At 46.0% G+C, this 144,179-nt stretch overlaps 1 protein-coding gene and 1 long non-coding RNA gene across 2 annotated transcripts; both read left to right on the top strand.

Moving 5' to 3' along the window:
- Positions 1-10,362: 10,362 nt before the first annotated feature.
- On the top strand, positions 10,363-35,367 carry LOC144774721 (uncharacterized). Its single transcript, XR_013600483.1, has 4 exons — positions 10,363-10,510; positions 25,745-25,762; positions 33,922-33,954; positions 35,328-35,367. It is a non-coding gene; the product is annotated as an uncharacterized LOC144774721 (long non-coding RNA).
- Positions 35,368-35,412: 45 nt separating this feature from the next.
- LOC144765484 (uncharacterized) lies at positions 35,413-104,262 on the top strand. Its single transcript, XM_078650327.1, has 5 exons — positions 35,413-35,416; positions 35,489-35,774; positions 84,653-84,813; positions 89,663-89,704; positions 103,361-104,262. The coding sequence occupies exons 1-5, from the start codon at positions 35,413-35,415 to the stop codon at positions 104,068-104,070; spliced, it is 1,203 nt and encodes a 400-aa protein (XP_078506453.1). The 3' UTR covers positions 104,071-104,262.
- Positions 104,263-144,179: the final 39,917 nt, after the last annotated feature.

A 144,179-nucleotide genomic window follows, 5' to 3' on the forward strand; every position in this document is an offset into this window, starting at 1 on the left:
GGTTCGGCTGGCGTTGATGAGGAGCAGGTACTATTTCTGCTCACCGTGGTTTTGTGTACCCCCTAAGTCAAAAGGGAGCTTATACAGGCCTGTTCTAGGTTTTTAGTGTGCGTGGACTAGGGTTTGGAGGTTTTGTGTCCCCCCTAAGTCAAAAGGGAGCTTATATAGGCCTGTTGTAGGTCTTAAGTGTGTGTTGACTAGTGTTTGGCTGGCGTTGATGGGGAGCAGGTAGCGTTGATGGGGAGCAGGTAGTATTTCTGCTTCCCTTTGTTTTGTGTCCCCCCTAAGTCAAAAGGGAGCTTATACAGGCCTGTTCTAGGTTTTTAGTGTGTGTGGACTAGGGTTTTGCTGGCGTTGATGGGGCGCAGGTACTATTTCTGCTTCCCTTTGTTTTGTGTCCCCCCTAAGTCAAAAGGGAGCTTATATAGGCCTGTTGTAGGGTTTAAGTGTGTGTTGACTAGTGTTTGGCTGGCGTTGATGGGGAGCAGGTAGCGTTGATGGGGAGCTGGTAGTATTTCTGCTCACCGTGGTTTCGTGTACCCCCTAAGTCAAAAGGGAGCTTATACAGGCCTGTTGTAGGTTTTAAGTGTGTGTTGACTAGTGTTTGGCTGGCGTTGCAATTTTTTAAGTTTCATGTTGCGCACACATATGCCCTTAGGGCATGTGTGTGTGCAACATATGTGCAGAAATCAATTTATGGGGTGCAACAGGGTGCCATTTTGACACCCTTGCACCCTTGAAATTGCATGAGCAATTTGCGGGTACCTACTGATACTCACAAATTGCTCATGCAATCTCCAATTCATTCCTATGGGCCTGTAGACCCATTGGAATGAATGGGACAGCATTCACTAATTGCGACTAGCAATTTGCGAGTAGCAATTAAGGAATGTTTAGGAATCGCTATTTTAATAGCGATTCCTACATGCATAGGCTTTTGCTATTCCTAAATAGCGATTCCTTAAAAATCGCTATTTAGGAATAGCAAAAGGTTACGTTGATGCATCTGCCAGAATGTATGGTATAATACGCTCACAGACCTTATTCACACCTCCTGGTCACATAAGCGTGTGGATAGGACTTTCTACCGGCACCACGATGACAATAATTAGCTGGGTTATATGAAGGATTACAGTGACTTGGGGGGGAGGCGGTCCGCCCCAGGTGGCACACGGTTTGGGGCGGCGGTCGGCACCCCCCCCACTGCTCTTACCTGAGGCTATTATGAGGTGGCAGCTGCAGGAATTGCCTGCAACCCCCCTTAGATTTGGCAGCCACGGGTGGCAAACGCAGGGGCCGCCATGGGCGGCCTAAAGTCTAGCTACGCCACTGCAGGATTACCAATCCACATAAATCCTATCAATTTCCCGCTGACCCTGACCGTCATAGGATTGACTTGGCTCTACTCCAAAAGACACACACATCACCATCAATACAACCTACATTTGCTTCCACTTGGGGCCGCCCCGATAATTTTCTTGGTACTTGACAAATTCCAGGCACGTGGGGACTCTCATATGAAAAACAATAAACTTTACCTTATAGGAATGGATAGGGGCAGGGCACAAGTCCTAAAAAAAAAGTGGGGGGGACTGACCATGTTAGGCAGTATGCAAGTGACATCATGGCAAGTGCCATCAAAGCACATGATGTCATGACCGTGACATTCCATCCGGCATTACTTGAAGTGACATCACAAGAAGTGACACCAGATACTAAGATCTCACACATATGTTTATCAGTTGCATCATGAGTACATTTAAGTGCATTATGATATTTAACAAATGAGATTTGGAGACGGGGTTGTGCCAAAAATGTGGTGCAATCCTGACGCAAAATCTGGGCCTCAATGAATACATTTTTTTAAAACCCTGCCACAAAGAAATTGGCAACTAGTAAAAGCATGGTAGTAGATCTGTCCTGCTTAATTGGATGCAAAGTTAACATGGATCTAGGCACACTATCAGCATGTTTTCCCTCCTCTGATCCCTTAACAATCTTGGGGTACTACGGTAAGTCTGCGAAAGTGAATCTCCATCAGTGATTCAATTATGGTCAGTTTTTCTCAGAACAATTTATTGATGCATTGAGAGTGACAATTGCTCCTAAGGGAGACACCTAAATTGCCAGTATGACTGATAGCAAATTGTCGGCTCTCACTCCAGACTGTAGCAGAGGTAAACATGGTTATTAATGAGCAATCAAAAGGTAATTTTATTTCCTCTGGATGCAGCGGTTGTATAGTTATATTTTCTGCCCAAAAGAGGGTTCTCTTAATGTGCCTTCATCAGTGTGCTGGATCACCTAGTCCTTGTTCGATAATGTAGGACCAAGTGGTGGGCTCTCTGAATATTGGGAATGACTTGTAAAAGTAGCAATTAAGGGAGATTACACGGTATCCGACAAACTGACAGTGCAGTTGTCCCCAAGTTTAATTAATCTAATTGGCTTGCTGGTTTTTATTGCTGATCATCTGGATTTAGATGTTACAGTTAGCAGTATGATCAGTCAAACTTTCATTTTCAATATTAGAAGCAGTTGATATTGCTATAAAATATGGAGGCTCTTACAAATCATGAAAAGTATTGTTGTTGATTGCTGTTCCAATCTTGTTGTGTGCTGCGGTTGTCTTTATGCTTCAGTAGCATTAGCCTGAGTTGGAATTTCTTTAGAGACCCTCTCAGCTCTGAGTTCCTGTACAGAAGCAATCGCAAAGCTTACAGGCTTCTATTTTGGATGCAATCAAAAGTAGGGGGGGGGACAAAGAGGAATAACTTGATTCACCCTCCACAAATGTACAACTTCAGCAAAACAAGGAACCCAGTAAATTTGGACAAATAGAGATGGACATACCCTCCACAATGAGAGAAAAACTCTGTTTTCTTAGAGATCCCTCACCCACCAGGGCTTCCCCTTGGTGGCATGCTTCATCATTGAGGTCCCTTCCCGATCCGCTGCGGATCAAGGCGTGCTGCGACCAGACGAGATACGCAGGAGCACTTTTTGGTATTGTCTATGATGAAGATGACGTTTTGGGAGAGGAGTGGTGTCATGATAACGCCGGGGAAGAGGGGGCCTGTAGTCGCATCTTCACATCCAGGATGCAGTCACCGGGTGAGCTGATTCAGGTGCGCTGGGTGAGGGCAGCCTTGACAAAGATGTGACCACAGGCCCCCTCTTCCCCGGCGTGATCATGACACACAAGTACAGCGTCTAGAATAAATGCAGTGACGTTATCCTGAGATTAAAACAGTATGCAGGTTGTGTGATTTTGCATGGCTTGCAACACAATAAATTCCTAACAGGAACTTTTGAGGAGTGGTACCGACAGGAACTAGGGGCCAGATGTAGGTAAATGGCATTTACCGATTCGTAAATACCGAATTTTACCGATTCGGTATGTACAAATCGGTAAATGCTATGTAGGTATTTTTACCGATTAATTTACCAAATCTGTAGAATTCGGTAATTACCAAATCGGTATTTACCGATTCAGTAATTGCCATTGATTTCTTGAGGCCCATAGGAACCAATGGCAATTACCGAATCGGTAAATACCGATTCTGTAAAATTACCGAATTGACAAGGGGGACAGAGTGTCACTTTGACACCCTGTTGCACCCCTGATTCAGGCTTGTGTGCCATGTGACACACATACATGCCCTTAGGGCATGTCTGTGTGCCACATGGCACAGGTGTACATGCACAGATGTGCATGAACACAGGAGTTCGTTATTTACCATGCAATAGTATTACATGGTAAATAACGAATGCTTAGGGGCCTGTGGCACTGTTTGCAGTGCCACCTACATATAGATTTACAGATTCGGTAAATTTACCAAATCGGTATTTTACAGATTCGGTAAATTTACCGAATCGGTAAATTTACTGATTCTGTAAAATTTCGTCCCCCTACATCTCAATCACCAAATACCGGTCGGTAACGGCTGAAATTGGCCTTTACCGACCGGTATTTGGTGACCTACATCTGGCACTATTTGTTCCTTAGATCCCGATGAAGAGCCAATAGGGGCATAAATTGAAACATGTTGACCAGTAAAGAATAGATTCATTGAAAATCTTTTCCTTTTTTCTTACCCTAAGTTTTAATCTTACAGACTAGAGGCCGGAATAAAATATGGCAACCTAGTAGATAACTATTTTAAACTTGTATAGCACCTTCACTCCACTCCCCTCCCATAACGTCGTCTTCATCACAGACAATACCAAAAAGTGCTCCCACGTATCTCGTCTGGTCGTAGCATGCCTCGATCCGCAGCGGATCGGAAAGGCCCCAATGATGAAGCATCCCACCAAGGGGCAACCATGGTGGGTGAGGGATCTCTAAGAAAAACTGAGTTTTTCTCTCATTGTGGAGGGTATGTCCATTGCTATTTTTCCAAATTTTCTAGGTTCCTAGTTTTGCTAAAGTTCTATTTTGGATCCACAGGTCCTCTCATAGCCTTGGTTGGCACCTGCGCAACAAGTAGGCCTGACTGACGTAAGCACTGCGCTCAAGGACGTGTCCACCAATTAGCACAAATGCAGAAAGAACAATTGATGGACAGAATGCTGCACAATGTCATACATTCAACCCAGTACAGAGATCTGGGCCTAAATCCATAGTATTTTTTGCTCCCCATGCCACTTCAGTACAGACCCAGCCATATGCAAGTCAGTCTTGACCCTGCTCCCCTTTGGAACAGTCCAGCCTGAACTGCCAGGCCAGGTCCTCCCTGAACTAGAACCAAGCAACCCAGACCTGCGACTGGGGGTGTGTTTCTGAAAAGTTTCAGCGCTCCATCCATCATCTCCTTGTCTTTGCTTTGTTTGCCCTAAGTTGGCAGAGTATACCCAGACGTGGGTTCCTCTGCTCACTTTGCCACTGGATTCAAGCTAACCTGGCTGATGAGGGGTGTTACCTCAAAACCGGTCCCAGGATGCTTGTTTCCGGTCCAGGGCAGTTCGGGCTGGGCTGTTCCCATGAGAACAGGGTCAAGACTGATTTGCATATGGCTGGGTCCGACTGGGGTGGTGAAGGGAGACTGTACCACTTTTGGCTTGTACGTTCTCTGTCTGCTCTAGCACATTACTTGCCTACAGGGAATCTCTCATTTTTAGACTGTGGGAAATCAGGGTTGAGCTCTGATGTTGAGATGATCAAAGTATGCTAGTGAAAGAAAGGGTGGCAACCAGCCTTCCACCCAGTTATATTTGGATTAATAATGGTAACAGCTTGTTCCTAGAAGTGGCTTGTGACCTGCCCTCTTGTGTAAAGGGATTGCTTACTGAGGTAGTCCAACAAGTAAAGTCTGTACAGTCCAATGTAACTCCGAGGAGCAGGCTTTCGTGAAACCTGGGACACGAATGATAGAGCATGTATCTTTATGCTGGTTCACAAGTGTGAGGACAAGCCAATGATGTGATGAGACAACTGCAAGTGTGAGCGGAGCATAAGATGATGGCCGCCTCTCTGCTGGGCAAGGTGGACATTGAGGCCTACAATTGCACCTCTCCTTCCGTCCTCACCGAAACCAGTTATCCCTGTGGGTTGAGGGAGGGAGATTACCAATTCCTATGATGTAACTACAATTCCTCCCTAGAGCAAAAGCAAACCTCCCCACTCCTGCTTGGGATTAGTATTGCTGTGTAAGAAGGCTTCCTCTCTGGAGCCATTCCACAGTTGACATGAGGATTTCTGAGTCAGTCTTAGAAGGGGGAAGCAGGGCTGCACGACCTGTACATGAGGTGAACATGACGGATTCAAGCCCAGCTCTAGAAGGGCCCCTAGAAATATGTTATGTTATGTTATGTTATGTTAGTAACTTTTATTCAGCGCACAGCTGCCCCAGCGAAGGGGCGTCCTGGCGCCTGATCCAGTACCACAACACAACAAATCACCTCTGAAAAGAAACACGATCAATCAACAGAGGTGAACAAATAGGTTTTAATCGCGCGTCTGAAAAGAGTCAGGCTATTAAGGGCACGGATGTGGACAGGAAGGGAGTTCCATAATCCAGCCGCCATAACTCGAAATGAACGGCCGCCCATCCTACTCAGTCTGAATCTAGGCGCACTCACTAGATGAAGAGATTCCGACCTGAGAGACCGCCTGGGAACATACGGGGAGACAAGACCCACCAAGGCAGGAGGTGATGAAAATTTCAAGATCTTGAATGTCAGACAGAGTGCCTTGAATTTAATTCTCTGTCTGACCGGCAGCCAATGAAGGGAGGTTAAAACTGCAGATACAGAGCACCGTCTCGGGAGGCCCACAATGGCCCGCGCAGCGGCATTCTGCACCCTCTGCAGTCTGGTGGCCTCGGCCTGGTTGACACCAAGCAACAGAGCACTCCCATAGTCCAGCCGAGAGAGAATCGCGGCTTGGACCACCAGTTGCCGAGTTGGGGGGTTGAAGAATTTGAGGACTGGTCTCAGTCCTCGCAGAATACCATAGCAGGTAGCTGCAATCTTCTTAGTATGGCTGGTAAAAGAGAGATTGGAATCCAGCCAGACCCCCAAGTTCTTTACTTCGGCCGCTGGGATGGGAGTCACCCCCAATTCAATAGGCCACCATTGATCACCCCACAGTTCCGCTTGCTTTCCTAAGATCAGGACTTCGGTTTTCTTAGCGTTTAACTGCAAGCAGTTAGTACGCATCCAATTCGCCACGGCTAAAAGCCCTGCGCGAAACCTGGGGGCAGTCACCTCAGGGTCCCCACTGAGTGTCACCGCCAGCTGCGTGTCGTCGGCATACGATGTCATAGTTAAGCCAGTTTGTCTGACGACAGCAGCCAGCGGTTTCACATACAGGTTAAACAAAGTGGGGCTAAGCGCAGAGCCCTGAGGTACTCCTAGTCCCAAAGAGTGGAAAGAGGACTGACCAGGTGGAATGGCCACTTTAAAAAACCGGTCCGAAAGGAAGGAGCGGAACCATTGAAGAGCTTTCCCCTCAAGACCCACTTCCTCCAGCCTCCGCAGCAGAATGTCATGAGACACCGTGTCGAATGCGGCGCTCAGGTCTAACAAAAGGAGCGCCGCTGTCTGCCCCGCATCCAGCACCGAACGCAGATGTTCGCTCATAAAGAGCAGCGCAGTTTCGGTGCTGTGTTGTGCGCGAAAACCATTCTGACTCTCGTCAAGAATATTATTGCGAGAGAGATGTGCAGACAAGATGGAATTTACGTGTGCCTCAGTGACCTTGGCGGTCCAGGGCAGGAGGGAGATGGGGCGGTAGTTCTCAGGTAACAGAGGGTCAAGACTAGGCTTCTTCAAAATGGGGCTGACCACTGCTTGCTTCCAGGAGGCAGGAACCACGCCCTCAACTAGTGAGAGGTTGATCAACTCCAAAATCGGCTCACGGCATAGAGGCGGGAGAAGGGTAATAAACTCTGGCTTCAAAGGGTCTAGAGGAGAGCCAGATTTGATTTTGAGGCTCAGAGTATCAAACGCCTCAACCGATAAAGCAGGTAAGGAGGACAGAGGTTCGCAATCCGAAACTCTTACAGCCCTGGGCTCGTCATCTTGCACAGATGGCAAAAACCCTCGGTAGATTACCCGCACCTTCTCCACGAAAAAGGATGCCAAGCTTTCACAGTGGGAGTCCGTGCAGATTGCTAGCGAGGTGGCCCGTTTACCCATCAGATCTTTAAGCACCTTGAATATTAATTTAGATGGGTTGGGGCTGTTTGAAAACTCAGAGGCATAATATGCCGCCCGGGCGTGACAGATAGCTCTGTGATAGATCTTAAGCTGGGTAAAATACAGTGATTTTAATGTGGGCTCGAAGGATTTCCTCCACGCCCTCTCAGCTTGCCGGCAAGTTCTCTTGAGCTCGGCAAGGGTCTCATTATACCATGGGCTGCGAGTTTTAGCATGACATTTCGACCAGCGCATTGGTATAAGAGAATCAAGAGCAGTATGGACCCAGTTACAGAACTGTTCGTATCCCTGTTCCACATTCGACAGGATGCCCAAGGGCTGAGCCTCCAAGATTTTAACGAATTCCTCCATTTTAAGCTTACGCCAGTTTCTTTTCAGGGTCAGCCTGTCTACAGGTTTAAATTGTTGGTCATCCAGGGGACATGACACTTTAACCAACAGATGATCAGTCCAGCCCACCACCATCGGGTCAGATACCCTAGCCCGAACCAAGGTGGTAAAGAACGGGTCAAGGATATGACCTCCTATATGCGTGGGGGCGGTGACTAGTTGGTTCAGTTGCATGGCTTCAAGGTCCGCTATCAAGGAGCTAATAGGTAAAGAAGACGTCTGATCAAGATGTATATTCATATCGCCAACGATGTTAAAGTTAGCATATTTAAAAGCTGACGAGTTGACCAAGTCAACGAGAGCGGCCTTGAAGACCGTGTCATTCCCTGGCGGGCGATAAATAAGCAGGCCACTAAAAGTGAACTGATGACTGACAGTGACCTTAAAAGAGGCGCTCTCGCACATCGGCAGATCAAGAGCTTTCCAATCCGCCGGGAAGCAAGATTTTATCGCCATGGCTATACCTCCTCCTCTAGAAGTACGGTTCAAAGTAAACACCGTATAGGTGGAAGGAAAAGCCAGATTTATTATGGCAGAGTCGGTGTCCTGTAACCAGGTCTCAGTGAGAAAAATGAGGTCAGGTGAGTCCTTATCAATCATATCACGAAGGGACTGATGGTGCTTGACCAATGATCTCACATTAAGGCTCCATATACTAATTGCTCGCTCAGAGTAGTCAATACGAGTGTGTGGAGTAGATCTTACAGTGGAGCACACCCCGATGGGGGAATCCAAAGAGAAACTGCCACAGGGACAGACATGAGGGCCCGAAAGAGGGAGCACCCGATCATGTGTACAAGCCAATAAACCGTCCCTAATGAAGAGGAGATCGGCGCGATTGTACCTGAACGGCGCGATGGAATCCATGATGAGATGAGAGCAGAGAGCCAGAGTCCTGCGCCCGCACCCGCTAACTCGACGCGGACGAGCGCAGACGGGCAGGACTCTGGCACGACTCCGGCACAGCGCAGGCGTCACCACTGCGCGGGAGAGGACGACTTTAAATAGGCGTGTCAAAAGTCAGCTCGAGCGTGGGGACGCTCCAAGATGGCGCCCGCAGGAAGTAGTACTCACCCAACCTAAAATGGCGCCCACTGAAATCCACCCCGGGACCCGGACCTGCCAAATAGCGGTGAACGTTCCACAAAATGATGTTGCAAGTGAGAGGACTTGAGCCCAGACAAAAGCGGTGAGTTAAAAGCAGGGGATACTACAAATTAAAAGTAAAAACGAAATACAATAAAGGTACAGTTTTAAAAGTGCAGCGCACTGGCAGCGCGACCTGCGCAAATGCAGCAAAGGTCCAGATCAATGTAACATAAATACTGTACCTTTTTACATGCACATCATTTGACATGTGAACTCAGCAACTGACGAGGCATTATGCACCAGCCCAGGCGGATAATATTATGAAAGCCACTGTCCCTCAGTCAGGAAAGCCCTTTGGTGCCCCCTTGCTGGAAGCAGTGCAGAAAAGGAAGAACTTGCCAGCCTTCAGGAAAAGCTGCAGCACCCTTGGCAGGAGAATGTGCCCTGCTTCACCGAACACTGTAGTCCAGATGCTAGAAGCATCTGCATCTGACATGCAGGAGGGACTGAGCCTGCTCCTTAGATGAGAGATCACCCCAGCCATCTGCCCAAGAACCAACGGTGGCAACATATGTGTGCAAGAGAGACACCTCTACCTTTGGCCGAAAGGAAGGATGAGCCTGTTCTATGCCCCTTGGTGCATGTACCTACCTCTCCAGTTGACCTTTTGGAGTCCTTGAGTAATCCTGACCTGGCCCCTTGGACCCAATGGCACCAGCCGGAGAAGATCTCTCTCCCTGGGACAGCAGAAAATTGAACAAAGAAACATAGCAAAGAAGACTACAAATAGGAGACTCACTCACGCAGGGAAGAAATGAATGAAGCCAGTGGAAGTAGATGAGGATGTTGGGAAAAACAAAGAGCACTGGGCACTGAAGAACACCTGGAAAGGGGGCTTAAAGGAGTCCTGCTTTGGTTAGAAATCTTCACTTCGATTAATTTGGTTTAAATTTCTAGTTTGTGATGGGAGTAGGGCGATGGGACTTGTCTTCAAAGAGTAACAGTCCATCTCCCCATAAAGCCTTGCTTAATGTAACCTTTGATGTGCAAACGGACACCTCCACCGATTTCGACAGATTTCCAGTGCACACAAGCCCCCTGCTCCTGAGAGGTCAATATTTAGATTGGCTCTGGCCGTTGGCCATTAATAATTACTCTACTCTTGTCTGCAACACATAAGAGGAAGCAATGTCGTTTTTTTCTCGTTTTGTTGCCTGGAAAAATTACGGAGCTCTGTCCAAGGGGTGCAGCGGGAAAGCTGCCTCCCCCTTCTCACCTTGGTGCAGTACCCCATTGTCAGCCATGCTGGCTTCAGTGCTGCTCCTCCTATGCGTCGCTCAACAGGCTGTGTCTGACTCGGACTACGACAGTAAGTGGGGTCATCAATGCATTGTGCCTTATTTTATGAAGAAACCTTTGTGGGTTTGGATTTGAGACACAGGGGCATATTACCAAGCTATAGCGATAATTATCGCTAAGCTTGGTTAGCGGCCAAAATAATAACGACGAGCTTGCACTATTTTTATCGCTTAGGAGCCTTGATATTATCAAGGTTTATCTCCTAAGCGATAAAAATCGGCCAAAATGCATGAATATCGCTGGAAAGTCAGCGATATTCATGCATTACCGAGCAAATGCTCTTAGCCATGTTATCCACCTACCATTGGATAACATGGCTAAGAACTACTCTGGGCAGGCGGAAGATTTTGGAGAATATTGCGCTTAGCGCGATTATTTCCAAAAGTTGGTAATAGGGGATAGTGATGTTAGCGACTGTTTCCAGTCGCTAACATCTTGGCACACCCACTTTGCATGTCATTAGCGATAATTATCGCTGACATGCAAAGTGGGACCCTAAATGCCCGCTATCGCCTATTAGCTGTCGCTAAATGGTGTTAGCGACAGCTAGGTAATAGGGCGATAAAATTAACGCCGCTTTAGCGGGAACAATTCCCGCTAAAGCGGCGATAAGGCCCTTGGTAATATGCCCCACAGTTCTCTCAATATAGTTCCCTGACTTCGATAATCAAACCGTTCCCTCCAAACCCTGTCTCTGATGATCAGCTTTCTCCTTGCAATTTACGCCCTCCAGAGGTTCCGTTCTCTCGACAACTCTCTGACTTCAATGATGAATTCTGATGCCTGTCTCAGGGATCACATCTGCCTGCACATCCATACTTCCTGATGAGCGAGTTCCCCTTTCTCCACTGCTCTCTAATGCTTCATTTATTCCCCCATAAAGCTCCAGTTTCTCAATAATCCATCCTCTCCTCTCGAAAGAAATTCCTTTCTCGGTTATCAATTGTCGTCCCAACTGATCTATTATATTTTCATCCCCAGGGTCAGACTGGCCTATCAGGCAGTGTGCGGTGGGCTTGTCTGACAATTCAGTTTGTGGGCCAGATCCCCGGCTGTGTGGGCATGCTTTAAGGCCCAGTGGGCCAATTTGTCCTGTTGATTTCCGTGATATTAAAACAAACATTGCAGAAAGCAAGCTCAAGCCCATGTACACTTCCATATGCAAAATACTTATGCGTCTTTACAAGTTCAAAACTGGTCTGATTTACAAATGTGGGCCACATTTTTAGTAGTGTGGTCCGCTAATGTTTGTTCGTACAGCTCCCTATACACCTGTTGACCTCGTTGTCCCCACAGCTACAAAGCATCCACTTGATTACTTTGTCTTCTTGTACAACAACCTGCCCTCCAGATGCCCATTAATGTCCCACCTACATCCCCAACCATGATGATGATGATTCAATCTGTGCCATGAAGCAGCCACCCCCTTCCTCTTTTGTGAAGGAAGTTTTCCCTTCTACCTTAAGGTCTCTGTGTTACCGATTATGAGTTCTTCTGCTTTCCTGATGGTCACGTGTCTTCAATCGGCGGCTTCGATCCTTCTTAACAAGTTCTCCCTTCTTCAGGCCTAATTCTCTACCCTCACAACACTGCTGCTTCCCCGTGATGCATCCTCATACATACATTACAGGGTTGTAGAATTTCTATCGCCCAACACCCAAGACATACTTATTGGGTTTAAGGGAAACAGATTTAGAAGTTTACTTTGCCCGATGGTCAAGCAGGCCCAATGTCCTGGAGCACAAACCCTTTGGTGCCAGTTTACAGTACAGACCTGTGAAACGATTGTCTGCCACTAAAGCAAGATTTGTATTTATCTGCGGAAATGGATATGTTTCATATTTGATATTAGGGCTTGCACTGGAAAGAAATGAAATGAGTTCAGCCTGCTTTACATGTGTGGTTACAATAAAAAAAAAGCACATGTACACATTTTTGCAAACTTGAACAATTGTAGGTTATGTATTTAATCCCAGAATGATAATTGATTAAATACATAAGCCTGAAAACTATATTGGTGATTTGGTCCTCAAAATAAAATGCACACATACAAAAATTGCAATCTGGAAAAAAACATTTTGGTGAACTGTTGCACAACTTTAGGAACCATTTCTCTGAGACATCTTTTAGTAAAACAAGTTAGATCTATGACAATATATATTTTTTAAACCTCATCATGGGCAACATGGAAATAGGTTAGGTGCCCTATTCTTAAAGAAGGAGTAAAAAATACACCTGCAGATATAAGTCCTTGCACTGGTGCAAATTTACAACTTTCAGGAATTCCCAATAGTATACACAATATACTCCTTGCAGACTTTTGTGAATTTAATTTTCTTGTTTGCTAATATACATGGAAACAGGTTCCAATACAGATCAGTCAACCCAGTCTCTCATTCTTCCAAGGTCAACAAAAGGTGTACCTTATAGTAATTATTTCAGACCCAAGAGTGAATATGCAAATGCTAAGTTTAATAATGCAAAGATATGCTTATCAATTGCAAATTCACTAATTCTACCCCGAACCCCCTTTGTTCACACCCCGGGAAAAGTTCTAATACTGCCATTGTAAGGACTCAAACTGCTCCCAATACTGGTTGTGCACATATTCATGTGGCATTAAAACACTTGGAACTACCACTTCCAACCTAACTCCAGCTCTATATGTATATTTGTGGAAATGTGGCACAATTGGAGCCTTGCGAAAAATTCAGACCCTGATATAACATGAGCATAATCAGAGAGGCTGTTTGAGAGCTCTGCTATATTAGAACATAGCTATTAGTTGTCTCTTCACTGTATGGCACCAAAAGAACAAGTGCATTTTTAAAAAGGACGAGTAGATATTTGAAGCATTGCTTCCTTCTGGCATGTAGATATATTAAAAAACTTCACACCTCTATTTTACCACATTTTCATGATGGTAGTCTTATCTCCCTCTTTCAAGGACCAACCACTGCCTCCTTGTTGTCCCCTATATAAAAGAGAATCAATTTCCTTTACATGACCAGTGGCCATCTTACGTACCAATACACTGATCCTACAGCTCATTGTCAACTTAAGGACCATTATTTATTATTCTAGATTCAAAGCTTGGGGTGCACAGGAGGGGGGTCATGGGATACAGCAGAGTACTCAGGGTTTCAAGAAGGAACAAGCATTAGCAAAGGAAATAGGTCTATGCGAGAACTATTGGCAACGTGTTTTAACCAATATGTACACCAAAGTGGTTGCTGTTCAACAAGGCTAAAAGTTAGCAGTGCGGAGTGGGGTGGCGTGGATTTCAGTGGGGTAGATTGAGGGAGAGGGGAATGGGGTAAAGTGGTGTAGGGGAGACTGACAGACTGGGGTTGGATAGAGTGGTATAGAATAGAATGGGGTCGACTGGGTAGCATGGAGTGGGGTGGATTGGGGTGGAGTGAGGTAGATTGGAGTGGAGTAGATTAGTGTGGTAGATCAGATTGGGGTGGATTAAATTGGGGTAGATTGGGGTGGAGTGGGGTAGATTGGGAGGTGGATAAGAATGGAATAGACAGATGTAATGTAGATTGGGGTAGATGGAGTGGAATATTTTGGGGTAGATTGGAGTGGGGAAGAGTGGTTGGATTGGGGTAGAATGGAGTGTTGTGGGTTAGATTGGGGTAATTTGGATTGGGGTATATTGGGTGGAGTGGCATAGATTGGAGTGGTGTGGGGTAGATTGGAGTGGTGTGGGTAGATTGGACTAGTGTGGGGTAGACTGGAGTGGTGTTTGGTATATTGGAGTGGAGTATGTGGGGTAGATTAGGTGGATTATAGTAGGGTAGCATGGAACAGAGTAGATTGGGGTAGTTTGGAGTGGGTTAGATTGGGGGAAGTGGGGTAGATTGGGGAAGTGGGGTAGATTGGAGTGGTGTGGGGTAGGTTGGAGTGGTGTGTGGTAAACTGGAGGGGTGTGTGTTAGGTTGGGGTAGATTGTGGTAGAGGAGGGTAGACTGGAGTTGAGTGGATTGGGGACACTGTAGTCTGTGGAAAAGTGGAGTAGAAGAGTGGGGTAGATTGAATTAAGGTACATTGGGGTGAAGTTGAGTAGATTTGGGTTGAGTGGGCAGTTTGGTGCAGACTGGGGTGGAGCAGAGTGTGGTAGATTGGAGTGTGATAAACTGGGGTAGGTTGGAGTGGAGTAGGGTAGATTGTGGAAGAGTGGAGTGCAGTGAATTGGGGTAGAGTGGAGTAGGGTATATTGGTGCAGAGTGGGGTAGATTGGAGCACAGTGGGGTAGATTAGGGTGGAGTGGTGTAGAGTGCAGTGGGGTAGATTGGAGTGGGATACATTGGGTGGATTATGGTAGAGTAGATTGGAGTGGAGTGGGGTACATTGAAATGAAATAGATTGGAGTTCGGCAGAATGGTGCAGGATAGATTAGAGTGGAGTAGATTGGACTGGAGTGGGGTACATTGAACTGGAGTGGGTTAGATTTGGAAGGCATGTGGTAGATCGGAGTTTAGTGGAGTGGGGTAGATTGGGTAGAATGGAATGGAGGTTGGTGGATTGGGGTAGAGAGGGGTAAGTATTGTGAAGTGGAGTGGGGTATATTGGAGTGGAGAGGGTTGGATTGAAGTGGGGTAGATTGAGTGGGGTAGGGTAGAATGTAGTGGGGTGGAGTTTGGTAGTTTGGGGTAGAGTAGATTGTAGTGGAGTTGGGTAGATTAGGATGGGGTGGATTGGGATGGGCTAGATTGGATGAGGGAACCATACAGTCCTGGAAGCCTTACTTTGTTGCATCAATGTCCCTTATTTTATTATTACTAGTGGTGATTCCTCATGTGCAACTTAAATGACTGACTGTCGTAGCATTAAATGCCTTAGTATTAAAGGACTGACTGCCGTAGTATTTCAGGAATGACAGTTCTCGGACCTCACAAGATAACCCCTTCTTGTGTAACTGACAGTTCATCATGCACGTTCTTGAATTTCTGATATATACTGTCGTTATCAAGAGGTGGAGCATGTGTTCTCCAGGATTGATGCATAATAATGTCTTTGAGGATCAGCATATTCCTATCTGCATTGGTAGCAGCACTTATTTGTGCCATGGACACAGCTGCAAAAGTGCTGGATCTCCCAATTAAGTTAACATAGGCCCCAGCCAATTTAGAAGAGGTATTCTGACACTGTATGGGTATGCGAGAAAAGTAGTCGACAGGGTTTTGCTCTTTACCCAGATGGTGCACAATGGCGTGGTCATACTCTTGCAGTCGTAGACCCCACCTCTCAATGCAAGGGGGCATCTTGACCTTTGCAGGCTTGATGATCAGGAACAAGTGTAAAATGTGTCCCATACAGAAACACATGAAAGTGTACGCAAGCTCACACAACAGCTAGGCTTTCTTTCTTAGGTTGCGAGTAAACTTGTTCAGTCACTGACAAACTTTGGCTAGCATAAGCTAGAAAATGTCTTAGTGCATTTGCTTCTCCACCATATTGGGCAAAAATTGCACCCAAACCCACTGGGCTGGCATCCAAAACAACCTATGGATGCAATTTCGAGTCGAAGTAAGCCATTTCAGTAGAATTACAATTGCATGTTTAATCGTCTTGAAACTTTGATCACGCTCCTGTGACCACTGAAATGAAACATTCAGTTTTGTCAACTTCCTCAATGGAGCGCTCGCAGCTGCAAAGTTACGGTTGTTCCTGGAAGAGTAGCTAACCATACCAAGAAAAAAACGCATCATATTTACATCTTGTGGAGGGGAGGTAGATGATCAAGACTGAATCTTGGCTGGATCTCAATTTATTCTCCTTTCCAAGAAAATGTGCCCCAAGAATTTTAGATTTGTTTTGTGAAATTCTCATTTTTCAGCATTCAACATGAGACCTGCATCAGCAAATATATGGCACACTTGTGTAAAGGCTCTATATTGTTCCTTTCGGGTGGCCCCAAATACTAGTATAGCATCACTGTAATTGAAAGCGTGCGTGACAGGCTCTATAATGTGATGAATTACATCTCGAAAAAGTTTGGTAGCTGAAGACTCTCCGAAACTCAATCTTTTGTATCTGAACAGACCGATATGAGTTGAAAAGGTAGTAATGTACTTGCAATTTTCTTCCTATTCGAGTGGATGATATCCTTTTCTAGGATCAAGGCGAGAAGAGACTTCAGCACCATTCAACTGAACAATCATATCAGCAATGTGCAGACCGGGATATTGTTCTCTTTCGTTTGCTTGACGCATGTCAACAGAATTTCCCACAGACCCTCCACTGTCCATTTTTAGGTACCACAACTATCGGCGACACCCATGGAGTTGGAAGAAACAGTAGACCAATCAAAGATATGTTTTAGCAAAGTTTCAGTTTCTTTTTCAACAGCCTCTTGTAGATGAAAGGCAAGTCTACGATGTCATTGAGCAATATGACGGATGTCCTCATTCTTGATGAGCTGCACTTTCATTGCCTTAAGTTTTCCTAATCCATGAAACAAGAACGGAAACTGATTCACTATGTTGTGATGAGAATTGATATTGAAATTCACAGAAATGAGTCCCATGTCAGACGCAGTGCTGTAACTGAGTAGACAGGCACTTGATGAAGTGCCCTGAAGGACATGATTTGGAGCTTGTACCTTTAGTTTCATAGTCGCCAAAAATTTATCTTATCTTTGTAATGGTGTCGAGGTTGCCCAAGTGTATACTTTGGTTTTTGATGGAATGAGCCGGGCCACCGGAGATAGTTCATGGTACTTTTTTCGGCTAGCATAATGGTTATTAACACACTACTGTCTATCATGAAAGGTATATAGCAATCATGGACCTTCAGTTTGATTTTGGGACAGTGTCCATAGGAATTTCAAGATTTCACTTGTCAATCCTTTTCCGAATTGTATTCTTCCTTGCAGGAAGCCAAACCTACATGCACACTTTTCAGTAGTCAGCATTGACATCGCACACCCATCTTCACTGTTGCTCGTCAGTGACATCGAAAAACCTCTTGATGAAGAATTAGATGTCAATCAGCATTTTTCAGTTTTCAGTGTCTACTTCCCTCAAATGATGTTGCTCTTTACTTCTATAGGTGGCACTGGAATGGTTCTAGAACTTTCTGGCAGCCATTTTGTCTTTGCAACATGACACACTGACAGTCATTTTGTCTTCCAGATGTGACACACTCACGTTGTAAATGGTATGAAATGGTTCTCTTTCCTGCAGCCTTTACATATCTGTCAAATAGCGGGACATTTACCTTCATGTGAAAAGGAAAATCCACATGAAAAACACAGCTTAATTTTCTTCCGAGGCATCATTTGCTGCCTTCTACTTTGTGTTTTTTCTCGCTTTTCATACTCAACACCGATTCATTCTGGGCTCCTCCAGCCTCCATGTCAGCTGCTTGTTTGTCAGCATGTTCTTTAGCTTTGGTAGCCATGAGCGCACACTCCAGGCTGCCCATCTCTCTCAGCATTCAGCATCTGAAGGAATCGGACAGGCACAAATGACTTCATCATTAAATTTGTTGAACTTATAGTGTTTGATGAGCACTTTAAGTCTTTCAACAAATTCATCAATGTTTTTACCATCTCTGTCCCTCCTGATTGAAGATGTACCTTTCATAGTCAACATTCTGCATCGGATTGAATTTGGTGTTCAGCACTTCTTTAATTTGACGATATGAGGTTTCTTGACCTCTTGGTATTTTCTTTATCAGTTCCTTCACTCTGTCACCTGCGAAGTTTTTTAATATTTGATGATCTTTTTGTCACCTGCTTCTTCCAGTGCATCAATGAATTCACAGAAAGCATTGATCTAGGCAGTCCATCTAGCGCCAATATTCTACTTCTTGGCAACATCGACAACGGACAGTGGTTTTAGGAAGGCGAGAGTGCCATATCGGGCTTTCTCCTTCAGTGGCGGCTGGTGACATTTGAAAGTGGTGGGCGTAAATACTGCACTGTGGGGAACGAGCGTCTGTTTTATTTTTTCATGACAGATAATAGCATATCTGACTTATTAAAAGTCTCTACATTCAATAAGCTCAATATGCATTAATTATGTTGCGCGATAGGAAGAGGAATGTCATCAGACAAGAACTACTAGAGCAAAGCCTGGTAAGTAGTGTTGTGGGAATAACCAGAAGCTCCTGAACGATGGAAAACTTCTAAAACTAAAGCCTTTCATTGAAAACCCACATAAGAACAAGTGACAACTGCATTAAAGATGCCGCTAGGTAAATGCCCAACAGACTTCTGCCTGCTCTCTTGCTTTACACATGCCACAACCACAGCTAATACCGCTCAACATAAAAGGGAATGGAAATGAAAGCGATGCTGATTTCATCGTTAATGACTTTGGTTTTGCATTCACCTGCCCTGAGGCCCTGCCACAAAGACGCTTTAACACGTTTTGTGTTTTTAGGTCGAAGGCCTAAAGGCTGCGCTTGCGCAGTCTTAGGCCGGAGATTTAATGGTTCTTAGTAGCGCTGTAGGTCCCGCCTTCCTGCCCCGTCTCTCCTCCATTGGCTGGCTTCCTAAACGGAGGCCAGCCATTGGAGGAGAGATGCGTCACTCCAAACAAGCCCCGTCTTTTCGGATTCGGGGGCGTAATTTTTGCTGTTCTTTAGACAGTGACGTCATGCGTCACTCAAAACAGCAAAACCACGCCCCCGATTCCGAAAAATTCGGAACCCTGTGGCAGCCATTTTCCTTTCCCCGCAGTGAGGGTGAGACTCGAGCCTCTGCCTCTGCCCCCGTTTGTGCCGTGCATTTGCCCCGCTCCTTGGCAATTTTCGGGTCCCCTGGCAGGTGCCCACCCTGCCAGAGACATCGCCGTTTAATTTAAGGCCGGTGCCCACCCGGCATTGCCAAAGACTTCACCGCCGGGCCCGGGATTCCCACACGCTGCACCCGCCTTCCTGCCCGCCTTCCTGCTCGGGGCCGCGCTGCTATTGGCGGACCCCTGAGGCAGGAAGACAGGCAAACGGAGAGAGGACGGAGGCCGGCCTACAAGCAAGCCGGAAGTCCCGCCGCGGAGGAGAAGGAGCCAGCTGCCGTCCCATCTGTGAGCAAAGGGCTGGTCTGTGAAGAAAAGCTGCACTTCACTCAGAGGCGGCTGTGTGCGCAGCACTGTCTCTGTGGGAGAGCTGTGTTGTGTCCCAAGCTGAGGCGTGCACCGGACCTCTCCTTCTCCAGGCGGGTACAGCAGATACTGTGCACGGGACCTGTCCCCCCCGGCCGGCCGGAGAGCTGTGCAGCAGAGTGCACGGAAGCAGTCCCGGCGCAGACCTGTGCAGCAGAGAGCAGAGTGCACGGAAGCAGTCCCGGTGGAGAGCTGTGCAGCAAAGCAGCGGCATGCCCCTCTCAGCCTCCTGCTGACCGTGGACAGGGCTGCGCCGCCGAGGTTCGACTGACGGTAAGGGTAACGCTCTGAAAGTTGTCTCCGTCCTGGCCATCCAACTCTCACGGCTCCCTCTCCCACTACCCTGACCTGCTTGACACTCTCTGATTTTGTTTTTTTATTTTTTCCCCCCATCACTGAAACCCCCATTTTGATCTCGGTGCAGCTCTATTCCTGCCCTTCGGCATCTCCTGTTGCAGTTCTGGGAGATGTACACTGCTCTGCCTGTGCATTCGTCCCTGCCCTTGTGCTCCTCACCCTTGCCCTTCAGCTTCTCAAGCTGTTTGTGGTGGGAGCCATGCCCTGCTGTGCCAGTGTACCTCATTCCTCGCCTGCCCTCTCACCTTTGGCCTTCCGCACCTCTGTAAGCGCGCTGCAGCCTTGGAGCGCTGCTTTTTAGTTTTCGCCTGCAGAGCGCTTGCAAAATCTCTTGTAATTAAAAAGAAAAATATTGAAACAGGTTTACAGCCCACCCATTAGTTACAATTGGTTATCTGTGCGGTCACTCCCATACAGTTTGCGGTTGGTGGCAAGTGTCCTCCCACTAGCCACATGATTCTTGAGGTACATTGATTTAGTTAGGTTCTAACACTCCATAAGAGTACATGTGTTTCCCGACTGTCTTCCCTCTACCAGCTCACCCTTTCCATGACACTTCCTGCACCAAGAGCATCTTTCCCCCGCGTCGTTGCTTACACCAGCCTCCATGCACACTCTTAAACACCAAGTAAACCTTGGTAAACCCGTAGACCACGTGGCACCCACAAGTAAGTAGCAGGCAGGAAAGGGATCGCCTTGGTAAGTCCTAAATTTTTAATCTGCAGCCCGCCCCGGTTTGTAAGAAAGCATGATCCCTTTCCTTGCATACTCTATGCTAGCGATAAATGTGCCATCTGTTGCACTGCACAGGTATGCGCTAGATCCATGCTGTGAGGAGAACCGCACACAATGCGGTATTAATTCTAGTTATGGTATTTCGTGGAATTTAAAAATGAAACATTCTCTTATTTGAGTATCAGAATGTTGGCAAGCATGAGGTGGAACACTCTTGATGTCATTGGACACTGAACAAATTATTCTTTGGCTTTTTTTTAGGACTTTTGCCTCATTTTGCTTACTCCGTCCTCCGAAGTTTCCCAACGCCCCCATTGAGAGTAACGCCAGACACCATGAAGTATCTTGACAGTTTATATGCAATTTAGACACCCCCACAACTAGGAGTGTCAGGCAGTTGTGTTGAAGATGCCGAACATTGTTGTGAACCACGCAGGCACCAATCCACTACCGAACATGGGACTATCATTACACAACACAGCATCGGTGTGCTTTAGAGTCACATGAGGATGCTCAATACTCCCAACATTTCCTTCTTTTTTTTTTTTCCTTCAAACTATTTTGCAGTAACAAAGGCACCTGTTATTGTCTTAATTTTTTACAAGTACATGAATAGGCAGTACATTTCACCCCCTTACCCCACTCTTCTGTCTATTCACACTCACGCCGTGTGCCCAGTGGGTCCAGAGAACCGCACGTTTCTGGGGCTCGCTCCACAGCAGACCCGCAAAGTAATCTGTTTTTTTTAAGCAGGTCCGTCATATGGCACGTTACTTGGCATATCCTCTTAGGTGTTGAGAGGGAGTGACTTTGCTAAGATGGGGAGCTAGTGGTGTTTTCCAACGTAAGGAGTTCTTCTCGCAATGGCTGCCATGTGTCACAAGGTCTACATGCTATTGGTTGCCAGTTAGCGTATAGCTCACAGTTAGTGTTACAGTGGATTAAGCTGTTAAGCCTTGCTTTTTGTGTAGGAGAGTGCTTGCTGCCTCAAAGCGGCGTGAGGTTTTAGGGATGTCATGTACATAACCTAAGAGCGCTCGTTTTGGTGAGGGTGTGATTATGATGTGAGTCATGTGTGACAGCTCTGCAAATATGACCATCCAATATTGTTCATCCTATCTCGGCTCCACGTCATACGTGCAAAGCCCACAAGCGGTGTGTAGCATTTGGTGCATGTGTCTCTCACTACCTCACTCTCTAGCTCACAACCTCACAACTTCAATCTCTCTCTCTCTAACTCACTACCTCAATCACTCTCTATCTCACTACCTCACTCTTTCTATCTCACTAACTCACTCTCTCTTTCACTACCTCTCTCTCTATCTCACTACATCACAACATCACTCTCCCTCACTACCTCACTCTTTCACTACCTCACTCTCTCTTATCTCACTACCTCACTCTCTATCTACCTCACTCTCTCTCTCACTACCTCACTCTCCCTCTATTTCAATACCTCACTCTCTCTCTGCTAATGCAATAGGTATCACATATGCAAAAAAAAGCTAATGCCAATAGAAATGACAATGCCATTTATTTAGGGATACATAAAAGATTAAAAAAATAATGAGCAATACCAATAGCTCTACCTATAATATTGCCGAGACCATTGCATTGTAAATGCTTGTTATGATAGCAACCCAGGGCTTGCAAGTCAGAGCCATTGTTTCAAATTAAAGCAGTATATAATATGCATGCTGTAATGGTGGCTGCACAGCAAAATGTGTCACTCATGTTTACAAGGCCGTTTAGTGCAACAGCTGCAAAGCCCCAAATATAGCGCCTCTGATTGAATGTGAAATAGGGGGAGGCACATGGGTTGCAACATTATGGGAAATACAGATACGCATACAGGAAATTAGAATATTATATAGTGTCTGTAGAACGATGTGGGTTTTGTATTTCAATTGTTTTCTACATATACAGACATATTAAAACACACATACTTCCCCCTTTCAAGCTTAGTATATTTATAGAATGTGGAAAGGCCGCTTTTCTAAATGAATAGGACACATGAAAAGATTCCATATCATTGTCCTGTGCCTAAGATATTTCTTTATCCATTATCTTCCTTTTCACCTTGACTAAAACCTGTCCTCAGCCAAACTGCAGCCAAGAACCAGTAAGGGTTAGTTGAGAAAGCTAGGCATGTCATCAGGAGTAATCGGCAAGAAATCTGTCTCTAGTAAGCAGGTTAACTTACAGCCCGGAAAGGCACAGAGAGCCAGTTGAACAATTACTGCACCAAATCAGGTCACACAGGAAAACATCCCGGACCCGACGTACTATAACAACACCAAGACGTACATAACAGACCCCGCCTAAATACACCGCAAGCACGAACATCGCACACCAACACTTGACTATGGCAAACACATAATGAAAAGACTGCACAACACAACCAGAAGCAAACATGCACAGGGTACTTTCAAGCAGCAAAATACAGATTATCTATAAAACTAATGGTGAAGCAGGTGCCATTACGGGTGGGTGGGGGATTGGAAATGGGGTCGTCGCGCCGCTGAGGGGATGGGGGGGAGGCGGGATAAATAAAATAAAAGTAAAACTTACCTTAAGTCCCGAGACTCCCGACTCCCGCCATCCTGTTTTTTAATTCCTGCAGTGCACATCATCAGACAGGAAGAGGGCTGCAGGCAGCCTCCCTCCCCTCCACCGCAGCCTGTGATTGGTGAGGCAGCTGCCCCACCCAGGTCATTTTCTCTCTGTTTGCTGCAGCATACAGAGAGAACAGGGAGAGTGGGCGGTGTTGCTCGAGGGCAGGGGGGAGTGGCTTGTCCACTGTTGTTCATACTGACTGTTTGGGCGGCCTCAAGCTGCCCAAACAGTCAGTATGAAGAGCATTGGGCAAGCCACTCCCCCCTGCCCTTGAGCAGGACCGCCCACCCCCAACCAGGAACTTCTGCTTTCTCGCCGTGCGAGTAGGCAGAAACAAATGGTAGTTATTTCGGTAATAACTACCATTTGTTTATGCCTTCTCGCACGGCGAGAAAGCAGGGGGGTGGTGCCCAAAAGCCCCTATAGAGGAGCCGCCACTGCTCTCTTTGGCAGCCATAGAAGAGCTGAAAAATTGTACTATTCCAACCATCGCACACACCCTCCTTTAAAGGCAGGATTTGACAGCTTTGTAAGCACGGCCCCCATGCTTACGCTTGGGTTGCTGTGCCTTGGCGCTGAGATTGGATGACTGTCTTTACTCTAGATGTTGAGTAAGTAGATGCTTGTTCTTGCATCTGAGGTGTGCCGCCCTTGCCGTTTCTTCATGCTATCTTACATCTGGTTGATCTCTGCCTTTTAGTGCTTCTTTGTGCTTATCTACTACTGCTCACAGCGTTCTCCTTCACCTGGCTGTCGCCGCTTGTTGCGATTTCCGTACTAGGTTGATACTGCCTTTGGCGATTCCACATTGTATGACTGTTAAGTTGTGGCATCACATGTCTTATCTCAGTTATAGTAGCAATTTTCTGATGATGGTAAATTAAACTTTCCATGGGCCCTTCACTTTCTTTGAAGGTCTCGTACTGGCTGAAGTTGCGACTCCACATACGCCAACCGTTGAGTCTTCACTTCGACTGAGTAACGAATGAGTAGTTTGCTTGGCCTTGCAAATTCTCTGGGAAAGCACCCTTGTCTCTCCGGGTTGCTGGGCTTACGTATCCTCTATCTTGTCACCAGTTGTAGTATCCTCCCCAGCCCAAAAGCATGTAAATTAGTTATGCCACACACGGAGCTTAATATTACAGGTTTATTTCTCTGAGTGTAACCGGTTACTGACACATACTGCATCATGAATTTTATTAACCACACCTAATCACTTATGTTACTAAACTACGGAGTCTTTTAGGGACCATGGAGGTCCCGCGCTTTATAATACACAAGACACTACACTGCACACAAACGACAATGTTTTCAAATGTCATCACATAGTGTATTGATGAGTTTTGATTATATTGAAATATTTGTTTCCACTACATTTCAGAATTACAAAGTTAATACTGATTCTGGTATATTCTGAAACATCAGGGCAGTTAATTTTCTTCTAAATGTGCTAGAAATAAACATTCTAAACAATCTCCTCTTACCTAGATACTCAGCAGAATTGCACATAAATTCTCTCACTTTGAAGTCAGAGAAAGAAAAATAAACACCAATCTCCCTCGAAAGAGGAAGCTTGACATTTGACCTGGTTTTGAATGCCCAGCAAATGTGACAAGATAAGACCAAGATTTAAAGGCCGGTTTACAAAAAGCAAGTTTATGTAAGAATATAGTAAACAAGGTTTGGGCAAGCTGGACAGCCTATAGCAAGCACAGCCAGCAAATAGAAAGCCAGAAAGTGTGAGTTACAAACCACAAAGAAAATGGTAAGAAATGGGCGAAATGCATTCCTAGGTCAGCTTTTTGAATGTTCACAAGATAACTTTAGCAAATCAAACAGCCTTTGGCCTAATAAGGGGAGCAGGAAGGGTCAGGGAGAGCAGGAGAGTAGTCAAGGCACATAAGAGACTGGATCACTTTGGACATGAAAGGGTTTATTGAGTTCTCTGATTCAGTGCCTTCAATAAAAAAAGTCTGACAATGCAAGTGAAAAACATAACAATGTTTCTGTTGCACTTATAGGACAATGTTATTGAGTAAGCCATATTAGGAATATTCTACTCCGTTCTCAAGTCTAGGTTGTTGTGCTCTGTTCTAGAGTGCATGTCTGTGGTATTGTGCTCAGTTCTTGAGGCATATACTGGAACATTTCATCCTGCCCTGTAGGATACATCTGTTGCCTCCAGACTAGGAGGCCAAATCTGCAGCAAACAAAAGGTCAAGTAGAGTGCAGAGAAGTGTGGCCTACAGGTCAGCATGCCTGCTTCAGAAAGTTTATGCTAAGAGATAGAAATTTCTGAATCCACATAATCTGAAAGAGCTATGGTGACATCGGAATGTAATTTTGGGACCGTTCTCAAGTGTAAGGAGTCACAGGCAGTGCCCAGTTCCTGACCCTCTGTCATGTTCTCTTTTTTGCAGGACCTGCGGACTATTACGGTGAGTATGTGACACAGTGCCACCACATACGATTGTTCTAGCACTTTCATATATAACAGTACCACATATGGGGCCTGATTCACAGAAGGCCTCCACACTCGCGGTGGAGGACCCACAGTCACGGGGGAGTCTCTGCACTCGAGGTGGAATCTCTGTAATGAAAACTCTCATAGAGGAGATTCGGCCCCGAGTGCAGAGACTCCCCCACGACTGCGGGACCTTGGCCATGAATACGGAGGTCCTTTGTGAATCAGGCCTATAGATCTCATCATTGCACCTTTGCCTCCATGGTATATAGCTGTGTTACTGAAGTGCTAGACCCACACGTAACATGAGGCATCAAATCAGCACTGCAGACAGTCATGGAGTGGCTGGGATAATTCCTTTTTTGCCAACTGCTACTGTCTGTCACAGTTTCCCACAGCCGAGTACTGGGGTAGAGGACATTGAACAAACACTTACACATGTTATAAATAGGTGAGATTTCAGGGAAACATACCAATTGCAAATAAAGGGATGATCTCAGGAAGAGATACCCATATACAAACACAAATTAACAAATTACCTGAGGGAGACCAAATGACTGCGAGTCTAGCAAAAAAAGGAATGCCTGCAAGCTGGGACAAAATGGCCACCAGTTGAGGCAAAATGGCCAACTACTGAGATAAAATGGCTCCCAGCAGTCACAGCACACCTAGGAGAACAAAGAGAGAAACTTCTGCTTATGAAACCTGAATTTCAAAAGTCTGCAACAAGTGCCCGACACCGCATACCCCATCATAAACATAGTAGAAACATCCCACTCACTACAAAACAAGAGAACTGAAGGAACAGAAAGGCAGGTCTGTGGGTGTAAAACATTTATGGAAGGTCAATAAGCCAGCCAGCTTTTCACTCATGCCCACGGAGCCAGAACACCTTGCACTGGAAAAATTTATATGTTCGTGCCCAAGACCCACATCCATATGCTTCATAGGCTACTGGCCTTTGTCCACCAGGATTCTTCAAGTAATGGCTGAATAGGGTGACGACTGTACCTTTTTCATAGGACAAGTACAGAGAAGATCCCCAGGAGCTGACATCCACTGGGCACAGCGACTGTTTACTTAATCTTAAGGAGATGCCAGCAAAGAGACTGAAAATGTGAATGTTCTCGATATAAAACAGAAAATGACATACTCAACTGTTATACTCATTTCCCATCTCTCTGTCTTTATCTTTCATTCTCTTCCACCATCTTACCCATCCTCCATTTGCTCGTATCTTTTATTCTCTTCCACTGTCCTATACTTCCTCCATTTGCACTTTTCTTTTATTCTCTTTCACTCTCCTATCCTTCCTTCATTTGCACTTTTCTTTCTTTCTCTTCCACTGTTTTACCCTTCCTTCATCTGCACTTAAAAACGAATTACTTACCTGTACACTATGGTTCTCCAGTATTGATATCTTTCATAGATTCACATGCTTGTATCTTCCGCGTCGTCATGGTGGGAGTCTCACAGTAAATGAATAACAATAGAAGTAAAAGAACAAACTGCATAGAAAACCATAGGGAAGTATATACTTTGGTAACCTATCATCATTATTATGTGGTCCAAATGCCAGCCAATCGGCTGCCAGCCCTGAGATCACACTCCCCAGCCGAGCCACCATACCTCAGATTTCCAGCCCCAAGTGTGAGCCAAGGATGTATCTAGAGATAAAAGTGATCTACCTGAGAAAACGGGGAGGTGGGCGGGCCGCATATGAACCTATGAAAGATATCAATACTGGAGAACCATAGTGTACAGTTGAGTAACTAGTTTTTTCTCCAGTATTGAATCTTTCATAGATTCACATGTTTGTATCAGAATAGAGAGCAGTACTTATATTATGTGGTGTTTCCAGGATAGAATCTTTTTTTCTTAGGGCTCTGCTTCGTATTACCAGAAAACCATAATGACTTATAATAAGAAACGTTTGCATATCTCAGTGCATATCACATTGGGAACATGATACTTGAAAATACCCACAATGCATAGTAAGACCATCCGATGAAACACATAAGAGGACAAATGTTACAAGAAATAACATAGCATGTTAGATATGGTCTGAGAAATACCTTAGTGAAACAGGTGCCGTAGAACTGCTTGTCCCACTGCTGAATCCGCTTTCCACGCTGTGTCCAGACAGTAATGCCTGGTAAATGTGTGTGCATTTGTCCATGTTGCCGCTCTGCAGATGTCCGGGAGTGACACTCCCGCAAACAATGCTGCTGAAGTTGCCAACTTCCTCCTCGAATGAGTGCATACTCTGGATCGCAGAGGCTTTCCGGCTTTCTCATGGCATAAAGAAATGGCAGAGGCTATCCATCTAGAAATACTAGATCTTGACAGAGCCAAGCCTTTTCTGGGCCCAGCAAAGGCCACGAACAATGGGGTTGTCTTTTGAAAATATTTTGTTTTGTCGATATGGAACTTTGATGTCCAGTGAATGCAGAGGTTTTTTCTGCTGCAAAAGATGTGTTCTTAAAATATGTAGGCAACACAACGGGTTCATTGAGGTGAAAAGCCGAGGGGACATTGGGAATTAACTTGGGATTTGTCCTGAGTATGACCTTATCTTGTTTGAATTGAAGAAACGATTCTGTGATCAAGAAAGCCTGGATCTCACTGACCCTCCTGGATGAAGTGAGGGCGAGCAGCAAAGACCCCTTCCAAGAAACAAACTGTAATTCAGCTTTGTGAACTGGTTCAAACGGGGTCTTCATGAGTTGCGTCAGAACTGTGTTGCGCTGCCGTGGAATTGATGGATGCTTAAATGGAGGGAACACTCTGAAGAGCCCTTTCAGAAATTTTTTCATCACCCTCTGATACCAAAGAAATGGACGATTTGGTGTTCTGCGATGTCTTGAAATAGCCGCAAGATGTACTTTGACTGATGCATGGGAGAGTCCTGTCTTGGCTAAGTGTAATAGGTAAGGAAGAATTTGCTCTGGAGAAGAGTGAAAAGGGTGCAGAGCTTGAGTGGAACACCACTGGCAAAATCTCTTCCACTTGCTGTGTAAGTTCTATTTGTTGAAACTGCTCGAAATTGAGAGAGGATATCTCAGCATTCCTGAGGGATATTGAAGGAATGAAATTCGTGCTCATGAGGTTCCAGGCTGACAAGTTCAGTGATGTCAACTGTGGATGAAGAACTTGTCCTTTGTTCATTGAGATTAGATCTTGAATCAAATGAAACTGCATCCTGGGAGCAACTGACAGCTGGAGGAGCTCAGAAAACCAGAATGGGCTCCGCCATGCCGGGGCTATCAGAATCAAGTGGCATGGTTCCGACCTCATTTTCCGTAATACCCTCGGGATCAGAGGGAATGAGGGAAATGCATACGCAAACATTCCTGACCAGCGGAGGAGTAGATCATTACCCCAAGATCCCGCTTGAGGGAATCTGGTTGCAAAATGTTTGCATTACTTGTTGTGGTGATTTGCAAACAGATCCAGAGATGGAGTGCCCCATAAGCAAAATATTTGCAAGAGTTGATCCTGAGCTAACTCCCATACATGGGAAACACTGGCAGATCTGCTCAGGATGTCTGCCCTTATGTTGTGAACTCCTGGAACGTGCTGAACCTGCAGAGAGATGTTGTGCAGCAGAAGCCAGTTCCAAATCTCTTGAGCTTGTGCCAATAGGGGCTTTGATTTTGTACCCCCTTGCTTTAGCAGATAAAACATCGACGTCGAACTGTCTGTCCTGACCAGTACAGGCGAATTGTGGATTTTGGGGAGGAAAGCCTGGAGGCCCAAGAACACCACCTTTAGCTCTAACAAGTTGATGTGTAGCTGAGCTTCCTGAATGTCCAATGGCCTTCTGTTTCGAGGTCTTGGAGGTGTGCTCCCCATCCGTGCAGTGAGGCGTCTGTCGTAATGACATAAGTGAGACATTGAGGTTCAAAGAGCAGACCTTTTGATAAGTTCTCCCTGATCTCCCACCATCACCGTGCTGCCTGTATTTGAGGAGTGATGGTGATTCGATCCTCGAAGCACCCTTGGGATTGCACCCATTGCATGTCGAGTAGTTCTTGAAGGGGCCGTATGTGTAGCCGGCAATTTGGAACTAAGGGGATGCAGGAAGACATCATTTCCAACAATGATTTGAAGATTCTCACTGAAGTGGACCTTTTTGTTTGTAATTGTGACGCCAGACTTAAGATTTTTTGGGTGCGTTTTTCTGAAGGAAACGCTTATGCTTCCTTCTTCTGGAGCCTGGCCCCTAGGAATTGAAGAGACTGCGATGGAATGAGAGAAGATTTTTCTATATTGATCCGTAGGCCTAGGAATTGGAAGAGATCCAAGCAGCATTGTAGGCATTGCAGGGTGTCTTGGTATGATGCGCCCTTTATTAGCCAATCGTCCAGATACGGATATATCTGGTGGCCTTGTTGTCTCAAGTGCACTGCGACCGGTGCCATGCATTTCATGAAAACCCTTGGCGCGGATCTGAGGCCGAAGGGTAACACTTTGAATTGGTAGTGGCGCCCTGTCACCGCAAATCATAGATACTGTCTGTGTTTGATATGAATCGGTATATGAAAATGGGCATCTAAGAATTCTAGTGATACCATGCAATCTCTCCTGCGCAGCATCAGGAGGATTTCCGGAAGAGACAGCATACAAAACAACATTTTTCTGATGCATTTGTTCAAGCCTCTCAGATCTATTACCTGCCTCCATTTGGAAGACTGCTTTTTTCGTATCAAGAAAAATTAGAGTAAAATACTTCCCCTTTCTGTTGAGGCGGAACCTCCTCTATTGCCCCTTTCACAATGATGGACAGAATTTCTGCCTTGAAGGCGGAAAGATGTTGTTGCTTTCTGTGAACAGGCAGTTGATCCAGAGGTTTTTGTATGAAATCTAGGGTATGGCCTTGATGGATAACGTCCAGTACCCACCTATCCGTTGTTATGGACAACCATTGATGATAAAAACGAGAGAGGTATGTTCTGCTTGAGGTATGACGAGGTGGTCGGCGCCTTGGCATTGTCACTGTATCCGATTGGAGTCCTGTGATTTTCCCCTCGTAGCAGATGTCCTTCTGGGCTGTTAGGTAGAAAGTGTTCGAGGAACGAAACTGCTGGTTGCTGGAAATTGATGGTACCCCTGTAGGTGCTAAGGTTGTTACCTGTTGGATTGGAAAGAGGATCTCTGATTATACTGGCCTCTTGATCCTCTTCTACGAAAGAACTGGAACCCGATTTGCTGTAGGGAACCTAACACTCTCGCTGTGTCTGTGTCTGAATTTATTCCTTGAAGTGCATCATCGACGTGTTTGCCGAAGAGATTCTCCCCATCAAAAGGCATATCGACAATTTTTGCCTGAACTTCAGGCCTGAATGATGTAGCCTTTAGCCAACCTTGTCTACGGAGCGCCACTGCTCCGGCCATCTGGCTGAACACCACCAATGATATGTCCAAGGCTATGTCTATGGATTCAGAGGCTGCCCTAGCCCAGTCGTGTAAGATGATGGTAGCCTCTTCTTTTCTGTCTTCTGGCAGATGAGCTAAAAGTGGTGCAAAGTCCAAGCACATCTGCCTTTTGTAGCGGCTGATAAGAGCCAGCGCATCTGAAGCTTTAATCGAAGCTGCTGCCATAACTGTGCCATCCATCTTTCTTCCTTCCTTGTCGGGAGGAGTTGAATAGGCAGAGGCCGGGTTCTAGGAACCCCTCTGCGCCACCTGCATTTCCACCGATTCAGGCTTTGGATGCCCAATCAGGCACGCTGGGAAGGACTCGGGAAGCCCGATACTTTTTTCTCGATTCTGGGTACCGAGGCTGCAACCGAGGCTGGATTCCTCATGATCTTTAAACCCTCATCCCATATATGATCGATCATTGGGATCATTCTGATAGACTTCCTGGATGATTCCTTGAAGTCATAGCGGAAAAAAGATCAAACCTCGTGGAGGCTCTTTCCATGAGGTCATGGAATCCTCTGATGTCTTCCGGTGGGGAGCTTGCCGGTGATGGCGATGGAGATGGAGAAGTTGGTATGACATATTGATCCCATTTGTTGCCTACTGGATCATCTTGAAGAAGTTCTCCTTCCTCTGGCTGTTCTTCCACTTCGCTCACTGCGAAGTCATCCCGAATCGTAATTATTGTAGGGGTGTGCATTTTCTGCACCGGAGGTAGAGGTTGAACCACCAGAGCCTGTGCCGCAGGTTATGATCTACCTGAGATGTCTGAGGCAGGGGTGTTAGCATCCGGGAAGAGGCGATAATAGTCATTATTCATGTGTCGTAAATCAGACACTAGCGAGAGAGGCATAAACATCAACTCTTCCCTCACATTAAGATTTATGTCTTCTTCCTCCTCATAATCGTACGATTGTTGGAAAGACTCATATCTTGGAGCCGCATACCGAGCGGTCTTTAAAAGAGCGATCTTCCTGCACTTCCTGGTCGTCTGTATCCTGGCTTTTAATTTGCAACTGTGAGGGGCTGTAGGCCACTCCATATGGTCCATCATCTTCTAACTCTTGCATATCCAGAAGATTTGAGAGAGGAAGCAGAAAGATTGTAGTCCATGAGGTAAATTCTGTGTTCTTCTTGTCTGTCGACGAGTCTGTCGATGGCAGAAACCTCTTTATCGAGATCATCATCCGCGATCTTGTCATCAGAGATTTGAAAGTCATCGTGGACGGAACTCCCGTTGACGAGATTGACAACGGAGAAACCAGTATGGCCTTCGACGAGGTCGTCTGCTCACTCGTCGTCGACGGTGGCGTTCAAGATCTCCCCGTTGACGGGGTCGCCGACGATCTTGTCTTCGACGGTGTCGTCTTCGTAGATGCCGTTGACGACGCGGTCGTCTTTGTGATGATCTTCCTCGAGGATGCAGTCGTCATCGACGTTTTCGTAGCCGTAAGCACCGGGGACACTCTGGTCTTCGTTGATGGGGCCGTCGACACAGCTCTAGTCTCGGAGGGCTTCTTTAGAGGTGTATGAGACAATGAAGAGGAAGATGACCCCTTGTCCTTAGTCTTCTGCTTTTTTAAATCTCCCTTCTCCTCAGAAGGTTCTATCTTCCGTGTTTTTAGAGGAGTGTGCATTAGAGTCATCCTCTGAATCAGTCTCTGAGGTGGGCTTCTTTTTCTGAAGCCACAACAGTAAACAAGCCTCTCTGTCCTTAAGAGTTTTAGCAGATAAGGTTCGACAATATTTGCACTCCTTAGGAACGTGCTTGGGATGAAGGTAATATAAACAATCTTTGTGGGGTTCTTCAGAATATAATCTGGCTTTCCCACAAGATCTGCAAGGTCTGAAAAGCCTATTTTTAGAGCCTTCAGACATTTTGAGACAAGAGAGGAAAAGGAATACCTCAAATCCAGTAGAAAAGACTGTAGTAAGACAGGTCAAAAGTTCGCCAGGGAACAGACTGAGCAAGGCCCAAGGAGACTCCTTCTCACACGACAGCGGTTGGAAATTTGAGGTATGGTGGCTCTGCTGGGGAATGTGATCTCAAGGCTGGTAGCTGATTGGCAAGCATTTGGACCACATAGTATTGTTGATAGGCTACCAAACTCTATACTTCCCTAAAGTTTTCTATGCAGTTTTTTCTTTTACTGCTATTGTTATTCATTTACCGTGAGACTCCCACCTTGACGACGGGGAAGATACAAGCATGTGAATCTATGAAAGATTCAATACTGGAGAATCTTGTATTCTCTTTCACTGTCTTACCCTTCCTCCATCTGCACTTACCTTTCATTCTCTTCCACTGTGTTACACCTTCTCCATTTGCACCTGTCTTTTATTCTCGTCCACTGTCCTATAATTCCTCCATATGCACATATCTTGCATTCTCTTTCACTCTCTTACCCTTACTCCATATGTACTTATCTTTTATTCTCTTCCAGTCTTACCCCTTCTCCATTTGAACCTGTCTTTTATTCTCTTCCACTGTCCTATGCTTCCTCCATCTGCACCTATCTTTTATTCTCCTTCACTGTCTTACCCTTCCTCCATCTGCACTTATCTTTCATTTTGTTCCATTGTCTTACCCTTCCTCCATCTACTGTTCTTATTTGCTCTCTTTATTTAGACTTCAGTGATGAATATTGGGGGGCTGGTTCTCTGGGATCCCAGTCCATAACTCTCTCTCCTTTACATTTTTCACAGGGCCTGTAAGCGACTGGATTTATATTGATGATAGTGAGTATGGATAATGAGGTCATTAATGCATTCATCCGCACCGTGGGATCGTACTAAGTTGCACCAGCAGAAAAAATCACATAACACCCTAAAGACACACATCACAAAAACAAGTTACACTTCAGCACGCAGAAGATTACAGCCTTTTTTAAAGACATAAATGTTAATGCTTTTCTCTCTTCAAATATCATACTTCCTTGAGTGTGAAGCAGCGGATAGACACAATTCTCCCACTGTTCATCTCAAAACAAGCCGCTTCAGTGTCCCACGAATGTGGCAGGTACCCATGAAACTGCACCCAGACGCAAAAAACACCCCTTGATCAAGCCCTAATCACCGTATGCTCACACATAATTCACTACCTTTAACATACAACGTGTCAAATATGTTCACACATCATACCTTAAACACACACATACACACACTCATACACTAGAGACACACAATACTTCTACATGCATGCGATGAGTTGAACACCATGTGCACTACAGACTGCACAACCTACACACATACAGAGCACACCATATGCACACACATTACACCACACAATAAAGACACCTATGTCTATAGAGGTACTGGTCAGAGAGAGAGGGAAAAAACACACAAACTGCTTGCTCACACACACCTCAAGCAAGCAAGCTGATATAAGTGTGAGATGAGCAGGGCATAATTTGAGCAAGTGGTTTCCGTGGTCGGCACCGGCACATAATTATCAACACCGGCGCTTGTGACAGTCTGCCACAAGGTGGTGCTGTCTGGCTAATTTAAAGATAACAACAACAATAGTCAATTATTAAGTCAATATACATTAAAATTGACTATTACCGGCCACCCTAGCATATAGTATAGCGTGTGGGGCCTGGAATTTCACACCTGTAGGAGTGTAATGGTTACAAGTTATGTTGTTATTATAATTGGCAGAGCTGGCAGGGCAATGTGTGGTGCAAGCTGCAGTAGCCTCCTGACAAGAGCCCTGGCACTTATTAATTTACAAATTAAGAACCGGAGATGGGGTTCTTGCCTTAAGGGCTGTGGTGAGGGGGTGTGGGGTGATTGTGGTGGCGTGCTGGCTTGAACAAGTGTGTGGGAGGCTGTGGCCTTGACAGTTGATTGAAGAGACATGTGAGAGCAAGTGGAGAATGGGGGTTCACCGGATGGGCAGCATGTGCCACATGATCCATGTGACTTTTGGTGGAGAGGGGGTGTAAGCCCTATTTCTCCAACACCCAGTAGTTTAGCTGAACATGAAGGACTGTGGTGAAACACATGTTTTTCAATTTGTGGCAGCCAGGAGTGGAGGGAGTGCCAGGAGCTGGGAGTGGAAGATTTAGCACAGCACCACAAGCTGAAACAATTTTTTTTTTTTTTTGCAGGGGTGGCCGACCCTCCAAAGCTTTTCACCACAGGTAACAAAAAAGGCATAAATGCTGCATGCAGTCAACAGAACGAGGAACAGTCATGAGTTTGTGACCTTTCTCTTCATTTTCTAACTACGATTCCAGTTTGTGACCTTTCTGTCCCATTTTTATCTTAGATCCCAATGTGGCCCTGAAAGGCATCACCAGCCAGTCTAGCACCTATGACGAGTTTGGTGCCTCAGCCAATGCCATTGATGGCTCCTTGATCACCAACTACCGAAAACAGACCTGCACTCACACCGACCTGGAGTTCGAGCCATGGTGGATGGTTGACCTTGGCCGTGTCTACCAGATATCTTTTGTGGTGATACTCAACCGGGGAGATTGCTGTAGTGATCGCCTCAATGGAGCGGAGGTGCGGATCGGGAACTCGGACAAAGATGGCGGCACGAGGAACCTCAGGTAAAGCGGGTAAGGTGTTGAGGGAGGACCTTTGTACTAGAGAAGACATCTGAGACAAGTGTGCACATGAGGGACTATAGGGCAATGGAATTATGAGATCTAACCAAGCAAGAAATGGATTACGCATGTCCCAATTTGGGTAGTTAATAGAGCCTTAATTGAGCTAAAATGGTTCTGCATACCCCTTAAGCACTGCACCACCTGAGCTACACCATTGACCGGGGATGGGGGGTGAATCCGCCCATTGGCATAGCACAGTGAGAGGCTTCTGACAAAGATCTGCACACCAGGCACCTGTGGGTGGTAATCGAAACCCTGACTTGATTTATGGCAGATAATGAAACTGGGTATCCAGGGGAAGAATCCACCTCCTACTGTTATAACCTAGGGCAGGAAATCACCATATGGTAGTGCAACAAGACTTTCCTTTCCAAGACAGAAATCAATAATCAGGATCCTAGGAGAGGGATCCAGCCTCTGGCATGACATGAGACTACTGGCACAGATGTGCACAGCCAGGATCGTTTTGCGGGAAACAATCCTTTGAGTAGGGTGACCAGAGCACCCAGTTTTCACCCGGACATCCCCGGTTTTCGGTGGACTGTCCAGACACATTTCTTTATTTTGAATAAATGTCCCACATTTTGGTACAAAGTTCAGGTAAATGTAAGGCGAATCGGAAGGTATGCTCTACTTGTAAGGGCGCTTCAGAAGAATGAAAAAAATAAGCAATTTATTCTGTTTCCATCAGGCAGTACAAGAGCAGTTCAGAAGCATGTTCCCTGCTGAGGGGGGGCAGGGTGGGGAGAAGGGCAGAGGACATAGGGTGGAGGTCCTGCCATCAATAATGTTAAGTAAATGTAGCCTTGTATTTGTGTGTGTGCGCGCACATATGTTTAAAAGCCTACTGTATACATGTGTATGTATATATATATGTGTGTGTGTATACATATATATACACACACACACCATATATATATATATATATATATATATATATATATTACCTACTGGCGATAGCCAGTAGGTATATATAGTTAGGATTTTTTTCCTATGGGATTTTTGAAAATTCTATGTCGAATAACTTTAGCGTTTGAGGACAGAATTGGCTGAAATTTTCAGTAAAATAGAACATTTTGTTTCTGAGCAGCCCCTGAAAATTTGGGGGGGTTTCGTCAAGGGGGGGCCGAGAAAAAAGGGGGGTCCCAAAACTTGTTTTTCCCATGCAATTTTCCATAGGGCGGTTGGCCTCACTTTTAGCCTGAACGGCTGAATGGATTTACACCAAACTTGGCAAAATTGTAGGGACTGGTAGCCCGATGTGCCTTTGCTATGTCTCAAGATATAGGCTCCAGTGGTTTTTACGAAAATTAACTTTGAAAAATATATATTAGGCTACATTGGGCTATATATATGTTGGAGCCCAAATGTAGCCCAATGTAGCCCAATGTAGCCCAATGTAGCCCAAAGATGGCCACCAGAGACAAAAAAAACAAATGTAGCCCAAATATCAGCCAGATGTAGCCCAACTATAGCCCAATGACAGAATGTCCCAGAGTGTTCTAAATAACAACTAGAGTGCTAACAGTCCTACTTATTACAAAGGTATGGCACACCTGAAGCCATCTTGATTGGAATAAAGTGGTAACTCTTAAAACATTTAATTTAAAAAGGAACAAAATGAGGGGGTTCATTTTGCCATAGAAAGTATGATTAGCGAATATATGACGAAATCCCGCATACCATCAGTCCGCAAAAAAAATCCCGCATGTACTATTAGGCCGCAAATTAAAATAACGAAAACTTTTAGAACGAATATGCCTTTAGCATACACTAAACAACTAAACTACCCTAAACCCTAAAACACTACCCCCAGCATGACCCTACACTACACAAACAGTACAACACTACCCTAAACCCTAAAACACTACCCCCAGCATGACCCTACACTACGCAAACACTACAACACTACCCAAAACCCTAAAACACTACACCCCAGCATGACCCTACACTACGCAAACACTACAACACTACCCTAAACCCTAAAACACTAACCCTAGCATGACCCTACACTACACAAACACTACAACACAACCCTAAACCCTAAAACACTACCCCCAGCATGACCCTACACTACGCAAACACTACAACACAACCCTAAACCCTAAAACACTACCCCCAGCATGACCCTACACTACGCAAACACTACAACACTACCCTAAACCCTAAAACACTACCCCCAGCATGACCCTACACTACGCAAACACTACAACACTACCCAAAACCCTAAAACACTACACCCCAGCATGACCCTACACTACGCAAACACTACAACACTACCCTAAACCCTAAAACACTACCCCCAGCATGACCCTACACTACGCAAACACTACAACACTACCCAAAACCCTAAAACACTACACCCTAGCATGACCCTACACTACGCAAACACTACAACACTACCCTAAACCCTAAAACACTACCCCCAGCATGACCCTACACTACGCAAACACTACAACACTACCCTAAACCCTAAAACACTACCCCCAGCATGACCCTACACTACGCAAACACTACAACACTACCCTAAACCCTAAAACACTACCCCCAGCATGACCCTACACTACGCAAACACTACAACACTACCCTAAACCCTAAAACACTACCCCCAGCATGACCCTACACTACGCAAACACTACAACACTACCCAAAACCCTAAAACACTACCCCCAGCATGACCCTACACTACGCAAACACTACAACACTACCCAAAACCCTAAAACACTACCCCCCAGCATGACCCTACACTACGCAAACACTACAACACTACCCAAAACCCTAAAACACTACCCCCAGCATGACCCTACACTACGCAAACACTACAACACTACCCAAAACCCTAAAACACTACCCCCAGCATGACCCTACACTACGCAAACACTACAACACTACCCAAAACCCTAAAACACTACACCCCAGCATGACCCTACACTACGCAAACACTACAACACTACCCAAAACCCTAAAACACTACACCCCAGCATGACCCTACACTACGCAAACACTACAACACTACCCTAAACCCTAAAACACTACACCCCAGCATGACCCTACACTACGCAAACACTACAACACTACCCAAAACCCTAAAACACTACCCCCAGCATGACCCTACACTACGCAAACACTACAACACTATCCTAAACCCTAAAACACTACGCCCAGCATGACCCTACACTACGCAAACACTACAACACTACCCTAAACCCTAAAACACTAGCCCCAGCATGACCCTACACTACGCAAACACTACAACACAACCCTAAACCCTAAAACACTACCCCCAGCATGACCCTACACTACGCAAACACTACAACACTACCCTAAACCCTAAAACACTACCCCCAGCATGACCCTACACTACGCAAACACTACAACACAACCCTAAACCCTAAAACACTACCCCCAGCATGACCCTACACTAAACAACCACCACAACTCTACACTACACTAACACAACACTACACTACACAACACTACACAATCACTAACCCACGAAAAAATTAACACAAACCCACTTACCTCTCTCGTCATTGTGGTTTTCACAACGCAAATGCATTTACCATACATGCCTTTAAAACGTAATTCTTTGTAAAGGCATGCGCGATAAATGCACATGCATTTTGAAAAAATGCGGGATAATGGTATGCGAGGTCAATGACCTTGCGGGATAATGGTATGCGGACTGAAAGTCTGCGGGATAAAAAATGCTGGAAAATGGCTGCAAACCATGATTAGCAGCAGACTTCCCTGGTGAGCACTAGCTTTACTACAGTGATCTAATGAGCAACTAGAGTGCTAACATTCAGAATTTATGGCAAATGTGTGACACATCTGAATGCCTTCTTGATAGAACCAAAGTAAACAAGCATTGAAAATGCAATAGATCTCGCCCTCGTTTAAGTTAAAGCCATTCTGTTTGTAATGAGGTGGCTTTTTAGCTTTGCTTTTATTAGTGTTTTTAAAACTTTCATGTAAATAACATGCATATGTATGCATATATGTATATGTATGCATGCATTTATATTTATATAGATATGCAGATTATATATGTTTATATATGTATATTACCTACTGGCGATAGCCAGTGGGTATATATAGTTAGGATTTTTTCTCTATGGGATTTCTGAAAATTTTATGTCTAATAACTTTGGCGTTTGTGGACGGAATTGGCTGAAATGTTCAGGAAAATGGCACATTTTGTTTCTGAGCAGCCCCTGAAAATTTGGGGGGGTTTCGTCAAGGGGGGGCCGAGAAAAAAGGGGGGTCCCAAAACACGTTTTTCCCATTCATTTTTCCATAGGGCGGTTGGACTCACTTTTAGCTCGAACGGCTGAATAGATTTACATGAAACTTGGCAAAATTGTAGATATGGTTTGCCCGGCGTGCCTTTGCTATGTCTCAATATATGTGCTCCAGTGGATTTTGAGAAATTAACGTTTAAAAAAATATATATATCTGTGACAGCGCTCCGGTTAGCGCCCCGGTTCGCGTACCTGACGCGTAACGGAACTTCGCGAAGCGAAGCTGATTGGCTCTCCGGTGTCTGTCAACATTCTAAACAGTCCGGAGCGGCCGCCATCTTGTCTCTCGGTACGATCGAGAGACAAGATGTGGTGAAAAACGAAGGGGGAAATGAAGGAAAGGGGGCAAGGTAGACCACTCCTGACCCCCTAGGATTGATGAGGGGGATATTAAAGTGTCCCGCGGGGCAAAAATTAAAATTTTTTTTTTTTTTTGCGATTTTACGCCGTAGAGGCGCGTCCCGGTACGCTCACCGGGCAGCTCACCGGGCAGCTCACCGGGCAGCTAACCGGGCAGCTAACCGGCAGCGTAGCTGTCAACATTGTAAACAGTCCGGAGCGGCCGCCATCTTGTCTCTCGGTAAGTTCGAGAGACAAGATGTGGTGAAAAAAGAAGGGGGAAATGAAGGAAAGGGGGCAAGGTAAACCCCTCCTGACCCCCTAGGATTGATGAGGGGGATATTAAAGTCCCCCGCGATTTTTCGCGGTAGAGGCGCTTCCCGGTACGCGAACCGGGCAGCTAACCGGCAGCGTAACGGGAGTCCGCCATCTTGTGTTTTTGGAGCGTCCGGTTCGCGTACCGGGTAGCGTCCCGGTAAGCGTAACAAGGGGAAAACCAAGAGAAACAGTAAAAAAAAAATTAAGGGAATAGATTTCCAGCAAACTTGGCAAAATTGTAGGGACTGTTTGTTTGATGTGCCTTTGCAAGGCCTCAAGATATGTGCACGTGTGGATTTTGTCTAATTAAGGTTAAAAAAAATATATATATCTGTAAGCGTGCTCCGGCACGCTTACGTTACGGGTTTTGTTTGCGCTGCAGAGCCGATACGTCACGGTTATGCGACGCGTCATGAGGCGTCTCACGTGGCTACGTGATACGTCACGTAATAAAGAATATATTTTACAGCTATAGATATTAGCTTTTAAAAAACCAATGAAATTCACTGAAAAAACCATAGGTTATAGACCATATATAGTTAGGAATTTGCATTTACAAAACCTTGAAAATTCACTGAAAAAACCATAGGTTAGAGACCATATATAGTTAGCTGGACATTTTATTGACATAAAGCCAATGAAATTCCATATATAGTTAGTTGCACTAACTATATATCGCGCACCCGCAATCCACTGCTGATGATGTCACATATTACATCATTCATGACATGGTCAGTGACATCACTGATGACATCACTGATGACATCTCAAATGACATCACTGATGACATCACTGATGACATCTCAAATGACATCACTGATGACATCATGACACACCAATACCAGTTACTACATACGCACTCACTGATTCCTACGTCTACACACACATTCACTCATTCACCCATACAATCACTCATACATACAGTCACTCATTATTACAACACTATCATATGCACTCATACACCTATGCAGACACTCACACACTGCCACTCATCCATGGAGTTACTCACACACCTAGTCAGTCCTGTAAAGAATCAATCACACTTCCATTTCCTCATCTATACAGTTAAACACAGAACACCATACTTCAGTGACATCACTGATGACATCACTGATGACATCTCAAATGACATCACTGATGACATCTCAAATGACATCACTGATGACATCATGACACACCAATACCAGTTACTACATACGCACTCACTGATTCCTACGTCTACACACACATTCACTCATTCACCCATACAATCACTCATACATACAGTCACTCATTATTACAACACTATCATATGCACTCATACACCTAGTCAGTCCTGTGAAGAATCAATCACACTTCGATTTCCTCATCTATACAGTTAAACACAGAACACCATACTTTTCACACATATACTAACACATACTTACTCTCTTATACAATCACTGATACAAGTACACATTGATATGCACAGAGTCACACACCTCCCAGCCAGCCACACACACACTCAGTCTTCCATACATCCACTCATTCTTCAATATGTAAAACATATTTAAACTTTACAAAAACACACAGACACTAGATGATGTCATCAGTGATGTCATTTGAGATGTCATCAGTGATGTCATCAGTGATGTCATTTGAGATGTCATCAGTGATGTCATCAGTGATGTCACTGACCATGTCATGAATGATGTAATATGTGACATCATCAGCAGTGGATTGCGGGTGCGCGATATATAGTTAGTGCAACTAACTATATATGGAATTTCATTGGTTTTATGTCAATAAAATGTCCAGCTAACTATATATGGTCTCTAACCTATGGTTTTTTCAGTGAATTTTCAAGGTTTTGTAAATGCAAATTCCTAACTATATATGGTCTATAACCTATGGTTTTTTCAGTGATATATATATATATATATATATTTTACCTACTGGCGATAGCCAGTAGGTATATATAGTTAGGATTGTTTTCCATAGGGAAATCGCAACATTCTATTGGGAATAACTTTGGCGCCGGTTGAGGAATCTTCCTGAAATTTTCCTTAACTTTGCCTCGCGGCGCTCCGCTCCTTCCCTGAAAGTTTGGGGGGGATTCGTCAAGCAGGGGCCGAGATAAAAGGGGGGTCCCAAAACATGTTTTCCCCATGTTAATTTCCATAGGGCGGTTGGACTCACTTTTAGCCCGAACGGCTGAATGGTTTTCCACCAAACTTGGCAAAATTGTAGGGACTGGTAGCCCGATGTGCCTTTGCTATGTCTCAAGATATGTGCTCCAGTGGTTTTTACGAAAATTAACTTTGAAAAAATATATATTGGGCTACATTGGGCTATATATATGTTAGAGCCCAAATGTAGCCCAATGTAGCCCAATGTAGCCCAATGTAGCCCAAAGATGGCCACCAGAGACAAAAAAAAACAAATGTAGCCCAAATATCAGCCAGATGTAGCCCAACTATAGCCCAATGACAGAATGTCCCAGAGTGTTCTAAAGAACAACTAGAGCGCTAACAGTCTTACTTATGACAAAAGTATGGCACACCTGAAGTCATCTTGATTGGAATAAAGTGTTAACACTTAAAACATTTAATTTGCAAAGGAACAAAATGAGGGGTTCATTTTGCCATAGAAATTATGATTAGTGCTGAAGAAAGAAAAATTAGGGCACATTTTGAGTGACTTCTCAAATCCTCTTATATTTCATTAAAAAAAATTCTGATATGCAGTCTCCCAAGATGGCCACCAGAGACAAAAGAGCCCAAATGTAGCCCAAATATCAGCCAGATGTAGCCCAACTATAGCCCAATGACAGAATGTCCCAGAGTGTTCTAAAGAACAACTAGAACGCTAACAGTCTTACTTATGACAAAAGTATGGCACACCTAAAGTCATCTTGATTGGAATAAAGTGGTAACACTTAATACATTTAATTTGAAAAGGAACAAAATGAGGGGTTTCATTTTGCCATAGAAATTTTATATATATATATATTCACTGAAAAAAACATAGGTTACACACCAGTTATACTTAGCTGGAAATTTTACTCGCATAAAACCATTGAAATTCCCACGTTATAGTTAGTTGGACTCACTATAACTTGCACGTCTGCAATGCACTGCTGATGACGTCACATATTACATCACTCATGCATATATTTAAATATTTAAACATTACTCGCTAATATATGTATTCACTAAGATACACTTAATAAGCCAGTTAACCAATCAATTTTTTTTTTTTAAACACTGAAAAAACCATAGGTTTCAGGTCTTATATAGTTAGTAATTAGCATTTAAAAAACCTTTGAAATTCACTGAAAAAACCATAGGTTTCAGGCCTTATATAGTTAGGAATTAGCATTTAAAAAACCTTTGAAATTCACTGAAAAAAACATAGGTTTCAGGAGTTATACAGTTAGGAATTAGTTTTTCACTCAAAAAACTATAAGTTTTAGTGGTGTTATAGTTAGCTGGACATTTTACTCATACAAAACCAATGAAATTGCTCCTATATAGTTAGTTGTACTAACTATATTTCGCGCACCCGCAATCCACTGCTGATGATGTCACATATTAGATCATTCATGACATGGTCAGTGACATCACTGATGACATCTCAAATGACATCACTGATGACATCATCCACGTGACAATCACATACACCTTTTCATACACTACTACAATTTTTCATCACTGTTTGTAAAATACAGAGTATCATATTTAAATCCATTGTCACAGCAATACAAGTATCTAAAAATCCACTGAGTGATTCATAGATGTATACACACATCTAATCACTTACCTATGGATTCACTCATACATGCTGTCAATGAACAATAGAACACTATCAAAGACAAACCAGAGACAAACCATAACGAAAAGAACCGTCACTGGATCGAGGCAGAGTGGGCAGCCTGAAGATTTCATAGCGCCAGCACCAGCACCGGGTCTCACCGCCACCAACCGCGCCGCCGCTCCGGGACTACACATCCCGGCAGCCTCTGCGGCGGCGCGTTGCCCTGACGCGTTACACGCGCCAGGAGGGGCCGCTTAAGACCAGAGCCCTCGGTGGAGCGGGGGGGAACAAACCATAACGAAAAGAAGCGTCACTGGATCGAGGCAGAGTGGGCAGCCTGAAGATCTCATAGCGGCAGCACCAGCACCGGGTCTCACCGGCACCAACCGCGCCGCCACTCCGGGACTACACATCCCGGCAGCCTCTGCGGCGGCACGTTGCCCTGACGCGTTACACGCGCCAGGAGGGGCCGCTTAAGACCAGAGCCCTCCGCGTCGCGGGACGCCCGGGGCGAAGCCCGGGCAAAGGGCGGGCCCTCTACGGCCCTCCAAGGCCAAACAAGGCGTGGCTTGGCATATTCCCTAATGTGTACTACTTCGTACCTGCTCATTTATATCTAATACGTTTACCATTAAACATCCCCAGAAATGTCGACACCTGCTCCGGACGACCTGCAACCCAGGGTAGGTGTTTCTATCTTGGGTCCTTTGGATAAATATTTTCCAAGAGCTATTGCAGAGGTCGATAGAGACATGGCACTTGCGGAGCGGCGGGCTGCTCGTCGTCTTTCTATCGAGCTGTTAAAAAACACGGCAACTGTCTCTTCTTCCAAGGTTACCAATCGTTCACATCTGGATAACGCCTCCATGGAAAATACAGACGCTGATCTGTTTAATACCGAGAGTATTCCCCTAATATTTCAAATCAGCTCGTCCCCAAAAAATGCCACACTCGCTGCCACTCAATTAGACCTAGCCCCCCCCAGTAGTAATCTAATTATCGATCTTATTGATCTTGACACGCCCAAACCTCCGCAGGCTTTTGAACATTCTATTCTAAGCCCCACTGGGGCACAAACATGCATGGGGGCTGAACAGCAAATGCAATCAGGTACTCTTCCTCCTGTGGTTTCAAAAACAAAAGCACCGTCTGTAACAAACCCTATAAAAAAGAAACAGCAAATTATTCGCTCACCCCCAAAAAAATGTAGAAAAAGAGGCTTGGGAAATATAAACACTCCAGCCCGTAAACTATTGCCTTCTAAAGACTTACTTAGAAAAGAACTACTTGGAATTGTAGAAGGGGTAGCTAATACATCCGAAAAAATAAACCCCTCTCATGTTCCACCTTCTATAAAAGACTTTGTTGATGCAATGGAACACCTATTGAAAGCTCTACTACTCCCAATAGTAGAGAGAGTTAAGAAAATAGGTGTGCAATTGGATACCCTCATGGAACGTCCTACCCTAAAAACCTCAATCAGTAAGGATATAGTTAAACCACCTATCACAAAGGAGTCAGCAAAAATAATAAGTAAGGTTAAGAGTATACCTGCAGTTAGCACTCTTACTGCTCAATCTTCTTCTGATAAATTAAAACCAGTCAATAACAATGTTTCTACTGTTCCATCGAAGACGCCTTTAAACCCACAGTCTTCCCAAATAAATTCTCTCATGGAATCAGCCAGAATGGGTAACAAAAAGTCCATTCCGAGCACGAATAAGGATGGTTTAAAATCCACAAGATTTCCACGTGAAAGAAACGTGGATTTACCTCCAGCTGCTTCACATAACGTTATTGTATTAACGGAGGTTTTGCCTTTACCTTCAGGATCCTATGAAAACCACACCAGCCTGAAGAATAAAGTCATCTATTGGTTAAAAACTAACAGGCCATTGCCACCCCACATAGACGGTGATATCATCACTGTGAGACGGACTAATTGGGTTGGAGTGCGCCCTAAAGACATAGAGGGTGATGTAGTAATTATTACCTTCAAAGATCCTAGAGTTATTTTGCACATTAGGGACTGGTTTACAGATTATGACAGGGGTTCGATTACACCCAAAGTCTTATCTTACTTTTATCCGGAATCCCTAATACCCCGCGAAAGGCCCCGTCCTAGACAGCATTATGATAACTACTCTTTCCCTCGTCATCAAAGATTACCATATAACCCCTACCCCCCTAGGCATAGAGTCATGGAAAACATATTTCCTTCTCCTTTTTCACATGACTTTGCCGGATATGGCCAATATCTGCCATCTACAACTCCTCTTTGGAATATTCCTTGCTACAACCACTATGCACCTCTTTCTGGTTTGGACGACATCGAATGACTTTCCTCTCTTGGTATAGATAAATATGAGATGGAGAATGAGCCTGGTAAAACCTCTAATGTATCACTGTCTAGCAGTGCCATCTTGTCCATAAAACTAGGTGACAAAGAGCTAGTAAGTGGTGAAACCTCCCTGGATTCCATAACTACTTTGTCTTGTGTACATCAGACAAACAATATAGAAACATCTTAAACCCACTCTGAAAGTCGAGCCACATTCTCTGAACTACAGATTCTTAGTTGGAATGTGGCTGGTATTTCTACCAAAATAGCTATACCATCATGGCTGGATGTGGTCAATTCTTTCTCAATCTTATGTTTTCAGGAGACTTGGGTGCAAACCCCGATACATCTTTTGGGTTTCCAGACTTTCCTTTCTCCAGCAATAGAGAGCAAGCAAGGTAGAAATAGGGGGGGGTTGTGTATATATGTTAATGTTGCTGTAGGTTTGAGGGTTCGGAAACATCTTTGCAGCGATTCGTATCAAATAATTGTCATCCAAATAGGCATATCACTGAGTTTATTAATAATTAATTTTTATAATAATATGCCGGTACAGGGTTTGGAGAAAACGTTATATGAATTGTCCCATGCAGTTGCTTCTATTAAAGAGCAGTGTGGGGGGGAGTGGGTGCTTGCCTTTATGGGCGATTTTAATTGTCATACCTGTCAATATGCTTTAAGGGGAATATGTGAGTTTTATTCCACCCCAGAAAATGAATCTGATGACATTTTAAATCATTTTTTGCACTCAAAAACAGGGGAGGTATTAAATAATTTTTTAGTTTCTTTTAACTTAGCATTTGCTAATGACCTATGCTTTCCACCGAGACCATTCAAACCTTCCTTTCATGGAAGAGGTTCAAATTCGACTATCGATTTTGTACTCTTCTCTAAGACACATGCATCCCTGATATCCTCTTGGGATACCCTTGATCATATATATGGCGACCATTATCCCCTGGCCCTTTCTATTTTGTTACCACCTTCTAGCAGCCGTCATAATATTCCCTCCATAAGATATGAGCAACCAATTAAAATAGGGGCGACAAATGTTTATACCCTAAAATGGGAAAAAATGGATCCTGCTAGCCTCCTTAAAAACCTGTTACAACAGAGGTGGGATGAGGTACATATTTGTCTGACCCCGACTGAACATCCACAATCAATTCTTACTGCTTTTTTAAAAATACAGGAAAGTTTAAAAAAGCTACTTACCCGCCAGTTTAAGACAGGCCCTATTACACTTAAAGGGTGGTTTGACAAAGATTGCACCAGAGCCCTAAAATCTTTGAAGAAAGCTCTACATTCTATTCCAAAGTTACCTCTGGAGATACGCCAGGCTTGAGCTCGATACCGCCTTGCCATAAAAAATAGGAAAAAATCTCTGAAGGTGGAAGCTTGGCGGACTATGTTATTAGCTTGTGAAAGCCGCGATTCCTCAGCATTCTGGAAATTTGTGAATGCCCCACTTCCGTGGGTCACATTGCCTGAGAGGAGGTTGGACTTGGCAATTGATGGAGACACATGGGCCGCTTACTTTCAACAGCTATATAGCAAACCAAGTCCCTCTAATACTTCTCCAGTGGTCCCAACTCCTTCTACCAACAGCACCACATTGGGCTTGAGTAGGGGTCCTTCTAGCATTGTTTTTTCATGTGAGGAAGTTATGCTCGCTATAAGAGAGAGCCCTTCTGGGAAGGCCCCCGGCCCAGATGCCATCCCAGTGGACGTTTTTAAGGCCGAAATAGACTTCTGGGCCCCATTATTAACCTCTGCCTTGAACTCTGCAAATGCTTATGGCCAAATTCCAACTTGGGCTGAGGCGATTGTGGTACCCATATACAAGAAGGGAGATAGGCATGTACCCTCCTGTTACCGGCCTATCTCCCTTCTTGACTCGTTAATGAAGGTTGCGGGACGCATCATCTCAAAACGCATTCACAAATGGACAGAGGAGGCGGACGTACTTTCCAGACTTCAATATGGCTTCCGATCTGGTAGGGGTACAGTTGAACAGAGCTTGAACTTATACTTTTTAATGTCAAAATATGTGGAGGCAAAAAAGGGTAATCTTTTTGTAACATTCATATACTTGAGCTCAGCGTTCGACTGCGTGGACCATGAACAGCTATGGAGTATTCTTGAGCATCAGGGGATGAATTTATCTATTCTCAATTTTATTATTAACTTGTATAGGGATGCGGGGGCTAGGGTGCGGTATGGACAGAGGGGGGAGTGTTCCCCAAGATTCACTATTATGAGAGGGGTGAGGCAGGGGTGCATATTGGCCCCCCTACTTTTCTCTCTCTACATAAATGCTGTTGGTGATCATCTGCAGAGCATGGAATGTGACTATCCGAAGGTGGGGGGTCATGTCGTTCCAATCCTGCTGTATGCCGATGACGCGACTATACTGTCTCAAACAAGATTGGGGCTGCAAAGGGCAGTCACCAAATTTACACTCTTTATGCATGAAAGGGGCCTGAAAGTAAACATTGGTAAGACGTTCTCCTTGGCTTGTAGTAAGGGAACAAAGAAAACCCCATGTCCAATATTTATTGAAGGCCAAAAAATAGATACAGTTGAACATTTTCCATATTTGGGCATTCACTTTCATAGAAAGGTGACCTGGCAGTCTGCTGTTAAAGCAAGGAAACTTGCTTTCACTAGAGCTATTGGGGCGCTCCGAGACTTTGCTAGTAAATTGGGGGGGAGACCAGTCAAGCAGCTTATTACCATCTATAAAGCAAAATGTGTCTCAACCCCTATTTACGGGGCTGGCCTCTGGGGGATTGATATCATATCATCCATTCAGATAGTGGAAAATCAGTTCCTTAGGTACCTATTAGGGATGCCGAAGTCAACATCAACCTATATGATCCACATTGAGTTGGGGCTAGCCTTCATTGCAGACGTAATTAAAACTGAGCCCCTTCTTTTGTGGCATAAGATTTGGACCACCACTGAGACTGCACTGAATCGAGAAATAATTTTGGACAACCAAAAATTGGAGGGGGCAAAACATACAAAATGGATGTCATATGTTAAAAATGTTTGCTGTGAAATTGGACGCCCAGAGTTTTTTAACGACCCTTTGACCTTGGAGCACATTACAAGGAAAGCCCTGAGAAAGCTTCTAATGGACCATCTAGAAGCAAAGAGGTGGACTACTCAAAAACTTAAGAAATCAATTCTGGACTTCCAAAGGATTACTTTGACCCAGGGGCTACAACTATATCTTTTAACTGACATTCCTTGTTTTTCAAGAATGCTCCTCTCCAGACTTAGACTGGACTCCTTCTTTCGGCTAGTAACCTTTCCTTCCTGCAATGACTGGTCCCAAAATGTGCCCCCCTGTCCATGTGATGACACCTCGCCCCAATCCAACATTCATTCTATACTATTTTGTAAATACTATGTAGCCCCTAGAAAATCTTTATTGAGACCATTACTGAAGATTTGGGGACTGAGGTCTTGTAAAGATGCTTTTGACCGATTACAACAGTTGGAGGATAGGAATGTGATATCCACCATGGAAAAGTTCTTAAAATTGCTGCTAAAATTTAGGAACTCGATAGCATAGGTTATACATATCTGCGATTTTATCCATGTTACTTATAAACCCTTTTAAACATTGTTTTTATGATACATGTTTTATCTCCTGTTTCTTGTGCCTATGTTTTTTTTCATTTGGCTTATATTTGCCTTTTTACAATTTAATTAATGTAATGTATGCTTTCATGATATCCTTGTGATAACGAATAAAGCTTATTTTGATTTGATTTGATTTGAACACTATCAAAAATACTTATACATATATATCGACATTAAACAACAGCACGCATCCTATTCACATATGAAGTCATCCTACTCACTTATGAAAACAATGGATCATACTTACATATTTACTTAGCAAAACACTTATACAAACACCACTTCTTCTATTCATTTAGATAGTAAGTCATACTTAGTGAATTATAAAATCATTATTACAAGTATACAGTTATCCATACAGTCACTCACACAATCATTGTGTCTTATGTATACTTATTTATATACAACAACTGACACATACACTGCCTTTTATTTTTCTAGTTTGTTGGACCTGTCCCTTTGAGAAATATATTTGCTCATCACCACACACATAAAGAGATTCCCTCACCCAAACTGTTAGAACATGTAGTTTTAACTTCATATATCTACTGAATCAACTATTCACACATCTTTGGACAGTCACACACACCCCACCGAACCACACACACTTTCACACTCCCATACAAATACTCAGTTAACTAATCAATAACTAATATAGACTTTCACATAGCTAGTAACCAACTGTAGAATCAGTTTACACAACAACTGACAAAGTGATACAGATATTCACACAGTTTAGTCACTATCCACTATATTTAGTGAAACATTATAAATTGGTCAAGTAAACAGTCAATTACACTGCTACTAAATCCTCCATCCAAATATTTATTTATATATATCCACTCATTCTTCAATGTAAATTGCTATATATATAATGCATATTTAAATAATGAAGCAAACCACATTCACTGGATGATGTAATCAGTGATGTCATCAGTGATGTCATTTGAGATGTCATCAGTGATGTCACTGACCATGTCATGAATGATCTAATATGTGACATCATCAGCAGTGGATTGCGGGTGCGCGAAATATAGTTAGTACAACTAACTATATAGGAGCAATTTCATTGGTTTTGTATGAGTAAAATGTCCAGCTAACTATAACACCACTAAAACTTATAGTTTTTTGAGTGAAAAACGAATTCCTAACTATATAACTCCTGAAACCTATGGTTTTTTCAGTGAATTTCAAAGGTTTTTTTAAATGCTAATTCCTAACTATATAAGGCCTGAAACCTATGGTTTTTTCAGTGAATTTCAAAGGTTTTTTAAATGCTGATTCCTAACTATATAAGGCCTGAAACCTATGGTTTTTCAGTGAATATATATATATATATATCTATATATATATATATATATATATATATATATATATATATATATAGATATATATATATATATATTCACTGAAAAAACCTTAGGTTTCAGCCACGTTATAGTTAGGAAATAGCATTTAAAAAACGTAGAAATTCAACTATAGGTTTCACACATGTTATAGTTAGCTGGACATTTCACTCATACAAAACCATTGAAATTCCCCCGTTATAGTTAGTTCAGCTACCCTACCATAGCACACAGCAGTGTCCTGGGGGTAGCCACCCCGGGACACTGCAGCAGCCGGCCCTGGGGGGTGGCGGTCCCCAGGGCCATCAAGGGCTCCAGTAGGGGGGCCGCGAGGCCCCCCTCCCAACAGTTAACAGCCCCGGGGGTGGTGGTCCCCAGGGCTGGGGGGTCCGTCACGGACCCCCCTATTTTGAATATTAGTGCCCCGGAGAGGTGGCGGTTCCTGGGGCGTGGGGGGGGGGCTTGAGCCCCCCACACAAGTTTTTTTTAGTTTTTTTTAAAAAAGAAGCCCCGGGGTGGTGGTCCCCGGGGCTGGGGGGTCCATCACGGACCCCCCTATTTTGAATATTAGTGTCCCGGAGAGGTGTCGGTCCCCGGGGGCTGTGGGGGGAGGCGTGAACCCCCCCTGCATACATTTCATGGAAGCCCTTATTCAAATAAGCCCCGGGGGTGGCGGTCCCGGGGGCTGGTGGGTCCCTCTGGGCCCCCCTTTACAAAGAGTCAATTTCCCCCAGGATTTGGCCCCCCGGGGCTAAAAAAAATAAATAAATATATGCACTTTTATCTGCAGAGTACGCATCCCCTACGCGTATCCCGCGATTTAAAAACATTTTTGGGGGGGGCCCTGGGGGTCCTTGTGGGACCCCGTAGGCAGACCTAGGGGGTCAGGGTGTTCCTACTCTGCCCCCTTTTCGCGTTTTTCGCGTTTCTTTTTCTGTTTTCTTGTGCAAGGCACAAGATGGCTGCCAACACTTACTAGTTTCGAGTGTTGACAGCCAATTAGCATAAAGCTCATGCTCGGGAAGGTAGGCCTACTGTCATGTGGTTTGGTTTTGCCTTTGCACTGTGTTATGTTAGCATGAGCTTATTAGAAGTTTAAACGCCAGTTTCCTTTTCTGCTGCCACTGCACACGGCACATTTTGTTATTAAAGCTTTTCGCCTAGTAGAATATTTTGCTTCACACAAGAATAATATGTTTGCTTATAATATCAGCCTTGCTTGGTAAGCTATGTCTGTACAGTGAGTGCCGAAGCCTTCAAGGTTATTTCGTTATTATATCGGTCCTTAACACCCTTCACTATTGTTTCCGGAAGACAGTGGTGTCGGACAAACCTACCTATACTTACATAGATCTTTTCAAGCTTGTTTCTTTCAAAATGGTTTCCTTGAATTACTACCCAGTTGTGCTATAAAGTTTTAATTTTCTCTTTTTCTTTCTGTGTCACTATGGCCGCGGTTGACATTCCGCAACATAGTCGCATTGCGGTGCGCAATCACTTGCAGAATTATAATGTCCCTGTGGATGACATGGCTGTGATCATGGTAGTGAGTGCGGAAGTAGCTTACCCATACAAATTTTTTTATTCGTTGGTGACCTTCCCGGCTGTGAACGCAAATACTACTGTGTTCGACACATACACTCCCAAGGCTGTGCCACAGGAATATGCTCCGTATAGGACACAGGAGGTTCCGATTAACGCTTGGCAGCACCAAGTTTGGTTTAATGGCACCCTAACCCACTCCTTGACAGCACCGAGGTTAGGTCATTTGTCCATTCCAGGCGCTACATGGCCTGTTTTGGCTGGATTTACACCGCATCCTCGATATGGCGCGGTTGTCGTTGCTGATTTGCGGCTTTTAAATACAGTCGCAATTAATGTAATTAGGTCGTTAGTGCAATACATTACGCGCAATCTCCTGGGCGGGACCCCAGGTGGTGCGGCGCTTCCTGCCGGACAGGGCAGAATGAAACTTAGTCCTGTGATGGTCAACGCTGTGATGGGCAAGCGCCCCCAGAATAAGGATGACTTTCCTTTCTGGCTTGCCAAGACGAGAAGTTTGACCAGCTGGAAGCAGTATTTCCTAACACGACTGCTGGTGAGAAACGCAGTATTCTGACAATTAGCATGCCTAAAGGCTTGATCCCAGAAGCTGGTGACTGTGAGTCATGGGGTAAGATCTTTGTGGCAGTGTATACAAGGTGCTTCGGCACACCGTCAATGACTGTCCTTCCGACGGTAGTTAAGCGTGTTCCAGATGAGCACGGACCTGAGGCAGCGGTAGAATTGGGTATGCGCCTCTGCAGCAGTTTTCACGTAGTTTCCGATCTCGTTCTTGCAAATGTCAAGGGAGATGCTGTGAGCTTTCAGGTGTCTAATGCTTTGCAGGTTGTACCCGATGCCGATAAACCCCGTCAGTTACCGAGAATTATTGTGGCGGTTTATATGACCGTGGGACGCAATAGTTTGGGAGTCAAGCCATTTTCCACTAAAGAGAAAAAGCAACCCCAAGGGCCGAAGTCAGAGACCTACGAACAGCCCAAGGCTAAAAAGCAAAATTGGCCCAAAAATCAAAAACAGGGTAAACAACAACAGCAGAAACAGGAGTCTCGTCCTGCATCAGCAGTGCTTGCGTCTACAGAACGTTTTTATGACTTGCGTGATCGCGCGGTGATAAAATCGCCTGATCGTTTTCAGGTTTCTGAACAATGCTCTCCTCGTTCTTTTCAGGACTCATCGGCCTCATCGACCGGTGGTGAAGGAGGCGGCAGAGGTCGGGGTGGCCAGCAGGGACGCGACCAGCCCCACCCGAAAGACAGTAAAGGCAAGCAGGACGATTCAACACCGAAAAGACCCCAGTTTCAGAAACAGAAAGTTGCTGCTTTAACAGCGAGATATGCCACAGATAGTGAGAACGCAGCTTCGGAATCAGACATGGGCTCTGACCTTGCTGGACAGCGCAGCGGAGATTACCATAGTGCGAGAGGCCCTGCGTCCGCTACTGAAGGTGAGAGCGACTGACCAATATGTTGTTGTGGAGACAGCTGATCCTAGAGTAGCTCCCCCTGATAGACTTTATAACATAGTCCTTTTAATTGAAGGTGACATACAGCGTAACATCAAAGGGGTATTTTGGGAGAATCTTACGACTGCCTATGACATTTTGTTAGCGAAGGCTGACTGGCTCCCACCTTTTGTGCTCGCAGCTCTGAGAGGAGAGGAGGTAATCCTCCCTAGTTTCACACAGTCTCGAAAGAGCATGCGCTGAATTTTGCAGAAGAGTGGGCTAAGGCTCTTGCGCCGGCTCTGTACCGTACACAGTGTGGTTGGGATACATTTTCCCCACACCACGAGATTCCTTCGCGGTCTATGCCACAGCCTCAACCTCAATATCCCATCCGACGTGAAGCTAAGGCTTCTGTCGCGGAAATCCTTGAACAATTGGAATATCAAGGTGTGATTGAAACTTGTGTGTCACCGAGGAATAACCCTCTTTTTACTGTGACCAAGCCTGATGGCTTGTACCGTTTGGTATTGGATTACCGGCATTTAAACTCGCATTGCCGTACCTGTGCAGTACCGAATACTCACGGCTCTGCTCTTGTGGAAGGTCTTGTGCGTAAACGGTTTAAAACCACGCTTGACATATCCAACGTTTTTTTTGCCCACAATTTGGACGGACTGAGTTCCCAGTGGACCAGTTTTACCTGTGGCGGCAAACAGCGCCAATTTAAACGCTTAGCGATGGGCTATAAGAATAGTCCAGGCGTGTTTGCTGCCCGTATTTTCTCTCTCTTAGAGAGGATAGACACGGATGCATGTTCGTATGTGGATGACATTTATCTCACAGACGACGAGCTTTGAGTGTATCTGTGTCGCGTTGACCGCATAATTTGTAACTTTGCGGACTTCGGTTACAAGTTCAACTTTGCAAAGTCACACATTGCAGAGTACACACTGTTGTTCCTGGGCTGTGAGCTCAACAATGAAGGTCGAGGATTGGCTCCTCACTTCTTGGAGAAATGCGCACAACTGCTCACTCCTACAACTCTGAAAAAATTACAGTCCTTGCTGGGATTTTTGAATTTCGGGCGTACATATATTCCCAAATATGCCCAGCGTATCAAACCTTTATATGCTTTGATACAACCTACTTTTACCAAATCTTGCTGGCTGGCAAAACATTCAGCAATCTTTACAGGCTGATCTTCTAGAATCTAAATTCTTACTGACTCGTGACAACCACACCAACCTGGTGATAAGAATCATCCCTGGGGCGGTGGGTTTTATGTACCTTACTTTTAACGAAGGAGACACAGTACCTATTGCTTACAAGTCACACTTGTACACTTCGGCTGAAATGCGGTTTTCCTCTGTGGAAAATGTTTTGACAGCAGTGCAAATGGTGATTCTCAAGGAACGTGCACTGTCGCAGAGAAAACGCATGTTAGTTGTTACCCCGTTTCCTGCATTAGAGGCAGTAACGAAAGCCAGTGTATCAAATTCTAAAGCTTTGCACCCACGGTGGATACAATGGGCAGCCCCATTGACATCTCCGGATGACACGTTTATTTTTGATGCCTCCTTACAGTCGCAGGAGCTTTTGCAGTATGAATTGTTTCATCCTGCCCCTTTGGCTATGCGGCCTTTGGAGGACTTCCATTGCATCATATACACTGATGGTTCAGTGTAGGTTGCGCATGGGTCTAAGCACGCATACGTTTCCGCTTGCGCTATTGTGGTAGGTGCCATGATGAATGATGAGTTCAAGTCCAGAGTGGTGCACACGCAGACTCTTGGGGACTGCACCACACAATTGCAGAGCTTCGTGCTCTGAAGCTTGCATTGGAGTACGCCGATCCTAGTGTGACAACTCTTATTGTGAGTGATTCTTACTACTGTGTCCAGTTTTACAATGAAAATCTGTTCTTTTGGATTCAGAATGATTTTTGTGATTCCAAGGGTAGCACAATAAAACATAAAATGATCTGGGTCCGAGTGGCTGAGCTTAAAGAGCTGTTGCCCCTCGTGTTTGTGATTCATACTCTCGGTCATCAGCGCGTAGGAGTCCACGCTGTTGGCAATTCGCTTGCCGATGAGGCAGAAAAATCAGCAGTATCGACATATTTGGTTGCAGCAGTTACACGTTGCAAAAGTTAGATTGATGATGATATCTTGGCAGCTGTTGCTGCGACTGAGAAGGGAGGTAAATATCCAAAAGGATTCCCTTGGAAGTATTCATACCACTTAAGTCCTGATAAAGTTCCTCATGTAAAAATACCTGACGTTGGTGAGAGGTTAATTCCCAACGCGGCCTGCAGGCCTACACTGATTACCGCAGCCCATGAAGGTGTTGCGTCTGCGCATGCGGGCGCATCGGCTACTGTAGCTCAGAGACAATAGCGTTTCTGGTGGCGGGGGCTGTACAAACAGACGCGTGATTATGAACTTCAATGTGACATTTACCAGCAGAGTAAGCCTTCAACTGCTGCGCGTCCGCCCCAGACACAGTTGTACATATCTAATAAACCCCTTGGGTGTGTTTATTTAGATCACTGCGGTCCTTTTTCTTCTGATACTGCATATAAGTACATCTTAGTAGCAGTTGATTCATGCTCACGCTTTGTGTGGGTGTGGCCACACCGCAGCGCTGATTCACGGACTGTCATAAGAGACTTGCGTGTCTTTGTAGAGATTTTTGCCTGTGGTACCTTGCATTCGGATCAGGGTCTAGCTTTCACCTATAAGGTGTATAAGGATGCCATGACTTAGTTGGGGGTCCTAGTCAAGTTTTCGTCTCCATACAGACCTGAGGGTAATAGTGTTGTGGAACGGATGAATCGAGATTTAAAGCAGTCTTTGACGCTCGAGTTATAGGCACTGGCAGGAACTGGCTGGCCCACCTCAATAGCGTGCAGCTTGCTCTTAATAATCTCCCTAGAAGGTCTCTGGGTGGGCAGACCCCATACAAGATGCTCTTTGGTATCAAGATGTATGTCCCGGACCTTGACGGTCTAGACTCGTGGCTCTAGCTGCCTCCTTTGACGTAGACGAACATTGCAATGTTTTACAGGATCTACAAAAGACAAGAGACAGTCTTGCAAAGGAACATTTGCCCTCCACCTCGGATGATGCGTTGCAGATCCCGGTAGTTGGCTGGCTACCCCAAGTTGGAGAACTGGTTTGTAAGCAGATCGAAAACAAGAAAGAATTTAGTCCCTCGATAAAGCTCCGGTTCCAGTGCTTGGAGTGAAGGGCACAAGTTCAGTTATTTTACCACCGCTTACAGGTCGTAAGGAGAACAGGTATATCCCCATTGACAATGTCAAGATACACAGAGTGGCCGATTCTTCTTAGTATGACACAGACGGTCTCATGTCCTTCGATTTTGAGAAATTCTGTTTTGGCCCCGGTTTCCAATCCTGTGCCTGATGTTGCTATCGAGATGCCTGATATTTCCAGTCCTTTATTGAGTATACTGCCTGGTATTTTGGCCTCCCCCTCGGCTCAGTTCTTAACCCGAGGCAACGACGGAGAGTGCGTGGCCTCCTTCTATCCTGAGCAGTTGCCAGGTGAGGTGAGGTTCTCTCTCCCTGCAATTAGGGAGAAGATACACCAATTTTTTCACTTGGAAAGTGGGTGTAGATCACATATCACATCACTGAAAGTAAGTGTTGCAGTAGCACATCATAGGTCCTGACGAAAGCCGTTTTAAGGCTGAAACATGTTGACCGAATAACATATATGGTGGGTAGCAATTCCTTGCATGCTATCATTTACTGCTTTTTAACCATACCACATTGATGGTCAGACATAATAAAGTTTCCTATGACATCAATGTAGGCATTTTTAAATCACGTGGATCATTTTCCTTCCTTTTCTTCTTTTGAGCACTGCAACTTCTTGCCCCTCCCGCTCATATACTGCCATCTGTTGGTTGAATGTTTGACCATTGGGTCCGATAGTAGGCGACCTCGGAAAATTCTCTCTGAGGAGGAGCCTATAGGACACCATTCTCCAACACAAACATACCCAGATGACGAGATTCCACTTTTGAGTGGGCTGATGGGTACTTTTTCTAGTTCCTCAGACTCTGTATCTTCTCTTTCTCTCACTCTCCTTGGTATAACAATGTCATTTCTCTGGATCAACTTTGTGGTCTGGGCATAAAATGGGACACTATTAGGTTCCAGCTATCTCTTTGTTTTCAGACTTTTAGTACCTCCCGTGTGTTTTACTGTTGAGTTGGGGGACTAGGTACTAGTTGGTCTATAAAAACATTTCCCCTTGGACCCTCCACCACCTTTTTGGTTTTTTGTCTATACTGCCTGGTACTCAACATGATGAAACTGACTATACTTATCCAACTGACTTATCGATGCCTGATTTGCAAACTCGCTTAGCTACAGAATCCAGATTTTCATTTGACACTGTTTCCCCCACATCAAAAAAGCCTTTGAAGATTTCTGTTCTGGCAAGACTGTTTAAAAAACATTTTTTTATTCCCCCTTGGACTTATATTTGGATGGTGCTTTTTTTGATTTACCTTTTTATGTCAATTGGTTTTGTGTTTTATTTTTTCCGTCTCGTCAATGGACACTATGTCGAGGAGAGAACATGCATTCGACATATCAATGGAACATTAGCTCCCCATTCCTCATCACACAGATTGAAGAGAGACTTGGCTTTAGTTAATATCACTGCTTGGCCTGTCTTAGATGGGATTGTATGGGATGCCCTTAATGTGCTTAGAGTGTCTATGGGGGATGTAGTTAAACAAAATATACGTTCTGATGATTGGGATGTTCAGGCCGTAGAATCATTGTTTTCTGATTTGAAATATTATGCTGCCTTTGATGCTGAAGATTTGTACTTGGAGTCTGCTAATTACGGTGATTTGTATTGTTATCAACATTTTGGCAATCAATACCTGCATAAAGCTAATACCAGGAGGCTCACTGTAAATTACACCCAGTGGGAACACAGTCCAGCTCCTATACAAGGCAGTTCTGCTTCCTTTTTGGAAAGGTTCACTTACTTTACAGATTTTAATCAGTCTAATCCCAATACATTTTATTTTAAAATGACTGAAAAGTCCACATCCAAAGTTAGACTTACCGATACTAAATTATTGTATTCGAAGTCCTTTCTAGACCAGTTGGCTGTTGGGGGCTACGAGTTGTGGAAGGATACCATTGACCTTAAATCAGTTTGGGGTTCTAAAAGCTGGCAAATGCAAGGCACTGAGGCTTTGCACCATGCATGCCTCATCCCGAATCATATGTTGTTTTTGAATTCTACTATTTCACAGACAACATGCTTTAGATTGCCTACTGCTAAAAGATTAAATGCTCCTTCTTTTGCTGACTTAGAGGAATATTCCGGTTGGGGTAATACTACTAAATTTTCCATTAGAGAGTTACAAACTCTGTTATTGAATTCCTCCTTTAACATATCCAGTTTGGATCCCGAAGGCTGGTTGCTCTGGCACAGAAGTGCTGACTCATGCCAGCATCGTTTTCTGGGTTTAGCTCATGGCTTTACACAGGTCAGGGTAGATCCCCGTTTTGAAAGTGGCCATTTTGTGACTACCTATTCTGTATGCAAATGATGTCAAAACTGGCTCAGACATTCTACCTTGGCGTCAGTTAAACTGCATTTATCTAAACTGACTGACGATGTTGATGTGAATGATTTTATAAAAGGTCCGGCTAAAGGTAGATCTAAAAGATGGATATATGCTGTTTATAATGAATTCTGGAAAACATCCCAGATTGAGGCAGCTACTCGCCTTAGAGCTATAGATCAAGCTAATTTAGAAAAAGTGCTAGCAGTGGCGTCACTAGGGGGGTGCGGGGGGTGCGGACCGCACCGGATGACACCATCAAATGGGGTGACACCAATCTGTGCTCTGCAGCTCTGCAGGCTCGCCTCTGCTCTGCTTTACAATCAGAAGGAAGGAACCCCTTGGCACGAGGAGGCGATACAAACAGGTACACCCAGGAGCACAGCTAGACAGGTGAACAATGGAAGGGAACTGGAGCACGTGATTGCACGCCCCTTCTCGAGCCTGGAGCTTTAGCAGGGCCTCACAGAGAAGTTATACAGCCTAGCGCTCAGAAGTGAACTCTGCTAGCGCTATGATGGACGGCGTTGACAACTCATATATGCCAGTGACGTTTCAGGTATTACGGAATTACATTTGTTGGCACATAGAATAAGAAATTATACCTTGTACCATTAGGCACCCTTTGCCAAGGTGTATGCAAAGAGCAAATCGAATCTGTTTTGCGCGCGTTCTGCTAATAGTCAAGGTACACAAGTTATTTTGCACCGGTGCCTGTTTTTGCAACAAATGAAAACGGAGGAAACAGTGTATAAAATTAATGCACATCATGTGCATTACTTTTGTGAAGTTCGTAGAGCTACCTGGTTCAGTTTTTTTGGCAATTTCAAGAAATTAAACAAAATGATGTTGCACAAACGTTGTTCTGTCTTTCAGATTTGAAGACTGGAAAGTTTAAGTGCTTCCTTTCTGGTTAAACACAGCCAAAATCATGCTCCATTAGCTTGCTCAATTTAACTATTTGAGGATTTCTTTAGTTCTGGGCAGAGTCAGTATGATTCCCTAGTATGGAGGAGACAATGAAAATAGTGCAAAATGCATTTGTTCTAACTCTGAAGAGTCCTCTTCTGTGCAGTGTGTGCAGGGGTGCTGACTGTCATGCCTTCCTTTGAGAGGACAGTGGGACAGAAAGGATGCTTAGGGCCTTCGCCCATCCTAGGCAGCGGTGTAGCTTGGGGGGGGACGGTGGGGGACGGTGGGGGCGGTCACCGTCAGCCCCAGGCAGCACTATTTTGGGGGCGGCGGCAGCACAGTGCACACATTACGTGCAATTATTAGTGCACTGTGCAAACGCACTGCGCACCTGCTTACAACAAATACTGCAGTGCATGCCAGGCACACACCACCTACTTGCATAGTGGTGATGGTGAGATGCGCGGCGGCGGCGTACCTAGTTTGTGGGTCCCAGGGCCGTCAATCTTATAGCGCTACCAATGACGGCTCTGGGCCAGCCCCCGGGCTGTGCTCCACTGATGCGCGCCACCACCACACGCTTAGACTGAGTGGAAATAGTCTCGGCAGTGGGGTGCTGCTGGGCGATTTGCAGAACCCCTACGTTAGGGGCCCAGCCACCACCACAGTGGAGTCTAAAGAAAGGGCAAGATGTCACTGTGAGTTGAGCAAGAGTTTTGGCACACTCTTTAAAACTTTTCTACAGCAATATGTATACCATGTGGATGGTAATTTATCGGACTTCAGTGCCTTTCATAGGATAGTACCGCCATTTCAGAATGGCAGGTTGCGTGACTGGAAAAATGCCGATGTGATGCAGATTGATACTCTTGAACTGGACTCCTCGTTTTTGTGGCAACTTATTTTGTATAAACATAAAGTTTTTCTCTCAGCAAATATTAGTATTTCTCCGTATGGTGCACATACATGGGGGGCAATAAGATTCCTCCCCTCTTGCACACATCTGTCTAGAGTGTGTGGCAAGTTCTCTCTCGCACACACGGTACCCCCGCCCCGCCTCCCAGTTTCTGTCCTGGTGCACTGTGGGGTTTGTTGAAGTGAGGGAGGGAGGCTTCCTGGGCTCTTTTCAGGATTCTGGTGGCTCGAGCCCTCTGCACCTCCCCACCCCTCTCTCTCTCTTTGCCCTCCGTGATGTGTGTGTTTTTTTTCTGCACGCAAAAACACTCAGACAGGGCACCCATTAACTTGCAGTTTTTGCAGCACTCCATGCGATTAGACTATTAGCAGAGTGATTAGAAAAGAAACAGTTTTAGATGGATATTGGTTTCCACAAACAACGGTTGCCAAGTGTGTGTTTGTGTTCCGCCCGCAGGAAGGGCAGCGCTTTGAAACTCAGGACTTTTTTGCAATGGCTATTTACTGTTTTTTTTTTTTTTTCCATGGGGCACTATGGGCCCTAGTGCAAGCAGGGGGAAATGTGACCACCTTCGTGTGCGAGAGCAAAAAATTGTGACAATTGACGTGAGATTGGGCACTTTACACCCCAGAGCCCTGGAGCCACTGCACCTGCTGTACTAAGAACAGCTACGTACCTATTTGCTTTGTCAGTCTCGAGGTACTGTATTAGGAGCTTTCACAACATTTTAACGTGGCAGTTAGTTTCGCCCAGAGTATGCCATGTTGTCAAGCCAGACAGTGTCATGATATTGTCAAGTGTGTTGCTGCCGTGTTGTTCAGTGCAGTGTTTTTCAGTCTAGTCTCATGCCTGCCTGTGCAGTGTGGTGCTGTTTTTCTTGACTAGTGCCACATAACATGGGGTGCAGTGTAGGTTATGGTTTAGTGAGGGTTTTTGAGGCCTACTGTGGGTCCTTATTACTTAATTTTGTACCACACTGTTTAGTCTGGTGACATATTGACCAGTGTTGCGCCATCGGGGTATCCAGAGTGGTGCCATTTTGTCTAGTGTGATGTCATGTTGCTAAGCTGGTGTCATATCATTCATTGCTGGGTCATTGCGGTTTGTGTGGTGACGTTTTGTCTATTGTGGTGTCCTTCTCTCTAGTGTGATGCTGGGCTTCTCTCTAGTGTGATGCTGTGCTGTTCATTGTGATGCCATGTTAAACAAAGTTGTGCCATGTTGTTTAATATGGTGCCATCACGTTTTCCACTGTGGCTTCATACTTTCTAGTGTAATGTCCATGTTGTGTTGTGCGTTGTGGCTCCATGTTTTACGTTATCCAAAGCAATGCTATAATGTGAATCTCTGGTGTTGACCTTGGTGGTATGCTGCCATGGTGTCTAGTGTTGTGTTGTGTTGTCCTGTAGTCCCGTTATTTGCCAACTGTGTCCACTGGCGGACTCGGAGCGGAGGAGGTCCATGTGGTAAGTCGTGAGGGGGTGACACCCTGAGTTACCCGCACCGGGTGCCACCAACCCTAGTGACACCACTGAGTGCTAGCAGTTGTAGATAACAGCATTAACACGCTCTCTTCCCGCATTTACACATTAGATAATATTGTGTCATCTGTTGTAGATATTGTGCAAGATGAAGAGTCTGTTTTATACTATGGTCAAAATCAATTGCGTTCCATTATGCAGTTTACGTGGACATTGTAGACCCTTAAGGCAGGAAAAGTGCCTTGGCATTACATGAATACATCATCATTGTTTGCCCCGTTTAATTTGACTGACAAGCAGCGCTTACTGTTGATGAAAGATGCTTTTTTTTCCATGTTACACATTGAAAGGTTGGAGCCTTTACCGTTTTCTGTGGCAGAGGCCAATACTGCAACGTGGCTTATTCACGGTTTAATAACTCTCCCGTTTCCTTTGTTTGAGTTTAAGAACAGTATGAAGTACTTTGCCATTGGTAGATGCAAGCCTCTTGGAAGTTCTTATCTCCATGAAGCTTGGTCGCTTCCTTTTACATATAGATGCCTTAGGGAGGGAAAGGAAGTTTATTTGAATGGCGAAGAATGCACTGAAACGCCGGATCATTCATTAATGTGTAGACATATCCATTTACACGGCTCTTGTAATCAAAACGAGCCGAATTTAGCCTGTATTTTGAAAGGTACCCCTGTGCCTGCAATCGTTCCCACATTCACATTACTGGCAAATGAGAGTTATTTACTTTTAAACAATGAAGATTGCTGTGGCTTATTGAAAGGGATTGCTTATGTCATTACCGTCAGTGAGCGTGTTGTTTGCTGCAAGAATGTAATGGTTGTTTCCATCTGGCCTAAGAGTCCGACCTTGAAAGCAGAGTACAATAAGATGAGTCGCATAAGAGTTCTATTGTCCCAAAAAGAAGTTGCCCTCACATCTGCTCGTGAAACATTTGTCCTTCATGTGGCTAACACCCGCACAGAGGTGCATGCCTTATTAAATACTGATTTGCCCTTGCACTTCGGTGAATTAATTCACACAATCTTCAATGCGTCCTCCACATCGGGGCTGGCTCACTTTTTTAAAGTTGTAAGCAGTGGCTTGGTGACTTCTTTCCAAACGATTTTCGGGGTCTTTCTAGCTTTCTTCTATTCTATTTTTTCCAGCCTGTTTGGTGGATTTCCATTGCTACTGGCTCTTGCTGCTGGCGTGCTATTGCTGTTTTGTTTGTTTCAAAATGGATGCACATCCTGTGTTACAAGACGAGCTGTCTCAGCTAGGGCTGCTTCGGTCCCGGATGCTTGAGTACTATGGAGCGCTGCCTCTTACTACATTGAGTGCAGCTTATGAATTATCGTTTCGATTTTCCTACTTTACATGCGTCCAGCCTGTCTTCCATTGCCTGAGTTGCGACTTCGAATGGGCCCTGGATTTGTGTCTCTGCAATACGGTGTCTCCCGATGCGGATTATAATCAACTTATGAGCTCCTTAATTGCTCATGAATTGCTTTGTTCTGATGGAGGGATTATGGCCTTTGCATCGATGCATGAAATACTGGGTCGTTGGAATGTGTTCGCAGCAGAGCAAGATTTCTTGTCTCGCAGCTTCCTCGAAAACCCACTGAGTTGTCCTCTGATGGTGCTAGAGGCTCAGGTAATTGAAGAACATGTATGTTCTTTCCCTGTGTTGAATTGGATGGCCAAATTATTTTCGGATGATAACAGTGACTTCCTATTGGAGGCTGTTGCTGCATATTTTGCATATTCATTATTAGGATGAACTGTGTTTGCAGTCTCGCTTTCTTGACTGACACTTTTCGTTGGATAATTGGATTTTTTTTCCTCGAAGAATTTTTTGAGCCCTGACCTATTGACTTTATCAATGTCCAAAGGCTAGATTTTTTTTCTCTTCACAATTATGTTTATTTTATCTCTGCTCTTGAGGTACCAAATTGGAGACTTGTGTTCAAACTATCGATCTTGAACTCTGCATTCCTAAATTTGCCCCTTTTACTTGTCCTATCCGTGCTCGGATCAAAGGGAAGGTGTCATGTGGCTTGGTTTTGCCTTTGCACTGTGTTATGTTAGCATGAGCTTTTTAGAAGTTTAAACGCCATTTTCCTTTTCTGCAGCCTCTGCACACGGCACATTTTGTTATTAAAGCTTTTTTGCCAAGTAGAATATTTTGCTTCACACAAGAATAATATGTTTGCTTATAATATCAGCCTTGCTTGGTAAGCTATGTCTGTACCGTGAGTGCCGAGGCCTTCAAGGTTATTTCAACACAGCGCTTGTTGTTCGGTTTGATCAGCGCACAGTCTAGACATAATACATATACAGCTGTGGCCAACTCTGGGTTTTAGGCGCGATTAATAATGCACTGCACAGAGCATGAATTGCACACTTGATGATTATTCGCGTGCAGACAGTTGGTGCAGGAGATGATGTGATCCATTTCTGCTGAGACCAGAGGTATGGGCCCCCCCTTCTAAACCCAAAGAGACCTTCTGTAGATATAATATAATATACTAGCAAGGGAGGGTAAACTGAAGTTCTATTTAGACTTTTTCCCTTTAGCATTTTAACATGCTTTCTCCCTTTGTATTTTATGGAATAGTAACTATGCTGCTAACCTTGTTCCTTATAATAGGTTTGCTTGTATTAGCCAAGATACTGCGCTTGAGAACACTGCATTAGAAATAAATATTTCAAACTTGCACGTGTCATCATTTACTCCTCGTTCTGGACTGATATGTTAGTATAACGAAAGAGTGTTCATGTGTTCCACGTTACCTGAGGTGTTCTAAGTCCATGTTCTGGGTTGTCTAAACATTGGGGGTTTGTAAGAACCAATGAGACACTAATTGCTAGTCTGGTAGGGGATTTTGGATACTAAGGTGAGTTTTGGCACACCCTAATTCACTGAAGTTCTAAGTCTCTATGCACAGTTCTGTGTAGGAGCAGAATCCCTGCTACAGTACTGTACGCGTACCGTACTTTGTACATAGATATATCTATGATTTTACTTTTTTATTTTCTCAGGAACTACTGAACGGATTTACACCATTTAACAAAAAGCGTGATCTGTGAACCAAACTCTACCTTTTTGTCAAATTTGGTGTAATTCCGTTCAGCAGTTCGGGCTGTAGCCGTGTCTAACGGTCCCTATGGAAAATTGCATGGGGAAAACACATTTTGGGACCCTCTTTTTTCTAAGCCCCTGCTTGATGAATCACCCCCAAACTTTCAGATAAGGAGCGGAGCGGAGCGGGCCATCTTCTTGGAGAATTTCACGAAGATTCGTCAACCAGAGCCAAAGTTATTCCAAATAGAATGTTGCAGATTTCCTATGGAAACTAGGTCCTAACTATAACTACCTACTGGCGACCGCCAGTAGGTAATATATATATATATATATATGATGAGGTTCAGAGTGAGAGGATACAGTAAGGAGGTATTACAGGATGCGAAATTGAAAGCGGACTGTGGTAAATAAATAAATAATACCCTATTTTTGACTAGACTTATAGCATAACAGATAGCTCAATAAATAAGAGTCAAAATTCGAGGTAGTAGGAGTTTCTGCAGGTTTATTACAGCATAAGGACAGGATCAGGACAACCTGCATAGGAACAGAATGACAGGGCCCAGCAGGACAACTGGGGCCCAACAGGGGAAAAGAGGCCCAGCAGCTGCTGGGGCTAGGTCTGGGATGAGCGCGCTAACATTCAATAACAAAACACAGGCATATATACATAGCGCGAACACATAGTATTACATTGCAGTAGGCGTAGCAGTGGGTGGAGCAGAAGGCGTGACGCGTAGCAGTCGCGAAAGATAACAGTGAAAAGAGGTGTAACTGGGCGTATACATAGACATGTGATGCAAACGTAACAGAATATGTCATGAATGGGCGGAATCATTGGAGGGGGCTACCTAAGGAGCCGAGACCTCTAACCTGGTGGTGCGCGTAAACTTGGCAATGACGTGTTACTAGGAGAAGCTGGGGGCTACGAACTCTGTGTTAGGAGCAGAGACTAAAGTCTGGAGGGTCGGAGCGACATGTACCTAAACCCTATCTGGTATCTGATGTTTAGGGAACATGTTGATATGAACTAGAAGTCATGAGGGGAGAGGCTAACTTGACTCTAAGACTGGACCATGCATTATTCTACATGTAGTGCGTGATGAAGAATATTAAATGACCAGTAAATGCAGTATTTCTCTAACGTGGAGACGAGAAGGCTAGACAATGACGGAAACTATTGATGCAGTTCAGTAGCTTAGGAATGCAGAAGAGGAGGACTGAACTGATAGCTGGAACTATAACATACTTTTGGCAGACTCAGAGGCAGAGCCAAGCTGCACCGGGCACTGCAAGGCAGGAAGTAAGTGAAGGGTCGAGGATACAGGTGGGGGCTGTATCGCTCCTCAGCGAGGCTTTCAGGAAACAGAAGCTGAATCTGTGGTCCGGGCCCTTTTGAGGCCTGGAAACGAGGACTTTATTATGGAATAACGTGCACACTAAGAAACGTGGCAACATAACTTTACCTAGGCCTGATATTCGTAGTATTCACGAGGACTGGAAACTAACATACTAGAGGTGGACACAACTGGAATTGCGTCTTTAATCGGACATGGGGAATAACATATGCATATTGGTCATGCACACATAACATATGATGGATGAGGCGTAGGGACACAGAACATGGCAAAATTTACTTTTCCACATTCCCTCCTTGTCACTACGTTCCCATCAGGAAACATCAATATTCATGATACCGTCTATCATTTCATACAGTACCATTTGCTCGTCTCGAATTGTCTTGGAACGGGATTTAGAACGGGGCTTGGGACTAGGAATACAAGAGGTAGCACACATGCTGCAAATCGCAGGGCCACATTGTATACAGAGGCAGCAGCTAAATATGATCGCTACTGCAATACCTAGAAAGGACAGGACTTTCCATCCCCATACGGAAATTATATTCCAGAACCAACCGGACCATGTCCAGGTGCCTGGATCTTGATGTAACAGATGGGCAATTTTATGGAGTCTGGTTATAGCTGAATAAACAGACGGCGCGTTATTTGGAATGAAAATACAGCAACTAGATCCGATGACTCTACAGGCCCCGCCCCTATCGGCCAGTATGACGTCAAGGACGAGACGATTTTGCAAAACGACAAATCTCATAGCAGATTGTTCTTCGGTTAGGTTACCTAGAGCAGAGGCAGTCTCATTAACTACAGCTTCAAGGGTTCTTGTTAACCTACGGATCAGTTTACTATTCTGGACAGGTCCTACAAAGAAGAAGAAACCTTTATTGAAATCTGTATACTGTTCTAGTGTAGTTTCAGTATAATCGACAATTGGGGACTCCCTTCTATGTCTAATGTGTACTAGATGTGTGTTTCTGTGATAATCAGATGGGGCTAGGAAAACAGGTGGCAGTAGGAAAGCAATGTAACAGGTTCCCTCCCAATCGAGGGGCAGACGAACATATGCGGTTTGACCACAAATGAAATAAGAATGACGTGAAGCTTTGAAAACAGATTTCCCACTGTCACTATACTGAATAACAGTAGTACATTCACTATGTCCTACATGTACAGAACCATAATTACGGACACATAATTCGCCTTTGACTGGTAGTACTGAAATAGCAGGTAAGTCTGGAGTAGTATCAGACTGAACATTCAGGACCATGAAATTCGACGAATAATTACCTAAATTATATACTTCGTTTTCTAGATCTAAACCTGTTCTGTGGGGGAGACCTTGCTTGTCTGGAAAACATGTACTGTTAAGAAAAGACATATCTGTTGAGGATGACGTTAACGTGGACCATGCTCCACACGAACCATTATGTGAGAATGGATAAGGAAACAGTGGCAGAACTCCCTTCGGTGTCTGGAAAGGGGGGAGTCGACCACACACCCAACAATTAGTGGCATTGCTGGTCTGGTGTGAATAATGTAACATACGGATAAATGTGTTGTTGCGCATAGCGAGGCGGTAAGAATATTCGTGAGGAGGCAGATCACTAAACGTGTGCTCTACTGTAGCATTAGCAGACATATTTACATGAGGAACTGGTAAATACAGATAGAACGCATAGCTGGTGCAGGAAATCATTATGCTGAGAAACAATATGAAACTTAGAAAAACGATACATTGAAGTGAACTTCGACTGACTCTCTCACTATGGGGGTCTATTTTATACATGTCAGAAACAATCTAACCGTTTCACCTAGGGGAGGACTTATACAATCAAACTGACTGACTTATTTTACTAGACCTTAATTTGAGCTTATACTCCTGTTGCGGAGTTTTCTCTAACAAGGGAGGGGTTGTAATAATGTCTTGTGCGGGACAGTCCTTTAAAACAATGTTCTGGCAATCTTTCGAATCCTGGAAATCCTTGGAAATGTTTCTGGAGACGGATTTCAATCCATTGAAAAGTTTTACATGAGAAAGATGGACCCACCCCTTCCTGCCTTCCAACTTGACGGCAGTTCGGGTGGTCAAGAGGACCTGACGTGGCTCCTTCCAACGTGGTTCCAGCGGACTTGATCTGTCGAAATTCCGGACCATCACAAGGGAGCCTGGAACGATCTCGTGCGGTGCCACCTCGGTATTGTCTGGAAATGCGGCGGCAACCTGTGAACGACATGAGTTGAGGGCAGACATCAAGGAAGCTAGGTAATCTGTCAGCATATTACATGAAACATCGGTAATACTTCGGGGTCTAGGAGTACCCCACATGTTAGGGGGGCGGCCGAATACGACCTCATACGGGGACAGACCTGATCTGGAATGTGCGACCATGCGCATATAAAACAAAGCGACTGGCAGAGCTACTAGCCAGTCTACACCTTTGTCCTTACAGACTTTTGCAATGCGGATTTTCAGAGTCTGATTATGTCTCTCTACGAGACCGGCTGCTTCAGGATGGCGTACACAATGAAACTTCCACTGGTACCCTAACAACAGGGAAACGTGTTTCATGAGTTCAGATGAAAATGGCTGGCCGTTATCAGAATATACGACTCTAGGGAGTCCATATCTAGGGAAAAATTCACGAACCAACTGCTTGGCAGTGGTCGCGGCTGTGTAATCTGGGACTGGATATGCTTCTGTCCACCTGGACAAAGCGCATACTACTACAAGGACATACTTGAAACCTCGACATCGCTCCATCTGAATATAATCCATCTGGAGGACCTCAAAAGGGTGGTCAGGGGGCTGGAAACCACCTTGTTCCACCGGGACACTTTTACCTGGATTAAACTGACAACATATCATACAGGTACGGACTTTCTGCTTGGCTGCAGCTCGTAAATGCTTGTTGAACCAAATGTTCTGGATACTGTCTAACATAGCTTTTTCTCCTAAATGTGCTGGACTATGTGCGGTATTGATAATGACTTGAACCATAGAATCGGGGAGAAACCATGTGGCTCTACCCTTCGTTAACCATCCTTGATCTGTCTGGACCCCTCCTTGTTCAGACCATTTCTTGATTTCATCGGGGGTAGCATGTAACTGTATATCTATGACATCTTGTGTAGGGTCCTTAACTGTCATGCATGTAGTCGGGTCTGGAGTATGTGTCATGTTAACTGGAATGTCTGGAGTCTGTGCTGTAAGCTTGGCTGTGCGGTCTGCTAGATCGTTACCTTGGGAAATAATGTCAGTAACTTTCGTATGTGCTTTGCATTTCATGATAGCAATGGATGTCGGTAAATGTATGGCATCTAACAGGGCTTGAATAAGGAGACCATGCTGAATCTTGGTTCCATGAGAAGTCATGAAACCTCTCTCCTGCCAGAGCACTCCGAAGTCGTGTACAACTCCGAATGCGTAACGTGAATCTGTGTAAACATTAACTTTCAGGTTCTTGGCGTGTATACAGGCTTGTGTCAGAGCGACTAGCTCTGCTGCTTGAGCGGACAGGGTGTCAATACGGTGTGTCTCAATAACTTCAGTGTCAGTAGTCACTGCATACGCGGCGACTAGTTCTCCTGTACTAGTTCTCATACATGAACCATCCACATAAAGTGTCAGGTCAGGATCTTGTAACGGAATGTCTGTCAGGTCTTGTCTTGGCTTTGTCGTAATGTTAATTACTTCCACACAGTCATGTGTGTCTGGATTTGAATTAACTGATGGCAACAGTGTAGCAGGATTCAGAACGTTGCAGCGTCTAATTTCTATGTGTGGCTGGAACAGTGTCAATTCATAACCTGTTAAACGTGCAATTGTCAAGTGCTGTGTTTGTGTTCGGTTTAGAAGAACTTCTACTGAATGCGGGACTTGTACTGTCAGGGAATGTCCTAAAACTATGGAATCACTTTGTCTGATAGCTAGTGCTGTGGCTGCAACTGACTTGAGGCACGCAGGCAACGCCTGGGCGACTGGATCTAGTGTGCTCGAAAAATAAGCACAGGGCTTGTATTGTCCTGCTTGATCTTGTGTAAGAACAGATAATGCTGTACCTTCGCGTTCAGTAACGAAAAGTGTAAAAGGCTTACTGTAGTTCGGTGTAGCTAGAACTGGAGCTTGACATAGGGCTTTCTTTAACTCATTGAAACTAAGTGTATGGTCAGATGTCCAAGGGAGGACAGTCGCTACGGCTGCCTCCTGTGTCGTTAACTGTATCAGTGGCTTGGCTAGAAATGCATACTGGGGAATCCATTGTCTACAATAAGAAGTAAGGCCGATAAAGGCACGTACCTCCTTCTGGGTTCTGGGCTGGGGAAGACTCGCTATTAACTGGATACGGTCGGGTGTCAACTGCCTACCCCTCTTGGACAGCAAGTGTCCTAAGTATACCACTTGCTGGACACAGAATTGAAGCTTCGAAGGTGACACTTTGTGCCCCATCTCGGCAAGAAAATACAGAACTGTAAGGGATGCTCGCTCACAGGCACATTCAGAACGGGCAGTGATCAGTAGATCATCGACATACTGGAGCAGGGCAGTGTCAGTTGGCATGTGAATGTTGTCTAGTTGTCTCTTAAGTGCTTGACTGTAAATACTAGGACTTTCTGTGAAACCTTGAGGAGCGAGTGTAAACATATAGCTCCTTCCATTTAAACAGAATCCGAAAAGAAACTGACTGTCTGGATGAATTGGAACACTGAAAAATGCATTCTTGAGGTCTATGACAGTGAAAAACATGGCTTCGGAATCAATGGCTGTTAACAGGGAAGAAATATCTGGGACAACTGGGTACTGAGGAATAATACATTTATTAAGCTCTCGTAAATCAATCACTAATCGATATACTGGGGGTGCATTTGGATCAGTACGTTTCATGACTGGAATGATCGGAGAATTACATACATTGGAGTCAGTTTCTACAACTACTCCTTGAGCCATGAGCTCGTCAATAATTTTGGATAAGGCTGCTACAGCCTCAGGTGGCAATCTGTACTGTCTGATTCGGGGTAACACTACACCTGGCTTGAGAGTCACACGATGGGGTGTGATTTGCATGTAACCTACATCAGTTGGACCTTGCGCCCATAAATGCTGTGGAACATTAGACAATCTTGAATCAAAATCTCGTAATACATAGTGACCCTTAAAGTCACGTAGGAACAGACGTATTCCCTCTGGGGAACAGCAAATAACTGCACCTAATTCTTTCAGTGTCTTAATGCCTAATAGATTTTCTGGACATGACTTAGTAAGTAACAGATCAGTAGTACGGGACAATGGACCTACTTCTAGAGTGACTGGCTTTGATATCTCGTTAACGATGGGTTTTCCTGAAAATCCAAGGGAAACATTTCTTGAGCCTGAGAGCGGAGCCCCTGGAACTTCGGCGTGACTAATTGTGGTCCTACTTGCCCCTGTATCAATCAAAAACTTTCTGTCTTTCCCTAATACTTGACTGTGAACATAGGGGCCTTCTTGATCTACAGGTATCTCGATGAGAGGCAAGCCTACCTCCCTCTCTAGGCTGTTTCATGAATATGACTGGTACTCTGGATACTCGGACTGTGCATACTGGTACATCTGCGATGTAACATGCTGTGTTGCAGCAATAGGCTGCGGTGCTGTAACTGTCTGTTGTGCATTCTGTGACTGAGGAATCTGTGAAACTTGTTCTTGTCTAGGCGGACGTGGTCTTTCTTTAGTCTTACCAGTAGCTATGTTATGTTTCAGAACTGCACACTCGTTTATAAAATGACCTGGCTGTTTACAATAATTGCAGTTCCCTTTAACGGGAGCTGCAGGATGACTGGCTTGATTCGGACCCCTCTTCTGACTGTCTTGAGGAACAGATTGTGCAACTAGCACTTTCATTTTCGTATCTTTCATACGTTTTCTCTCGTGTTCTTGCTCTTCTCTGATTCTATTCTGGTGATACTGGAGCATCTGGAGCATCTGGGACGGAGTATTTGCTTGCCAGGTGCTTTCGACTTTCAAAACTCGGTTTTTAATTTGTGGACTTGAATTCTCGACTAATTTGGTAACGAAAAGATGAGGGTATGACTCACTACTTGTCTTGAGACCACTGTTAATACTGAAACATTTTTCGAATCTAGAATAAAAATCACTAATATCTTCATCTTGTTTCTGTTTACAGGCTGAGATTGCATCCCAGTCTTCTTTCCTAGTTCTCAATAATCTGGGTAAAACTTGAATCAATAATTCTGGTAAATCTTTACATTTATCTCCGAGACCGGTACCTGGTACTCGTGCCTTGTCTTCAGCTTCTAGAGCTGTCCAATCGATCTTTTTCTCTCCCACCTCCCATTCTTTTTCCTTTAACTTTTCATACACCCCTGCGGGTAACAGGACCTTTAACATTTCAATGATATCTGGGTAAGTGTATTCTCCCATACGGAGCATGTCTTTTAATTCTCTATGGAACCCTGCTGGATCTTTGTCATGACAGGGAATTAATTTCTTCATTTCAAGAAGTTCCATCTTTGATATTGGAGTGTATACGAACACTCGTTGCATTTCGCCACCCGTCCCTCTGACTGGGTGGACTTCTCGTAACGGATTCTGTCGGTCTATATAGAATGATTTACTTTCTGGGGGTGAGACATGAACAAAATGCGGGTTCAAAAACGTTCTATACTTGTGACGCTGTTCTAGAATGACACTTATTAAATCGGTACCTAGACCTCTCCATCTATACTGGAGTAACTCGTTCAGGATATCGTGTAACGGGCCTGGATCAGAATGTTGACCCTCATACAGAGTAATGAGGTGCTGGATCATATACATACCCACCAGTCGTTGCTCGGCTGGGGGCAGTTTCAGAAACATTTGTGCCACTATTTCGTCTGGAAAAGTGGTAGAATCAGTAATCCATCGGACTGCTGATCGGGCTAGTTCTTGTTCATGCATGGTACTTAACTCACTATAACCGACTCGTGATTTCAGAATGTGATCGGTAGCTTGAAATACTTGTTCTAGAGAACCTTGTTCTGGTGCTGGATGATGAAAAACAGACTTGGGTTCTAGGCGTAAATGGCGATCTGGAAATCTGGATTTTCCTACATACGCTATTCTGGCGGGATTCTCGTCTTCCTCTTCAGGATCAGAGATACTTTCTTTCTCGCTTACTTGTGCTGCTTTACGCTGTTCGTGTAACCTTACTATTTCTTTACGGATTTTCTTGTACATACTCTCCATGGCACTGACGGTCTTGTGCTTACCCTCGGCTATATTATCACTCCACCTTGTCAGGATTCTCATTTCGGCGGGATCTTTAGACGGGTAATCTTGTTCTCTTATTAGACAATTGATCAGGAACTTTAATATCATGAGCTGAATCTCGGCTTTCCTTTGAGACATAATCTCGCCAATACTTTCTGGATCATCCCCTGTACGGATGAAACGATATATTCTGTCTAGATCTTCTTTCATATTCGGCAAGGTGACTAGATACTCGGTCACTCTCCTTACACGTAAGGAATATAAAACCATAGTATATTCGCCTGGAACTGGATCATAGACACATTCGTTAAGGGCTTGCCTGATTTCTGTGACAGACTTATTACTTTTAGGAGTACGCTGTGATGCTTGAGCATGTAATTCGAGTGCTGATAAACGCTTGTGTGGCGGCGGGGTTTGAGGAGTAGCTCCTCCTGCGGCCCCTAGACTGGAGTCGTCTACTGAGGCTCTACGTCCTGGCAGAGTGGGAAGTGGAACTATAGGCTGGACCGGGGGTACCGTAACAGGTACTCCGGTGTCTGGAGGAACATGAATTACCTGGTTTACAGGGACTGGCGGAGCGCGAACAGGATTGGCATATTCGGGGACTGTGTCGTCCAAATAGGACGAAATAAAAATATCAGCTGCGGTCGGTTTGTGACGTAGCTTGGTCGGAACTAATGGTGGCGGGAAATTACTGGATGCCTCTGGGGTCGCTTTTGGCACACCTTCGGCAAGGAGAGGATACATACCCTTAATAAGGGCATGCCTCTGTCTGTCTGACTGTTCGGCTTTGACTTGTTCACCTATCTCGATTAATTCTCTTTCTTGGGCTCGTTCCTGGGATTCTCTACTTAACTCTGACTTTCTGACTTCCTTTTCCGTTCTTCTATGCGCTTCTTTACGCCATAACTCGATGGCATCTTTCTGTGACTGTCTGGCTTTCTTTTTCCATAATGCTTCTTCTACTCGCATGATACATTCGGCATCCCATGTACCCGATACGGGCCATCTATACTTTTCTTCTAACTGTTTGGTATACTCTACCCATAAATCTAGATACATTATGGCGCTTATGCCATGTTTCTGATACATAAAGTGACCTGGACTGTCCCTCGGCGGGACAGGAACCGCTTCCTCTAACAGACCCTTTCTAGTTTTTAACTGACGTAACTTGGAAAAGAGCGGCATGACTGAACTGTAATCTGGACACAATACAATACACAATAAAAACACGAAATCACATCGCACTCATACCACAACAGGAAAATACATGAAGAACATTTATAAATAACAGTTCGAACAGAATATTACCTGAAATACTGAGAACAGAAATAGAACAGATTTTCTCGAGAACGGAACAGACTAGAGTTACTGGATGCACTGCTGTAACAGTACGGAACATACCGGTCCCATAAAGGGACACATCAAGACCCGTATCCACCTAGGTGAACACTTCGTTTGTGAGTCTGGGCACCACCAACCCACGGACCAGGAGTCAATTTAGATTGGTCCTGTCTAGATACTACCCCAGCAATGGTACTCACCGGGCAGCACGGAACGGAAGGCCTCGGACTGGACTGGACGACTGGACGACGAACTTCGGACTTCGGACTTCAGTTACGGGTGGGCCTCCGGATACCTCGGACCTTGGACTCTCGGCTTGGGCTCTGGTCGGGACTCGCCGCGTTCCTCCACCGTCTCGTTTGGATGCTGGACCGCCTCCTCCGTCTCCTCCGTGGGCCTGAGGGATACTTGAAGCAGAAATATCTGCCAGTGCACGGTATGGTTCCGTCACGACTGCAGAGGGTCAGGGGGTCGGCGTGGCTTCACCGACGCGTGGGGAAAGGGCAAGTCCCTGTTCGGGCGCCATTATGTGGTAAATAAATAAATAATACCCTATTTTTGACTAGACTTATAGCATAACAGATAGCTCAATAAATAAGAGTCAAAATTCGAGGTAGTAGGAGTTTCTGCAGGTTTATTACAGCATAAGGACAGGATCAGGACAACCTGCATAGGAACAGAATGACAGGGCCCAGCAGGACAACTGGGGCCCAACAGGGGAAAAGAGGCCCAGCAGCTGCTGGGGCTAGGTCTGGGATGAGCGCGCTAACATTCAATAACAAAACACAGGCATATATACATAGCGCGAACACATAGTATTACATTGCAGTAGGCGTAGCAGTGGGTGGAGCAGAAGGCGTGACGCGTAGCAGTCGCGAAAGATAACAGTGAAAAGAGGTGTAACTGGGCGTATACATAGACATGTGATGCAAACGTAACAGAATATGTCATGAATGGGCGGAATCATTGGAGGGGGCTACCTAAGGAGCCGAGACCTCTAACCTGGTGGTGCGCGTAAACTTGGCAATGACGTGTTACTAGGAGAAGCTGGGGGCTACGAACTCTGTGTTAGGAGCAGAGACTAAAGTCTGGAGGGTCGGAGCGACATGTACCTAAACCCTATCTGGTATCTGATGTTTAGGGAACATGTTGATATGAACTAGAAGTCATGAGGGGAGAGGCTAACTTGACTCTAAGACTGGACCATGCATTATTCTACATGTAGTGCGTGATGAAGAATATTAAATGACCAGTAAATGCAGTATTTCTCTAACGTGGAGACGAGAAGGCTAGACAATGACGGAAACTATTGATGCAGTTCAGTAGCTTAGGAATGCAGAAGAGGAGGACTGAACTGATAGCTGGAACTATAACATACTTTTGGCAGACTCAGAGGCAGAGCCAAGCTGCACCGGGCACTGCAAGGCAGGAAGTAAGTGAAGGGTCGAGGATACAGGTGGGGGCTGTATCGCTCCTCAGCGAGGCTTTCAGGAAACAGAAGCTGAATCTGTGGTCCGGGCCCTTTTGAGGCCTGGAAACGAGGACTTTATTATGGAATAACGTGCACACTAAGAAACGTGGCAACATAACTTTACCTAGGCCTGATATTCGTAGTATTCACGAGGACTGGAAACTAACATACTAGAGGTGGACACAACTGGAATTGCGTCTTTAATCGGACATGGGGAATAACATATGCATATTGGTCATGCACACATAACATATGATGGATGAGGCGTAGGGACACAGAACATGGCAAAATTTACTTTTCCACAGGACAAGAAACTGAGATCCAACCTAATTTCAAAGAACAGTACAGTGGCACTTAAGAGACAGGAGACTAACCAGAATAGTATGAGAATGATTATGAATTATTCCAGTGATGCCTATGACATCAGAAAAAAGTGTGTGAAGAACTGGCACATACTTAGATCTGATCCGGTCATTGGTAAAGATTTACCCAAATCTCCATTAATAACTTTTAGGAGAGCAAGATCATTGGGCTCGAGTGTTGTACAACGCCACTGGAGGAAAGAGGAGAAACCTCCACCGTTTGTAAAACTGACAGGATTTTATCCATGCCTTAAAAGTAAGGCGTGTAAGAACAGTAAAAAGGTGACTAGTTACCAAGTACCTGGGATGAAGGAGCCCAAAAAGATCACTAGTTTAATGAATTGTAACACAAGCCACACGGTGTACTGTCTTGTATGTCCGTGTGGCTTGCGTTACATTGGGAGCACAACTCACCCAACTAAGAACAGGATCTTAGAACACCTGAGGGCCATACAAAATAAGGATCCCACATACCCAGTGGCGAGACACTTTGAAGTGTTTCACCAAAGCAACCGAGAACTCCTTAGCTTTTACTGCATGGAGCAGGTGCCCGCAGATATAAGGGGAGGGAACAGGTTGCTCCAGCTACGCAGGCTAGAATCTCGTCATATCATTGAGAATCAAACTAAGAAACCAGGAGGCCTGAACGCTGGGGAGGAGCTATCAATCCATTTATGATTTTCCCCTGCATTGATGATTTTTTCTTAAAACTGTAAGATTGTTTCTTAAAACTGTAAGATGTTCATAATAATGCGCTTATATATTTCTGTGGGTATGCCCATTCAGGGCTGAATTTGAAAATCATTATATAATTTGTGCGTTATGTATTGTGTTTGCCCATCCAGGGCACAATTATGACAGTGATTGAAACTGAATTTCACCACTTAGATATGGTGTTTAAGAGTGCACAAAAAATGTCCTTTCTTTATTTTGTAGATTGGATGTATTTAAACTCTGCCTGAAGGTGGCGCCGGCTTCTAATTGAGAAAGGCGGTGGCCGAAACGCGTCTTGCGAGAGTGTTTGTCCAATAAATATAAATGGGAATTGTCTCCGAGAGTGCTGTGTGCTTTTTGCAGCAGAGCTTTTTGTCTGATTGTGACCTGCGTGGTGCCGTCACACGCTGTTCGAGCACCCGGCCGAGAGTGAAGGAGAGCAGACGGACTAGTTAGCCTTAATATATATATATATATGTGTACATATACATATATACACACACACACACATATTTACAAGGCTACGCAAAAACCGGGACAGGCCAGATATAAAAGTAAGACTAATGGCTTTAGTTCTACTTTTGTTTCTAGCGTGTCTATGTTTTTGGTTTTCAAAATCTGGTCTTCCTACTTTAGCGTAACAGGAGTAGCTTCAGGCACAGAACTGCACACTGGACCCAGAGAAGTAACTCATCCCCTAGCATACCGCAACATGAATCTTCTGGAGAAAATAAAAATAGCGTGACTGGGCACCCTAGGCGGAAATGTACATCATGCCGCATCACAAGATGCTTTTACAGAGCTGAAGAATCCACCTCCTGGCCTACCCCAGTATGATACTTCCATCACAGATCAGGAGAATGGAAACCCTAAATTAGGAATCCACCCTCTACTCTTCCACAAGAGACTCCTGACTTTGGGGGCCTCTGTCAGAGCTTTCCTCAAAGGACAGGGATGCTGCCTCTCACACCTATCACCAACCGACTTCTCTCTTCTCCCTCAGGTGTGCATCCTTACGTTTGCGAAAAAATACGATGCACCTAGGAAAGCCATGAACCAAGGTACCACAATGACACCGGGCTCGAGTGTACCAACCTCAGAGTCTGAGGTAATGGCAGATGAATCGGGAGACGATCAGCGAGAACAGAGGAGTGAACGTAGGAGAACCCCTGTCCCTTTTCACACAGAGTTCCAACTAATTCAGCAAAACTGGCTGAGAGGAGGCAAAAACAAGCCCCCAGAACGACAAGAAGAAGGAGAACTAGGAGAGCAGGGGGAGGCGGCAAAAGGAAGAGGAAGGGGGAAACCAAAACCCCAAACCCGGCCCAGTCGCAAAACGAGGAAGTAAGAAACGTTGATCAGATAAAGGAGAATAACCTAACTGTGGTTAATCTCACGAATAGATCTCTGACCAACGAACAACACGAACTCCTCAGCCTGGGACTCACTTTTTGCCCCAATGCGGATCTCGAATTCACGCAAACTAAAATCGACCTTTTCAAGTTTACTAGAAAGCTTAAATTACATAAGTATTTCAAAATAAGACCACACATCAAGGGAGCATCCAAACCTGGGCTCAGGTTAACGGCCACTGACACCCTGATTGGCAAAGACATGCCCTGTATTGAAGCTATGGAAGCTTTGAGAACTGAAAATGAGGATATGGATAACTTGGACATGAACATGGCAGAGAGGGCAGTTGCCCAGGGCATTGAACAAGAAAGAGATGGCAGCCATTTTAAACCCCTCTCAACGTTTATTCCTCAATCTCCCTGGGATGCTATCGACGCTTTCTCAGAAGCCATGATGATGGAATTGGTGAAACAAAGAAAGGTTTCCCATTCAATTACAAGTAATATCACTCAATCTCAAAAGAGAGCCTTACAGGAACTATTAAGCGACAAGAAAACGATCATAAAACCTTCGGACAAGGGAGGTAATGTCGTCTTAATGACAAGAGAATATTACCACCAAGAAGCCATGAGGCAACTCTCTGACACGAAGTACTATACAACCACCACCAAAGAACTGTATGAATTGAGTGTCAGGGAATATGACAACCTGATTTTGAAATGGTATAACCTTTCAATGCTTGGTAAGGATGAACATATCTTCCTACGTAGTAGCAACCCGATGGTGCCTACGTTTTACCACCTGCCCAAATTACATAAGAACAACATCACTCCTCCAGGCCGACCGATTGTGGCATCTATCGGGGGGCTAACAGAAAACATGTCTAAATTTGTGGACAATTACATCTTCCCCCTTGTCTTAAATTCGGAATCTTATGTTCAAGACACCAAAGACTTTTTGAGTAAAGTGGACAGTATGGACTGGCAATCGGATTATCTATTCTTAGTGATGGACATTACCAGTCTATACACCATCATTGAGCATGCCCATGGACTCACTGCCGTTGAACACTATCTAAACAATCGTTCGATTCGTTTTGCACAACATAATATCATGTTAATGGAATTTGTGCAATTCTGTTTAACAAACAATATATTTTTGTTGAGGATAGTTTGTACCGGCAGACCTCTGGGACAGCGATGGGCACCTGCTTCGCTCCCAGCTATGCGAACTTGTTCGTTGGCTGGTGGGAGGAGCAGGTGCCCAGAAGCTACCAAGAAGGCGGTGAAAGCGGGAAAGTGGTACATTGGTACCGCTACATTGATGACCTGTTCATCGTGTGGCAGGGGACCGAGGACGTGGCCAAAAAATATATTCATTCCCTCAATAATAACATCTACAATGTACACCTGTCTGGGACCATTAGTGGGGTGGCAGCCAACTATTTGGACCTACGGGTGTACATTGAGGATGGCCATGTCCATACCTCACTGTATCGGAAAGAGACAGCGGGAAACTCAATTTTCTTTGCCAAAAGTGCCCATCCACCTAAACTCATTAAGAGTATCCCGTACGGGGAACTGTTAAGAATAAGAAGAAATAGTACCCAAGATAGAGATTTCGAAGCGGCTGCTTCGGAATGCTTATCCCGCTTCGACTCAGAGGATATGACAAACCACTTTTATCAAACACTTTGAAGAAAGTGAAAATGATTTCGAGAAAGGACCTACTCAATAAGAAACTGGGTGGGGTGGATACGAATACCAGGAATGTCTTCAGAATGATTACCCCTTACTCTGCGGGTGCCGATAGACTTAGAAGCTTGATGCGTAAGAACTGGCACGTCTTGCTCACAGATTATGTACTAAGAGAGGATTTACCACCGCACCCATTAGTGACCTTTAGCAAGGCTAGGTCTTTGGGTGATATGCTAGTACATAGTCATCTGGAACCCTTACCAACACTTTAAAAACAATGAGTTGTTTTTTCCCGTGTGGGAAGTGTAAGGCGTGTAGCAATAGCCGTAGGGTTTTGCAATATGATATTCCTGATGCTGGTAGGACTAGAAAGATCCAAAAATTCATTACCTGTAGCACTACCTATGCTGTGTACTGTCTGATATGCCCATGCGGTTTAAGATATATTGGAAGCACCATCAACTAACTTAAATTGAGGGTGCTAGAACATCTCAGGGCTATCGACAAAGTTGACCCTGCTTACCCAGTAGCACGGCATTTTGCCGAACATCATAACAGGGATAGGACCAAACTACGCTACTTTGGATTAGATCATGTCCCATACAATCCACGGGGTGGGGACAGACTGAGAAGGCTTAGACGCCTTGAATCCAGGTACATCATCGACCTGTCCACCAAGTCCCCTAAGGGCATGAACAGCGGAGAGGAAGTGGTAGTCCATCTGGGTAAATAAAGGAAAGAAAAAATCCAGTTTGATCAGGATATCCATTTATTACATTATCTTACAATACTTAAAAGCAATTTTCATGAATGTATATATTGTATATAATGTATAGATTTAACAGCTGTATCTTTATCCTATGACAATTACTTACTTTGCTATATAGTAGAAACAGCACTGAATCATTACTGAATGTATCTTGAATCTTGTAATTCTCACTTTCTGCGTTCTATCAACAACTCTGTATATTTGGCTTTCAAGGTTAACTGCACCACCACATATTATGATATTATGAATTTTCAGGATATAATTGAAACACCGTTTATGTAGTGGAGAGCAGTTTTGTTTGCATATAGTCCCCCGTTCTTGTTGCCTGCTGGACGGACGTCTGGCTGTCTACAGTGTTGTGAGGTTTATCTTCTTTAATTAATTAATTTTTCGATTATCGATTGTCTAGGGTGATGTCATTGTGACAACTATGAACTGTCGTTATATGAAATACGCTACTCATACATGCATATATTTTTCTCAGCATAGTAACATCTATTGTCATGTTGTGCGTCTCTCTTTCTTTGTACAAGGGACCCTTGCCGATCCACGGCTTTATTTTCTCTATAACTAGAAGTGATAGCCTATTTTTGCCCCTTCTTAATGTATGTTTATCCAATTCATGGATTAATTTTGCATTGGTTTTGAGGTTAGAAAACCATTCCAAGATGGTGTGCACTGTAACGCTGGAAGGGCTGGTCCCTTGTTGATGTTCATCATTAATCACATGACTTTATTTAAATGAGTATGCTGGGAAATGGGTCGTGACACTGACGAAGGCTTCTGCCAAAACATTTGTTTTGCTGTAAATAAACCACACGCTGTACTAGTAACCCCCGGAGTGCTGCTCTTTCTTTTCCTGACACGGAGGAGTGTTTGAGCGTTCTATATATATGTACATATACATATATACACACACACACATATTTACAAGGCTACGCAAAAACCGGGACAGGCCAGATATAAAAGTAAGACTAATGGCTTTAGTTCTACTTTTGTTTCTAGCGTGTCTATGTTTTTGGTTTTCAAAATCTGGTCTTCCTACTTTAGCGTAACAGGAGTAGCTTCAGGCACAGAACTGCACACTGGACCCAGAGAAGTAACTCATCCCCTAGCATACCGCAACATGAATCTTCTGGAGAAAATAAAAATAGCGTGACTGGGCACCCTAGGCGGAAATGTACATCATGCCGCATCACAAGATGCTTTTACAGAGCTGAAGAATCCACCTCCTGGCCTACCCCAGTATGATACTTCCATCACAGATCAGGAGAATGGAAACCCTAAATTAGGAATCCACCCTCTAGTCTTCCACAAGAGACTCCTGACTTTGGGGGCCTCTCTCAGAGCTTTCCTGAAAGGACAGGTATGCTGCCTCTCACACCTTTCACCAACCAACTTCTCTCTTGTCCCTCAGGTGTGCTAACATCCCCTCCTTGGGCCTGAGGGAGACTGTGAATCTGAATTGCACTGGGATGAAGGGGCGCTATGTGACCATCACCATCCCAGGACATACAGGCTATCTCACCCTCTGCGAAGTGCAAGTCCATGGAGTTCCAGCCCCTGACAATGCTACTGGTGAGTGCCGGGGATCATCACCTGGGGGAGGGGGAGTGGAGGCACCATTAAGAACTGTACTTGGACACAAAGGGGGCACCAGTAACCTATGCATCAGGGATGCCAGGACATAGCCAGTTGCAAAAACAACAGTTGATGGACAGAATGCAGAACAATCTCATACATTCACCCCAGTACAGAGATATGGGCCTAAATGCATCGTTTTTTTGCTCAGCATGCCATTCCAGTTTGAACCCAGCCATATGCAAATAAGTCTTGACCCTGGTGCCTCATGGGAACAGTCCAGCCCAAACTGCCAAGCCAGGTCCTCTCTGGACTGGAAACAAGCATCCTAGGACTGGTTTCGGGGTTTCACCCCTCTTCAGCCAGGATAGCTTGATTCCAGTGGCATGGAGAGCACGGGACTCACGTCTGAGCATACCTGTCCCACTCGGGGTGACAAATGCAAAAACAACAGTTGATGGACAGAATGCAGAACAATGTCATACTTTCACCCCAGTACAGAGATCTGGGCCTAAATCCATAGTTTTTTTGCTCACCATGCCATTCCAGTTTGAACCCAGCCATATGCAAATCAGTCTTGACCCTGTGCCCCATGGGGACAGTCCAGCCCGAACTGCCAAGCCAGGTCCTCTCTGGACTGGAAACAAGCATCCTAGGACCAAGGACCCTCTGTACCAGGCTCATAGAGGCTACTGGAAATCACTGCATCAGGGACAACTGAGGTTCAAATGGGTCACAAGGAAACACTGCATCAGTTTCTGCAGAAAATCAAGGGGTGTCTGGTGTTAATGAAACAGTGACCAACATTGGAAATAGAGGGCGAATGCAGGAACAGAGGGCACCCACACTACTCCTCGTTGTAGAGCACAACAACGAAGTGGATTCTACGACAAATCCTCACAGAAGTAAGTTTTATTGATTTTTCATTTGGAACCAGGGCATTTTTATATTTGTGGGCCCTGTATAGTGAACACATTGCTCTCAGGCGGTATAAGATGGCTAATTATAGGAGAGGCAGCAGGGGTAGTTTTGATTCTCTGTGCCGGGGTCCAACCAAGGCTCTTGCCACTGGAGCTTAAATGCAGAACGGCGCCAATGCTTTGAGCGCCCTCTTCATTTGGGTGGTCTGGCTCCAGCTGATAGAGCAATGGATGAGAATTTCAGAGTGAGAATCCATCAGTGTGAAGGATCTGCTCCACACCAACTGTACCTAGTGTCACTGGTGGGTCGTCCTTGATTGAAGAGGAGCGTCACACCGCCTACTGCGAGTACAGCAGGCAAACATAAATATGGCATGTCAATTCCATTTTATTTATTTGCCACCACACCAGCTCTTGCTGTGTGCAGCACGAGGGTGGGGGCAGGGCTAAATCCTGCAAATGCTAAAATTAAAGCACTGGTCTACTGTGCATATGATGGATTGGCAGGCCATCTTGTGATGGCCAGCCTAACATGCGCATTGTACACCCAGCAATCCAAAGGACTTTAAGCAGCCTAGGGATTGCTGGAACAGGCCCCCAACCTCAAAGTAGTGCTGGGTGAGTCTACTCCTACCAATCCTGGAGCTGCTTCCACAGCATGAGAGCAGCTCCAGGATTGGTTGGGCTTGCATTCCACAAGCAGGGAGGACGTCTTTACTTTTCCTGCTTGTGGACACCAAACAGAAGTGCTGCACTGGTAGAGCTCCCGAATTAATGGTGAGTTGTGCGGCTTCAAGCCCCACCATTTTATTAAGCTAGCAACCACTGCCTAGTTTGAGAGAGGTACAAAAGGGGGTGGTGATGGATGGAGCATCTGAACCAATCAAACACTCACACCGAGTCAACAGATCTGGGTTTAATCCATCACCATTCTTTAGCCCACTCTGCCACCCCAGTTCAGACATGGCCATATGCAAATCAGTCTGACCCTGTGCCTCATGGGAACGGTCCAGCCCGAACTGCCAAGCCATGCCTTCCCTGGACCGGAAACAGGCTTCCTAGGACCGGTTTCTGTCATTACAGCCATCTTCAGCTAGGCTTGCTTGAATCCAGTGGCAAAGTGAGCAAGGGACTCACGTCTGAGCATACCCTGCCAACTTTTGGCGAACAAAGCGGTACAAAAGGGGGTGGTGATGGACAGAGCATCTGAACCAATCAAACACTCACACCCAGTCAACAGATCTGGGTTTAATCCATCACCATTCTTTAGCCCACTCTGCCACCCCAGTTCAGACATGGCCATATCAAATCAGTCTGACCCTGTGCCTCATGGGAACAGTCCAGCCCGAACTGCCAAGCCATGCCTTCCCTGGACCGGAAACAAGCTTCCTAGGACCGGTTTCTGGCATAACAGCCGTCTTTAGCCAGGCTTGCTTGAATCCAGTGGCAAAGTGAGCAAGGGACTCACACCTGAGCATACCCTGCCAACTTATGGCGAACAAAGCGGAACAAAAGGGGGTGGTGATGGACGGAGCATCTGAACCAATCAAACACTCACACCCAGTCAACAGATCTGGGTTTAATCCATCACTATTCTTTAGCCCTCTCTGCCACCCCAGTTCAGACATGGCCATATGCAAATCAGTCTGACCCTGTGCCTCATGGGAACAGTCCAGCCCAAATTGCCAAGCTATGCTTTCCCTGGACCGGAAACAAGCTTCCTATGACCGGTTTCTGGCATTACAGCCATCTTCAGCCAGGCTTGCTTGAATCCAGTGGCAAAGTGAGCAAGGGACTCACGTCTGAGCATACCCTGCCAACTTATGGCGAACAAAGCGATACAAAAGGGGGTGATGATGGACGGAGCATCTGAACCAATCAAACACTCACACCCAGTCAACATATCTGGGTTTAACTCATCACCATTCTTTAGCCCACTCTGCCACCCCAGTTCAGAAATGGCCATATGCAAATCAGTGTGACCCTGTGCCTCATGGGAACAGTCCAGCCCGAACTGCCAAGCCATGCCTTCCCTGGACCGGAAACAAGCTTCCTAGGACTGGTTTCTGGCATAACAGCCGTCTTTAGCCAGGCTTGCTTGAATCCAGTGGCAAAGTGAGCAAGGGACTCACATCTGAGCATACCCTGCCAACTTATGGCGAACAAAGCGATACAAAAGGGGGTGGTGATGGACGGAGCATCTGAACCAATCAAACACTCACACCCAGTCAACAGATCTGGGTTTAATCCATCACCATTCTTTAGCCCTCTCTGCCACCCCAGTTCAGACATGGCCATATGCAAATCAGTCTGACCCTGTGCCTCATGGGAACAGTCCAGCCCGAACTGCCAAGCCATGCCTTCCCTGGACCGGAAACAAGCTTCCTAGGACCGGTTTCTGGCATTACAGCCGTCTTCAGCCAGGCTTGCTTGAATCCAGTGGCAAAGTGAGCAAGGGAATCAAGTCTGAGCATACCCTGCCAACTTATGGCAAACAAAGCGGTACAAAAGGAGGTGGTGATGGACGGAGCATCTGAACCAATCAAACACTCACACCCAGTCAACAGATCTGGGTTTAATCCATCACAATTCTTTAGCCCACTCTGCCACCCCAGTTCAGACATGGCCATATGCAAATCAGTCTGACCCTGTGCCTCATGGGAACAGTCCAGCCCGAACTGCCAAGCCATGCCTTCCCTGGACCGAAAACAAGCTTCCTAGGACCGGTTCCTGCCATTACAGCAGTCTTCAGCCAGGCTTGCGTGAATCCAGTGGCAAAGTGAGCAAGGGACTCACGTCTGAGCATACCCTGCCAACTTATGGCAAACAAAGCGGTACAAAAGGGGGTGGTGATGGTCGGAGCATCTGAACCAATCAAACATTCACACCCAGTCAACAAATCTGGGTTTAACCCATCACCATTCTTTAGCCCACTCTGCCACCCCAGTTCAGACATGGCCATATGCAAATCAGTGTGACCCTGTGCCTCATGGGAACAGTCCAGCCCGAACTACCAAGCCATGCCTTCCCTGGACCGGAAACAAACTTCCTAGGACCAGTTTCTGGCATAACAGCTGTCTTTAGCCAGGCTTGCTTGAATCCAGTGGCAACGTGAGCAAGGGACTCACATCTGAGCATACCCTGCCAACTTATGGCAAACAAAGCGGTACAAAAGGGGGTGGTGATGGACGGAGCATCTGAACCAATCAAACACTCACACCCAGTCAACAAATCTGGGTTTAACCCATCACCATTCTTTAGCCCACTCTGCCACCCCAGTTCAGACATGGCCATATGCAAATCAGTCTGACCCTGTGCCTCATGGGAACAGTCCGGCCCGAACTGCCAAGCCATGCCTTCCCTGGACTGGAAACAAGCTTCCTAGGACCAGTTTCTGGCATTACAGCCATCTTCAGCCAGGCTTGCTTGAATCCAGTGGCAAAGTGAGCAAGAGTTTGAGAGAGGGCCTGCAGGAATGGGAATGCAGACTTTGCACATCTGTTCCACTGGTATGGAAGGGAAACTGGAGTGATATCTTGGGCCAAACTGGAGTAATTGGGGTTGGGGAGGACAAGCAGGGTGTCAGTCAGATTCAAGGCTTCATGGTCTGTTTATTTTGTGACTGATAGCCAGTGTTGGATCTCCCTAGTTGCACGGAATTTCATACACTAAAGTGGCTCATATGGGTGCTGCATTCATCAGAGTTTAAGCTTGCCCCCACAGTGGTCCAACAAGTGTCCATACTAGCTTTCAGAACAGGGCACTGGCGGCAACTCCTATCAGGCTTCTATGGCTTTGCATGACTTACTGTCGGAATTGAGAGGTAGGTCAAACTGGTCCGGAGGACAGTCTCTTCACTGAAGTGAGGAGTCATTGACTGCCAAATACTCACCTAACAGAGATTCCTCCTTTGTCTTTTCCAACAGATATTGACGAGCCTGTGGAGGAGAGCGAGAAGAAAGAGACAAGTAAGTCCTAAAGGGCAGCAGGAGAGAAGGCACACATCTTTATAACTCAAAGAATGCATCAGGCTTGCAAACACATGTATCCAAAGTGAAGATACAAAACAAACCATTCAATGCACACATCCGATGTATGAACATTTCTGTCTGTACATAGTTGTCTGCATCCGCAACAGGTGAACAATGTCTGCGTGTACAATTCATAGGATCTTCTCTGTCGACTCTCCTTTTTGCCTTTTCTCAAATCTCACCATTCGGCTACACAGCGACTTAAAAACACAGCAACAACATTAATAATGAAAACCCTATAAGGTAAACAAACACAAAAAAAGCCATTTTACACATGTACCAAACGTATGATACATTCAATATTTGAATCACTAAGGGCCAGATGTATCAAAGGGTTTTACCCATTCTGTGTCTACAGAAAAATGGGTTTGTACATATGGCTCTAAGTAATTAAACATAGCGAACCATTAACTGGACAGACTCTGGGGTAAATTGAACATAAAATTCAGATGTTTATGTTTAAAAACTAAAAAAGGATACACAATGTACTTGAAATTTCCATAAATCTAACACGCTGACACATAATACAACTTTGGAATGCAGTACACTTTATTAAAGGAATCACGTATTTCCATTATTGGCCATGAACAAGTCCACATGTGACCAAGAAAAGCTTAAATGTGAATCTGGAAAGCAAGCGTACAAGTAAGCAGACACAGCCGTGAAGCAAGCCTGTTACGGCAGCCACCAAAACGTGAACTCAAGGAACGTTAAATCGAGCATGCACTTCTAGCAAGGGTCCAGGGAGGACCTGGCTTGGCACTTCGGGATGGATTGTTCCCATGAGGGACATGGTCAAGACTGATTTGCATATGGCTGGGTCCAAACGGCGATGGCGAAGTGAGCTAAAGATTGATGGATTAAACCCTGATCTTTGTGACTGGGGGCAGTGGCGTCACTAGGGTTGGTGGCACCCGGTGCGGGTAACTCAGGGTGTCACCCCCTCACGACTTACCACATGGACCTCCTCCGCTCCGAGTCCGCCAGTGGACACAGTTGGCAAATAACGGGACTACAGGACAACACAACACAACACTAGACACCATGGCAGCATACCACCAAGGTCAACACCAGAGATTCACATTATAGCATTGCTTTGGATAACTTAAAACATGGAGCCACAACGCACAACACAACATGGACATTACACTAGAAAGTATGAAGCCACAGTGGAAAACGTGATGGCACCATATTAAACAACATGGCACAACTTTGTTTAACATGGCATCACAATGAACAGCACAGCATCACACTAGAGAGAAGCCCAGCATCACACTAGAGAGAAGGACACCGCAATAGACAAAACGTCACCACACAAACCGCAATGACCCAGCAATGAATGATATGACACCAGCTTAGCAACATGACATCACACTAGACAAAATGGCACCACTCTGGATACCCCGATGGCGCAACACTGGTCAATATGTCACCAGACTAAACAGTGTGGTACAAAATTAAGTAATAAGGACCCACAGTAGGCCTCAAGAACCCTCACTAAACCATAACCTACACTGCACCCCATGTTATGTGGCACTAGTCAAGAAAAACAGCACCACACTGCACAGGCAGGCATGAGACTAGACTGAAAAACACTGCACTGAACAACACAGCAGCAACACACTTGACAATATCATGACACTGTCTGGCTTGACAACATGGCATACTCTGGGCGAAACTAACTGCCACGTTAAAATGTTGTGAAAGCTCCTAATACAGTACCTCGAGACTGACAAAGCAAATAGGTACGTAGCTGTTCTTAGTACAGCAGGTGCAGTGGCTCCAGGGCTCTGGGGTGTAAAGTGCCCAATCTCACGTCAATTGTCACAATTTTTTGCTCTCGCACACGGAGGTGGTCACATTTCCCCCTGCTTGCACTAGGGCCCATAGTGCCCCATGGAAAAAAAAAAAAACCAGTAAATAGCCATTGCAAAAAAGTCCTGAGTTTCAAAGCGCTGCCCTTCCTGCGGGCGGAACACAAACACACACTTGGCAACCGTTGTTTGTGGAAACCAATATCCATCTAAAACTGTTTCTTTTCTAATCACTCTGCTAATAGTCTAATCGCATGGAGTGCTGCAAAAACTGCAAGTTAATGGGTGCCCTGTCTGAGTGTTTTTGCGTGCAGAAAAAAAACACACACATCACGGAGGGCAAAGAGAGAGAGAGGGGTGGGGAGGTGCAGAGGGCTCGAGCCACCAGAATCCTGAAAAGAGCCCAGGAAGCCTCCCTCCCTCACTTCAACAAACCCCACAGCGCACCAGGACAGAAACTGGGAGGCGGGGCGGGGGTACCGTGTGTGCGAGAGAGAACTTGCCACACACTCTAGACAGATGTGTGCAAGAGGGGAGGAATCTTATTGCCCCCATGTATGTGCACCATACGGAGAAATACTAATATTTGCTGAGAGAAAAACGTTATGTTTATACAAAATAAGTTGCCACAAAAACGAGGAGTCCAGTTCAAGAGTATCAATCTGCATCACATCGGCATTTTTCCAGTCACGCAACCTGCCATTCTGAAATGGCGGTACTATCCTATGAAAGGCACTGAAGTCCGATAAATTACCATCCACATGGTATACATATTGCTGTAGAAAAGTTTTAAAGAGTGTGCCAAAACTCTTGCTCAACTCACAGTGACATCTTGCCCTTTCTTTAGACTCCACTGTGGTGGTGGCTGGGCCCCTAACGTAGGGGTTCTGCAAATCGCCCAGCAGCACCCCACTGCCGAGACTATTTCCACTCAGTCTAAGCGTGTGGTGGTGGCGCGCATCAGTGGAGCACAGCCCGGGAGCTGGCCCAGAGCCGTCATTGGTAGCGCTATAAGATTGACGGCCCTGGGACCCACAAACTAGGTACGCCGCCGCCGCGCATCTCACCATCACCACTATGCAAGTAGGTGGTGTGTGCCTGGCATGCACTGCAGTATTTGTTGTAAGCAGGTGCGCAGTGCGTTTGCACAGTGCACTAATAATTGCACGTAATGTGTGCACTGTGCTGCCGCCGCCCCCAAAATAGTGCTGCCTGGGGCTGACGGTGACCGCCCCCACCGTCCCCCCCCAAGCTACACCGCTGCCTAGGATGGGTGAAGGCCCTAAGCATCCTTTCTGTCCCACTGTCCTCTCAAAGGAAGGCATGACAGTCAGCACCCCTGCACACACTGCACAGAAGAGGACTCTTCAGAGTTAGAACAAATGCATTTTGCACTATTTTCATTGTCTCCTCCATACTAGGGAATCATACTGACTCTGCCCAGAACTAAAGAAATCCTCGAATAGTTAAATTGAGCAAGCTAATGGAGCATGATTTTGGCTGTGTTTAACCAGAAAGGAAGCACTTAAACTTTCCAGTCTTCAAATCTGAAAGACAGAACAACGTTTGTGCAACATCATTTTGTTTAATTTCTTGAAATTGCCAAAAAAACTGAACCAGGTAGCTCTACGAACTTCACAAAAGTAATGCACATGATGTGCATTAATTTTATACACTGTTTCCTCCGTTTTCATTTGTTGCAAAAACAGGCACCGGTGCAAAATAACTTGTGTACCTTGACTATTAGCAGAACGCGCGCAAAACAGATTCGATTTGCTCTTTGCATACACCTTGGCAAAGGGTGCCTAATGGTACAAGGTATAATTTCTTATTCTATGTGCCAACAAATGTAATTCCGTAATACCTGAAACGTCACTGGCATATATGAGTTGTCAACGCCGTCCATCATAGCGCTAGCAGAGTTCACTTCTGAGCGCTAGGCTGTATAACTTCTCTGTGAGGCCCTGCTAAAGCTCCAGGCTCGAGAAGGGGCGTGCAATCACGTGCTCCAGTTCCCTTCCATTGTTCACCTGTCTAGCTGTGCTCCTGGGTGTACCTGTTTGTATCGCCTCCTCGTGCCAAGGGGTTCCTTCCTTCTGATTGTAAAGCAGAGCAGAGGCGAGCCTGCAGAGCTGCAGAGCACAGATTGGTGTCACCCCATTTGATGGTGTCATCCGGTGCGGTCCGCACCCCCCGCACCCCCCTAGTGACGCCACTGACTGGGGGTGAATGTTTCCATTGTTCAACATTGCGTCCATCATTTGTTCCTTTTGTAGTCTATCAACCAAGGCATGCTAATATTCACTATTCAAACTGAGAATCCATCAGTAACTGTGCACCCATGTCTTGAAGGCTCCAAAATAGATGGCTTGAAGAGTGAATCCATAAATCAATTACCTAATCAAATGACAGGACGTATCAAACAAATGAATTCTTTCTGGACATAGTGTGTCTTCTTTCTCATCTGAGACAAATATATGAGGCTGAATTAATAGGAGCCTCAGTAATAGGTGAGAAAATAAGCTTCATTTTAAAATGCATACAAATCCAACAGCGAGGGAACTGCCAGCCAGCTGTCGGCAAATATTATTACCGCTCAGAAGATCCAACCAGGGTACTCTACTTGGAATGCTATCTGCGCGTCAATTGAGACGTACTCTGGAGAATGTAAGACATAACAGAGGCTCCATCCAAACTCAATCGAAGAAGTCATCCTTACGTCATTCAGCTCTAATGCCTGTCATTCAAGTTTCCACTTTCTGGGTTATGGCCAAAGTAGGGATTGCATAATAGGGCAAGCACAAGCTCAGAACTGAAGGCAGTAGATCTATCCACCGACCTCAACCTGAGTGCTTTGGCCATTAGCACAGGTGAGAGTCCTTGGATGGGACACTCATAACTCAGAACGTCTACTATTGCACAGAGCATTAATGTGACAGAGTTAAAAGCCTGCATCGAAAGATTTCTGCATAGGTGGCAATCGAGGAGGAGTCTTGGTACAAATGTCAGCGGCAGCGCGGGAGCGGGCACCTAGATTCTGTGTCACTACCTCGCGGTCTGCAGCTGCATGCGCCTAGCCTCTTTTTAACAATTGTAAAAATTGTGACTACCTTGTGTTTTTAACCTTCTTAAAATTTAATTTCCACGGCCTCTTAGAACTAGTGGCTCTGACCCTTGACGCTCTGCTTAGCACAACCCCTCGGCCTCAGCCAATCACGCCGGGAGGAGGAGGAGTTAGAGGAGGGGTCTTGGTACAAATGTCAGCGGCAGCGCGGGAGCAGGCACCTAGATTCTGTGTCACTACCTCGCGGTTTGCTGCTGAATGCACCTAGCCTCTTTTTAAAAATTGTGATTACCGTGTGTTTTTAACGTTCTTAAAATTGAATTTCCATGGCCTCTTAGAACTATTGGCTCTGACCCCTGGCGCTATGCTTAGCACAACCCCTCGGCTCAGCCAATCACGCCGGGAGGGGGAGGAGTTAGAGGAGGGGTCTCCTCAGAGGAACACAGAGCACTTGCTTAGACGGCGCTCCCGCTGGACCCATTTATTCGCAAGCGTAAGCCCATAACTTCATTACTATTACCCCCTTGAGCCTCCCTGCTGTAGAGAATATGGTCTTTAAACTAGACTCCTGCTCGGGATCTCTCATCTGTGTCCTTGTCTATAGGCCCCCACAGCACATGCCCTTATTTCATCTATTATTGAGTGAACAAATAGCCAACCTCGCCACGAATTATGCGAATATACTGCTAATCGGCGATCTGAATTATTGGTGCAACGACGCACTTGGTGGGCTTCAAGCTGCTGAACTGTCCGACCTACTAACCAATCTAAATTTTACTAATCACATCTCTTCTGCCACCCATGTCAAAGGCCACACACTGGACCAAGTCTGGACTACAAATCTAACAGTATCCGTGCCCACGATCCTGCCATGCATATGGTCGGATCATTATCTAATAAATTTCACAGCAATGATCCCCTTCAATAGTAAGACCCCCACGGTCGCGGGCGGCATGATAAGGAAATGGAGGGCCCTTATTAAACAGGAATTCCTTGACTCCTTGGCTAGCGCAGCCCCTGCTCTCAACCCTGATATCAATATCATGGAAGAAAACATTTCAGCCTGGCTTCTAGCGGCCAGTAATACACATGCCCCGCTCAGAAAACTAAACCGTGCTCGCCAAGCCGACAAACAGAAATGGTTCTCTAAGGAGCTAAAAAAACAAAATTTAGCTCTCCGCCAAAAAGAAAGGCGAAGGAGGTTAAGTTACTCTCCTGAAGAGAAACTTCTATACCGAAAGGCGCGGAAAGAATATAAGAATGTCATTACCACTGCCAAAGCTGCCCACTTCTCTGATAGAATCCTGAACTCCCACAATAGGTCAAAGGAAATCTTTTCTATAGTCAACGATCTTTGCAATGCAGAGAGAGTACAACCTAAACAGACACCCACCTAAGAATTATGTAATTCTTTGAACAACTACTTTATGTAAAAAATCTCAGACATCAAAGCTAGCATCCCCAGCCCCATGGAATCACCCAGCACCACGATAACGAATTCGTCCACCTTAGATCACTTTCCTGCTATCAGCACTCAGTCCCTCCTGGACTTGATGTCCAGAGTTAAATCAGGCTCCCCCAGGGATTGCTGTCCACTTCACCTTCTAAAAGACACCCTCTCTGCCCTGCCGCACACCATAATACCTCTTTTGAACGAGTCCCTCTCGCAGGTAAGGTCCCTAGCGCATTTAAGGATGCCATAGTGGTCCCCCTCCTAAAGAAACCGGGAGCCAACCCCTTGAATTTATCTAATTACTGCCCCAGTTCCTTGCTCCCCTCCTTGGCCAAGGTTCTGGATGTACACATAGCAAGCTTCCGCCCCGCCCATTCCACGGAGACAGTGATTCTTGCAGTATTGGACGCCTTACGTGCTAACGCTGATATGGGCATCCCTCAGGCCCTGGTGCTCCTACATCTGTTGGCCGCATTTGACAAGGTCGACAATAAAATCCTGATGGACCGTGTCAGACGGGCCAGCGTCCAAGGCTCAACTCTCGATTGGATCGACTCATTTCTCAAGGGCCGTACCCAAGCAGTACGACTTACCCCATTCACCACCCCTAAAATCCCGACTACGTGTGGGGTCCCTCAGGGATCGTCACTATTTCCCCACTTGTTCAATTTATACCTCCTGCCCCAGATCCAGTCCTTGAAGGACAGGTGGGTAACCACATTTAATTATGATGACGACCTTCAGCTAATCTTTACCATCGATAACTCCCCTCACTCAATTCAGGAATTCCAGGCCACCATGCTTCATATTCAGCAGTGGATGGGCCTAAACCACTTAAAACATAATTCAGGTAAGACCAAACTATTTCTGACCGGGAACAGTCAGATCTTCTGGGCCCACACTACTGGCCATTGGAACTTGGATCCCCACCCGCCCCTTCCCCCTCGGTCAAAAGCCTAGGGGTTATCATAAATGACGATCTTTCACTAAAATCTCAAGTAGGGACAGTGGTCTCGAGCTGCTTTTTCCAGCTGCGCAAAATCAGGACGATCAGCCATCTGCTCACCCACACAGCACTGATACAGGTAGTAATTGCCTTGGAACGTTCACACCTAGACTTTGCCAATTCAATCTACCTCGGCATGCCACTCTACTTAATTAAACGTCTCCAGTTGGTCCAGAACCAAGCTGCAAGACTGATCCACGAACAACCAAGATGGCAATCTGCCAGACCCCTACTACATAAACTCCACTGGCTCCCCATTTTCCAACGCGCGGCATTCAAAACGGGTTGCTTAATTTTTAAGTCTCTATACTGCCGGAGCCCTAAATTCATCAACTGCCTGTTATCTAGGTATACACCTTCCTGCAAACTGCGCTCAGCCCACTTCCAGCTGTTAAACACCCCTATCTTCAAGTTAAAACGCCAGAGAGGATGCAGGTTTTCCTCCTTGGCACCCAAATTGTGGAACTCCTTTCCACTGGAGATCTGGTCTTGTAACAACCTTCTGAGCTTCATGAAAATGCTCAAGACATGGCTGTTTGGGCAGGCACATGAGTAAACTCGCCCTTGGTTCAACACACTATAGAGCTAGCGCCATGAAACCATCCGGTGTACGTGCGCTGTAGAAATTCTTTTTAACATAAAATAACATAGGGCCGGAGCGTTTTCCCACTCTGGGTGCAGTATGGAATGGCCCAAGCCTTCCGATGTCCTGTAGGAAGTGGAGCTTAGCTAGGGAGTGAAATGGATTGTCTGAATGTCATGACAAGTGGTGGGTGCGCTAGCACCAAAGTTGTGCTGGGCCTGTGTCCGGCCCGCTAGTGCTTATGGTCCCAAGTCCTTGTGCCAGTGACATTTCTAGACCCTTGCCATCGGCCTACCAGGATGGGCAAGTGTGCGCTGTGGCACTACGGAAGTGTCTAGTGTGAGTCCGGTCGCCCACTGGCAGCCGGATGACGCATGGACACCACAAGTGTCCTGGGGACCCAGGCCATCAGCCTGTCACGACAAGCTGGTGGGTTGCTGGTTGTCAGGTGGAGCCTTACAACTCAGGACACTTTCTCACTGTACCGGAGTGAAAGCGTGTGCACCCCTCCCACATATGAGTTAGGAAGTGGTGCGAACATGATGTGTGTAAACATAGGTCAGGCCTGCCATTGCGGCCTGGGTGCGCACTTACACCTTGGGTGGGGTTAACCTATGTGTCCGGCCTGCAAGCCGATGTGTGCACTTGAATGGACTGTGTGTTTCAAACATGCGCCTGACCTGCAGCTGCAGGTTTGGGCAAAACCCGTTCCAATGGTAATGGTAGGCTTGGCATATCTTGCATGGAAGTGCCACTTATGGAAAGTTTTTTATACATCATGGCATGGTATCTGGTGCCGGTCAATACCGGAGGTGGGAAGGAGCACATCTGGACATTCTCCAGTGACAGCCATTAACCATTTGGGCATGCAATGGAAATAGCCGACCTCTGCCATCTATGGGTCTGGCGGAATATATGAGGGGCAGAGATTGTGACACCTGGCCTCTGTGGCCAGATCATGGCCCCATAAAGGTAGAGATCTGCATTCTGCGACATCAATAGCAGACAGGAGTGAAATTTAGGGGATACATCTGTGGTTCAAAGGAATACTCTTTGAACCTTCCCCCAACTTCAAAGGCACAATAGGGTATAACTACCCAGTGCCACGCCACCATCAAGAGAAATCCACTTGCGGGGGTGCAGGAAAGGAGAACCTAGTCTGTGTGTTGCACATTTTCAGAGGGACTCTGTTGTGCACATGAAGGATAGTTGCCCGTGGAACCGACCGTGTGCCTTGGTGAATAGTGGCTGGACTCGGCCAATGACCTGCTGATGTGTGGCACCCTGAGGTGGGCGCCCAAGGACCCGTAGGATGGTCTGCAAAGGGCCCACAACAACTACTAGTGATGTCTGGAGAGCGATGTCCTCAAAGTGCCCACATCCCTGCTAAAAGCTGAACAGCCTGGTGTGATCTTAGAACTACAGAATCATGCCTGGAGAACTGACTGCCTAGTGTGGAGCTCAAGAAGTTGTCCATGTCTACGACAAAGTAGTTCCCATACTGCGAGGACCTTGGCACGCATAAGCGTGATGGGTGTGGTGAGTGAATTCATCAGTTGTGAGTCCCTGCATGGCCCGCTTCGTCGACTGTGCCACATTTCTGTTATGACTCACGCCGACTGCATGCTCATTGAGTGTGGTGTCTGATTCCCAGGTTGCGACCCTCGGAGGTGGGGGACGCGGCCTTTGCAGAGTCTCATTCTACCTCGCGACCCATTGCTGAACTTGAGCCTTTGTGTGTGACTAGAACCATCTGGTACGACCTACATCAAGGTGTACCGGACCTGGTGCCTCATTTCCAGTTAGGTACAGGATTGGAACTCTACTTTGTGTAACCTGAAGTGTCTCGCATGATTCATCTCATTGTGAGCCAGATCCTGTTCCCAGATCGTTGGGGCAGAACCCGGATCAACGTATAAACAACAGGACGCCTCCTCAAGCCTTGAGACTCGCCTGTGGTTTTTTCCCCATTCACTACTTGTTCCCTTCACTACTTTTTCCCTCACTGTTCCTATCAAAGTGGACCAACTGCCCTCCTCTTTTTGACCCTTCCAAAAACGCTGTGTCACCAGGTAGGAGTACATAGGATGAACTAGGCTGGCAGAACGCTTCTGAAAATGTTTGAGAGCAGGTCAAGAGACTGTGTGACCCTCCTGTGCTTCACAGACTGAGCAGACGCCAGAAGGCGCTGGTGAACTCCTGTTTGTAACAAATTGTTGCTCTCAGCCCATTTCTGTTTCGCAACTTGGTGGTAAACTTCCTGAGTAGCAGTAAGACCACCCTGTTGTTTAATTATAATTCTTGTTTATGCCTACGCTCCATCCCCACCTGCTTTCCAGAGACCCAGATGAGGTGTGACCTCAGCCATGAGTGGCCTTGTGTCCGGAGGGGGGTGGGGGGGCTGGTGAACTTCCCTATGGGGTGTCTGGGACAGGAGGGGTGATTTGGAGGGTGGTGAGAGGTTTGGAGCCATGGGGTCTGCGGAGTGCTACCTATTGACTTGCTTGGTATCAATGGCACAGCATTAGTGTGTCGGGTGCGTATGTGAGTGAAAGTGCCCATACAGACCGAGCTGGTACCTGTTGCATTGGGTAGCGGTGCAATGTGAGTGTGAGTGTGTGGTAGTGACCGTCTGTGAACTGCCTGTGTTTCAGGTCACTGGTCAGCAGTGTTGGTTTATAGGTGGTTCTTATTTCAAAAGCCCTTTACCTCTCAACATTGAGATTATATGTGTGGCCTTGTCGCGCAGAGCTGCTAAAAGTGTTATCATTCTGTGTTGTGTACATAATACTGATATCGTTGTAGCCCAGGGTGCACCCTCTAGTAGTGTGATAAAGCATTATTAGGATTGTGAGGGTGGGCCAGGTTTGTTAACGTGTAGCACCACAGAAGGGTGCTGTGGGGAGCGATTAGAATTGAGGTTTTCCCATTTGTGCATATTGTCGAGATCTGATCAACATGACCTGGGTCTAGTACTGCTAGTAATATTGCCAAGTGTAATTCACGCCCAGGGTTCCATGATCTTCATGTTGCATGGTTTAATGTGTGTGGAATATAAATGGCATTTCTCGAAGTCAAGTGTGAAGTCTCCCCTTTGTGTTGTGTGGAACCTTTATTGCGTACGCGTATTGTGCTCTTGCTTTACACATTGCTTTTGAAGGACGCCTGACTGCTCTGTGCCAAGCTACTCAAGAGTGAGCATGGGTTGTAACGTGTGTGTAATCACCTACCTTTGACGGGAGTGATATCTTCTGCCTGGCTGGGGAGTTCCTTAGGCCAACAAGACAGTGGCGGTTCCAACTTCCATTATTTACTAGCTCATTGGGATCCTGTTTCCAAGGATTATGAGACTCTTTGTATCTGTAATCCCTTAGATTTGACAATACCTTCAGTGAGTTCAGGGTCTTTGGTATCTGAGAGACAGCCACAGGTTTTTTCAACTGGAAGGAGCTTGCAGCCATTTATCCAGCCCAGCCCATTTCTAAAGGGTGGAGCATTCCAAATGAGATCAGACACCCAGCTGGCGAGGGCATATGTGAATTGACAAGGGGCCTCATGGATTCAGTAACTGGATGTGGGTAGATGCTATCGCTCTCTCTCTGCCAGCAGTTTTTCTAACGGGAGAGAGAATGAGTCTACAGCCAGTCAGAGCAGGACTTTTCCATCATCAATATCTCTGAGGCTTTTGATTGTTCATTTGATGGTGTATGGAGACTGATTTTGAAAACTCGGCTCCTGAGGAAACCAATTTATGGGATTCAGATATGTGGAAATCACTGGATATTACTGAAAACCTCCTGCTTGTCACAATATTTTCGTGAATTTGTCATCTATTAGAATGAAACATGAAAAAAATAGAACTGACAGCCTACTTTAAAAATGTTCGAGTTGTGAATTACATGGTTAATAGTACATAATGGATGGACTAGGTAACCACCAAGTTTAGTAAGAGACTTTACACCATTCCGGGAGCATAGAACAAAGAAAGTAGACAGGAGCCCTGTTTGAAATTACGACCCTGAAGAAGCAGGGACTCAGACAAAACAAATGATGGCTACAAACATCGAATTTCAAAGGTGCTTTGTGACACTCAACTTAAAGAACATAAATGGGAGGATAAAATGGACTCTTTTTTTAATGTTGTATTAGAAGTATGAGATAGTGTATTTTCTGGAAGTTGTTTTAAAAAAAAACTTTTGGTGTAAAAATCATTGATTACATTATAAGTTATATAGAATTTGGACATGATCTATAATGTAAGTTTATTGCATTTTTTTCTTTCCTCCCTGAACAAAACTTTGGTGTACTTTTAAATTATAATCAGTGGGATTTTCTGGTCTTCTTTTCAGGAAGATGACAGGACTGAAAATCCCTTAACTGTTCTATATGAATAGGACACATTAGAACGCAAACTTTTACAATGCATGCCTTTACAACGTGGTTTTTACACCGCAACATCCATTACAATGCATGATTTTACAACACATGCGATCACAACTGGTGGCTGCCCGCCCATTCCACCACTAACCTTCACTGAATGGGAGGAGAAGATGCTTGCCATACTGCATTCAGAGAGACTCACAGGAATCGAGGTGGGAGTGGAGGCTGGTATGTACAAACAAAATCATCACATCCCACTGTAATGTACTGTTATGCACAACAAGTGAGCCTCAATTGCCAGACCAAATCGAACTCATATGGAATGCACGCTGTCAATATAAATGTCTCACAAGGCTAGCATTTCCTTCCTCCGCGTCACCTCACAGGTAGGTAGCCAGCTCAGGCACCCTGGCCCCACCCCAGGGCCATGTGGCAACCATCACCCTCCTCTGCTTCACTTAACAGGTAGGTAGCCATCTTACTGGGGAGGTTGTCTTTGCGACCTGAGAGCCAGACCACACCTCCCACAAGACCCTCTGTCTTCCCTCCCAAACAGCATGGAGCACCCTCGCCACCCCAGGGCCATGTGGCAGCCATCACCCTCCTCTGATTCACTTAACAGGTAGGTAGCCATCTTACTTGGGAGGTTGTCGTTGGGACTATGTCATCCCTCCCAAACAGCATGGAGCCATATGACATCCACATCCCGCACTTGGTAGCTAACTCTGCAAACCCCCATAAGTTGTAGGCAGTGCACATACAGCCAATACCATCGAGAGGACACATGATTCCCAGTGTCATTGATTAAGTCACATGTAACTGCAAAGCAAAACACAAGAACGCAATCACAAAAGTCCAATGTGCAAGTCCCATTGCCTCAAAGCAGAAAGACTCAGGTCAACACAACACATGTATGGAGACTCAGTCAAACCTCACAAACCACAGGACGTAAGTAGAAAAAGTAAAACACAAATCAAGAAGTTGCAGCACAGAAGACAGATACTCATAGAAAAGTCTCAAATGTCCAAGCATGAACTAAAGTGGATGAGCAACAAGTTGGTACCAGAGGACATGTCCTTGGAAATATAATATCTGTACATATGAAATGGTTTCTTCAGCCATGTCACATCGCTAACGAGCAATGTATGTACCTCCACATCATGTTCAACTGCTGACAAACTGTTATGCATACCAAGTAATGCCAAGGTCAAAAGTCAGGTCACCTCAAATGAAATGTGCATCAAAGTTGTGCTGTGTATTGAACATGCTGACAATCTAACCTCTGTTCAACAGGTGACTCGCTAGCAACAGCAGGCGCCTGTGCCATGGACGAGCCCAGCCAGTCTCCCACCCCGGAAGGTAAACCCTCGGATGCAGACTCCCTGGCTTTTTTAGATGAGGCTTCACCTACAACGCAGACCCCTGCAGTCACCTCCACCATCACCACCGCTGTCTCCAACACTGTCCACGTGTCAGTTGCTGCCAATAACATCAGGGACACTGTGCAGCGGCAGGACCAGGCATCACCACAGGCCCATGGCAGCAGAGTAGGTGGGAGGCCAACTGGGGGACAGTCACAGGAGGACAATGAGACTGAGGCCCAGGCCACTGTGCAAACTGTCCTTGGTGCATACCAGCAGAACCAGGGACAGATGGGCCAGGTTCTTGAAGAACTGCGGGAACTCCGCCGGCTGCAGAGCTCCATTGACACTCGCTTGGGACAAATTGCTGAGCACATGGCCCAGCATGCGGGTGTTCTGAGGGACATGCATGCAGCTCAAATAGCTGCCCACCTTCCCCCCCGTGACCAGCCGGATGATAGTCACAAAACCTCAGCAGCAGCCACAGGGAGAGGTGAGTCCCATCACAGCGAGTCCTCAGAAACCTCAGCGCATGCAGCAGGTTCCCTTCCGGCCAAAGGGTGGAGGGGACATCTGAAAAAAAAAACGGGAGGATCACATGGCAAAGCACCATGCCGTACCAGTTCTCAGAACCAACGTTGATTTCACCAGTGTCACACAGAGCACTGACTTTGTAGTAAATCCAATCGCACATTGCAACAAGAATGGGAGAGTTCTGTTGGACTGTGGAATTTCACCATTGTGTGTTCTACACTAACTATCCATGTACCATCACTTTTAACTTCACCCCTCACCTGTCACTCATTCCAAAATAAACACAAATCACACTTGTAAGCCTTTGTGTCAAGAGCATTTTTATCATAGTAAGTAGCATGTTAACTCACATTGCAATGTATCATAAGATGTGAACGAGACAATCCATTGAGAGTGGAGGAACCTGGAACGACATAAGAAAATAACAGTGAGTTGACATATGATTGCATTACAGCAAACACACACCACTATGAAACACTGTGCAAGATGCATTGCAGGAAACACAGGCCAACAGCATCAACATGGTCAGAAGGGGCATGGAAGCACACGACTTCACCTCCCAACACAGTTCAACCTGTAGCATCCTGGTAAATGCACTTCAGTTGAAATGCTTACTTGTGTTGCCGTTGAAGTGTGTATCCAAGGTTGCTGCAGGTTAGTGCTGTCACTCTAGACACGTGTTTCTCGAAATTATCCTACATCAGTAGAGGCAAGATAAATTGAGATCGGTGTCTCCTCAGAAAGCTGACACAATCCACTCACTTCTCTGTACCTCTCTCTGCCCACCTCAGGTGACACTTCAGCTACATTACAAGTAAGTATTTGTACTGAACTGCATTTACCAGAATGCTAAGGAGTGAACTGTGCTGGGAGGATGAAGCAGTGTGCTCCCATCCACCTACTGACTTCAACATGGACAGGACTTAAGTTGTTACAAATCACACAGCGCTTAACAATGAAATCCTTAGCAGTGTGCCCACAACAACCAGCATCTAAACACATCCTGTTCTGTGGCCGATGGTGACACTGTCGCATTCTCAAACTCAAGTACTGTTACACTGGGCTTTTAATGTTTCATGCACAATTTTTACATCTTTTCCCACATGAAGACCAGTCCCGGACAGCATACCCATGCCAAATCTATTTTTTAACGGAAGTTATCTTATCCTGAATGACCACGACAGCTGCAGTTTTTGGGCAGTCATCCCGTATATAGCAACAGTTGGCCAACGTGTTCCTTGCTGTAGCAATGTTCTCTTTACTCCCCCATATGTGATTGTAGATAGTAAGTTGTGCCCTCACATTCCCACAATGAAAGCAGACTTCAATAAGTAATGCAGGCTCAATGGGCTTTTGTTTCAACAAGTAGTCGCTCTCACATCAGCCCGTGAGACCTTCGAATTCCACGTGCCCTGTCTGTCCTACGTGATTTAGTCACTGCTAAACACAACTCTCCCACTTCTTTTTGGGCAACTGACACACAAAATATTAATAGCATCTGAGACTGAAGGCCTTGCACATTTTTTGTGACTTGTGAGCCCTGGCCTTGTTACTTTGTTTCAGACTATTTTTGGAGTACTACCGGATGTCTTTCCTTCAATTGTCCGAAAGCATTTATCGGTTTCACATCACTCTTTTGGTTGTATTGCAGAGTGCAGGTTCGCCAACTGACCTCACGCAATGGCTGCCAGTCCTGTGGTCCAGGTCAACCCCGGTCAGTTGCAACTGTACCATAAACGGATGCAGATCATCTTTGTATGTGTGCCATTAACTGTGCTTAGCATCAGTTATATATTGGCTGACCTTCTGCTATGCCTATTTCAACTGCATGCAACCTGTGTTCTAATGTCGCCAATTCCCCTTTCAATGGGCCATGGATGTCTACTTTCCAACATATCCCTTGCTGAACTGGATCATGACCTGTGGGTGAGTCCTATGATGGCCCACGACCAGGACTGTTTCAGGGATAGTCGTTTAAGGGATGCTTTTCTACGTGTCAGGCGGCCTGCCAGTTGCGCAATGGCTCCTGTGCCAAGCCTACATCAAACCTCTTCCAGGTTGTCATGAAATGCTCCTTTCATCCTCGGGGTGTGAGGAGCACATCTGTTCCTTCATACTGCTGGGATTGGATGGTGATCCTTTTTGCTGAAGCTGATTTGGATCGTCTTTTGTAACTGCTTGCCTTCGAAGCTGCAAGTGCCTTCTTGGATTTGTGATCAATTACAAGCATCCACAACTGTTGGTAACTCATTGAATATTGTTTTAACTTTTCTAGCCTCCTTCTGACAAATATTGTCATTCATCTCTGCATTTGGCCCTGTCTGCATTAGCTTTGACTCTGCTGATCTCTGCGATCTGTTTCACTCACTTGAAAAACAGCAGTTTAAAACTGAACTCGGACAAAACGGAAGTCCTCATCTTAGGCTCTACCCCCTCCGCCTGGGACGACTCCTGCTGGCCCCCAGCCCTGGGCATCGCACCCAAACCAACGGACCACGCACGTAACCTAGGCTTCATCCTGGACTCCTCCCTCTCGATGACCAGACAGGTCAACGCCGTCTCGTCATCATGCTTCAACATCCTACGCATGCTCAAAAAAATCTTCAGTTGGATCCCCACCGAAACAAGAAAAACTGTCACCCACGCACTGGTCACAAGCAGACTGGATTACGGAAACACCCTTTACGCCGGAACCACAGCCAAACTACAGAAAAAACTCCAACGCATCCAAAACGCTTCAGCCAGACTCATACTGGACATCCCCCGCCAAGCTCACATTTCCGGCCACCTGAAAGACCTCCACTGGCTCCCCGTCAACAAGAGAATAACGTTCCGTCTCCTCACCCACGCACACAAAGCCCTCTACGACCTAGGACCCGAATGCCTCAACACGCGCCTGTCCTTTTACACCCCCACCCGCCAATTACGATCATCCAATCAAGCCATCGCCGCAATCCCGCGCATCCATAGATCCACCATGGGGGGAAGATCCTTCTCCTACTTAGCGGCCAAAACCTGGAACTCTCTCCCCACCCACCTCCGCCTTACACAGAACCACCTCTCCTTCAGAAAGCAACTTAAAACTTGGATATTCGATAAGTAAAGCACCCCCCCTCCCTCAAGCGCCTTGAGACCCTCTGGGTGAGTAGCGCGCTATACAAATTTCCGAACTTGAACTTGAACTTGAACTTAGTACCACAGACCTGAGGAAGTGGAGGCTGTCATATGACCCTCGTGGACATTGTCGCCTAATATGCGCCCGGCTTCCATTATGCAGCTGTAGTGCACGTTAATACATGGCTTGGTTGTTTTGCAAGTAGCTTTGTTTATGTCTGTCACATGAGAACTGTCCACAGAGCTTGTTCTCTGCACTGTCCTGGGGTACTGTCTGCACATAATTTCCTTGGTCCAAAAACAATGTCAATTGTCATTCTGTGCTGGTCAGGTCCGAGCACCCCGACTCCACAAACTCTTGCAGCTGCTAGATAAGGTTCCGTGACAATTTTAAGTGATGTTTTCGACTCGCACGAATATGGTCGAGTCTGGTATCTAAGAACCGCAAATGACGAGTTTAGTAAGTGTGCGCAGTTTCGCTGTGCTAACTTAAACCGTTCGTTTGATATGTGGGTTTTTCATCTGTACCCACGGGTTCCATCTTAGATACGGCATCCATTTTGTCTCTTGCCCTCAAGTAGCCAGCGAACGGACACTGTCCGCTTCGTCACCCTGGGACTCTCAGGATATTTGTGGAAGACACATGTACTTTGTAAATATCTTTTACGATGAGGGGGATGATACTGTAAGGCAGATGGCCCCGCTCGAGGCTCATCTTGCCGTCCGGTTTATTGTCTCAGCCGTGCATCTCATTAGGCCCGTCCCTTTGATGCCTGTATCTCGTGTTTCCCGATACCTCCCCTTTCACACTCTTTTCAATCCCCCACTGTCTCCATCTTCCTCTGCACCTGTCCTTGTCCCTATTTCGATCTGTTTTACTGCCGATTAGAATTCACTAATGTTGGGAAGATGGGTTTTTACAGTTGGGAACCGCCATATGTTTCCGCACTTATGTTCCGGACCTTATGTGTACCAAAGTGACCAAAGCGACCCCTCTGGGGGATAATTATGGGAACCAGGTTGTAAACTTTTGTGTACCATGTTGTCCTATGAGTTAATTTTGTATAAAAGGAGCGATCCACAGAACCAATTTGAAGCAGTCTCCCCAAGTTGCACGTGTTGTACTTGTTGTGACTTCTGTGTTCCCTGCAGTAAATAAACCTTGAATCTTTGACGCCGAAGGAAGTGTCCCGTGTCTCTGTAGTTTGTGCGCCGAAACAGGTATCCCATGAAGGTTATAGGTGTTGTTCCCTGGCACCGCTGGTACTGTTAAAAAGTCCAGTCCTTCAGTTGGCGCCCAACGTGGGGCGACTTCAGCGGTACCGGTCCGGTCCAAAGCCTGATGATCGTGAGGAACTTCGTGTGAAATCTCCGAGGGAAGGTGCACCCCGCTTCATCGATCCTGTTGTCGAAATAAGTGGCCCGAAGTTTTTCCCTGCGAAGATTCCCGCCTCCTGACGGCTGCAACGGACCGATGCCCTGACTGTCGACCTGTCTTCGACGCCCGGCGTAGACCTTATGTACAAGCGAGACGATAGACGGGCCTTCCTGGTGACGCCATTGAAGTTCTGAGTTAAGTATTTGTGGGTCGCTCCCAGTCCTTAGTGGTTGTTCTAGCTTTTTGAAAGCTTTGTGGTTAGCCTTTAAGGCTTTGTGGTAATAGCTCACTGAGCTTTGTAACAGCCTCCTCAGGCTTTGTGGTTAGCTCTCCGAGCTTTGTAATAGCCTTAAGGCTTTGTTGTATTGCATGGTTCCATTGCATTTGTGGTTCTTAGTATTGGTTCTTAGTATTATTTGACAGTTGCAATTGCCAAAAACCGAGGGTTTTGACTTACACGAGGTTTTATTGCTTCGGTAATCCTTGAAGTTTGATACTAGGTTAGTGTGCACGATGCCTAGCCATAGTGATTTGTTTCGTATTTTCAAATGTTGCGCAATGGATTCCCGGTTGGAGGACTCGTGTCCGATACCTCCAGTTGGAACTCCGATACATGATCTATATAGTCGACATGGGGTGGGTCCTATAATCTATAATGATTACTGGATCCGCTATACAAAGAAAGACGGTGACCTTAGATGGCCACCACACGGAACTTTTGAACTTTCGATTTTAGATAATCTTGAGGCTAAATTATTTTTAAAGAAAGCTAGGCCAGCTATGTTTGATTCCTTTCGGATATGGCGTAAAGAGGCCAAACAGAAAGAAATCAAACAACTTAAAAAGGATAAAAAGCAAGAGTTTGTTCCGATAATGCAAGCTATAAAAGAATGTAGACAAGACAAAGAAGAAAAAGATATGGAAATCGCTACTAGATTGCATCACATGAAAATAGATAAATGTTACCCAGTTTTACCGAATAATCTAGAAAAGAAAGAAGAAGATTTGAAGGAGGATTCCTTGTTATCATACTTGATGAAATCACCACCTCCTTATGTACAGGGGGCTACTGCTCCTGTAGTTCCTCCTATAGCTCCTCCTGTTGTTCCTCTTGTTGCTCCAGCGGCTGCGGGCCAGCCCGCTGTTAACCCTACGTTTGTTCCACCACCTGTCCTCGTTCCTATTGCTCCTGTACCTGTACCTTTGCAGACTGTTGTTTCTGCTACTCCGACTATCTTGTCCGTTCCTACTATGCCTTCCTTCACCTCCAGTGTTGTGGCCCCTGTTTTTCTTTCTCCTTCTGTTCGTAAGCGTGTTCCTAACTCTGTTGCTACTCTTTATTCACCTCTTTCTGGTCCGTTATTTTCGTCTGATTCATCAGACACTCCTCAGAGACGGAGTCAGATCCCTAGTGGTAGGGAGAAAGAGACGTTAGTAACAATGGCACATAAGTGGATAAGACATCCTGCTAATTACACTCCACGTGTAGTCTTTGATACGTTTTCTCAGTTTAATGAGCCTTCGCAGAGATTCGTATTTGAGGAAATGTGTAACTTTTTGAGAGAAGAATGGTACAATAATGATGTAGATGATGTACCGTCCGACATAATTGAACTCCAGAGTCACTTTTCGAACGGTATGATTATAGGAGACGATGTACGACGTGCCGTGGAACGCTTATTAGCATTCAGACCCACAGCACATTCTCGGGTGTCATTAGATGATACCACTGAGAACTGGAAAGCGGTTCCTGGTCAGTATCCCATGAGAGAAGTCCCGCCACTGTGGGTGCCTGGAGATCCGCAAGCTAACCCTGCGGTTTTACCACATTTTCGAAGGGTGTGGATACATCTTCCATGGAAACGATCGGAAGTTTTGCAAGTGAAGCAATCCTTACCCGATCCGCGTAAAAATCCGGCTGGTTATTATAAGGAGTTATCACAACTAATAGAAGCTTCTATTATGAATATTGCCGACATCGACATGTTGTTTGGCAATGTTGTACCGCAACCAGTTTGGGCTAAAATTCGTCAAGCCAATCACGCAGCTGAATTAGGGGGTGATTGGGCTGCACTACTAGCAGCTGATGCATTACAAGTTGGTGGGGCTAAACCTGAACAGTTGATCTTGGATTTGCCTCAGAAAATCATTACGCTCATGAAAACTCTCATGCCAGCGATGAAGGTGAACTGGGATAAGTTATCAGCTTGTAAGCAAAAGAAAGACGAGAGTGTCTCAGATTTCTTTACAAGGTTTGAGGAAGCGTTTGTCGACCACAGCGGCCAGGACATGGGCGCTGAGGGAGGCCAGCGGTTATTCGTTGACAAATTCGTGTCAAATTTGCTACCTGAACTAAGCAACAAATTGAAGAATTCAGAGAGTGCGTGGGCAGTTTCAACCCCTGCGCAAATACTGGCAACGGCCCAGTATTATGAGAATAGGGAAAAGGAAGAAAGTGATCGTGTAGAAAAGAAAACGAAAGAACTCAAAACAAAGGTTTTGTTGCAGCAAGCATACCCTCCACGATCAAACCAAAATGATTCGCAACAGCAGTATCGACCACGAGCACAGCCCGATAGGACACAGCCGCGCTCTGACAACTTTGATTCCAGATCTTCACTTGGGTATAATCAGTGCGCATATTGCAGGAAAGAGGGACACCTAAAATATGATTGTCTTGCCTTACGGGACCGCCTGAATGGTGTGTCGACACGTGGAAACCGTGGTGGTGGTCCTCAACAGGCACCACGTGGTAGAGGTCGTGGTTCATTCCACAATCAGAGTGATCGTTATCAAAATCAATCAGATGCAAATAATTACTTTGACCAGCGAAATGCGGGGTCAGTTCGATCTGCACAGTATAATGTGGATGATTATTACGTAGAGCACGAGACTGTTGTAAATGACCATTACTAGGACAGCCAACGACAAAGAGAGGGAGTAGTGTCAGTTCCGGTCGATCAGAGTGGGCCTTACGTTGCAGTGGCTACATCGGGTGTAGTTGAGCCTTTTCTGTTAGACACTGGTGCGACGAAAAGTTCCATCATGCATTCAAAACTCCCTGGCGCACCTTTGTCTGGCTTAACGAATGTTTCCGTCGGATTCTCTGGCGCCCCTGTTAGTAACCCAGTCTCTAATCCTTTGCCTCTTATGATTGGACCTTGTGAGCTAACCGCTCCACTGATTCTATCTACAGGTTGTGGTGAAAATCTTTTGGGTCTGGATTTGTTGAAACGATTATATGCAACATTGTATTGTTCCCCCGAAGGAGTGGAACTTACATTGGGACGGAGAGTGATCTCTCCCATGTATTTATCGGTTGATAAATTCCCACCGGAATTGAGTTCCCTCCCTGCGTCTCTATGGGCCACAGGTCCCAATGACGTGGGCCTGTTAGACATTCCACCCTATGTGATTCAATTGAAACAAAATGCGCGATTACCGCGTTTACCTCAATATCGTATTTCTCTGGAGGGCGAACGAGCACTGTTAGCAATCATTCATGATCTCATTGGAAAGGGTGTTGTTGAAGAAACTCGTGGAAATGTATGTAATAGCCCTGTATTGCCAATTTTGAAACGAACTGACCCAACTAAACCTCCTGTGTATCGTTTTGTTATAGATTTGAGAGAGGTAAATAAAATAGTAGTTCCACAATTTCCTGTGGTACCTGACATTACAGCTTTATTAACAATGATTCCGGCATCTGCCTCCTGGTTCACAGTGATCGATCTAAAGAATGCTTTCTTTAGCATCCCAATTGCAGAGGAAAGTAGAGACCTATTTGGATTCTCATTAGGAGGTCGCAGTTTTAGGCTAAAACGCGCTCCACAGGGCTACTGTGAGAGTCCGTCAATCTACAGCCAAGCACTTAAAGGTCAGCTTGATGCCTTTGTATTACCAACGGGTGCAGCTTTGATTCAATACGTGGATGATCTTTTAGTGGCAGCTGATACAGAAGCTATTTGCAAAACGGCTACAGTATCATTGTTGTACTATCTACATGACTTACACCACAAGGTATCGCCTTCAAAGCTACAGTATTGTTGTCAAGAAGTTAGCTATCTAGGTCACTTATTGTCAAAAGAAGGGAGAAGGTTGACCCCAGAAAGAATTGCAGCGATTTCCCGAATGACTGTGCCAAAAACCCAAAGAGATGTTCGTGCCTTTTTAGGTATTACGTCCTACTGCAGACAATGGATTCCAAATTTTTCATTGTTGGCGAAACCATTGATAGCCCTTACATGCAAAGACGTTTCATCCCCAGTACCTTGGTCTGAAGAATGTCAGAAAAGTTTTTCTGAATTGCGTGATGCGTTGTGTTCGGCTCCTGTGTTGGGCACTCCTGACTACAGTAAGCCATTTACACTATACGTTCACGAGAGGGATGGTTGCGCGTTGAGTGTTTTGACACAACCTTTTGGTGGTAAGCAACGCCCATGTGCCTATTTTTCTTCGACTTTAGACCCAGTAGCAAGAGCCTTGCCAAGTTGCTTAAGGGCAACAGCGGCAGCTGCGGCGTCCATTCGACAGTCCGCAGGTCTAGTCATGGATAATATGCTCACAGTAATGGTTCCGCATGCAGTCGACACTCTATTGAACCGAACGAAAACTCAACATCTGACGAGCGCAAGATTGTCTGGATATGAGTTGACGTTGCTGGCCAGTCATATACGGATAAAACGGTGTAATGTGTTGAATCCAGCAACGTTGCTGCCGATCGACACAGAATCAAGTGATGAAGCAGTACATGACTGCTATCTCAAAACTGAAGAGGAAACTAAGGGTCGCATTGACCTAAAAGATACTCCATTGACAGATCCCGATGGTACTTTGTATGTGGATGGTTCTTGTTTCAAGTTACCGAATGGTGATGTGACAACTGCATATGCTGTAGTTACATTGAGAACGATTGTGGAAAGCGCAATGTTAAGTCAGAATTCGGCTCAGGCTGCTGAGTTAACTGCTTTGGCGAGAGCGTGTGTGTTGTCTAAAGATAAACGGGTGAATGTGTTTACAGATAGCCAGTATGCGTTTGGTGTGGCACATAGTTTTGGACGACTGTGGAGAGAGAGAGGATTCCTTACGTCACATGGTACGAAGATTCAACATGGCCAGCTTGTAAATGATCTTTTGGATGCACTTACGTTGCCTAAGCAAGTGGCAATTGTTAAATGTAGTGCGCATCGTAAGGTGACGGATGATGTTGGTCGTGGTAATGCGTTTGCGGATGAGACTGCTAAGGAGACTGCCCGGAACCTTAGCACTCGAATGTATGTGACGAGTTCGGTTAGGTGGCCTGCAGAATCAAGTATGTGTGAAAACACTATCGAGAGTGTGAAAGCAATTCAGAATGAGGCCACCGAGACTGAAAAGGCGAAGTGGAAAGAAAGTACGGGAAAGTTGGATGCGAATGGTTGTTGGACTGACTTATCGGAACAGAAAAGATGGATGTTGCCTGATGCATATGTGCTGGCTGTTGTGACTATGACACATGGGTTAGCACATATTAGCGCGAAAGGTATCTGTAAATTGCTGTTTCCTGTGTGGAAGAATGATGGTATTACGAAATGTGCTGAACGCTTGGTTAAGAATTGTATGGTGTGTTTGATGCACAATCCTGGTAAGGGCACTCCCACTCCACCTGGCCATTTTGCTCCTCCTGCGTACCCTTTCGAAGTTATCCAGTTAGACTTTATCCACATGGAGAGATGTAATAATTTGAAGTATGTGCTGGTTGTGGTGTGTGCATTTTCTAGGTGGATTGAGGCCTACCCCCTTAAGGATAATACGGCTTTATCCACGGCAAAAATTTTACTCAAAGAGTATTTTTCCCGCTACGGAATGCCTCGGGTTGTGTGGTCAGACAACGGAAGTGAGTTTGTTGGGAACGTGATGAAGAGTGTGTGTCGCGGGTTAGGGATTGTACAGAAATTTCATAGTGCCAATCATCCTCAGTCAGCCGGTTTGGTTGAAGGGTACAATGGCACCCTTAAACAAAAACTAGCAAAGATTCAGGCTACGACAGGTCTTTCGTGGCCTGACGCTTTACCCTTAGCATTACTGTCAACAAGGGCAACTGTACACTCCCGAGTAGGGCTCAGTCCCTATGAAATAGTGTTCGGTCGCCCTGCCAATGTTTGGGGGGTCCCTAGACCGGGTGCCTTTTGTGATCTTGAGTATCCAATGTTGATCGATTATCTTCATGACTTGACTGCTAAACTGAGGTTAATTCACCAACAGGTTCACGAAGCATTGCCGACACAGACGGAGGGTCCAGGCCACCAGCTCCAGCCCGGAGATTGGGTGGTAACGCGGAATTTTTCGCGCAAGAACAATTTGGATCCCAGGTTCACTGGACCCTATCAGGTCCTCCTTGCCACGAGAACTGCAGTTCGTCTTGAGGGGCGGAAAAATTGGGTGCATGCCACCCATACCAAGAAAGTCCCCATTCCGTTGCCAGCAGACTCGTGGGTGAGGAAAGGCATTGCATCAACTGAAACCGAAAGATTGTCGGCGTTTGTACCTTTCAGCGACGCACAACCTGTCGGAGAATCCTCAGTGCAGCAAAAAGGCATTATTGAACACTTGTCATCAGAAAACTCAAGACCAGAACATTCAGCTGATCAACAGGGCGTTGTCCCTTCAACGGATCTTTTGTTTAACGAACAGACACGTCCTGGGAAAACCCGATATTTTTGGAGATCCAGCACTAAAGACTAATAAAAAACCCCGTTCTGTCCCTTGACAAATGCATTACCCCGTTTTCCATGATCAGTTTGAACACTCATTCTATTGTAATTATTTTGTACATATTCATTGAGCTTTGTTCCTTACATTTTTTGTTTCCACAGCTGAGAGACATTGTTTTCATATATATATATTTGTGAAATAAAGACCGTAGGGCCGCGCGTGTACTTCCTCCTGGTTAGTAGGTCTTGACGCTAGGTTAAAGACCGTCGGTTCCTGGGAACTCCTAGGAATTGACTATTGCTACACAGAACGAAGTGCGTCAAGAAACGTTGCGGACGGTCATAGGGAATGGCATTTTCGAAGCTGATGGACTTGGAAAGAGCTCAAGCACAAAGATTCAAGCTGCAGCAACTCAGTCGTACCAAATGTTTTGTGTTCCAAATATTCGTACTGTTTGTGACTGTTTCTGCGTTATTAGCGGGTGGAGTGTATTACACAATGTCTTACTTCTTGCCTTCTACTATACCTACTCTTACCCCTGACCTTAAACTCACCTCCACTGTTTCTCCTCATTCTTTTCACATTTTACCTGAACACGAGCAGGCTAGACGTGCAGAATTCCGCAACAATTCCTTTATTCAGCTCCTTCATCAGCATCAGTTAGTGGTTAACACTACTAATTGTTGGGTGTGTGGGTTGATGCCACATACTACGGATAAGGGAATTCCATATCTGGTGTTACCGTATAGCTCCCAAGGGTCTGCTCGAGCATTTCAAACAATGTTTCGAAGCGCACTGGGTTTCCACCCCATTCGAGAACCACGTTCCCCCTACTCTGGTCCTACCTCGTACCAAAAATCTTTGTCTATAGCAATAGAGGATTTAGATAGCGATATCTATGATCCCTCGCTTATCTCTGAAGAAGAGGTACAAGCCTATAGGGTCCTAAGTAGAGGCGAATATAGTGTGTTCACTGGTGAAAAACAGCTTAAAAGCTCGCCTCCGATATGGGTCGTACCCCACACTGGCAATTTTTGTTTAATAGGTCGCGGCCGTAGATCGAAATCCCGACTTGGAGAGAGTGCTTGCACTGAAAATTATATTTTGCCAATGGTCTCGTCCCCTGTATTTATGGCTGCCAAGGGTACATACTTTATTTGTCATGATCGTGCGTATGCTTGATTGCCCTCTGACTTCATGGGCTCATGTTTTATCGCAAACTTGTTGCCTCCGACATTTACTGTAGATGCAGATTATCACAAAACTAGAGTTGTGAGAGGCGTAATTAGCAAAGAGGATACTGCCGGTCAAGAGGCAGGAGACTTTTTCAAGGGTTTCCTCCCATTTTGGGGACCTATGGTTAATAGTAGGAACCTAAGACAGTTGACTCGAGTGGTGGAATCGACAGCTAATGTTACTGCCAGTGCCCTTGGTAATATCACCACAGAACTTCAGGCGGATAGACTTATGACGTTACAAAACCGTATGGTTTTAGATGTGATCTTAGCAGATCGAGGTGGGGTATGTAAGGTGATCCATTCGAGCTGCTGTATTTTCATTCCTGATAACGCTCCGACTGTCTATCAAGCCATTTCGAAGTTGCATAAGATCTCCGAATCCATACACGTGGATGTAGGGGATTGGACGCTACTTGGATGGTTTTGGGGCCTGATGTCGACTTGGGGTTGGAAAATTCTGACGATCATTGGAGTCGTTGTAGTGTTCCTGTTCACGTGTTGCCTTTGCGTGCAGTGCGGTCCTGCCTTATGTGGCCTCTGTGCTACAACGTGTATGAGACAGCCACCTGTTACCAAAGGGTCTCGGTTGGACAGAGCTATGCTACAGCAACATCTCGAGGGTCTGATGAATATCGAATATGATTCCGACTAGTGCTTGCCTACATGAGGGCAAAAGGAGCGTCTGAGGTTCCGTGACAATTTTAAGTGATGTTTTCGACTCGCACGAATATGGTCGAGTCTGGTATCTAAGAACCGCAAATGACGAGTTTAGTAAGTGTGCGCAGTTTCGCTGTGCTAACTTAAACCGTTCGTTTGATATGTGGGTTTTTCATCTGTACCCACGGGTTCCATCTTAGATACGGCATCCATTTTGTCTCTTGCCCTCAAGTAGCCAGCGAACGGACACTGTCCGCTTCGTCACCCTGGGACTCTCAGGATATTTGTGGAAGACACATGTACTTTGTAAATATCTTTTACGATGAGGGGGATGATACTGTAAGGCAGATGGCCCCGCTCGAGGCTCATCTTGCCGTCCGGTTTATTGTCTCAGCCGTGCATCTCATTAGGCCCGTCCCTTTGATGCCTGTATCTCGTGTTTCCCGATACCTCCCCTTTCACACTCTTTTCAATCCCCCACTGTCTCCATCTTCCTCTGCACCTGTCCTTGTCCCTATTTCGATCTGTTTTACTGCCGATTAGAATTCACTAATGTTGGGAAGATGGGTTTTTACAGTTGGGAACCGCCAAATGTTTCCGCACTTATGTTCCGGACCTTATGTGTACCAAAGTGACCAAAGCGACCCCTCTGGGGGATAATTATGGGAACCAGGTTGTAAACTTTTGTGTACCATGTTGTCCTATGAGTTAATTTTGTATAAAAGGAGCGATCCACAGAACCAATTTGAAGCAGTCTCCCCAAGTTGCACGTGTTGTACTTGTTGTGACTTCTGTGTTCCCTGCAGTAAATAAACCTTGAATCTTTGACGCCGAAGGAAGTGTCCCGTGTCTCTGTAGTTTGTGCGCCGAAACAGGTATCCCATGAAGGTTATAGGTGTTGTTCCCTGGCACCGCTGGTACTGTTAAAAAGTCCAGTCCTTCATAGAGACCACGTGTGAGACGAGAGAGACACAGCACAAGTGATGCACATTTCACCATCTATAGGCTGAGGAATGGGTTCTGCTGACAGAGCCCATAGGTCTTTGGACATTTTATACAACTTCTTCAAGCAAGGGGAGGAGGGATAGGCTTGTAGGTCTTCCTCCAGAAGGCTTATTGAAATGACATCTTACTTCATGATATATGGACATGTTACTATGCTAACTGTTTTTGTACTAATGCATTTCTCAACTTGTCGTGGCACGTATACTGCATGTTCACTGTCAGTGAGTAGGAGAGCTAGTGAGGCACTATAGCTATTAGGTCTAGTGCTTCTGGATGCTTAGGTGGTAGGATGTCTCAGTTCCTGCCTGCCTAAGTCCTATAATCCTGCGCATAGTTCTGTACGTGGACAAAAAATCCTGCAATAATCCTCAAAGTTTGGGAGACAACAGCAAAACACACAGACATAAGTCATTGTTGATCAAAGTTAACTTACACTCAATTCAATAGCTTTATTCGACAGGTATGTCATAAAAGCACAACATAAACATTACAACATACAAATTAAAATACATAAATATTCCAGACCTAAAAACATTTTAAGAAGATATTAAACATTTGAAAACTGCCGAATAAAAGAATGTAAAATTGTTTTTTAAAATATACAATTTCATAAAAATCGCCATTGAGCCGCCAGCATTTCATAACTCCAGTTTATTACCAATGATACGGAGTAACATTAGTGATAATCATTTGGAGGGGCCTGGGAAAAACGCCCTAGATCGGATAGACCAGGCCCAACCCAAAAACTTGGCCATTGCGATTGATATTGGTAGTGATGGATCAGGACTCTCAACGCCTCTTCACGCCTGCTAAAACCTAATAGCTTGCAAATGGGTATAACCCACATAAAACAAGGTTTCTTATATAATGGACAAAAAACAACAGGTGACTGATCGTTTCTTGTCTATCTTGGCACCTTGGACATACATTCTCGATGGCCCCTGGCCATTTGCTAGTGAATGCCCTAACAGGAAGGGTACCAACCCTCAACTGGAAGTATAACTTCCTGTCAAAAGGTTTCTCAATGACGTCCCAGTACTGTTCTAATGCCGGCCTTGACTTAAATTCTCGGAACCGGCCTGTCAAATGCTTTACTGAACCACTAGAACATGCTGTAACCATTATCATATCCCACTACATCTCCTTCAGAATCTTCTTTGAGGGAAAAGGAGCGTTAAGGGGATCATTCCATAGTTCACTCAGGCCCAGGTTCACCAACAACGGCCTAATCTCTCTCAGCCATTTAACCTTATCGAAGCGATGTGCATCCATTACATCTTTGAGACCCATGGCATAATGCGATAGTTCGGCCGTACACCACAGTCTTCCCAATATAAGAGGGGGCGAAGTTTCGCTAAATCCATTATCGCTTTCCTGCCCAGGTCTAGCAGTAACGGGCGCATAGGTGTACTTTTTGGAACACTGGTAACCTTTCGCAAAAATGAGTTTTCAGCTGCAGTTAGGGTGGATAAGTTCGTAAACCCCCAGAGCGGAGCATAAAACCTTCATGCCATAGATCTCCATCAATGGGCTGATCGGTTTGGAGAGGGAGGATTTGAATTTAGCTGCAAGGATCCCAGCCTGTTGTTTATGCTTTAATGTGGCCACATCAATTTGGTTTGACCACCTCATGTCTGCCTGTAGCATAACTCCCAGATAGGTGAAGGCATCGACTTTTTCGAGGGGAGCATTGTTCATATATACCTTGCCCCGAAATGATCTATGTTCATTAAAAGACATGAACTTTGTCTTTGCCGTGTTGATTACTAGGACCCGATTGGAACAGAAGTCCTCAAACCTGCTCAAGGCTTTTTGCAGACCACTGGGTGTTTTGGCGATAATCAGAGTGTCGTCCGCACACATGAGGATAGGGATATGTTCTTCCGCCAGCATAGGGGCATCGGAGGGGACCACCGAGAGGAAATCGGCCACCGCGTTTACGAAGAGTGAGAACAAGCACGCATCCCTGGCACACTCCCCTGTTCACGGCAAATGACTCGGTAACCTCACCCCTGGCCCCCCTCAATGGAAGTAGTTGGTGATGAGCTGTTGACGCTGGTCAAGGGCTTCTTCCTCGCCACTATCATCGTCACTGGGCATGTGTGGGTTTTGAGCGGGGGCTGCTGCTGCTCATCATCGTCAGTAACCAGGGGTGTCTCTTTGTGCAAGGCCAGGTTGTGTAGCATGCAGCAGGTGACTACTATCTGGCACACCTTCTGTGGTGAGTAGAGACGTACATCACCACTCTTGATCAGGCACCTAAATCTAGACTTCAGAAGTCTGAACGTGCGCTACACCACACGACCTGACCTCCCAAGGGCATCATTGTAGTGGACATCCGCGGGCAGAGCTGGATTCCTCAGTGGGGTCATCAACCATGGACGATTTGGATACCCTGAGTCACCTAGTTGTGAGGAACACAGATAAACAATGTAATCAGAATCTGTGAGGAGAGCAGCATGTCACACATACATCAAAGTCATTGACACAGCCCACTCACCAACAAGCCAGGCACGCTCTGGGTGCAGATTTGCTATCAATTGTGGTATGCTGCTGTTCCGCAAGATGTATGAGCCATGTGCCGAACCAGGATACTGTGCACAAAATTATGAAATAATCTGATCCTACTGGCATACCACTTGCACATTAATGGAGTGGTGATGTTTGAGGTTGCGATAAATCATTTCACGTGCCTGTGGTGGAACTAGGGCAATGTGAGTACTGTCAATGGCCACCACAACATTAGGGATGCCGCCCAGATGATAAAAATCCCCCTTCACAGCTGCCAATTCATTCCTCCTTGGAAAGTGGACATAGCTATCCTTGTATACCATCAATGCAAACAGGTGCTATGCAACACCATGCTGAACATTGGCTGGGACATCCCACCTGCGCTGGACACGGTGTACTGGAAAGACACAGTGGCGAAGAAATGCAGTGCAGCCATCACTTTGACTGTAGCAGACAATGTAGCCGGATATGTTCTGTTTGCCTTCAAATGGGGCTCCAAATGAGCACATAACTCTCGCAGTGTGAGGCAGTCCAAACTGAATTTTCAGATGATGTCGATGTGCTCCATCGTCACCAAGTCTGGGACAGGTCGGAAGATAGCTGGTCTCCTCCTATGTACTCTGGAAGAGTAGACATGCATGAGATGAGTTAAAGATGAGATGTGGTAAATAGCTTCACCATTGACTCACACAATCACAACATTGACAGTACTGTTGGACACGTGAAATGCACAATTGACATGCATAAAGACCTAGATTTTCCTCACTCACTCGACATAATGACTACTATAACATCAGTAAAAAGTCGATGTGTATGGCATGTTGTACACTGCTACATCAAGTTTGAGCTGCCCTGTGGATAGATGGCACAACACTTGTGTTTACCAGCATCAATGCTGAGTAGCATGTAGCATGTAGCTGCTGTCACTGAACGGCCTCAAGCTTTAGTCCCACAATTCACAACAACATTACAGAATGTGGGCAGTGAGTGTCAGCTGGATAACAATACATGAACATACATCAAGGTGGACGGACAAATATGAACATTATGGGTTCAGCCCATCGGGACTGTGTGAGGAGTTTGCGTGACTGACATTGCTATTTTCACCTGAATGATGCACAAATACACATGGATTGTGAATACATGCACACATGGCTGAAAATGACGGATGATATCTGGCAGAGCGAAGTTGATTTTTTTAACACATGTGCAGTCCTATGACGTGTGTGATAACATTTACAGGAAATAACAGCTAGGCACACTGCATGCCACACCAGTACGTCTGTTGAAAGTGCCAGAGATTACAAGTATGTCTAATTTACAGACAATGGACACCTCGGATTGTCAGCCTACATCACTGGCCCTTCAAAAGACGACATATGGCCAAGGAATTGCAAGTCAAATAGCAAGGGATTACAAACAGTGTTCACGGGTTGGATGTTTTATTACACAACATTGGTACAGTATGAGAGGCCTTTGTCCTTTTGTGACTCCTTAACTCATTTCAGTCCATGCAGGCCACGAGGCATGACAAAGAATGTGATTTCACTCTCCTTTTCTTGCACATGCCATGTGTGTGGAGACGTGACTCACAGGTCAGACTCCACGATACCTTAACAGGGTGCACAATTCACTTTGGCAAATGTTTTGGGATGTGTGATGCAATTTGCATGGCGACAATGCAAATGCAGATTGTATATACAGTCGCGGTAGCTGGCATCCACAGCTATAACGCGCATTGGCCCCAAATGAATGATGCAGGATTGCAGTCAACGCTTCCTGACCACTGCGGTGTGGCACCGCCTATGCGAATGAGCCGTCAGCTAATGGGAGTAGTTTGCAGCTTAAGTTTTTGAATGTCGCGGTGTGCGCACTATGCAACTGCGGGGCCCAGCATTTGCCCCAATTGCCTTCAGGAGCCCGGAATATGTCACTCATGTAAAATGGGTGGGCCTCGCACATTGCCGTTGGCAGGTTGCAGCATACATCGTGGATCCGGCCCTGCCTGCACGCCTGCTGCGAGTTGCTGTTGTACCGGAGTTGCATGCGTGGAGATGTTTTGGATGTACCTCTGCTGTGCAGCGCGGGGGCGTCTTATATGCTGGTGATGCATCAGGTAGTGAAAATAACAAAAAGGGATCGATTGGATTCGTCCTCCCTGGCTAAGTATGTATAAACAACAAGAATCCACCAATAGCTGTTAGGTGTTCCCTACAATGGTGGGGAGCACATTGTGTTTTTAAAATACCCCTCACACACCAAAAGGACCTTTGGTGTCATGCTTCATCATTGGGGGACTTTGCACCCCTCTACGGGATGCGGCGTGCTACTACCTACGACTACGCGGGAGCACTTATTTCAATGACTATGCGTGGAGCGTGTGAGGGTTGGATATAAGTGAGTGGTGGGGTTATAAGTGAGTGATAAAGTTAAAAGTGAAAATGGACAGGAACCTGCAAACCTGGCAGAGATGCCTGATATGCAATTATGCAGGTGAGAAAAGGATGTTGAATTAGTGGTGGAGTGAGTGAGAGTAAATACTGATTACAAAGTGACCCTTATCATACCCTGGGAATTCCTGGCTGTTGGCTTGTCTACCTGAATAGGTGGCTGTATGTTTTTAACAGGCAGGTTAGAACCATGGCATCAATATGGTGACCACCTATCTGCATTGCCCAGAATCGCACCAGGACACCCTTGGGTAATCACACGCCTCAGAAATATTTAAGAGTGCAAGGTGCATTTTCTTACTTTCTTTTCCTTGCTCGCAGCCTTTTTCACTTCAGGTGAGGCGAAGATACCGCAGGGGGTGCTGGGAAATGTGGAAGCCAGTCATATTTCTTTCACCATCTCTTTAAATTACTGATGCCGCAAAACGTTTTCACACTCTTGGGGATACATACTGTGTTGAGTTTCAAAGGATCCTATATTAGACTAAAGGGTCGATTCCGATTCGGGAAAAAGCACTCCGATTAGCTGTACGGAGCGTTTTTCTCGTACGAATCGTACACCTACAACGTCCCCGTACGCACGAGCAAATACGATCCTAACCCAAATCGCAACTCCGTACGTCTCGTACCAAACACCGTACAACTTGAAAGTACATACGGATTGTATCCGGGTGACGCGGTACGCTACGTCCGAACGTAAATAGGCCGCTCTTTACGGACCAGGAAGTACGATCCGTGTTGACGACACTCCGTACGGCCCTTTTGCTACTGATTCAGATGCTCCGATCATCACCACCTCCTTTTGTACCGCTTTTGGCCGCCATAAGTGTGGCAGGGTATGCTCAGACGTGAGTCCCTTGCTCACTTTGCCACTGGATTCAAGCAAGCCGGGCTGAAGACGGCTGGAATGCCAGAAACCGGTCCTTGGTAGCTTGTTTCCGGTCCAGGGAAGACATGGCTTGGCAGTTCGGGCTGGACTGTTCCCATGAGGCACAGGGTCAGACTGATTTGCATATAGCCATGTCTGAACTGGGATGACAGAGTGGGCTAAAGAACGGTGATGGATTAAACCCAGATCTTTTGACTGGGTGTGAGTGTTTGATTGATTCAGATGCTCCGTCCATCACCACCCCCTTTTGTACCCCTTTTGCTACGGGAGCTGAAAACAGCCGTAAAAACAGAGTCCGGCCCGAACCGCACCCCGGTACGCGACATAGACGACATGAACCCCATCGTCCGTGTCATCTCTTTCCTGTACGCCTATGACCTCGTACATAGAAACCGACGAAGGCGCAGATGGTGAGTACAACGTACCGCTACAATGGAAGTATACCTGTACGGTGCGCCCCACGCTCACATCACCATTGCAATAGTGAAACGTGCCGCATATACGCCATTAATGTCGGGGTACGTAGGGCTACATGCACGCGCATATCACCATTGCAATAGTGATACGTGCAGCACATACGCCATTAATGTCGGGGTAGGGTGCGCCACACGCTAGCCCATATAACCATTGCAATAGTGATACGTGGCGCACACACGTCTGTAATGTATGTGTACGGTGCGTCACATCTGAGTGGTGGGTGGAAAGACTCCCAGCAGTGCCCAACAGTATTGGGGGTGAGTGCAGAGGACTCCCAGCAGTGCCCAGACATAGGAGGGGTGGGTGCACAGGACTCCCAGCAGTGCCCAGACATAGAAGGGGGGTGTGGATATGACTCCCAGCAGTGCCCAGACATAGGAGGGGTGGGTGCAGAGGACTCCCAGCAGTGGCCAGACATGGGAGGAGGGTGTGCGTAGGACTCCCAGCAGTGCCCAGACATAGGAGGGGTGAGTGCAGAGGACTCCCAGCAGTGCCCAGACATAGGAGGAGGGTGTGCGTAGGACTCCCAGCAGTGCATAGACATAGGAGGGGTGAGTGCAGAGGACTCTCAGCAGTGCATAGACATAGGAGGGGGGTGTGGATATGACTCCCAGCAGTGCCCAGACCTAGGAGGAGGGTGTGCGTAGGACTCCCAGCAGTGCCCAGACATAGGAGGGGTGGGTGCAGAGGACTCCCAGCAGTGCCCAGACATAGGAGGAGAGTGTGGATATGACTCCCAGCAGTGCCCAGACATAGGAGGAGGATGTGCGTAGGACTCCCAGCAGTGCCCAGACATAGGAGGGGTGAGTGCAGAGGACTCCCAGCAGTGCCCAGACATAGGAGGGGGGTGTGGATATGACTCCCAGCAGTGCCAAGTCATAGGAGGGGGGTGTGGATATGACTCCCAGCAGTGCCCAGACATCGGAGGAGGGTGTGGATATGACTCCCAGCAGTGCCCAGACATAGGATGAGGGTGTGGATATGACTCACATCACTGCCCAGACATAGGAGGGGTGAGTGCAGAGGACTCCCAGCAGTGCCCAGACATAGGAGGAGGGTGTGCGTAGGACTCCCAGCAGTGCCCAGACATAGGAGGGGGATGTGGATATGACTCCCAGCAGTGCCCAGACATAGGAGGGGGGTGTGAATATGACTCCCAGCAGTGTCCAGACATAGGAGGAGGGTGTGGATATGACTCCCATCAGTGCCCAGACATAGGAGGTGTGGGTGCGTAGGACTCCCAGCAGGGCCCAGACATAGGAGGAGGGTGTGCATAGGACTCCCAGCAGTGCCCAGACATAGGAGGGGTGGGTGCGTAGGACTCCCAGCAGTGCCCAGACATAGGAGGAGGGTGTGGATATGACTCCCAGCAGTGCCCAGACATAGGAGGAGGGTGTGCATAGGACTCCCAGCAGTGCCCAGACATAGGAGGGGTGGGTGCGTAGGACTCCCAGCAGTGCCCAGACATAGGAGGAGGGTGTGGATATGACTCCCAGCAGTGCCCAGACATAGGAGGGGGGTGTGGATATGACTCCCAGCAGTGCCCAGACATAGGAGGAGGGTGTGGATATGACTCCCAGCAGTGCCCAGACATAGGAGGTGTGGGTGCGTAGGACTCCCAGCAGTGCCCAGACATAGGAGGAGGGTGACGATATGACTCCCAGCAGTGCCCAGACATAGGAGGGTTGAGTGCAGAGGACTTTCATCAGTGCCCAGACATAGGATGAGGGTGTGGATATGACTCCCAGCAGTGCCCAGACATAGGAGGAGGGTGTGCGTAGGACTCTCAGCAGTGCCCAGACATAGGATGAGGGTGTGGATATGACTCCCAGCAGTGCCCAGACATAGGAGGGGTGAGTGCAGAGGACTCCCAGCAGTGCCCATACATAGGAGGAGGGTGTGGATATGACTCCCAGCAGTGCCCAGACATTGGAGGGGTGAGTGCAGAGGACTCCCAGCAGTGCCAGACATAGGAGGAGGGTATGCGTAGGACTCCCAGCAGTACCCAGACATAGGAGGGGTGAGTGCAGAGGACTCCCAGCAGTTCCCAGACATAGGAGGGGGGTGTGAATATGACTCCAGCAGTGCCCAGACATAGGAGGAGGGTGTGCGTAGGACTCCCAGCAGTGCCCAGACATAGGAGGGGTGGGTCCAGAGGACTCCCAGCAGTGCCCAGACATAGGATGAGGGTGTGGATATGACTCCCAGCAGTGCCCAGACATAGGACTGGTGAGTGCAGAGGACTCCCAGCAGTGCCCAGACATAGGAGGAGGGTGTGCGTAGGACTCCCAGCAGTGCCCAGACATAGGAGGGGGATGTGGATATGACTCCCAGCAGTGCCCAGACATAGGATGGGGGTGTGAATATGACTCCCAGCAGTGTCCAGACATAGGAGGAGGGTGTGGATATGACTCCCAGCAGTGCCCAGACATAGGAGGTGTGGGTGCGTAGGACTCCCAGCAGGGCCCAGACATAGGAGGAGGGTGTGCATAGGACTCCCAGCAGTGCCCAGACATAGGAGGGGTGGGTGCGTAGGACTCCCAGCAGTGCCCAGACATAGGAGGAGGGTGTGGATATGACTCCCAGCAGTGCCCAGACATAGGAGGAGGGTGTGCATAGGACTCCCAGCAGTGCCCAGACATAGGAGGGGTGGGTGCGTAGGACTCCCAGCAGTGCCCAGACATAGGAGGAGGGTGTGGATATGACTCCCAGCAGTGCCCAGACATAGGAGGGGGGTGTGGATATGACTCCCAGCAGTGCCAAGACATAGGAGGAGGGTGTGGATATGACTCCCAGCAGTGCCCAGACATAGGAGGTGTGGGTGCGTAGGACTCCCAGCAGTGCCCAGACATAGGAGGAGGGTGACGATATGACTCCCAGCAGTGCCCAGACATAGGAGGGTTGAGTGCAGAGGACTCTCATCAGTGCCCAGACATAGGATGAGGGTGTGGATATGACTCCCAGCAGTGCCCAGACATAGGAGGAGGGTGTGCGTAGGACTCTCAGCAGTGCCCAGACATAGGATGAGGGTGTGGATATGACTCCCAGCAGTGCCCAGACATAGGAGGGGTGAGTGCAGAGGACTCCCAGCAGTGCCCATACATAGGAGGAGGGTGTGGATATGACTCCCAGCAGTGCCCAGACATTGGAGGGGTGAGTGCAGAGGACTCCCAGCAGTGCCAGACATAGGAGGAGGGTATGCGTAGGACTCCCAGCAGTACCCAGACATAGGAGGGGTGAGTGCAGAGGACTCCCAGCAGTTCCCAGACATAGGAGGGGGGTGTGAATATGACTCCAGCAGTGCCCAGACATAGGAGGAGGGTGTGCGTAGGACTCCCAGCAGTGCCCAGACATAGGAGGGGTGGGTGCAGAGGACTCCCAGCAGTGCCCAGACATAGGATGAGGGTGTGGATATGACTCCCAGCAGTGCCCAGACATAGGACTGGTGAGTGCAGAGGACTCCCAGCAGTGACCAGACATAGGAGGAGGGTGTACGTAGGACTCTCAGCAGTGCCCAGACATAGGAGGAGGGTGTGCATAGGACTCCCAGCAGTGCCCAGACATAGGAGGAGGGTGTGCGTAGGACTCCCAGCAGTGCCCAGACATAGGAGGGGTGGGTGCGTAGGACTCCCAGCAGTGCCCAGACATAGGAGGAGGGTGTGGATATGACTCCCAGCAGTGCCCAGACATAGGAGGGGTGAGTGCAGAGGACTCCCAGCAGTGCCCAGACATAGGATGAGGGTATGGATATGACTCCCAGCAGTGCCCAGACATAGGAGGAGGGTGTACGTAGGACTCTCAGCAGTGCCCAGACATAGGAGGAGGGTGTGCGTAGGACTCCCAGCAGTGCCCAGACATAGGAGGGGTGGGTGCGTAGGACTCCGAGCAGTGCCCAGACATAGGAGGAGGGTGACGATATGACTCCCAGCAGTGCCCAGACATAGGATGAGGGTGTGGATATGACTCCCAGCAGTGCCCAGACATAGGAGGGGTGAGTGCAGAGGACTCCCAGCAGTGCCCATACATAGGAGGAGGGTGTGGATATGACTCCCAGCAGTTCCCAGACATTGGAGGGGTGAGTGCAGAGGACTCCCAGCAGTGCCCAGACATAGGAGGAGGGTATGCGTAGGACTCCCAGCAGTACCCAGACATAGGAGGGGTGAGTGCAGAGGACTCCCAGCAGTTCCCAGACATAGGAGGGGGGTGTGAATATGACTCCAGCAGTGCCCAGACATAGGAGGAGGGTGTGCGTAGGACTCCCAGCAGTGCCCAGACATAGGATGAGGGTGTGGATATGACTCCCAGCAGTGCCCAGACATAGGACTGGTGAGTGCAGAGGACTCCCAGCAGTGACCAGACATAGGAGGAGGGTGTGCGTAGGACTCCCAGCAGTGCTCAGGCATAGGAGGAGGGTGTGGATATGACTCCCAGCAGTGCACAGACATAGGGGTGTGCATTTCCAACATCATACAACTACATGCCTGTATGTGTACATCCCTAACCTGTAACACTCATGATAGTTGCATATCAACACATCACTCACAGCAGTGACCTACTCCACGGAGAATAGTATCCTGTCACACACCGGGTGACACACCACATGTGGTTGTTATGTCAGATGTCAGATTCCACATGCATATCCACCCATGTAGTTTGCTGGCACCCCCCGCCCCCCTCCAGCATGACTCAATAGTGTGTAGTCATGTAACAGACCACTCAACAAATGAAGCACAAATGGAATAATAAAGTGTCATGTACATCCCGGACATGATGTGAATGTCCAGGTGGTGAAACATGTACTCCCTCATGGAAGGAACAGGGTAGAAAACCCCTAGATACAAAGCACCCAAATGTGTTTTGTGTGCACAAATTTAAAATTTTACAATCTGAATCATGAGGTCAAGGCGGATAACATTGTCATGCATAGTGTGAAAAATTATGATGGACTCCCTGAAGGCATTACTACACACCACAAACCCAAGCACAGTGAGTAGCATGGATGGCAATGACCAATTATCAGATTGCATTTGTGAGCAGCCATGGCCATTGCGCAAGTGAATGTACTAATCAATGGAAAATCCATACTAAAGTCACCACAACAATTGTGCAACTATCTGTAGTGAAGATCTCATGTGTCACTGAGGAAGGGACACTCTCTTGGATAATGTCTGTATGCAAACTGCACACACACCAATCTAGATAATTAGCTGCAACATTGGGATAGCACAGAGATACCATGGTCCACCTCATTCCCATCTGAAAAATAGACATCTTTCACAATACCAAAACATTAACATTACACCAACTTGTAGGCACGCAGCACCTAAATCAATTCCCTGAAATGCAATATTTCAGAATGAAAAATAAAATGCTTTATTCAGCGCCATAATGTAAAAGAATAAATAAATGAGTCCAGGCTCACAGAAGGCCAATGGCCAGTCCAAAATACTGTCCATAACAGTGGTGACTTTATGGAGGTTGTCACCCCAAAACTTGCCTGCACATGGTGGACTTAGAAGTCTGTGGACCCATGGGGGGCATCATCGGAGTCAGGGTCCGGCACTGCAGGGACAGGAGTGGGAAGGGTATGTGTAGTGGGTGCAGGTGGGGAGGATTCCTCCACAGTGGCAGGTGCAGTGCAAGGATGCAACATATTCAGCACTGCACACTGCTGCCAGTTCTGAAAGGCTACCACCTGAACCCGGGGACACAATGGGAGTGGAGGTAGAGGGCTGTGAGTCAGGTGTAGTGTGTCTGTGGGTGGGTGTGTGTTGTATGTCCCCTGTCCCTGTGGGTGTGCGTACATCCCTCTGAGATTGGGTGCCTGGAGGTCTGTGCTTCGACTTACGTGTGGGTATGCTGGGTGTCTCTGTTGGGGTGTGTGATCTGGTGCGTCTGCGTGTATGGTGGACAGGTACGGGAGAGGGGGATGTGGATGTGGATGGGTCAGAAGGAGTGGGGGGGATTGACGCTACAGGATGGCAAGTGCTGCTGTCAGTGTTGAGTCCATGGATGCCAAACTCCGACGTTGATCAGACATGTCAGATGACATGCCCTCCATGAATGACAACAACTTTGTCATGATTTGTGTTTGGCTATGGAGGACAGTCAGCGTTGACGCCTGACCAACTTGAATCTGCCAGAGTAGGTCCACAGACTCAGCACTGAGGGCAGCAACGAAGACAGGGGCAGGGGCTGCGGTCCCTGGGACGAAGGAGACAGGGGGCAGCACGGACTGAAGGGGCCCTAGCAACTGGGATGGTGAAGATGGGTCTGGCGGAGGAGGGGACAGACATAGTGGGTGCAGATGCTGTTGCTGCGTATTCCCCCTCCTCCTGGGAGTCCGAAGCCGAGCCATCCGCATGGTATGATGTGTCTTGCTCATGAGGTCCGGCCGCCTGGCTCCCTTCACCCTCTGTGCCATTGCCTCCCTCCGACACCTCAAAGCTGGTGGCACTGTGGCTGGGTCCCTCTGCCTGGTCCGTGCTTGTGTCTCCTCCACTTTTGGGTGATGATGCTGTTGGCAAGGAGAAAGTAAAAATATATATCAGTCACCTGTACACATCAGACATATGAGCAATAAATCATTTGGGTGCATTTCTAATCATGGCATGCATCATGAGTCACATGCCACATAACTCAGCACATATTTAAGTCTAGTACTGCGCAATAGTAATAGACACAACGCTCCTTGTATAGAAAGATACAAGTAACAGACCAGGCCACAACTTGAATGAGAGTCACAATGATGAGCCACTGTATATCAACAGGTCAGGTGTTGATCCATCACCGTTCTGTTGCCCACTCTGCCACCCCAGTCCAGACATGCTCATGTTCAAATCTGTCTGAGCCAGTGCCCAATGGGAACAGTCCTGCCCGAACTGCCATGTAATGCCATCCCTGGACCTGAAACCAGCTTTCTATCACCTCTCACTGGCATCACAGCTGTCTACAGCCAGGCTTGCGTGAAACACAGATGTGTATACAAACAAGCATGGCTGAAGACGGCAGTAATGCCAGTAAGTGGGCCCAGGAACCTTGTTTCCAGTCCAGGGAAGGCATGGCTTGACATATTTGGCTGGACTGTTCCCATGGACAGACAGATTTGCACATGACCATGTTTGAACTTGGGGGGCAGAGTGTGCAACAGAAAGGTGATGGATAAAACCCTGACCTGTTGACTGGGTGTGAGTATATGATTGGTACAGAGGCTCCCTCCATCACCACACACTATTGTGAGACTCCTCACAGGGGCATCTATCATCAGATCATACAGTTGCTAGCACATAACACACACTGGCTGTCAAGTGAAGTGGCCCACATGTCCAAAATCCAGGAAATGCCTAAGCTAATGTGCCTGGAATTGAGAATATTTAAAACATCACTGCATTGTTGACACACCCTCAACCACATGGGAAATGTGAACACAGTAGTGTGCACACCAAGACAAAACTGCGTTGCAACACCAATACATACATGTAGCCCAAATCTATGTGGAACAATCATCTCTGTGAGCCAACAACATAGCCTCTAAATCCAACAATGACAGCATTGTCCAGCATCACAGGGTAAGTGCATAGTGATGAGTTCATATCAGAAATTACATACACAGCTCACCACTGACAAGGCTGAACAGCCAGGCCCATCGCAGCTCTCCTGCACAACACCCCAATCACCCCATCAATGTCAGTGATACAGCTCAAGTTGTGAAAATTCAGTATCAGGGTATCAATAACTGTGCAGCAATTTAAATTAACCCAAGGTCACCTCGTGTGGCTGCCCATCCATATTAGTCACGAACAAAGAGCAACATATTCTTGTGAATAGGCACACACGCACTGCCCAATGTGAGTATGCACAAACCAAACTTTGTATACATGGACAGTGTGCACATGTAGCTAACACATGAGAAATACAAAGTATACCAGGGACAAAGGCCACTGAGGCAGACCCGTGCTGAACTCCATGTTGAGACTCATGATCAGTGCCGACAATTCATAAACACAGTGCACAGGTCCTGGAACAGGTAAGGTACCAACATGTGTCACAGACCTCCCTCCAACATGATGATGTGCTAACCAATATGCATACTAATTGCATTACACCCTAGGAGTACATGCGCAAAAATTAAATACTCAAAGCAGGGGACACATGTGGAGGAGGGGAAGGGGTGTAAAAGAGCATCAGCTGAATATGAGGCATTTAAATGACAATGCATAAATTGCCTGTCTGACTTGACCACCCCAACTGTGGGAGTGTTACCAGGCTTCTGAGCACTGCAGGTAGCATGTGACACCCATGACAACAAACAGACATGTACCTACCCCCTCCTTGCTGCTTTCCCTCCTGCAAGTGCCTATGGAGGTCTGGAAAAACCACTTCAAGGACTCGGAGCATGTGGGGGGTGAGGTGACGGGTGCCGCCATGCCGGCGTGGAGCTTCAAGGTTCAGCTGGACCCGGGCGATACAGCGGCTCCAGCACTGGATGTCCTGCCACCTCTTCCTGATGTTACGGATCCTTCGGCGAGGGCCCCCCACAGACCTGACAGCCCTGGCTATGTCCAGCCAGATCTCCCCCTTCCCATAGGCAGTTACCTGTGAGGAAAACAAAGTGAAACACCATCAGTACACCTGCTCCATGTCCCAGCCTCTGACCTGGGGGTCTGTTTCCTGAACTTTGCTGAACTCTGCTTTTAATTACTTATTTTACAGATTGCCCGGTATCTGGAGCCTGGAGCCTGAATATCAAGGACCTTCAACTCGGGGCTTTCATCATCGTTGTTGCTGGGGCAGGGACTGCGAGACCCAGGCTGCCTAGCGCTTCATCATCACAGCGCACCTGGAGTCTCTTCCCGCCCCAGCTCCCTCGTGGCTATAAACGGCTCGCGGCCCCCGCTCTGCGGGCGCCGCTCGCAGCCTCTGACCTGGGGGTCTGTTTCCTGAACTTTGCTGAACTCTGCTTTTAATTACTTATTTTACGGATTGCCCGGTATCTGGAGCCTGGAGCCTGAATATCAAGGACCTTCAACTCGGGGCTTTCATCATCGTTGTTGCTGGGGCAGGGACTGCGAGACCCAGGCTGCCTAGCGCTTCTTCATCACAGCGCACCTGGAGTCTCTTCCCGCCCCAGCTCCCTCGCGGCTATAAACGGCTCGCGGCCCCCGCTCCGCGGGAGCCGCTCGCAGCCTCTGACCTGGGGGTCTGTTTCCTGAACTTTGCTGAACTCTGCTTTTAATTACTTATTTTACGGATTGCCCGGTATCTGGAGCCTGGAGCCTGAATATCAAGGACCTTCAACTCGGGGCTTTCATCATCGTTGTTGCTGGGGCAGGGACTGCGAGACCCAGGCTGCCTAGCGCTTCATCATCACAGCGCACCTGGAGTCTCTTCCCGCCCCCAACTCCCTTATTTAAACCTATTGAATTCCGCGCACGCGGGACCCAGCCCGGGGCTAAGCCCGGGCAAAGGGCGGGCCCTCTGAGGCCCTCAGAGGCCCGAGGAGACTGGACTGGGCATATCCCCTTGATTAATTGTATTCTACTCGTGTAAGTTGTAATTAAGTTTACCCTGCCTGTTCTGTTATTTTCGGCTGTTTGTTACAAATGTCATCTCCACCCTTAAGTGCGGACACAGGCATGCTTGATAAGGCAGGGGGTACGTCTAATGGTACTCTGGATAAATATTTCAAAAAGTCAGTGGGGGGGCGGCCCGAGGGAGATTACTTTAGCAGAACGACGAGCAGAACGCCGTCGTTCTGTAGAAAGTATGAAGATTAGGTTGGTATCACAGTCACCTGCTCCTGTTGCCCCTATAGATCGAGGGAGCCCAAATGGCAACGAAAGCCTACCACTAACGGATAACTTGCCTTTGGTATTCAGAGACAGTACATCTACTCCTACCACTTCCCCTAAACCAGATTTAATTGGCCCTTCGCCCACACTTTGTAACAGTACGCCTATAACAACTAAGGCACAGATTACCCCCGCACCCCCGCCCCGCATCAATATACGGAATAAGACAAAAGGTATTATTCCGCCATCCAGAAATTATGGTCCACCCCCTACAAAAAAAAGGCGGAAAAGGGGGGAAACTATACAACAAAAATTAAGCCACTCAGACTTTGGCAAAAAGACAAAGACTATTACTGGGTGTGATAAGGCCATAATAGTTGCATCACAGTCCTCAAACTCAATGTCCCTACCGTTAACTATTCTGCATTCTAAGGGGGAACCCCGTATCGCTATCTGCCCAGATACCATCATGTCCCAAGCAGTCCAAAATCCAGTCACACTGGAAAGTATTGAAAACTTAATTAAAAGTTACTCTTTAGTAATTCTATAGAGATTGGATAAGGTCGAAGAACGACTTGGGAATTTGGAAAAGGAACTGGGGAAGAAGGATGTTTCTACCTTATTAGCTCCAAACATGGTTATACAAACTAATACATTGCCTGTACAACCCACTACATCTGCCCCTAGTCCTGCTATTAATAAGACCCCAACTATAATGAATCTAACTGATAACAAAGGTGGAAGACAACCATCGACCCTGCCAAAACCACAATCTGCCCAGTCTTTGGCTACTATAGCCTGCAAACCATCAAACAGGATAGGAGAAATACTACCGAAAAGACCATCAAGGGAAGCAGAAGGCACTAGGTACAAGCAGGGAAGACCAAACAGGGTCCCACTTCCAGAATTACCACCGGAAGCAGTACCCTTTGTTGTAGTTCTTACAGGGGTCCCTGTGTTAGAAGAAAACAAGCGGGAAGGCTACGTCCAATTGAAAAAAAAGATCATTCATTGGCTTAGGCTAAACAGGCCAATCTCAGATAGTATTAACGGCGACATTATACATGTTCGCCGAACACAGTGGCTGGGTGGTAGACACAAGGACATTGAGGGTGATGTGGTGGTAGTGAATTTTAGGGACCCCAATGCTGTTCACTGAATATTAAACTGGCCTGCAGGCAACACCAATAATCGTATTATTCCTCGACCATTAACATACTTCTATCCCAGATCAGTGTTTTTTTCATCTCAGTACCACCCCCCTCAACCCATGCAAATACAAGCCTGTCCTTCAACCGTATATGATGCTAGGATGAATCCATATCCACCATATCCTTCGTTGGCTTCAGACCCCTACGGTTGGAACCGTCTACCAATAAGGTCTACTCTTTCTTCCAATAGGAGAATGGACCATTTAAATCCATTTACGCCCCTAGAGACCACCAATAGATACGACATTTTTAGTGGTCTAGACAACTGTGATTGACGCCCCATGAGCAGAGGGAATTATGGAAGTGGAATTAGCCCCACCAGAACAGATGGTAAAGCTGGTGGTATAGAAGGGATGGGGAATGTAGGGGCAAACTGTTTAACAACAGCAATACTCCTAACCAACCCGGCTGTAATTGTGGTTACACCAGCTTCGAGATCGACCAATAGTATTCAGCGACCTGTGGGTCGCGACGACGATCTCCAAGCTTTCATAAGTATACCTGGGGATGGCGGTCTTTATCAGAACTTAGCCGCTGTACAACCTTCAAGGGAGTTGGAAGAATTGAGATGTATGGGAAATCACCAAGATATAGCAACTGGGGCTGTCCCGGGTTGCCCAAATGTTTCGCATAGATCCATATTAAATGCATTATCGAGGGTTGGAAATGTTAGGGTGGAGGACGGAATGGGACTTGATGTACTGGGAGCTGTGGAAGAAGAATTGTTGAGACGTTCACCAATGTTCGAGGAGACAACTTTGGCAGTGCAATCCGCGACCTTGGCCGATGTGTTAGAGCCTCTAAGGTTGGTCTCCTGGAATATAGCTGGTGTCTCAAAACATCTAAGGGACCCAGAATGGGCAGGATTTGTTGATACTAATGACTTCTGTTTGCTACAAGAAACATGGGCAGTGGTAACACCCCATAGAATAGGGTACAAATCGTTTGGAATAGGCGCCACCCCATCTAGAAGTAGAAGGCCATCGGGGGGTCTATTAATTTGGGTGAAAGTCGATTTGAGGGTACAAATTGAGGTGGTAGACGTAAATTCACCCGATATACTAGTGCTTAAGATCACTACACGCGAAGGGAAAAAATTACACTTAATAAATGTTTACAATAGACCAATACCTCTATCAAAAGTTTCGCCTACACTAGCCAAATTAGATTCCTTCCTAAGTGGGTTGGATAGTAAAGACGATTACGTTATTTTGGCAGGAGATCTAAATTGTAATTATGAACCAGTCCTGGGGCTCAGTGATATTTTTGAAGATGAGGATCATGCGAATAAAATCCCTGCACTAGAGAACGCCAAACCGACTAAATGTTCAACCTTGGCAGTTCAGATAACAAACATATGTGCGGAGTATTCTCTCAGGGCCTGTAATGGACGCTCATCGTCCGATATCCTGAAAAAAACAACATTCAGTAGAAATAATTACAGGAGCAATTTAGATTTTGTAATTGTCTCTATCCCTATTTGGCACTATATTCAGGACTTTGAGGTAAAGGATAGATCAGAAAGTGATCATTTTCCCCTGAGTCTATTAATTGAAGCTTCGTTGTTGCAGGGTGTTGTGGGTACATCGCTAGCAGACAATGGCGCTAACACAGAGATACATGTTAGCAATAACAGACGAGTCCTCAAATGGCCATTTATATTGGACCATGGTGAGATCCTGGCAGAGATATACACACTCTTTGCAGGGTCTTTTGATTTATTTATAGGTTCTAGAGCTACAGAAGGAAATCCTATTTATTTTATGTCATTGCACACATTTTTTTTTAATGATTTAAAAATGCTTGTAACCAAAATGCCCAAAAAAACCCAACAAAAAACGCAGAATCTGTCCCATAGTAAACCATGGTATGACGGAATCTGTAGGGAATCTAAAAGGGCTCTCATATTAGCTATAAAATCTAATATTCTACCTGAGATAAAAACTGCTAGGAATATTTATAAGCAAGTACAAAAGGCTTCCAAAAAAGCTTGGGAGGAAGAATTATGGGCCGATATGTTGTTGGCTGTTAAAAACAATGATAATGTTGGTTTCTGGAGGTTAGTTGCCAATAGGAACCACGTAGGGAGAGTGGTTAAAGACGTCCATTTGGACGAATTAACATGGGTCAACCTTTTTACCAACCTCTACAAAAAGTATGAAGATAGTGGAGCCGATGTGGATGCTCCATGTCTTGAATACCCCACAGAGTGTATGGGTTTTACAATAGCCGAAACAGAGTCGGCAATCAATTTAGTAAAGACTGGCAAAGCCCCAGGCTTGGATAAGATCCCGGGCTATCTTTACAAACATGACCTAACAACCTGGGCACCATATATAAACTACTTGTGCAATATATTATCCCTTTGCCTAGATTTCCCTGAAAGTTGGCGTGGGGCAGAAATCGTTTTAATTTATAAAAAAGGGGATCGGATGGACCCCTCTAATTACCGGCCAATCAGCTTGATGGACATCCTCCAGAAAATTTATTCACGACACATATTAACTCGTGTCAGTGACTGGATGGATGAGAATGCAATTCTAACGAAATTCCAAGCTGGGTTTCGTAGTAAAGTAAGCACAATTGACCAGATATTCAGATTCTGCTGTCTCTACTGGAAATACGTACACATCAAAAAGGGTCATCTATACGTTGCTTTCGTTGATTTGAGAGCAGCGTTTGATTTAGTGCCACGCAATCTTCTATGGAAAACACTGAATGCTGTAGGATTGCCAAATAGCCTTTTGGTCGAGATAAAAGAACTCCACGAAAGGAATTTTGCGAAAATTCGATGGGGCCCAAATGGGGAACTAACCCAAAAAACCCCTATCGAGCGTGGAGTTCGCCAAGGCTGTGTTTTGGCCCCCACACTTTTTTCACTCTTTGTGAATGACATCCCTAAATATCTAGAAGGATGTATAAATGACTCACCAAAATTGAACGGCGAAAGGGTGACATCATTGTTGTTTGCTGACGACACTATTTTGATTTCCCAAACAAAAAGAGGTCTCCAAGCACTACTTAATTCTTTTAGCAATTATTGCAGGAAAAAAGGCCTGGAGATAAATGGGAACAAGACCAAATGTATGTCCCTTAATCCACAAAAAACAGCCAAAGGATGTTTAACTTTGGATGGAACTAAACTAGAATCGGTTTCGCACTTTTCGTACTTGGGTGTTACCTTAGATTCTAATCTCACTTGGAGAGCCCAAAGGGAAAAAAGTAAGCTAGCATTTATTCAGAATGTAAAGCCAATCCTTAGAAAACAAAGTTTGAGCACTAGTAAAGCGGTGTCCCCAGTAGCCGAGCTATTTAAATTCAAGGTCCAACCGACAGCGCTGTATGGCGCAGAAATCTGGGGGCCAGGGTCAAAAGATACTTTTCGCGCTTTGGATAACAAATTTATGAGGAGTCTGGTAAGGGTCCCAAGAGGTACTCCCCTAGTTCCTCTCGAATTGGATCTTAACGTCAAAAGAACTGACCATTATACCATAATCCGCCCGTTGATGCTATGGGTTAGACTATGGAGAGTGTCCGAACTGCAGGACTATAGGGATGGCCTAAAGGAAATTATGGAATTTGGCAATTCATTGACTATCCCATGGCTAAAGCATGTCAAAACTTGGCTTACTGAAATAGGTTTAATTCATTTCTGGGAAAATCCGGAACTTCTACCGCCCAACGCAAAATTAATTCTAAAAAGGGCATTTTGGAGTTGCATGGTAAACAGGGTAACAAATGTTTCGGTTGCTGGAACTCTGGTAACAAATTTTCTGAGCCTTAAGGATGAGCCGTTATTCGAGACTTTTCTCGATGAGATAGAACCTCCCCTAGACAAAACCCTTTTTCTAAAACTTAGGTATGGCAATTTGTTGACCAAAACAACTCTAGCACGATGGTCAAGGAGGCCAAATGATCCATCCCTGGAAGCTGATGAATTATGTGCCATGTGTGACTGTAAACAGATTGAAACCGAGGCCCATATGTTTTTTTTCTGTCCTGCTTATACAATACCCAGAAAAAGATGGATTAAACCACTATGCTTACTGTTAGGTTTGAGCTCATGTTACCAGGCTCTAAGAATACTTAAAACTAACACCAACCAAGTAATAATATTTAGTGTTAGCCGATTCTTACATTCAATCTTTTTTTTAAGGAAAAAAAAGGGTCAACAGTTATAAATGAATGATGTATACTTCCACAATTGAACCAGCAGATGATCCTCTTAAAGGGAGGTTATTTGGTATATTCTAAAGGATGTGCTTAATTTAGCTAAGACATGTATATTGATACTTGTTTAAAAATGTTTTTATTAATGTAATGTTTTGTGCTTGACTCTTTTATGGCATTCATGCCGAAATAAAGAAATTTGAAATGAAATGTCCCAAATACACACACTTGCACCACATTGACGATGACAACAGGGCATAGGATGCAGACAGGACTTGCATCATTGTCCATGTGAATGTGGCCTGTAAGCAAACGCCAATACACTACATGCCTTTGAAAGGAAACAGATGCCATAAGGGGTGCAAACCACTAACTGAGCATGGCACACACTGAACAAGATATGCAACTTCAGGGTGGTGGACAGCATGTGACATGCTGTCACATATCACACTACACTTAAGAACCCTCATCAGACCACACATGCACACCCTGGCACAGATCATTTGCTTGTCATTGTCAACAGTGTACACAACCTCACTTGGTACATGCCACACTTTACAAAGATGTGACACAGGCGTCATGCTAACTGTCCAAGTCATGCACACGGCACTGCATACTTGTAACATCAGATGGGTACAGCTGTGGCATACGCCATGCATCAGTATTGCCAAACATCACATACACAAATAGCCAGATGACAAAGAACATTCACACTCTTCAATGTCCATGACTTCAAAGCATGCATTTGTCCAACATCCACACGGGTCACGAAAAACAATTAACAACAGTGAGTACATTCATCTGTCGCTCTGGGGGGAACACTGTTACACCTCAGTAAATCATGGCTAAAAAACATGCAAGGTGTGGCACCGCAGTAAGTGTGAGTCACATTGCATTGAATGTCAAAGTTAGCGCAATGCAGGTAAGCAGTAAACACTATTTAACTACATCATTCACTGCATGGGAAATACCACAATGTACACACCCGGCACTCACTCCAAACAACATTGCATCTCTGTTATATAAATACACCATGGCTGTAGTGACACTCACACATTCATCACTCACCTGATCCCCTGGTTTCCCATACAGCTTGCTGAAGTTTGGTAGGAGGTCATCCAGTAGGGCCTGGTTCTCCCCCTCACTGAATGCAGGTGCCCCCTCCATTGTACATCACATTCAGATCCAGGGAATGTAAATGTAAATGTAAATGTGTGGGACTTGTAAAGCGCACAGCTGCCCGTAAGCGTCCCGGCGCTGAAGACCGCTGGGGAACCCATCCTGGCTTTCCCTGTGAGATGGCCCCTTCTGGGTATCTCCAAGGTGAAACCAGGCATCCCCGGCATCTGTGGGGGCCGTTGTAGAGATGAGGCAAGCTTAATGCCCAGAGTTGACAAGTGTGATCCCTGGTTAGAGTAGGCACGAGGTGAGAATTATCGAGTCCGCTGACCCTGGTCCACGAACCTGCCGCGTCGGGAATTGAACCCTGGTCCCGGGCCGTTCTCTGCTTCCCGGTCTGCTGCCTCTAACCAGTGAGCCACACCACTCCACTCCAATGCAGAGACAGCAGCGGTGTTGTCCACTCCTATGTTGTGCAGGCAGGTGCCCTCTCACAGCCACATGCAGCCTTAAATCAGTGCTGCTGAGGAGCTGTCAGTCCAAGAAGTACAGTGTGATAGGCCAGATTACTTTGCATCCTATGTTTCATCCAATCCCATTACACATAAGGCCATGACACACATTTGCATGGTTTAAAATGTGAGCTTGAGCTCCACAACAAATTTTGCAACATTGTATAGTTTTGGCCAACTGAATTTTCCAGAACACCTGTAGAACACACTCAAATCTCTGCTTCCTTGACAACTAGCCTGCATTCTGGGCATTCTACTCGTCCCCTAGATGTTCCCTATATATTTTCTGGGATCCCCACACAAGTACGGTGCGTTTCCCATCGCGAATGCCACTTTTTCAATAGTGAAACGTCCCGCACAGGCAATGGCGGGGTAGGGACCGCTTGCGTATGGCTCGAATGTAATGGTGAAACAACCTGTACACACGCACGTACTATTGGGGTAGGGACCGCTCGCATATGGCTCGAATGTAATGGTGAAACGACCCGTACACACGCACGTACTATTGGGGTAGGGTCCGCTAGCGTATGGCTTGAATGTAATGGTGAAACGACCCAAACACACGCACGTACTATTGGGGTAGGAACGCTCGCGTATGGCCTGAATGTAATGGTGAAACGACCCGTGCACACGTATGTACTATTGGGGTAGGGTCCGCTCACGTATGGCTCGAATGTAATGGTGAAACGACCTATACACACGCACGTACTATTGGGGTAGGGACCACACGCTTATGGCTCGAATATAATGGTGAAACGACCCGTACACACGCACGTACTATTGGGGTAGGGACCGCTCGCGTATGGCTCAAATGTAATGTTGAAATGACCCAAACACACGCACATACTATTGGGGTAGGGACCGCTCGCGTATGGCTCGAATGTAATCGTGAAACGACCCGTACACACGCACGTACTATTGGGGTATGGACCGCTCGCATATGGCTCGAATGTAATGGTGAAACGACCCGTACACACGCATGTACTATAGGGGTAGGGTCCGCTCGCGTATGGCTCGAATGTAATGGTGAAATGACCCGTACACACGCACGTACTATTGGGGTAGGGACCGCTCGCATATGGCTCGAATGTAATGGTGAGACGACCCGTACAAACGCACGTACTATTGGGGTAGGGTCCGCTCGCGTATGGCCCGAATGTAATGTTGAAACGACCCTTACACACACACATACTATTGGGGTAGGGTCCGCTCGCGTATGGTTCGAATGTAATGGTGAAACGACCCGTACACACGCACATACTATTGGAGTAGGGACCGCTCGCGTATGGCTTGAATGTAATGTTGAAACGACCCATACACACGCACGGTCCAAACGCGTATGGCTCGAATGTAATAGTGAAATGACCCGTACACACGCACGAACTATTGGGGTAGGGTCCACTCGGGTATGGCTCAAATGTAATAGTGAAACGGCCCGTACACACGCACGTACTATTGGGGTACTGGGCGTTTGACACGCTCTAGTCAATGCATGTGTAGGTGCGTTTTATAAGCTCACGCATGGTACCATTACAATAGTGTTACCAGGAAAACACATGGCAGGAATGTAGGTGTAAGGTCATAATGAGGATGTCGATGTATATATTGGCATGGCATCCTTACATCAGCAGGCCCTAGGTGTGGCAGACAGAGAAATAGCACAGGGCATGTGATCATGTGGAACAGTTGATGTGTGATGAGCTGTTGAGACATGTCATTTGTGATGGGGCACTATGTGGTTCACATAACCTTTACACTTGTCACATAAGTAACATCATAAACATGTTATGATGCACATCAACACTGGGATAGCACACTATTCAGGACGGGCATCTGTCACATGATGCCAGGGACAGGGGCACTGTCTCACTTGTCAAATTGACGCCCAGCATGACCCTTTGTGACAATGTCATGTGTGTGACATGTCAAAGATTAGGCATGCTGTTTGTATCCCGTTAATTTACTCTGCTGTAGGTGCATCTATGATGGGTCTGTGCCGTGATTGCACGGGTTTCTCATATACGCACACCATGCCACAGGGGCATTTCAACTGCTCATGTGTGTGATGGCATAATAGATCATTTGTCCCCAAACATACAGGTCTGCATCCTGAGAATGGCTGTGGTGTAGTTTAGTCAAATGCACACCTCATTCACAATGTTACAGATATGTGCAATCGATAGCACATGTTACGTGGGTGTGTGCCTTGCAGTCAGCTGTCTGGATGTGTTGACACCCTTCTCATGCAGGTCACGTGATGTGTGTCACTGACGTGATACACTGTTCTGCTCACTCAGACCAGCCCAGCAGATCATTTGTGTGCATGTCATGTCCAGTTCACAGACAACAGGTGTATCAGTTATAATGGAGGTGTGCCAGCTAGCTGGCATATGTGTCCTTGATGTACAGGCCATGCCAGACTCAATGGTGATTTGATGTGTTGAAGCAGTGTGGCTTCTGCTATGTACATTGTAATTGTAATTGGCTGACAGTTGTACACCTTTTTCCCCAAATATGTTGTGCAGGGCACCCCCTCTGCCAAGGCCGTTGCCAGACTTGGATGCCATGAGGGAACGTAATTGCATCCGCCGTTACCGATTCACTCAACAGTTGATTCAGGACTTGACGGACAGGCTGGAACCACATCTCCAACCATGACACAGGCATTCAACTGCGCTGACACCCAAGGTAAATGTAATGGCAGCCCTACATTTCTTTGCCACATGTACGTTCCAATTTACCATAGCTGATGTGGGGGGGATGTCACAGACCATGTTCAGCCGTGTACTACGTGATGTGTTAGCTGCTCTGTTGAGGTACATTGATGAATTCATCAAATCCCTACTCCAGACGAGTTGACAGGTGTCAAGGGTGATTTCTATGCCCTGGGTGGGATGCCACATGTAATTGGGTCCATTGATGGAACACATGTTTCTTTGGTGCCACCACAAGCTCAGGAGCAGGCCTACCGCAACAGGAAACATTACCATTCTATAAATGCC

Source organism: Lissotriton helveticus, chromosome 1_1 (assembly GCF_964261635.1).
Source record: "Lissotriton helveticus chromosome 1_1, aLisHel1.1, whole genome shotgun sequence".
Classification (NCBI taxonomy): domain Eukaryota; kingdom Metazoa; phylum Chordata; class Amphibia; order Caudata; family Salamandridae; genus Lissotriton; species Lissotriton helveticus.

What these genes read in the sequence shown, in the direction of transcription:
- LOC144765484 (XM_078650327.1), top strand. An exon ending in GGCGGCACGAGGAACCTCAG is followed by an intron (nt 35,775 to 84,652) that starts GTAAAGCGGGTA and finishes CTTGTCCCTCAG; the next exon opens with GTGTGCTAACATCCCCTCCT. An exon ending in GAGCGAGAAGAAAGAGACAA is followed by an intron (nt 89,705 to 103,360) that starts GTAAGTCCTAAA and finishes TCTGTTCAACAG; the next exon opens with GTGACTCGCTAGCAACAGCA.